The 144,179-nt window shown below is 42.5% G+C and overlaps 1 protein-coding gene across 4 annotated transcripts; it reads right to left on the reverse strand.

Annotated features, from left to right (window-relative positions):
• Positions 1–30,274: 30,274 nt before the first annotated feature.
• On the reverse strand, positions 30,275–77,390 carry LOC121290683 (vang-like protein 1). Of its 4 annotated transcripts, none has more exons than XM_041211465.1 (9): positions 77,267–77,390; positions 65,588–65,778; positions 60,651–60,876; positions 53,641–53,773; positions 48,860–49,464; positions 38,739–38,872; positions 36,493–36,625; positions 34,948–35,182; positions 30,275–34,203 (listed from the first exon to the last, which is right to left on the reverse strand). In XM_041211465.1, the coding sequence occupies exons 2-9, from the start codon at positions 65,625–65,627 to the stop codon at positions 33,943–33,945; spliced, it is 1,767 nt and encodes a 588-aa protein (XP_041067399.1). In that variant the 5' UTR covers positions 65,628–65,778; positions 77,267–77,390; the 3' UTR covers positions 30,275–33,942. The 4 variants fall into 4 exon arrangements, with proteins under 4 accessions (XP_041067399.1, XP_041067400.1, XP_041067402.1 ...); XM_041211466.1 differs by having other exon boundaries at positions 60,651–60,921; XM_041211468.1 differs by lacking the exon at positions 65,588–65,778 and having other exon boundaries at positions 77,267–77,384.
• Positions 77,391–144,179: the final 66,789 nt, after the last annotated feature.

Here is a 144,179-nt window from a genome sequence, read left to right on the forward strand (position 1 = left end):
TGTACTTATAAAACCTTTTGATTCCTAAACTTCTACTTTTGATCTAACCCACTCATTTGTCTTTCTGTCCATTCATCTGCTTCTGAATGTCCTCCACCATACCCACATTACAAAGGCTGTTATGCTCCTCTCATCTTCCTCCTTCGCAGTCCAACTCTCACTTCCATAGAGTGCAACATTCCACACTAGTGACTGTACTAGACATTTTCTCAACTTCATGCTGATGCTTTTGGAATTCCAGACACTGCTTAAGTCACTGATCATGCCTCTTGGCATAAATATTTAACTTGGATTTCATTCTTAGATGTAACTTTGATGTTTATCATCAAGCCAAGATACGTGAAAATGTCCACTCCCTCTATCACTGTGCTTCCAATCTTAACTTTTCCATTGCCATTTAGAGTCATAACATTGGTATTTGTCTCATTTATGTAATAACTTTTGTTAAATATAAAGTGTTGCACCGCTTGTAGGAATGCCACCCATTTGCCTCCAACTATGTGTTGTGCCTAGCAGTATCAGCTGAAAGTGATATCTGTTCTATTGTCTACTCATCACTCACTTAAGAGTTTTGTCTACTAATGACATTATCAAGAAATAATTGAATTTTTTTTTCACAAGCTATTGTAATGATAAATACTTTCATTTGAATTGTACCGTATGTGAATCAGTCGAAATCAACATCATGCCCCAGAACCTAGGCATCCTGAAATCATTACGTTATGGGCAGGATTTTACGTCCTGCGGGTGGGCATGCGTCCTGACATCATCGCGCACTCTCACAACACTTCGGTTGGTGGGCACGCGGCGAGTTGGCAGCGCACCCGCCAACAATTAAGAGGCCTATTAAGGCCCTTAATCAATTAAGTTAAACTTATTTTCACTGCCCGTTCAACCTTTCAGTTGGCAAGCAGACAAACTGCCCAGGAGGCCGTTGCATTTTTTAGGAAACCTCTTCCATGGGTGGGATGAGGTTTCCAAAAGTAATTAAACAAAAAATATTTTTTTTAAAACATCATTTTTAATACGTCCCTGCTCATGTGACTAAGACACATATGCAGACATGTTTCTCTCACTTTTAAAATCTTTATTTTTGAATCCACAAATCTTCAGCTCCCTGAAGCAACTCTGTGATTTCAGGGAGCTTTCCGTGTGCGCAGACTTCAGCGCTCAGCCTCCTCTCACTCCCACCCTGGCAGCGCTGAGCTCCTCAGTGCACCTCTCGCACTGGCTGGCTGTTAATTGGCCAGCCAGCGTGAAATTGCAGTTGGAGGCCAATCGCAGCGGTGGGCCATTTCCCAGCCGCCCCGGGTACGTCTGCTGCGCCCACTCAACAAATAGAAAATCCTACCCTATGACATGTAAATTCGTCCCCTAAAGACTAGTAGACAGTGCACTAGTAGATTCATATAGCACATGCATGGACTGGTTTTACTGCCAGCGCATTGAGAGCTCCCGCTTCTTCCAAACTTGAGAGTCACTATGTACACGCAAGTAAATACATTACACTCAGCACACCTGTAAATACAGACTGATTCTAGGTGTTTCAGAGGAAGGCAAACAACATAATACAAAGGCATGATACACAAATCTGAAGCAGTGCCATCATTGCCACATCTTTGTTTAATTATCTTATTGACATTACTTTGGCTTGCGAGTACTGTTAAGTTCAGTGTCTCCTCCAAACAGGTTGTAGATTATAGCATTAGCATTCATTATTAAAGAGAACCTAGGAAACTATCCATCAATGTTAAGCACGAGTTAACTAAAATCTGTAGCAAATGATTTTTTAAGGAATATTAAAATGCCTTTAATATGTCACTAACTATTCAATGTTATTTTTGTTGAATGTTGGAAAGTTGTATAAATGTTGGACAGGATTGTCCACTACAGTTATATCTGGGGTGTGAAATCAGTTATGGGCATGTTCTGTAATAAGTTACAGGAAGGCATTCACCCTAATATGGGTAAATGTTCAGTATTGCTATGATCACAGGAGGTATTTAATATTTAAAGGTTCACTTTAGCCTAGGCAATCAATTACATAGACTATGGCAATATTTTTAAGTAACTTACAAAAACCTTGGGAACAATCCTAGAAGCCAGTGTCCATACAATGTTAGGGCAGGCAAACCTTACCCCCTTTGATGGGCTTCCTAATGCAAGTAGGACTACCAGCAGGAGCCCACAGGCAATATATGAAATAATCTGACCCCAAAAGTCAGCTTGGATCAGGAATGGATAGATAGGGCAGTGCTGGTATTCCCTCCCTATCAACAATGATCAAAATTCTAGCAGAAATATTAGGTATAATGCTGGAGTATAGGTTCACAACAAAACACTAAGAATTTTCTGTCATGTTCCTGTTAAGGTTGTTTGATTTTTTATAAGAGTTGTGTAGTTTAACCACAGATGTTTAAAGCTGGCAGAGATGTCACATTATAGCATGTTGACTCCCCTCCCCCCACCCCCCATTGTGAGGATAAGAACATTATGCAGCAAACCCTGGAAAGTCATAGTTCTTGTTGGAATCAATCATCTTTGGAAGAATAGAATTCAGGTTCTACAAGTAGAGATCCAGGAATTAGCAGATAATATGAAAGAAGAACTTACGTTTATATAGCACCTTTCATGACTTCAGGATGTCCCAAACTGCTTTACAGCTAATGGGATTGATTCCAAGCAAGATCTCATTACTAGTCAGATTAGAAGGGGAAATGAATGGGTAGGGACATAGTTTGAGGTGGAAGAGCCCAGAATACTGGGGCATGGGATCAGTTCTGAGACAGGAACAAACTGCAGCAATTAGTCAGTTTACACCTGAACAGAGCTGAGTGCAATAATATTTCACAACGGATTAACCTGAGTTGTGTTCAAGGGTTTAAATTTACATAACAGGGAGTGGAAAATTTAGAGTAGGTAACTAGTAGGGGAAAGGAAGCTTTGTAAAGGTAATAACCATATAGAAAAAGCTTAAAGAAGGCAGGATAGGACAAAGGAAAAATGATCAAGCCAAAAGGTGTCAAAAGTGAAGTACATTAATACAAAGTATATAAAACACAAATTGAATCATTATAATAGAACATTAAAGTATGTCAGTAACTTGAGCAGGCTACAGCTGGATCAGGATTGGCAATTAAAAATATTATTCAGAATCAATATTACAGTATTGGACCATAAAGGATTGAAACATTTTTGATGTTTGCATGATCAGTACTTTAATAAGAAAGAGAAATAGATTTCAGAATAGATGTGTGGCAACTCTAAGCATGAGCTGGATCTGTTTCAGTGCAATAACATTTAGACAAGCATTGATATCCTCCTTATCATCTTCTAAAGCTGTGTTGTGCTTCCTTTCTCTTCTCTCAGGCTATTCTTTCACTCCATCTATGGAAAGGTTTGCTTGTGGCTATAAACAGTATCTCCCTGCCTATTTCCTGTCTGTCACTACCAACCTAATAATGTGCTGAAAAATCCACCTGGCATTGGGACTCTCATACTATATCAAACTCTCAACTATGGAGAACTCCCAGCGTAGAAAATAGTACCTTCATATTATATAAAACTAAAGTTCCCATCTGAATAAATGAAAAGTTCTGAGATCCAGTGAGGAAAAAATAAGTCTAAATCACAAAACTTGTTGAATAGCTTTTTCTGTGATTCTTTATTTTATTTCAATATTTATTCATAACTCCTAGGTCTGAAGCCAAACACAAGAAAACATCAAAAGCTAACAGTAATCATCTTATTCTTTCAGGAATGTTTTGCAACTTCCCAGATGTCTGCCATAGACTTCACTAACTCCCTGCCAGATTCTTTCCAATCAGGTTTCTACCCCTGTGGCAGCACCAAAACAACCCTAGTTAAAGTCACAAAAAATATAAAACCAGAAAGTGCTGGAATTACTGAGCAGGTTTGGCAGCAACTGTGGAGACAGAAACAGAGTTAATGTTTCAAGTCAAATATGATTTTTTCAGAATAAGTCACAGAAGATATTCTCTGTAACTGTCACCATGGTCACTCATTGTCCCACATGATCTCCTAACCCCAGAGCAGAACATAACCTTAGGAGTCACCAAACATACCATCCTTGGCTCTATCCTCTTCCTCAAATACATTCAGATGACAGTCAATTGTACCTCTCTACCACTGTTTCAATCCTTCCACTGCCTCTGGGCTAGCACATTACTTGCCCAGGATTCAGTCTCAGGTGAGTTGTAAATTCTTATAGCTAAACATTGGGAAGGCTGAAGCCATTGTTTTTGGTTCCTGTCACAAACTTAATACCCTTGTTACCTACTCCATCCTCCAGTTTGGCCACTGTCTCAGGCTGAAGCAGACTGTTTCAGCATCCTGTTCAATTCTGAACCACATTTCTAACCAATGTTGCTGCCAGCATGAAGATTATCTTCCACTTCTGTAACATTTCCCAACTTCACCCCTACCTCAGCCCATCTGCCTCTGAAACCTTCATTTTAGCATTTGTCACCTCCAGACTCAGTGGGTAGAATTTAATGCCCTTCCTGTGGCGGTGGGAGTTGGGCGGTGGGGTGGGGGGGGTGGGGGGGGGGGGGGGGGGGGGGGTGGGCATTTGATCAGGTGGGAGGGTGGTAGGTGGGGACCCCACCATCTTCCCGCCATTTCCCCAGTTAAGTTTGTGATGGGAAAGCCAGTGGACGGCTCAACCAGCAGTGGTGGAGGAGTCACCATAGGGCAAGCCCAAAAAAGCAAACCCTGGTGTGTTTTCTTGCGGGCTTCCGTGGGGATCCCTCGCTCGAAGGTACTCAATGCTCTATTAGGAGACGCAGTATTGGGAAGGGGGCCCACTGGTAGCCACCTGCCCTTGCTGCCAAACCATAGCAATCCTAGGCCTTGGGTGGGTGTAATACCAGCAGCAGCCACTGCCTCCCCACTGACACTGCTGATCAATGAAGAGTGAAGCAGCATTTCACTTGCATTTCCCCCAACTTAGTCTACTGCATTCGTTGCTCCCAATGTGGTCTCCTCTACATTGGAGAGACCAAACGTAAACTGGGCGACCGCTTTGCAGAACACCTGCGGTCTGTCCGCAAGAATGACCCAAACCTCCCTGTCGCTTGCCATTTCAACACTCCACCCTGCTCTCTTGCCCACATGTTTGTCCTTGGCTTGCTGCATTGTTCCAGTGAAGCCCAACGCAAACTGGAGGAACAACACCTCATCTTCCGACTAGGGACTTTACAGCCTTCTGGACTGAATATTGAATTCAACAACTTTAGGTCGTAAGCTCCCTCCCCCATCCCCACCCCCTTTCTGTTTCCCCCTTCCCTTTTTTTTTTCCCAATAAATTATAAAGATTTTCCTTTTCCCACCTATTTCCATTATATAAATAAAAAAAAACCCACTAGAGCTATACCTTGAGTGCCCTACCATCCATTCTTAATTAGCACATACGTTTAGATAATATCACCAACTTTAATTTTAACACCTATGTGTTCTATTGTACTATTGTCGTTGACATCTTTTGATGAGCTGCTTCTATCACTGCTTGTTTGTCCCTACAACCACACCCCCGCCCCCCCCGCTCCACCTCTTTGTCTCTCTATCTCTCCGCCCCCCCACACACACACCTTAAACCAGCTTATATTTCAACTCTTTCTTGGACTCGAACGCAAGTTCTGTCGAAGGGTCATGAGGACTCGAAATGTCAACTCTTTTCTTCTCCGCCGATGCTGCCAGACCTGCTGAGTTTTTCCAGGTAATTCTGTTTTTGTTTTGGATTTTCAGCATCCGCAGTTTTTTTGTTTTTATGAAGAGCTGCTGGCAGCTCTTGGCGGGCAGGACATCTGCCCTAGGGGACCCTGATCCTGGGAAAAGCCCATCACTGCTGAATTAATTATGGGCCTTCTCAAAAAGAAGCAACACCTCTCACTGGCCCTCCAGCCAGGAATGGGGGTGGGACCCCCCCCCCCCCCCCCCCGAAATTGCCTCCATTAAATATCACCCAATGACTGGTCTCCTATCATCTATAAACTTCAGCCCATACAAAGCTCTGCTGCCCATATTTTATCATACAACAACTTGTATTACTTATCATCCCTGTCCTCGCTGGGATGTGCTCTTGGTTCTCTCATGCCTTCAATTTAAGATTGTACCATTTTAAATACATTTCTGAAATCAACCCCAACCCCCAGTCAGATCTTCACACCCCCACCCAAGTGCTAAATTCCTAGATTGGCTCCTTGTATATCTGCCCCCATCCCACCCCCAACTCTTTGCCCTAAGATTAGCAACTGTGATTTCTGCCACATACATTCTATTCTTTGTAACTCCCACCCTAAACCCCACTACCTCTCCATCTCCTTTAACACCTTACTTAAAGCCCAACACATTGACTAAGCTTTAGATCAACCCTCTAATCCCCCCTTCTTTGGCTCTTTCATTCACTCATGGGACATGGAGTGTTGCTTGCAAAGCTAACATTTATTATCCATCCTTAATTGCCCTTGAAAAAGTGGTGGTAAGCCACCTTCTTGAATACAGCTGAGAGGCTTGCTAGGCCACTTCAGGAGGTATTCTTCCTTATGCTTCTGCAAAGTCCCTGGGACATTTGCCATGTAAACCCAATTGTTAAATAATAATAAATTACCCGCAATATACATAGTTCAGTTATGAATAATGAATGAATTTCTATTAATACTAAGCATATCCAAATATTAATGGTAATCACTCCAAACATTATACACCATGTGGCTAAGCGCAGTAATTAGTTTGAGAATTGTTAAATATTTCAGGCCTTTATTACCTTATGAATACTAATTGTAGGGGAATTCAGCAGGAAGAAACAAGGCTGTTTGCTGGTAACAGGCTCTAAAAGAAGTGTAATTACTTTTTGGGAAATTTTAGATCAAAAAAGGAAGATCCTAGGAATGTGCCCATAGCCCCCATTCACAGGTCAATTGAATGGCAGTTATATATCTAAAGGCATGTAAAAAGTGTCATGGAAAAGAGAGTATAGGTTTATGTTCACAGTTCACTAAATGGCATGTTTCCCAATGTCAGACAAGTTGTTCGGGGAGGTGCTGAAGAGAAGCATTCATCATTACAGAGGAAAGAAACTAGAAGATTCTTCATTCCTGCCAAACCCAGAGGCAACCATAGAGTTGGCTTGGGAGTTTCTTTTGGTTGAGTGTAAAGCAGGTTTCTATTGGCTCAGTTAGGTGCCTGATGTGAGAGACCAAAAAGAAAATTAACAAATGGAAACCTATTTTCAGATTCCTTACACTAATTTTGTTGGCAAAATTAAAGACATTTTTGTTGAAAACATCTTTATTTCTTGTTTAATAAACAGTCATTATTTGAAGCTTGCAAAAGAGGGGAGAGGAAAAGACGCGAAAATTGGCAGATGTAGGACATCCTGTTTGGCCCAAAAATGATGGATCAATAATTCATGAGCTCAGCAGAAATGTAAACTGTGGGAGTCATTCTCTATTTTTAAAAATTATTTATATGATGACTCTTTTTGAAAACAAACATCTCAGAAAGCTTTACAGGATGGATTAAAAAGTGAGCATTGAGCAGGGGGTGAGAAGGAAACAGGAATTGGGCAGATAGAAAACACAGAAGAGAATAATTCTTAACAAAGTTTTTGAAAAGCAAGTGGGAGGTGAAGGTATTTAGGGAGCGTTTGAGGAAGCAGTGACTGAAACGACAATCTTTGATAGTGGAGTAGAGGGAAGAAGAAATGAGGAAATATGCAATGTTGGATGACTGGAGAGGTCACAGAGCTGGATAGAACAGGAGTTCCCAATGTTGTTTCTAAGGACCCCTCCCAAGTTACAATATTTCCATGGATCCTCCATAACATATAACCTTTTTAATAAGGATGGATACTGTCAGATGGTGATGGTAAAAACTAGCAAAAAATTTGTACACAGCAAAACTCCGGAACAGCAAGTAAGATGAATCACCACAATGTGCACCTAAGTTTCAGGTTCAATTTTTAATATAAAAAAAGTTCAACATTCGTGGTAATCAGTACCAAGTTCGAGTGATGCCATTGGGATTTGGAAGCAAGACCACAAGCACCTGGTGGCAGTGGGCAGTTTGATCAGCCACCGGTGCTTGTTAGGCTCTGTAAACAGTTGTGTGGACAAGCACTGATCAGCATGTGAGTAGCGAAAGATGAAGTAATCCTAACATTACTTGGCATTCTTTGATTAATTTTTGGCTCACTTAACCCAAAATGAATGTTGAACTCTACTGGCCCATTACTTGGCTTACCTGATTTAAACAGGGCAAAATGTGAGGATTAGCCAAGTGGGTGCTGGGAAAAGAACTCGCTGCCAACTGGGTTATGTGTGTTGGCATCTCCTCTCTTCCAACATCAGGGGCAGCAGCAATGGCACATCAGCCCAACCTCATAGATAAAAACAAAAAAACTGCGGATGCTGGAAATCCAAAACAAAAACAGAATTACCTGGAAAAACTCAGCAGGTCTGGCAGCATCGGCGGAGAAGAAAAGAGTTGACGTTTCGAGTCCTCATGACCCTTCGACAGAACTTGCGTTCGAGTCCAAGAAAGAGTTGAAATATAAGCTGGTTTAAGGTGTGTGTGTTGGGGGGCGGAGAGATAGAGAGACAAAGAGGTGGGGGGGAGGGGTTGGGGGGGTGTGGTTGTAGGGACAAACAAGCAGTGATAGAAGCAGATCATCAAAAGATCTCAACGACAATAGTACAATAGAACATATAGGTGTTAAAATTAAAGTTGGTGATATTATCTAAACGTATGTGCTAATTAAGAATGGATGGTAGGGCACTCAAGGTATAGCTCTAGTGGGTTTTTTTTTTAATTTTTTTTTATATAATGGAAATAGGTGAAATAGGTGGGAAAAGGAAAATCTTTATAATTTATTGGAATAAAATTAAAAAAAAAGGGGAAGGGGGAAACAGAAAGGGGGTAGGGATGGGGGAGGGAGCTTACGACCTAAAGTTGTTGAATTCAATATTCAGTCCAGAAGGCTGTAAAGTTCCTAGTCGGAAGATGAGGTGTTGTTCCTCCAGTTTGCGTTGGGCTTCACTGGAACAATGCAGCAAGCCAAGGACAGACATGTGGGCAAGAGAGCAGGGTGGAGTGTTGAAATGGCAAGCGACAGGGAGGTTTGGGTCATTCTTGCGGACAGACCGCAGGTGTTCTGCAAAGCGGTCGCCCAGTTTACGTTTGGTCTCTCCAATGTAGAGGAGACCACATTGGGAGCAACGGATGCAGTAGACTAAGTTGGGGGAAATGCAAGTGAAATGCTGCTTCACTTGAAAGGAGTGTTTGGGTCCTTGGACGGTGAGGAGAGAGGAAGTGAAGGGGCAGGTATTGCATTTTTTGCGTGGGCATGGGGTGGTGCCATAGGAGGGGGTTGAGGAGTAGGGGGTGATGGAGGAGTGGACCAGGGTGTCCCGGAGGGAGCGATCCCTACGGAATGCCGATAAGGGGGGTGAAGGGAAGATGTGTTTGGTGGTGGCATCATGCTGGAGTTGGCAGAAATGGCGGAGGATGATCCTTTGAATGCGGAGGCTGGTGGGGTGATAAGTGAGGACAAGGGGGACCCTATCATGTTTCTGGGAGGGAGGAGAAGGCGTGAGGGCGGATGCGCGGGAGATGGGCCGGACACGGTTGAGGGCCCTGTCAACGACCGTGGGTGGAAAACCTCGGTTAAGGAAGAAGGAGGACATGTCAGAGGAACTGTTTTTGAATGTAGCATCATCGGAACAGATGCGACGGAGGCGAAGGAACTGAGAGAATGGGATGGAGTCCTTACAGGAAGCAGGGTGTGAGGAGCTGTAGTCGAGATAGCTGTGGGAGTCGGTGGGTTTGTAATGGATATTGGTGGACAGTCTATCACCAGAGATTGAGACAGAGAGGTCAAGGAAGGGAAGGGAATTGTCAGAGATGGACCACGTGAAAATGATGGAGGGGTGGAGATTGGAAGCAAAATTAATACATTTTTCCAAGTCCTGACGAGAGCATGAAGCGGCACCGAAGTAATCATCGATGTACCGGAGAAAGAATTGTGGAAGGGGGCCGGAGTAGGACTGCAACAAGGAATGTTCCACATACCCCATAAAGAGACAGGCATAGCTGGGGCCCATGCGGGTACCCATAGCCACACCTTTTATTTGGAGGAAGTGAGAGGAGTTGAAGGAGAAATTGTTCAGTGTGAGAACAAGTTCAGCCAGACGGAGGAGAGTAGTGGTGGATGGGGATTGTTCGGGCCTCTGTTCGAGGAAGAAGCTAAGGGCCCTCAGACCATCCTGGTGGGGGATGGAGGTGTAGAGGGATTGGACGTCCATGGTGAAGAGTAAGCGGTTGGGGCCAGGGAACTGGAAATTGTTGATGTGACGTAAGGTGTCAGAGGAATCACGGATGTAGGTGGGAAGGGACTGGACAAGGGGAGAGAGAAGGGAGTCAAGATAACGAGAAATGAGTTCTGTGGGGCAGGAGCAAGCTGAGACGATCGGTCTACCGGGGCAGTTCTGTTTGTGGATTTTGGGTAGGAGATAGAAGCGGGCCGTCCGAGTTTGGGCGACTATCAGGTTGGAAGCTGTGGGAGGGAGATCCCCAGAGGAGATGAGGTCACTGACAGTCCTGGAAACCCACCCAGGATTAGAGGTATCTCCGGGACATAAGACGTTTCTCGGACTGCTGTTCCCGTCACATTCTGAAATCCACACTCAGTGCCATGCGCCGCCATATGAACACACTCGACCTCTCCCTCCAGCAGCACCGCCATACCCTTTTTCAAAGCTGCGCGTGCCCCCAGTTTCATTTTATCCTTCGGCTCATCCGACGCCTCAACAAGAAACTTTTTCTCTTTCTCTCAAGTGCTAAGGAACGCAAGCTACAACAACTCATCGACACCAACACCCATCTAGGACCCCCCACCCCTGCCTGTTCCTCCGTCCCCACCCTTTCTTCCAATCCCAACCCCAGCCGTGTATTCACTATACCCCCTGACCTTCCCCTCTCCGATGCTGAACGTTCAGTGCTCAGCAAAGGACTTAGTTTCATACCCTTACGCCCTCACCTCAATGAATTTCGGGCTCGGCATGATACTGAACTCTTCTTCCGCCGTCTTCGTCTCCGGGCTCACTTCTTTGGGCAGGAGTCCTCTCCCAGTTCAACGGATCCTTTTACCCATCTCCAATATTCTCCCTCCACCTGGACCCCTCCCTCTGGATTCTTACCTTCTCTCGATCTTTTCATTGAGAACTGTCGGCGCGACATTAGTCGTCTCAATTTCTCTGCTCCTCTCACCCATTCTAACCTGTCTCTCTCTGAACTTACTGCACTCCATTCTCTCAGGTCCAACCCTGACATTGTAATCAAACCCGCTGACAAGGGTGGTGCTGTTGTTGTCTGGCGCACTGACCTCTACCTCGCGGAGGCTGAGCGTCAACTCGCAGACACTTCCTCCTACCTCTTCCTGGACCATGACCCCACCACTGAACATCAAGCCATTGTTTCCAGGACTGTCAGTGACCTCATCTCCTCTGGGGATCTCCCTCCCACAGCTTCCAACCTGATAGTCGCTCAACCTCGGACGGCCCGCTTCTATCTCCTACCCAAAATCCACAAGCAGAACTGCCCCGGTAGACCGATCGTCTCAGCTTGCTCCTGCCCCACAGAACTCATTTCTCGTTATCTTGACTCCCTTCTCTCTCCCCTTGTCCAGTCACTTCCCACCTACATCCGTGATTCCTAAGACACCTTACGTCACATCAACAATTTCCAGTTCCCTGGCCCCAAGCGCTTACTCTTCACCATGGACGTCCAATCCCTCTACACCTCCATCCCCCACCAGGATGGTCTGAGGACCTTTAGCTTCTTCCTCGAACAGAGGCCCGAACAATCCCCATCCACCACTACTCTCCTCCGTCTGGCTGAACTTGTTCTCACACTGAACTATTTCTCCTTCAACTCCTCTCACTTCCTCCAAATAAAAGGTGTGGCTATGGGTACCCGCATGGGCCCCAGCTATGCCTGTCTCTTTATGGGGTATGTGGAACATTCCTTGTTGCAGTCCTACTCCGGCCCCCTTCCACAATTCTTTCTCCGGTACATCGATGATTACTTCGGTGCCGCTTCATGCTCTCGTCAGGACTTGGAAAAATGTATTAATTTTGCTTCCAATCTCCACCCCTCCATCATTTTCACGTGGTCCATCTCTGACACTTCCCTTCCCTTTCTTGACCTCTCTGTCTCAATCTCTGGTGATAGACTGTCCACCAATATCCATTACAAACCCACCGACTCCCACAGCTATCTCGACTACAGCTCCTCACACCCTGCTTCCTGTAAGGACTCCATCCCATTCTCTCAGTTCCTTCGCCTCCGTCGCATCTGTTCCGATGATGCTACATTCAAAAACAGTTCCTCTGACATGTCCTCCTTCTTCCTTAACCGAGGTTTTCCACCCACGGTCGTTGACAGGGCCCTCAACCGTGTCCGGCCCATCTCCCACGCATCCGCCCTCACGCCTTCTCCTCCCTCCCAGAAACATGATAGGGTCCCCCTTGTCCTCACTTATCACCCCACCAGCCTCCGCATTCAAAGGATCATCCTCCGCCATTTCCGCCAACTCCAGCATGATGCCACCACCAAACACATCTTCCCTTCACCCCCCTTATCGGCATTCCGTAGGGATCGCTCCCTCCGGGACACCCTGGTCCACTCCTCCATCACCCCCTACTCCTCAACCCCCTCCTATGGCACCACCCCATGCCCACGCAAAAAATGCAATACCTGCCCCTTCACTTCCTCTCTCCTCACCGTCCAAGGACCCAAACACTCCTTTCAAGTGAAGCAGCATTTCACTTGCATTTCCCCCAACTTAGTCTACTGCATCCGTTGCTCCCAATGTGGTCTCCTCTACATTGGAGAGACCAAACGTAAACTGGGCGACCGCTTTGCAGAACACCTGCGGTCTGTCCGCAAGAATGACCCAAACCTCCCTGTCGCTTGCCATTTCAACACTCCACCCTGCTCTCTTGCCCACATGTCTGTCCTTGGCTTGCTGCATTGTTCCAGTGAAGCCCAACGCAAACTGGAGGAACAACACCTCATCTTCCGACTAGGGACTTTACAGCCTTCTGGACTGAATATTGAATTCAACAACTTTAGGTCGTAAGCTCCCTCCCCCATCCCCACCCCCTTTCTGTTTCCCCCTTCCCCTTTTTTTTTTATTTTATTCCAATAAATTATAAAGATTTTCCTTTTCCCACCTATTTCACCTATTTCCATTATATAAAAAAAAATTAAAAAAAAACCCACTAGAGCTATACCTTGAGTGCCCTACCATCCATTCTTAATTAGCACATTCGTTTAGATAATATCACCAACTTTAATTTTAACACCTATGTGTTCTATTGTACTATTGTCTTTGACATCTTTTGATGATCTGCTTCTATCACTGCTTGTTTGTCCCTACAACCACACCCCCCCAACCCCCCCCCCCGCCCCACCTCTTTGTCTCTATCTCTCCGCCCCCCACACACACACCTTAAACCAGCTTATATTTCAACTCTTTCTTGGACTCGAACGCAAGTTCTGTCGAAGGGTCATGAGGACTCGAAACGTCAACTCTTTTCTTCTCCGCCGATGCTGCCAGACCTGCTGAGTTTTTCCAGGTAATTCTGTTTTTGTTTTGGATTTCCAGCATCCGCAGTTTTTTTGTTTTTATCTCTGTGTTTAATTGACTGCCACTGCTCTTCAAGAAATGCCTACCTCCTTGAAGAAGTTCTGTTCCTCTCTGCGACAAGATTTCCGTATCTCTCTGTTGTCTTGCTCACCTTCTTTGCTTTCCATTTCCCTCCTAGTGTTTGACAAGGTGTTTACTAAAACCCGCTTTCACAGCCATATCTCCTTTCTCAGTGACTGTCTCCGTCTCCGACTTACCCCACGTGGATTTCAACTGAAATTCCACCCTTCATGTTTCGAACCCACCCAGGATTACAGGTATCTCCGGGACATAAAACGTTTCTCGGACTGCTGTTCCCGTCACATTCTGAAATCCACACTCAGTGCCATGCGCCGCCATATGAACACACTCGACCTCTCCCTCCAGCAGCACCGCCGTACCCTTTTTCAAAGCTGCGCGTGCCCCCAGTTTCATTTTATCCTTCGGCTCATCCGACGCCTCAACAAGAAACTTTTTCTCTTTCTTTCAAGTGCTAAGGAACGCAAGCTACAACAACTCATCGACACCAACACCCATCTAGGACCCCCCACCCCTGCCTGTTCCTCCGTCCCCACCCTTTCTTCCAATCCCAACCCCAGCCGTGTATTCACTATACCCCCTGACCTTCCCCTCTCCGATGCTGAACGTTCAGTGCTCAGCAAAGGACTTAGTTTCATACCCTTACGCCCTCACCTCAATGAATTTCGGGCTCGGCATGATACTGAACTCTTCTTCCGCCGTCTTCGTCTCCGGGCTCACTTCTTTGGGCAGGAGTCCTCTCCCAGTTCAACGGATCCTTTTACCCATCTCCAATATTCTCCCTCCACCTGGACCCCTCCCTCTGGATTCTTACCTTCTCTCGATCTTTTCACTGAGAACTGTCGGCGCGACATTAGTCGTCTCAATTTCTCTGCTCCTCTCACCCATTCTAACCTGTCTCTCTCTGAACTTACTGCACTCCATTCTCTCAGGTCCAACCCTGACATTGTCATCAAACCCGCTGACAAGGGTGGTGCTGTTGTTGTCTGGCGCAGTGACCTCTACCTCGCGGAGGCTGAGCGTCAACTCGCAGACACTTCCTCCTACCTCTTCCTGGACCATGACCCCACCACTGAACATCAAGCCATTGTTTCCAGGACTGTCAGTGACCTCATCTCCTCTGGGGATCTCCCTCCCACAGCTTCCAACCTGATAGTCGCCCAACCTCGGACGGCCCGCTTCTATCTCCTACCCAAAATCCACAAACAGAACTGCCCCGGTAGACCGATCGTCTCAGCTTGCTCCTGCCCCACAGAACTCATTTCTCGTTATCTTGACTCCCTTCTCTCTCCCCTTGTCCAGTCCCTTCCCACCTACATCCGTGATTCCTCTGACACCTTACGTCACATCAACAATTTCCAGTTCCCTGGCCCCAACCGCTTACTCTTCACCATGGACGTCCAATCCCTCTACACCTCCATCCCCCACCAGGATGGTCTGAGGGCCCTTAGCTTCTTCCTCGAACAGAGGCCCGAACAATCCCCATCCACCACTACTCTCCTCCGTCTGGCTGAACTTGTTCTCACACTGAACTATTTCTCCTTCAACTCCTCTCACTTCCTCCAAATAAAAGGTGTGGCTATGGGTACCCGCATGGGCCCCAGCTATGCCTGTCTCTTTATGGGGTATGTGGAACATTCCTTGTTGCAGTCCTACTCCGGCCCCCTTCCACAACTCTTTCTCCGGTACATCGATGATTACTTCGGTGCCGCTTCATGCTCTCGTCAGGACTTGGAAAAATGTATTAATTTTGCTTCCAATCTCCACCCCTCCATCATTTTCACGTGGTCCATCTCTGACACTTCCCTTCCCTTCCTTGACCTCTCTGTCTCAATCTCTGGTGATAGACTGTCCACCAATATCCATTACAAACCCACCGACTCCCACAGCTATCTCGACTACAGCTCCTCACACCCTGCTTCCTGTAAGGACTCCATCCCATTCTCTCAGTTCCTTCGCCTCCGTCGCATCTGTTCCGATGATGCTACATTCAAAAACAGTTCCTCTGACATGTCCTCCTTCTTCCTTAACCGAGGTTTTCCACCCACGGTCGTTGACAGGGCCCTCAACCGTGTCCGGCCCATCTCCCACGCATCCGCCCTCACGCCTTCTCCTCCCTCCCAGAAACATGATAGGGTCCCCCTTGTCCTCACTTATCACCCCACCAGCCTCCGCATTCAAAGGATCATCCTCCGCCATTTCCGCCAACTCCAGCATGATGCCACCACCAAACACATCTTCCCTTCACTCCCCTTATCGGCATTCCGTAGGGATCGCTCCCTCCGGGACACCCTGGTCCACTCCTCCATCACCCCCTACTCCTCAACCCCCTCCTATGGCACCACCCCATGCCCACGCAAAAAATGCAATACCTGCCCCTTCACTTCCTCTCTCCTCACCGTCCAAGGACCCAAACACTCCTTTCAAGTGAAGCAGCATTTCACTTGCATTTCCCCCAACTTAGTCTACTGCATCCGTTGCTCCCAATGTGGTCTCCTCTACATTGGAGAGACCAAACGTAAACTGGGCGACCGCTTTGCAGAACACCTGCGGTCTGTCCGCAAGAATGACCCAAACCTCCCTGTCGCTTGCCATTTCAACACTCCACCCTGCTCTCTTGCCCACATGTCTGTCCTTGGCTTGCTGCATTGTTCCAGTGAAGCCCAACGCAAACTGGAGGAACAACACCTCATCTTCCGACTAGGGACTTTACAGCCTTCTGGACTGAATATTGAATTCAACAACTTTAGGTCGTAAGCTCCCTCCCCCATCCCCACCCCCTTTCTGTTTCCCCCTTCCCCTTTTTTTTTATTTTATTCCAATAAATTATAAAGATTTTCCTTTTCCCACCTATTTCACCTATTTCCATTATTTAAAAAAAAACCCCACTAGAGCTATACCTTGAGTGCCCTACCATCCATTCTTAATTAGCACATTCGTTTAGATAATATCACCAACTTTAATTTTAACACCTATGTGTTCTATTGTACTATTGTCGTTGACATCTTTTGATGATCTGCTTCTATCACTGCTTGTTTGTCCCTACAACCACACCCCCCCAACACCCCCCCCCCCCCCCCCCCACCTCTTTGTCTCTCTATCTCTCCGCCCCCCACACACACACCTTAAACCAGCTTATATTTCAACTCTTTCTTGGACTCGAACGCAAGTTCTGTCAAAGGGTCATGAGGACTCGAAACGTCAACTCTTTTCTTCTCCGCCGATGCTGCCAGACCTGCTGAGTTTTTCCAGGTAATTCTGTTTTTGTTTTAGCCCAATCTCATAGTTGTGCACTGAACTTTATCTAGTGGTGGTAAAACAAACATATTGGCTATTTCAAGATCACATTGTCACTAATAAATGGAGCACTCCTGACATCAGTGGTTATCAGTCTCATTTGTTTTATTCTTGAAAGATGCTGACTTGGCAGACGTGGGGGGGATGGTGCGGGGAGACTTCTCCCAGACCCCAGTTGAGAACACCTAGTACAGAGGACACTATGAAATGCTTTGAAAGTTAAAATGAGGATTTCAGCATTGGTTAGACCACACTTGGAGTAAAGTGAACAGTTCTGGTCTCTCCATTATTAAAAGGATATAGAGGCACAGGTGGAGGTGCAATAAAGATTCACAAGCATATACTGAAAGTTATATCTTTCAGGAAAGATGGAGCAGGCCAAGGGGTTTTCCTACTGAAAGGAGAAGACTGTGAGGTGACCTGAAGTCTTCAAGATTATGGAAGGGTTTGGTAGGGTACACATAGAGAACATGTTTTCACTTGCAGGCGAGACCAGAAATAGGGCCAATAAATATAAAATAGTCACGAATAGATCCAGCAGGGAATTCAAGAAAAACATTTATAGCCAGAGAGTATTTAAATTGTGGAACTCTGCCACAAGGAGTAGTTGAAGTGACCAGGTGCATTTAAGAGGAAGCTAAATAAAAACATGAATGAGAAAGAATAAAACGATATTGATTGGTTTAGATTTTAAAAAAGGGTGGGAGAAGGGTCATGTGGAGCATAAACACCAGCAAGGAGTTGTTGGGCAGAATGGCCTGTTTCTGAGCTATAAATACTATGAACTATATATTAATGTCAATTCATGAGGAAGGAGCCTGTGGTGCTTGACAAGGAAGATGGTGCAGTAGTTGTGGGATTTTGGAAGGGGGCAGGGGCAGCCAAGTTTTAGATTTGACAGAAATCAGACTTGGCAATAAATGGGATATTGGTGAAAAAACTCAGCTTGGGGTTGAACACGATCCTGAATTTCACACTATCAAGTTTCATCTCAGGTCACCAAGAAGATTGATGGAGTCTAGGTTAGGTATAAATGAGTAACCAAGGCATTCATGGGGGCATTAGATGATTATTTGAATAATAGCATTGTGCAAGGGTACAGGGAAAAGGCAGAAGAATGGTGCTTAGTCATAATGCGAATGGCCTCCCTCTGAAGCGTTACATTATGTGATTCTGTGAAGTTGGCTAAGAAGCAATTGTGATGTGCATCATGTATTTTTCATGTTACAATAATAGCCATATCCAAAAATGTCAATTAATATTGGTGACACTGTTCAATTTCTAAATATCTACATTTTTGTTTTATTATTCATTTATGGGATGTGGGCATCACTGGCTATGCCAGCATTTATTGCCCATCCCAAATTGCCCTTGAGAAGGTGGTGGTGAGCTGCCTTCTTGAACTGCTGCATTCCCCTAGGTACACCCACAGTGCTGTTAGGGAGGGAGTTCCAGGATTTTGTCCCAGTGACAGTGAAGAACGGCAATATATTTCCAAGTCAGGATGGTGAGTGGCCTGGAGGGGAACTGCAAGGTGGTGGTGTTTCCATGTATCTGCTGCGCTTGTCCTTCTAGATGATAGTGATCGTGGGTTTGGAAGGTGCTGCCTACAGAGCCTTGGTGAGTTTCTGCAGTGCATTTTGTAGATGGTACACATCTTGTAGATGGTGCGCTGCCACTGTTCGTCAGTGGTGGAAGGAGTTAATGTTTGTGGATGCGGTGTCAATCAAGTGGGCTGCTCTGTCCTGGATGGTACTAAGCTTCTTGAGTGTTGTTGGAGCTGCACTCATCCAGGCAAGCGGAGAGTATTCCATCACACTCCTGACTTGTGACTTATAGATGGTGGAGAGGCTTTGAGGAGTCAGGAGGTGAGTTACTAGTCTCAATATTCCTAGCCTCTGACCTGCTCTTGTAGCCACAGTATTTATATGGCTAGTCCAGTTCAGTTTCTGGTTAATGGTAAGCCCCCAAAATGTTGATAGTGGGGAATTAAGTGGTGGTATTGAAAATGAATGTCAAGGGGGGATGACTAGATTCACTCTTATTGAAGATGGTCATTGTCTGGCAGTTGTGTGATGTGAATGTTATTTGCTTCTTTTCAGCCCAAGCCTGGACATTGTCCAGGTCTTGCTGCATTTGGACAGGACTGCATTTGCTTCAGTATCTGAGGAGTCGCGAATGTTGCTGAACATTGTGCAATCATCAGTAAACATCCCCACTTCTGACTTTATGATGGAAGGAAGGTCATTGATGAAGCAACTGAAGATGGTTGGGCCGAGGACACTACCCTGAGGAACTCCTGCAGTGATGTTCTGGAACTGAGATGACTGACCTCCAACAATCACAACCATTTTCCTTTGTGCAAGGTATGACTCCAACCACTGGCGAGCTTTCCGCCTGATTCCTATTGACTCCAGTTTTGCTAGGGCTCCTTGATGCCACATTACCGTTTGATGACTGTTTGAGGTAGAGCATGTTCTGCAACCATCTTGCATACAAATGGTTTTTTTGTGAAGGGTGCACTGTTTCTTATAATTCATTCATCTCTTCCTATGCCAAGCACATCTGTGCATGATAGTAAGCTGCTCTCAGACCTATCCAATTCAACTCCAAAACTGGCCATGAGGAATGAATCACAGGAAGGGGAGGTTTAATTACATTTTTATACTTTCCTGCATCAATGTATTTGAGTTCCACCTGGTGCTTAAGGTCAGAAATACAGTGATGTATGAGGAAAGGGGAAAAGCTAAAGGCAAGGAATGGCTTGCATTTATATAGTTCCTTATTACTCATTAAAGCACTTTCATGCCGAGGATTATTTTTGGAATGCATATAGCAAGATCCCCAAAAAAGCAATGAGATGAATGACTAGTAATTCTCTTTGTGGTGGTGGGTTTAGAGAAGAGATATTGCCCAGGAGCTCTGATCTTTAAATAATAGCATGAGATCTTTATGATCCACCTGAATGAACATCATTTTGTTACTGACGTATTGCCGTCCTTTTTTTTTGGAATGTCAACCTAGGTTTTGTGCTTAAAGCCTGGAATGGAGCTTGAACCTACACATTACTGACTCACAAGTGAAGTAATCAGGCCAGGATCACACAAATATGGTTCATTGTACAGTAACAGCATTTTGTGGTGCCCTATATTTGTGGCCAATATGGTACATGGTACATATCTGTATTTAGTAGGTCTCCAAATGGCCATCCTAGACAGAATATGGAGGTACTGTCCATTAAATAATGCTCTTATAATCTTGTTCTCGCAGCACAATTTTTGAAGCTTAATTTAACCCATTAATTCAATAGTCACACAACATATTTCACATCCTCCTTGGATAGTGTAGTGGTTCCCAAGGACGCAGGACTGCAAATGTTACACCCCTGTTTAAAAAAGAGGCAAGGGATAAACACGATAAGTATTGGTCAACTGGTCTAATATCAGTGGGCGGAAAATTGCTGGAAACAATTGCCAAGGACAAAATTAATTCTCACTTTGAGAAATATTGATTGATAAGGGCCAGCCACATGGATTTATTAAAGGCAAATCATATCTGACGATGATAAAAACAGAGATACCGGAACTACCCAGCAGGTCTGGCAGCATCTGTGGAGAGAGAAACAAAGTTAGAGTTTCAGGTGGATAACCTCTCATCAGACCACTTCAGGTGGAAGGTCATCAACCACAAAAGCCAAAAATTCTTTGAAGTTATAACAGAGAGGATTGATGAATAGTTGCTGTATATATAGACTTTCAAAAGGCATTTGATAAAATACTTCATTACAAACTTATTTGGAGAATGGACGCATATTTTATTAAAGGGGCAGTGTCAAGTTGGTTACAAAATTGTCTCAGGGATGGGAGGCAGAGAGTTGCTTTTCTGACTGGAGAGAAGTATGAAATGGGGTCCCCCAGGGGTTGCTATTGAGAGAAATTTGTGGATGAAACAGACTTCGCAACATTGTAAAGAACGAACATGATAGTAACAGATTTCAGGAAGACATAGACAGAATGGCAAAATGGGCAGACACATGGCAAATGTAATTCAATGTGGATAATGTGAAGTGATGTACTTTGGAAGGAACACCAATGGAGAGGCAGTTTAATCTAAATAGTACGATATTGCAGGGTGCAAGAGCAGAGGGACCTGGACGTGCGTATTCACAAATCTTTGAAGGTGGTAGGATAAGTTGATAAGGCAGTTAAAAAAGAATATAGGATACTCGGCTTTGTAAATAGGAACATAGAAACATAGATTGTTTTCTATCAGAAAGAGACCATTTGGCCATTCAGTCTGCATGGTGTTTTCAAAAAACAACCTAGTTAGTCCCGCTTCCCTGCTCTTTCCCCATATCCTTGCAATTTTGATATTTCAGCCATCAGAAAAGGTTTCACTTTATTTACTGCATTTAAATCCTTCATGATTTTAAACACTTCTCAAATCTCTTTAGTCTTCCATACTCCTGTACACCAACCCTTTTGCAATTAAGGCCTCATACTATTTGCCTTCCTATATGCCTGCTGTGCCTGCATGTTAACTTTCTGTTAATTTTTTTTCCTTTATTTAATCATGGAATATGGGCATCATTAGCAAGGTCAGCATTTATTGCCCATCCATAACCACCCTTAACTGATTGATTTGCTAGGCCATTTCAGTGGAGAGTTAGGAGTCAAGCATATGGTTGAATCAGATTCCATAGGAACTTCTAAAAGGCAATAGGAAACGTACTTGAAGAGGACTAATTTGCAAGGTTAAGGGCAAAAAGTGAGATTGGGACACTCTTCCAAAGAGCTAGCACAGGCATGATGGACCAATTGGCTCATTCAGTGCTGTAAAATTCTATAACTCGATCCTGTATTATATCCCATTTTACATGGCACCACATGTTGACATTCTTCCCATCCATTAACCATTAGTGTTTGCAAAAGACATTAACTCCTTCTTTCTTGGTTTGCTTACAAGGGAATGGAGCCATAATCTGACTCTCTAAATTCCATACTAGATAAAGCAAATAGGTTGGAATTGCTCCAGCGAATCTTTCAGGTAATGCTAACTAGTATACACGGTGACTAATTTTAACTTAATTTTAACTGGACAAACTGTCCAATCTATTTAATCAGCTTGTACCAATGATACCAGACTTCAATGATGATTATTTAAAGAGCTTGGAAAATTTTAGAACCTACAGGAAACTAAATCTATGAATATAGGTATATAATTTACATGAATTTCAAAAGGCATTTGATAAAGTTTCACCTGTATGGTATTCTAAAGATGATCCAAACTCATTAATGACAAATTAGCTAGCTGATTGAAAGCTTGCAAAGAAAGGCATAAAGTAATAATAAATTAAAGGTTTTATCTGGGACAGTGTCTAATGGCAATCTCCAGGGATCTGTTTTACGCTACTTCTTATTAGCAGGGCATTTCTAATTATATATATGTAAAACGTGCTGACAGCACCCTGCTTTGTGGCCCAGAAACTACTACAAGAGAGATTCAAAGGAATTTGGCACAAAGGAATACAAGTTGTATTTTAAAGTAGATAAACATTGGAACAGGAAATGTGAATGGATGCCTGTTAACCAAAGTTAAAAAGAAATGGATTTTGTTGTGAATATTTTCCCTTTATTGAAAATATCTTGCTAATTTAAAGCCATTATTAATAAAGGGTCTTCAACAGTAATCAAGACAATTCTTGAATGTGTTTCAATAGTTGATTGCCTCCCTTAGGTGACTAGAGGTGTTAAATAGGATTCATGATGGAGCAAATTACAGATGGTCTGCAGACGGAACAGATTTAATGGGCTAATTTCTTATTTCTCATTCCATTCCTTCCCTACTGTTATATGTGTATTTGTGTTCATCCAGAGATTTGTACAACTGATTTTCAGCCACTTGACCACTTTGCACTGATAACTATTAAAGGGCAAGGAATGTCTGAGGAAATATTTTTTATGCAAAGTACCCCCACTTTGTAAGGTGAAATAAGTGTATTCATAAAAATGTAAAAACTAGAAGTAATATAATCTTTATTTCCAATGAAAACCAACAAGATAAGGTTGTCTTGCAACTAAACTCCCTCAGTAATAGTTGCTAGCTGAAACATACCGCAGGGACTCCACTTAATGGGATGAAGGCTGTACCTTTGAATTGGCCTTAAAAACCAATCTGGAGTTTCTTAACTCAGGAAAAAGAATTACCTTTGAGTACACAAACAGTAGGAATCTTTTTTCAAGCCCAGACAGCTCCAAATTTATCAATTAATGTTATGGTGCTGCTCTGTGAGGGATGTGGAATATCAAGTCAGCGATGACACCAGTACAGCCTAGGAACAAAGACATCTGATTTGGCAGCTTCCCATTATAGGCAAATATCAAAGCTCCAGCTCAATATCTATTTTTACATCTAATATCGTGCTCCAAAACTAGCTGCGCCTCTAAGCTGTTCCAAAAGAGCTACAGTGCTGGCATCTACCCGACACTGTGGAATTTAAAATTATTTTATTCATTCACGGGATGTGGGCTTCGCTGGCTGGGCCAGCATTTATTGCCCATCCCTAGTTGCCCTTGAGAAGGTGGTGGTGAGCTGCCTTCTTGAACCGCTGCAGTCCATATGGTGTAGGTACACCCATGGTGCTGTTAGCATTGTCCAGGTATAAACTGTTCACAAAAAGCAGTGCTATCAAGTGACACTTACTCAAAGTGTCATACCTGGTTGACATACCTGGTCACTAATGCTCAGTTTGGGTTCTGTCAGGACTACTCAGCATCAGACTTCTATACAGCCTTCTAAACATGGAAAAAATAGCTGATTTAAGAAGCGAGGTGAAAGTGACTGCCCTTGATATCAAAGCAACACTTGACCAATGTAGCATCAAGGAGCCCCAGTAATATGGAAGTCAATAGGAATCAGGGGGAAAACTCCCTACTGGCTGGAATCATAACTGGCACAAAAGGAGATGGTTATAGTTGTTGGAGGCCAATCATCTCAAACACAGGCGATCTTTGCAGGAGTTACTCAGAACAGTAACTTGGGCCCAACCTTCTTCAGCTACTTCATCAATGACCTTTCCTCTATTAAAAGGCCAGAAGTGGAAATGTTCGCTGATGATTGCATGATGCTCAGTGCCATTCCTAACTCCGCAGCTGCTGAAGCAGTCTGTGCCCACATGCAGCAAGACCTGGACAATATTCAAGCTTAGGGTGATAAGTGGCAAAATATTTGGGTCACACACGTGTCAGACAATGACCATGGCAAACAGGAGGGAGTTTAAGTAGCTCCCCTTATTATTCAACAGGATTATCATTGCTGAATCCCTCACCATCTACATCCTAGGAGTTACCATTAACCAGAAACTTAGTTGACTGGTCACATGGATACTGTGACAACTAGGGCAAGTAAGAGGCTGTAAATTCTGCAGTGGGTAACATACCTCCTGAACCCTAACATTTTTCAAGCACTTGTAAAACACAAGTCAAAAGTGTGATAGACCACTTTCTACTTGCCTGGATGTGTGTGTCTCCAACAACACTCATGAAACTTGACGCCATCCAGGATAAAGCAAGCTGCTTGATCACTGCCTTAAACATTCACTCCGTCCACCACCAGGCACAGTGGCAGCAGTGTGCACCATCTACAAGGGGTAGCAACTCACCAAAGTTCCATCAACAGCATTTTTTAAGAGTGGCACAGGCATGGTGGGTCAAATGGCCTCTGTTGTACTGTTCTATGAGCATTCTATGTAGTGGCCACTACTCCAATATTAAAAGCATTGTTGTGCTGTTTATCTTAGGTCTGGTTGTCCAGAGGAATTGATATACTATTTTCCACATCAGTGATTATCACCTTCTCCATCGTCTTTCCCCCAGGAAATAGTTAATCAGATACAGTTTTATTGATAATACAGTAACGTTGACTTGTTGCCCTTGGAGTATGCTATCGTAAACTCTTTGGTTGGGTTTAAGATCAAAATCCACATTGTTGCTTGTGATCAAGCTTAAAGTTAGGTGGGTTTATAATACAGAACTAGGTTGTTTTATTTTTATTCTTCAGAAATAGTAGCTAATGAAATTCTCTAAAATGGATAGGTGCCGATTTTAAAAACAAAACTGATCACTCAGCAGAGAATCCAAAGGCGTAGAATATAATCTCAATCATTGACAAGTCCAGAAAAATACTTGATATAGTCTCAAATCTTCACTTGACATTTGTGAGGTGGCAAATGAACATTCTTCCTCTGTACTAATGGAGATATCTAAATTAGAAGATATTTCATAGAAAACACAGGGCTAAATTGAGGTGACTAAAATCTGCACAGCAAAGATTAGATGTAGGATTTGATTGTATTAGGTTTCAAAATTTACTGGAGCACATCCCATGCTGTCATAACAAACCTTTGCAGCCCTTGTTCCATAACCTTATAAAGGAGAGTATTGATGATCTCAGTTAATTTTTCCAAAAGTAAGAACCAATCTCTGTCAAGAGCCTGGTGTGAGCTTCAGGCAGAAGAAAAGTTCCTAGTTTGAAGGCCTGTCCATTCCTTAACCAATCCTTGGAGCCACAGCTTTCTATCCTTATTTCAATGTCAGTAGCCAGAGCAGAAGTGAAGCTTTGGGCTGTTATAGGACAACTGTTAATGAAAAATGAAGTCCCAGCCAAGTTAGCTTATTTACAAGACAGGTGCTGAGTTTACAAAAGGAAATAGTGAATTTAATAATATTAGTTCTATTCCTGGTGTATACTAAAGCTCGTTTAAACAAATGTGTTTAAATGGATTTAATCCAAACTTGCACTCAGTTTGAAAATTCATGGACACAGTCATTACTGCATCATCTCCAATCAAAGCTAGTCTCATATCTCAAATTTTCATTTTGAATTTATAGTACTTTTCAAGAATGCATACCTATACATTCATCCCCCAACCCCCAAAAGCTATACACATTATGCAGTATTTGATTATCCATATATACTTAAAGTTCTGTGTGAGTGAATCAAACTTTACTTTCAGGCCAGCAAGAAAATTTATGAACAAAGAGCCAATCATCATCCTAAATATTTCTATGATAGTCAGGTGATCCTAGTTTCCCAACAGTTCAGAAGAACAGATGACAAATGGTTTTAATTTCAATCTTACAAATGATGTCCTGATCCAGGTCTTTATTTCATCCTTTGTCTCGTCCAGCGCCTTAACAAAACACTCTTTGTCTTCCTTTCAGGTGTGAAAAATTGCAAGCTTCAACAACTCATAGGTACCAACACTACTCTGGATCTTTCTTCTCCTTCACTTTCCTCTGACCCCTCCTCCCTTCTTTCACTCTCACCCTCCAATCTTCGCCTTTCTGACCCTGAATGATCTGTCTTTTGAAGAGGCCTCAGGTTCTTCTCCTTATGCCCCTGCCTCAATGAATTTTGACCTCAGCATGATGCTTTCGCCTCTGCACCCACTTCTTTGGCCAAGTGCCCTCTCCCCACACGGTGGGCCCTTTTACCTGTCTCCAGTATTTTCCATCCATCTGGACCCCTTCCTCTAACCTCTTCCCATCTCTAAATCGTTTCATTTGAGAATCGCTGGCATGACATCGTCCATCTCAATCTCTCTGCTCCCCTCACTCATTCTACTCGGTCTCCCCCTGAACTTGCTGCATTCTGTTCTCTCAGATCCTCTTCTTTTTGGCAGTCCCTCAGCATTGAGGACGATTTACTTCCACTCAGTTCAATCAGTTCTGAGATGGCTGATAAGTCCAAGGCATGTTCTGCAGATTCTGCAACAACAGAGCAGTTGGTGCTTGAAGGGCTAGTTCTTTGGAGGTTGGTGTGCTCTCTCCAACGCCTCAAGTTCAACCATCTGTGGTTGTGTCTCGGTGTGTTTGGTTTCCAGTTATGTGAATGTTCTCCATTTTTGGTGGTCACAAGCCAGATTCTCCCATGAGTTGGTGGGATGTTTGACCTCCTCAGGGGCACTTTCAGGACATCCCTAATGCGCTTTGTGTTCTCCTAGGGATCTCCTGCCATGACTGAGTTCTAGTAGAATGATTGCTTTTGCTGTCAGCAATTTGTTGGTGTCAGGCATACGAATGACATGCCCTGCCCTGGTTTTGGAATGATTAGCATCGCAATGCTGGGCACATTATCTTGGGATAGGACACTGCTATTGGACCATCTTTCTTGCCCCAGGTTTGGAGGATCCAGCAAAGCCACCACTGATAGTGCTTTTGGGTGCCTACTGTAGGTTGTCCAAGTCTCTGAAGCAAAGAAGAGCAAGGGAATCACTGCTGTATGGTAAATCTTGACCTTAGTTTCGGGTTTGAGATCCTGGTCCTTGAATACCTCTTTCTCTCAGTCAACTGAATACTGAATTAGCATGTTGGAAGCAATGATGAATTTTATCCTCTATGCCTGCCAGGTCCAACCCCAGCATTATCAAAAAAATCTGCTGTCAAGGGTGTTGTCTAGCATGCCTATCTCTACCTAGCAGAGGCCAAATGTGGACATCTAACATTCCTCCTATCGCCCCCTGGACCATGAACATCAAACCAGTGTTTCCAGGACTGACCCTGACCTGGAGATCTTACTTCCATGGCCTCTAACTCACAGACCCCATATCTGAATAGCTCGTTCCTACCTTTTTCCCAAAATCCACAAACAAGACTGTGCTGGTAGACCCATTATTTCAGCATGTTCCTATTCCATTGAACTGATTTCTTCCTATCCTGAATTTATTTTTCTCATCTTGTCCAGTCTCTTCCCATCTACTCCATTGTACTAATTTCTCCATCCCCATCGTATCTGTCAGGAGGCAATACAACCTTCCATACGAGCACTTCTGAAGTGGCTTCCTTTTTCCTCGACTGAGGATTCCCTCACCACCCACCCCACCCTGCCATGGTCCACAGGGCCCACAACTGTGTCCATTCTGTTTCACACACCTGCTCCTTCCTTCCCCTCCTGCCTGGAACTATATTGTTCCCTTTGCCTTGACCTTTCATCCCAACTGCTATTGAATTAAATGGATCACCCTTTCCCATTCTCAGCATGATGCCACCATCAAGCCCATCTTCCCCTCTTCTTTCAGCACTGTGAAGGGACTGTTCACTCCTAAAGATCTTGGTCCACTCCTCACACCCTCCCTTTACTTCGGCAATATTCCATGCAAGTGCAGCATATGTAATATCTGCCCTTTTACCTCCTTACTTCTCACTGTTCATAGCCCCAAACGCTCCTCCCAGGTGAAAATGTGACTTACATGTACTTCTTTCAATTTTTTCTTCTTTATTCTTTCATGGGATGTGGGCACCACTGACAAGGTTTTTTGTTGCCCATCCCTAATTGCACTTGAATTTAGTAGCTTCTTAGGCTATTTCAGAGAAGAGTGATCCACATTGCTGTGGGTTTGGAGTCACATGTAGGCCAGACCAGGTAAAGATGGCAGATTTCCTTCCTAAAAGACATTAGTGAACCAGATGGGTTTTTAGGACAATCAAAGATAGTTTCACGGTCAGCATTACTGAGACTCAGATATTCCTGATTTATTAACTGAATTCAAATTCCAACAGCTGCCTTGGTGGGATTTGAACCAATGTCCCCACAGCATTAGCCTGGGTCTCTGGATTACTAGCTCAGCAACATTACCACACTGCCACTGTCTCCCCACTATATACTGTATGTGGTCTCCTCTAAACTGGGTGGACCAAATGCTGACTGGGTGATTGCTTTGTCCATTCAGTCTGTAAGTTTCCTGAGTTTCAAGTTAGCTGTCTAATTCTTCACCCCACTCCAACCTTTCAATCCTCACTTGCTGCAGTCTTCCAATCAAGCTCATATGCAAGCTTGAGGAACTGCACCTCATCTTTCAACTAGGCACATTACAGCCTTCTGGACACCAACACTGATCTCATCAATTTTAGATCGTAACCCCTGCCCCATTTTGTTTTACTTTCTCCTCTCATTTACTTTGTTTTCAAATGGCAGCTTTACAGGATCCTGTCATTCACAACTCCTCCATACATAAAGAAAGCAAAATTCTGTAGATGCTAGAAATCAGAAATTTTAAAAAAATGAAAGATCACAACCTGAAACGTTAATTGTTTTTCTCCACAGATGCTGTCAGATCTGCTAAGCATTTCCAGCATTTTGTTTTTATTTCTCTGTACACATCTTTTATTTACTTGTTCCCATTTCCTTTGCCCTTGCACATGACCCTTGTGACTTTTAATCTTTCCTGCACTCCAACCTATTCCAGACCTTCACTTTTGTTCTTTTCCCCACACTCCCCCCTACTTTGCTCAAAACCTATTACATTTTCAACTTCTTTCGCTTCTGATGAAAGGTCACAGACCTGAAACGTTAACTCTGTTTCTCTCTCTGCAGATGCTGCCAGACCTGCTGAGTGTTTCCAGCATCTTCTGTATGTAGTTCAGATTTCCTGCACCCACAGTATCCTGGTTTTGTTATATATGTGAATGATATCTTGTCCAGTGCAATGAAATTAGAATGTGCTCCTGAAGTACATGGCAAATTTGACGTGCTCATGGAAACAAAGGTTCTCCCTTTCTTTAACTATGTGATGAAAGTAACATGCCCTAATATGCAATCTAATTTTCTATGAGACAACTATTTGTGGGATCTGTGTAAAACGTTTGACAATTTACTTATATCACTACACTTTCCAATTTTAAAATAAAGAGCAACATCAGTGGGCTGGAATAATTACCTCTGAGCACTCTGTGTCTGTCATAGGCAAATGCCTAGCGTTCGTTTGACATTCACTCAAAATGTCATCATGTGTTTCTAGTCTCAACCATTTAGGGATCAGTACAGAACTGCAACACACTACTCCATCACAATGCATTGCTCCACTGCACTGTTGATGTTTGCTGACATTCACTGTGCAATTAGAGAGATCTTAGAGGTGGCAAAAGCATGAATAAGGATTTCACTGGTGGTAGCTAAGGGCTGATGGAGCTCCAGGAGGTGAAAGTAAGCAATGCTGCTAACAAATAGGATGTAGTGTTTGAAGTTCAGTTGTAGGTTGAGTAGAATGCCGTGCTTTTCCCGACCTAACACAAATGTGGGACTATCACAGCAACAGTGGTGTAAGGTTGCAGCTGAGTGTCGCATTCTCAGGGAAACCAGGAGTAGTCAATAAATGCAACCTGGTCAGCATTGCCAACATCGTGAAAACTAATTAAATAAAAGCACTTTACTGACAAACACAGTCAGGCCAACTCTAGTTTTCCTCTTTATTTTTCAGGAGACTCCATGTACAAAACCTGATGTGGAAATAACATTTTGCAGTTTGTTACAAAAATGTAAAATTTAGAGAATGATTCCAAAAAGAAATAAATTACTAAGGCTACATACACACACGCAATTGTTAGTGTCTATCATGCACCTATTCAATTGAAGTAGATAAAAATTCAGTAACTCCAAATAATGACCCTAAAATTCACAAATTCTGTTTCAGTACAAGGTGCAGAAGCTGGTGGTTAGTCCTTGGCTCTGTTACAAGGATATTCAATAGAAATCATTTAAAAATCAGTTCCTGTATAAAATTAGGGTGTGTACAGTAGTTACATAGTGACACTTCAATAACACTTTCACAAGACTAGAAACCTCACAAGTGAGTTTACCAATCAATCTTACAGCAATGACTTTGGCTGCCAAAATTCTATAGGATGTCGTTTCCAACTTTTTTTTGCTTTACTGTGACAGTGACAATGTTGTGTATACGTTGCATTTTACATTCATAGAGATCACAATGTAATCAAGTTGCATAACACAAATAAATATTTGTGGTGATATCGCTGCTAATCAGGGTGGCCAGCTTCTTGTGCTCAAACATTCTGACCCTTGCAGATTATAAACAGAATAAAAAACTGTGTACAGCAGATTCTAATTGCTTTGTATGATATGGAATGCAATATCTAAATGATTTAGCTTTGCAATCTGTCAATCTCTGGCACTGCCAGTAAATTCCTACTAAAATAGGAGCTTTTCTCTCAAGGAAACACCAGTAAGATTGTGACTTACCGTTCAACAAATTATAGCTGGTGTTTCCTATTAAATACTCTGTTTATTTCTTTTCATAGGGAAGTTATAAAGATGACCTGTTTACCCACTGATTCATAGGGTGGGATGCAGTAGGACTATCTTTGGCAATGGTGCTATGGTTCGAGTAAGTAGCACCCTCAAATTCTCAAGGGGGTGATTAGTAAATGAACAGCACAACAGGAAAATGAAAGAAAAAGCAGCAGCACAGGTATCAAAGACTGTGCAATGCAGATTGTGTTCCTTCAGGGATCACACTCAGTTAGACACCTGTATGCCTGAAGATGGTTAATATGTTATCGGGTTCCTGAAGATTTCCAGCAGAACTAGGACATTTAATCTTGTGCCACATAGGTCCCAATACAGAAGTTAATTTACTTGAAATGTACACCATAAAAAAATCTATCAAATTAAGCAGTTGGACCCACAGTGCTTTTTCATGAAATGTTTAGCCAGCATGTGTCTGTTTAAACTTGTGGTTATATTTTGTGTGGTAAGTATAAGACCAATTTAATCAACAATCTGTTCAGAGGAATGCTATATGAAATTTGAGGTAGTGATGGCAGAGATTATATATAAAGAAGTGCATCCACCTGGTAACAGAACAGCTACTCAGCAATTACACAGCTTCTGTCATTAAAGTTTATGAGCCTGTGTGTGCACAAATATTGTTCCAGTCGTATTGTACTCCACTAGAGGGAACAGAGGATGACTCAACAATTCTTTAAGGCTATATCTGGCAGGCAAGTCCTCTTCTGCTATAACAAGATCAGCCTATACCTATTTTAAAGATATTGTGCCTAGCTCCTATGGAGAGATCTTTTGGTCACAGGCAATGCACATTCAATGCAATTACATTCCAGACAAGTGATGCAACAAGACATTGCATTAATTTTGCAGGCTACTTAACCAGTTTTTTTTCCATCCCTGTACTTTGTCCTCCATTTTCACTCCAATTGTGCAAGTTGGGGCTCTAAAATGTACTAATGTGGCCACATATTTCTCCACACAGCTGTTATGGATTTCTTTATGGTCACTGACAATGCTATCTTGCAACTGACTACATAGTAGAAGCATGAATTAATCAATGTCAGAACTAATTTCCATCCCAAAAGGGAGTATTTAGCTTTCATGTGATTCATCATCCAGTGGCCCAGTTCAACCAAATGACAGCCAGCCCCGATACAATTGACTCCTTAAATTGAAAGTATGCCTCAAGCTACTTGTTTGCTAGTCTTGTGGGTTTTACTTTGAATGCTGGCATTCTCTGTTGTACGAATTATTTTGCAATTAAAAAATATTAAAGAAAACGAAACAAGGAGACAGAAAGATGTCCTACATGATGCACCCCATCAATCAATACGTAAAAACCTTTAAATGCATCAAATAACTTGCAGGCAAAAATCAAAAGATACTAAAATTAAACAACAGAAATCAAAACCTTGCTGTAAGATCAATTAGTAAATTCATTGCTATAGAACATTTGACTTTGGGTAAAAACAAGCCAAAATCATTTGTGTTGCAACCTGTAAGTTTGGTGTTTAGAAGGTTGCTTGGCACGGTCTGATAAACACATTGGACAAATACTGTACTCTGCTCCTGATCTGATAAAACATTCTTTACAAGACATGTCAATTTAAAAAATTGCTTAAAACAAAGTTATCTGTTAAAAAATAAAATAGAAGATTCAAAGGCCACAACCGTTAAAAAAAAGTAAAAAAAAAAGTAAATTATTTCTCAGAATTCTTGACAGCAAAGATTTTTGTATAAAAATTCCTTAAGTGGGAGTGCAGTGCATTGCGGGCAAAAGGTGAGCCAGCATGGCACATTCTGCATTGCACTACAAGAGGTAAAAGTGTGAACAAAACAAATTATAGAGTCCTCAGTTAAAGAATGCAGTTCCTACTGGGCAGATCCCAAGATATTAAACAAAATGAAATGTGGAGTATTTTACATGCCAAGACCTTTCAGAAATACACGTCACTGATTTTTAGTGTGCACGATTTAAAAAACCACATGAAAAACCAAATTAATGGTCACTCTTTGCTGTACTAATGTGCTCTAGTGTCCCAAACACGCATCTTAGTGTTTCTTTATTCAAGCACTTCCCAAGCCCTCTTAAAGTGATATAACAAATTATTTCCAATTTAGTGTTAGTTTTGGGGTGGGGGATGGGTTGAAAGAGAAGTTCTTCCCTATCTTTACATTACCTGCCTAAGGTAATACATCTACATAAACTCCACATATTGGATAAAACACTATCTATAACAATTGTAACAATGCTTACACTGTGCAAGTCTACATTTGTGAACCAAATCTTCCAAGCATATTATCTGGGAAAAGCTGGTTCTCTAAAACACTAGGACCGTAAAGATGGGATTTATCTACATCTTCATTTGCAGAACAGTTTGCTAGAAATCACCATCGATAGCTAGTGTCACCAGTCTTTTCAAACGAGGGCCCAAGTCTCTAGAAATACACATTGAGGGCTTCCAAAGAACTTTCTCCAGAGGGCAAGATGGTCTACATACAAAATAAGAGTCTCTAGAAACAAGTAGAAAGACAGTGCATTTCTCTCAATACAGAAAATGTTCAGGTTTCTAGAGGTCCATTGCTACAATGCTGGTATCTGGAAGCAGGCTGATACAGTCCTCATCAATCGGAGTAAAACAGGCAAGCCCATGATAGGTGGAGTACTTTTTCTTGAAGATTTATACCAGTAAGTTTTAGGTCTCCAGTATTTAGGAAAAAAATCTAAACATGGTCAAAAGATAACACCCTTCCCCATCCAAAGTGCAGTTGGATTATCTGACTGATCTGCCATGTGTGTCCTTGGCATGAACAGCTTACACTGATGTCTCAGACTGAAGGCGCAGCACAAACTTGTGAGATTTTGGGTCGATGAACTCCTCAGAGAGTTTGATGAACGGGATTTTTTTCACTACCACTATCAGGCTGAAGTCAAGACATTTCAGAGTGAAAACCAAGCCATCCTTCAGGCCATTGGTCACCGCCTCTTCGCTACTCAATGTCCATTGACTGGCCAACCATCTGTTCTTATCATACTGAAGGGTAGGTCCTGGGTTCAGATAACGCTCCAAAAAGGCCTATAAATAAAACAAGATACATGGAGGGGCTGGGGAAAGCTTTCAAATATACAAACAAAACCTTTATAACACAAACAATAAATCAGAGGAAAAGTGAAATGATGTCCCCCAAGCTTCTACAAAAAACAGAACATGTACATGAGAAGTTTTTAAACATAGCTCACCAAATCAATTCTAATTAATTCCCTAGTTTTGATAAACTTCAGTTATCAGAAATCTCATTAAATCTGAGAAAAGGCAGGTTTCAAACACCAAAAGAAACTAAAGAATTTAAAGTTTATAGTTAGCAATTTACTTTATAGACAAATGGTAATTTCAGTCATACTTTAATGGAATCTATTCCATACATATTAATACATTATATAGATTATTCTGCTGAATAAGGTTAAATTAAATTAAGACAGGAATTCTCTTAAGTACAGATTTTCACTTTCATTCCTTTTATTGGGTTAAATCCCAGACAAGAGCCAGTTATTCCATCTTGAGTTTATCCTCCCACCATACTGCTCTTTAGCTAGAGCTAGAAAGTGAAGCTCGACAGGTAATTAACTGAATACACTAGAAAGTGACTACTTGGTTTACAAGCTTCTCCATTTAAAACTATACAGCCTAGAAACAATTTGTTTTGCACAAATTATGAATTTCTGATGAGGGATTTATATTGTAAGCAAATTTTTCTGGGTGTGTTGATCTTGTTCTGATCAGCAACTATTTGAATCAACATCTTAACAGATTTTGAAATACCTTTGGTGTCATGTTGTTGGTAACACAGAACGCCAGGTGCTGTAGAATGCTCTCCATGGTGTGGTAGTGCTGCTGTCTGGTAGTTCGGAGATATTTCTGTAATGCTCTTGCCATTGAAGGAAAGATAGACTGTGCTGCATTCAAAGGGTCCATCACCTCTCCAGGAGCTTTCTGCTGTTCATCATCCTGAAGCCGCCTAATGTGGGTAAAAGCCTCCTCAACTGCTACCACCAACCTGAAGAAACACAAGACAAAGAGAAAGCAGGAATGATCAGTTTCCTGAATTTTTCCATTGAAGTTGCTGCTTTCTTCCATGCTTTATTCCTTTGAATGAAATGTAACAGAATGAACATCAACCATGTCTCATATACACACACTAGAAATTATGATCAGAATGTCAGGTTTAATCACTGGGGTGCTGTTTAAAATAACTGCTACGTACTGTCCAATAGCAAACACATTAAGAAATAATTAGGTTACCTACATGGTAGTTTTAGTTAAATGTTGTGCAGGCTCCCTTTTATCAGTGGAAGTAGAATGCTTTATATTCCCGGCCAAATAGTCTGCTTCCACAACTGGCATTTTTTTTTGTTGAAAAAAGGTCATCTTGGTTACAATTTATTCATTCTCATAAGTGACCAAAATGGTCTGTGTGTCTGAAGATAAAATTCTAGTTTGATGGGGCTCAAAATGGGCGTGATGGAATACAGCTCTGTATACACCCCACCCAATAGGGAAATCAAGTATTGTATAATGGGTAGCAGATCCACTATCATCCATTCTATGACATCCTTTGAAGTTGACTTCTACCCTCTTTGAGCAAAAATTATGCTGTGCATTGTCAGGAGTCTTTCTTTGCTGAATGCTGAGGAAAATGACCCCAAATGCAGGCAGGTTATGAAAACTGCATGAAATACACCTGGAATTGTTTTCAAAATAAAACATGTACACTTGTGTCTAGCTGAGATGGGTCATCGAGTCAGCTCTTCCTCTCCTTTCACAACCATAATCTTGTATGCAGGTACCATTAGGCTGGATGGCAGCCTTCTCTGGTAAGGAAGACAAGTTGGGGAAGGGCATTATTAGTGGGTTAGGATCCCTGTTTGCAAAGAGTTACAGCTACATTTCTGCACCAGACCAAGACAAAATTTGTAGAGGAACTTGAAGGTGGCACCAACTGCCCGAAGAATATTTTGTTAACATTTTTGTGTTTCTACTATGGTCTATGCACAGGTATACTCTTGCTCAGGTCCTTGTACAATTATACCTTTGAGGCCCTCCTCTGTTGACTACTGGACACAGGTCATATTGATGAAATTAAAATGAGGGAAATGATTACACATTGCAGGCTATCAAGCCCACCTTCTGGAAAATGGAAGGGACAAATAAGTACATAGTCAAGCCTATCCTCAAACACATTTCCAATCCTGTCCACTCCAGATCAGATTCAAACCTGTCTGGATTGGGCCAGAAGGCCTATGTCTTACTGTCCACACCATTACCACAACCTTGCAGTGCATTTCCAGACTTCCCCTGTGCCAATACCTTGCACGCCGCTTCCTCACTCTCCGATCATGTTCTGCTTCCTCATAGTACAGCTCATTGTGACTTGAATCACGCCTTCTTGCTGCTGCAGCAATCATTGCTCGAGACTGTCCAGCTGCATTATTTCCAGGACCTAGGAGTAATTACATTGCAAGGGATAAAATAAACACTATTGTTGTTGATACAACAAATGCTGCTTGCTCTGACCATCAGTAAGCACTAATGGTGGCTAGTGCAATTTGCTCACCACAGCTATATCCGATACAGTCAACAGTATGTCAAAACAAACATATAAGCTGCAAGCTCTAATAAAGCGCATGCTTTTATAGTCTAATAGTCAAGCAAGGATAACAACGCTGTGATGAGATGAGACTGCATAATATCTTCAAGAAGCAGCAGCACCAATCAAAAGTTAATTCATGATACGTAACTCATTAATTTTTAAATCATTTCACGGAAAACAATTTTTAAGGGTTATAAAATTGCCATTGAAAACAAACACATGGGTCTTTTACCATTGGTTTCAGTTAAAAATGTAAATAACCCATCTTGCCTTGCTCCAGCAGCAGCATGGACACACAATTTCAAGGCTCTCGTGAACTGTTGTCAGCTGTACTTCTGCATTTGATGGAGAGCAGTGATGTGTGGAAAAGTAAATAGGGCAGACTATCAATAGGAGAACAGCATTGTCCCAATTTCCTAAAACAGGCTTTGCACCACTAAATAGAGCACAGTACAAGTCGTCAGTGAATGCCACACGTTCATTTTACTTGTGAAGCACACCTGCATTAGTTTACTCGCAGCTTAATGGTTTGTCTTCTTTGCTTGTAAAATAAATAGCTTTTCAACAACGTCATGTCCCCTCACACACAAAATCTCTCCTAGTCCTATGTAAACCAAGTACAATGCAATATTTATTGACAAAAATACGATTTTATGTTCTATGTTACATTCATGAAAATTGTAAATCTCTTCAACGTTTCTGACAATGAATGCCATCTCAATTACTGTTCTTGGGTGCATAGGGTCTTTGGTCTTTAAACGAGGAATGTGCTGGATTGAATGTCTTAGAAAAAAAGTATAAAAACAAAATAGAGAAAAGATACCCTAAAGCTGCTTCCTCACTCCAAGTGAGGATTCACCAAGCCCAAGGTCACCACAGAAATGTAGCCAGGATTGGGAAATCAGTAAAGCAGCAAATCAAGTCTATAGGTCATCATGCCCAATGTGCCCTCACTTATTTGAAACTTCGAATTTTAATTTTCTAACTACAATAAAATTTCACGTTTTTTTTTAAACAATTAGTTTCCATTTAAAGTATCTTTTTTAATACACTTTTGCATGTTACTTGCCAACCAGTTTAGTGCTACATTACCAAACGTTATCCACCAAGGTAAATGTAAATGTAAGGAGCCGGTACAGTGGTTCTTCACCAAGCTGAAGGAGAAGCTGGAAATGTGGGCTTTTGATGAGAGTTACCAAAACCCGACCCTTTTGGTTATCATCAAAGCAACGGGTTCCATTGAACAGCATATACATCAGAAACCGTACTAAATAAAATGCACAATAAAAAAGACACACCATTACCAACTCTCTTTCATTCTTTTAAACATGGGATTTTGTTGCAATGTGCCCTGCAAATGATAAACACTGGTCCATCTCAGCAATATTCACTCACTGCAGCTTATGGTCTACTGCAGCTCGGGTTCCAGCTGGGAAGATGTGTTTACAGGCTCCGCCTTGGGTGGAATCCTAACAGCGGTGCAAAGAACAAAGTGGTGCATATTTCTGATATGCAGGTAAGACGTGTGCAGAAGGTTGGTGGATCTATGATAACATCAAATTTTTTCATAAGGGGTCCATTCCTCTCACCTGACACTACTATAAATTGCATCAAGAATCAAAATTTCCTGGGGGAAGGGGAGGTTGCCCAAAATGCTCCAGAAAACACACTTTGCACTACCTAAGGAAGTAAATTTATAGGCTTTGGTCATAGGCCTTGATTCAGGACTGTTTATCAGTTGCATATTATTGTTTTGAAGCTGTCATTCGGTATTTCCAAGTTTTGTGGGTTTGCATGCCTCAAATTTTGTTATTAATGTACAGTAGTCAGAATTCTGCTATTTATATTTTTCTGTTGTATTTCAAAATCCAATTTATGATGGTCATTTAGCAAGTTACTTAAAACATAAAGCAAGGAGCAGGTAACATTTTTCAAGGGATTTACATCTTCCGTATAGACTTACCATCCACGTTGTAGACTTTCAGTCCAGCCATGTGTTTGGCTGCACGGGATTTTGCAGCAGTCAAGAGCGCTGGGTTGTGGACAGTGAAATCCTTGTAGTAATTCTCCAGAATGACAAGGGCGGCCCGTTGGATACTGAAAATACAGGATAACATTTGTGAATATAAATATATAGAACAGCAAAATAGCTGATATAATCCTACCTCAGACCTCACTGATTATTTTGTGATTAAGGAGCATGATTAAAGATTTTTTTCCAAACGGATTTTTCTTTTTTGCAAAGCCTGCTCTTGTTTACATTGCTTCAGAGTCAGAATTAGACATGGAAATTGGATTTATCATCTAGGATCAATATCTAAAGAAATCCTGGAACTTTTTTCAACTTCAGCTCTATGATTGCTTGTGACACATCCATGATGGTGAGTAAACTTCATGTTTTGAAACAAAATTCTGAAGTTTGCAGGAACAAGCAGAGTTGAGGCATTACATAACAATTTAGTTTACATTAGAACAGGAGCTATTAGGACAGAATTGAGGTTTCTGGAACGCATTTCAGCCTACTTTCAGATTTTAGGAATCAAACTCTTCAACTAGTAGTCACACTGCTCTGTGTAAATGTGGGTAGAACATTTCAGAGTAGGTAGAGTTCAACCTGGATAAACATCATTTTCTCGCATTAGTCCTGGTGACAGTTGTTATGTCTCAAACAATTTTTAGCCTATTTATTAACATTTGGATTCTGCCCCCCACCCCCCCACCCCCACCCCCACACACACACAACCCAACCTCCAGAGACATCTATCACACACCAAAGCTAGGCAATGGCTTAATTTTACTAATGGAGTTAAGATTTACTAGTTAGAAATGCGGTCCTGACAACGCCAGTCCAATGCAGATCAAAACCAAAATTCATTATAGTTTCTTTCAATCTGTGCCAGGTACAGGAGGAGTTCTTTGGACTCATGCTCTTACAGGCAGTAAAATTCCATCGCCTCCATACTTTTTGAGAGGATGGGATAGGGCAAGTGAATCAGCTTTAATTAGGTTGACATCTCTGAAAATCTGTGTGCAGATTTTATATTTGATTCAGAAATAAGGAATGGTGGCTAGCTGTATCGGGGTAAGGGGGTGGTGGCATGCTAAATCTACTCCTCAGGCAATGCAAGTAGGCTGATTATTGTCAAATTACATTCACATAATACAGAAAAAAGATCTAGGATGCTTCTGGATGCATTGCAAAAAATGCCAGAGCAGAAAGTAAGAAATATTTGAAGGGGGCAACCAAGATTTTGGCCAAAGCGCTGGGTTTTAAGGCGGTGGGGGGGGTGGTTTAAAGGAGAAGGGTGAAGAGATTAAGGAGTTTAGGGAAGAAATTCCACAGTTAAGACAGCTGAAGGCAAAACTGATAACTGGAGCAAAGGCACATGGGATGCACAAGGGGTCAGAGCCAGTGACCGATTTCTTGGGGGCTGGAGGAGGTTCAAGATATAACAAGGAGGGTGATGGAGGAATTTACACACAAGGAGAATTTCAATGTTGAGGCATTGGGGAACTAGGAGCCTTTGTAGGCCAGCTAAGACAGGTCTGACCAATCAGCACAGTAGGATATGGACAGGTGCGCTTTGGATGAGCTGGTTTATGGAAGGTGGAGGATGGAATGTTCCTGAGTAAAAACAGAATGACTTTCTGATGGAAAGGATCCAGCGTTGGAGCTCAGCTTGGAGTTAAATAGAACACCGAGGGTGTTAACTGTCTGGTTCAGCATGAAACAGGAGTCAGGAAGGGGGATGGAGTTTGTGGCTCATGGCAGCAGCAGAAGACAAATAGCTTCAGTCTTCCCAATGTTAAGCTGCAGAAAGCTGAGCCTCATCCAGAACTGGGTGCTGGACAAACAGGATCTGACAGCACAAAGACAAGGTAGCAGAGGAACGGAAGGAGGTGGCAATGATAGAGCGCAATGTAGATGTGGCAGGGGGTGGGTGAGGGGTAGTGGTGGGGTTAGCCAAGGATGGATTGTTCGGGGAATAGTTTGAGCAGGGAAAGTGAAGCTGCTGGAGGAAATTTTCAGACTAAGAACAGATAGGTATGACTGGAAGCGAGTGAGAGCTGTTCCACTGAGCTAGACAATGGAAATGAGGCACTAAAGAAAGATGGTGCAGTTAGCCATGTTAATTGTTGTAAAGAGGTTGAGAAGATGAGCAGTGATAGTGCATCATGTTCCATCACATGGCATGTCATTTGCAGCTTTGTTTAGTGCTGCGGAAGGGGCAGTGTCCTGACTGGAGAGGTTCAAACTCAAGAGTTGCAAGAAACATGGGCACGGATTTGGGATAAGATCATTTATAATGTACACCATGGTCTAGTGAGACTACAAATCATAAGAACACCTCAACACCTCAATGAAAGGTTAAGAAAGCATAAGATAACACTCAATGATTCCAGCCTTTCTTTAAGTTTACGAAATATGCCCAAATCTCTCTGATGACTCAATGGAGACCTTGAAGCTGCAGGTTTGATTGCAGCTTGGGCCAGCTACAGCATAATGATGTGTGACGCAACTGGCCTCACTGCCCCTTAGTCAGGGCCAGAATAACATATAATTAAAAAAAATCAGCCCAGGTTTTGCTCCTTACTGCCACATGCAAATTGCGCTTGAAAGTGTGTGTAAGTAAAAGTTATGTGAAGGCAGAATCAGGAGAATAGCACTGACTAGGCACACATAAAGAATGGGTGAGATACAAGAGGGCTTCAGTCATCCATCAAATGGTGCTGCAGTAGTAGTTAAAGCCTTCAGGACAGAAGGGGACAAAAGTGATGAAATGAAATACGCACAGGCATACCCCTCCCATCCACTCCCTTCCCCGTGGGAACCACAGTTCACAGATGTACAGCATTAAAGGAAATTAGCTTTCAGGCTAACACTCGCCATGTTTAAAGAGGTCAGAAGTACAAGACAAGAATTTAGGAGTCAAGAATCTACTACTGACGATGGGCAGAGGAGTCTCAGCAGTAAATGTTAAGTAGTGTTGAATGCTATCAGTCAAGGCTTGTCATTATTCTAATTAAGAGTTGTACAAAAGGAGGAAATTCATAAAGTCAGTGATCAAATAAATCCAGGATTGTGGCCATGTCCTGTCATTTCTCAGATATCATACACTCCCATTTATGGTCATTTTAAAACAATAGAATGCTAGCTATTTAAAATTGTCTGGTATAAAACATATTGATTCTAAACATCCAAATGGTGTCATCTTGTGCCCTGAGCATCAATTTTCAGGAGATGACACTAATCAAAATGCCTGGGTTAGGAAGTGTTTTACTGTGGTCCATCTATTGTGTAGTTGCAATGTCAGATTTCTGCCAGGAGAGGCCACCAGCGAACTGTTTAAAAGCTGGAGCCCCATTAGGTGTGAACATCTCAGAATGAGTGCACCCTTTGCTTACAATGATTTTCACACTGATTTTATGGCTGTAGCAGGCAAGCGTGAAATATTGATCAAATCACACAGCCAGTAAACAATGTCAGAATACATTATGAGCATGGGTTGGAAAACCAAAACAGAAAAAAATCCAATCAACATTTTAGGTCTGAAGATCTTTCCTCAGGAATGAAATATTGCAGTTCAACAGCATTTAAAAAGGAAAATGGCAAGAGAGAATAAGAAAAACAAAAACAGGAAAAGAAACAGAATGACCTGTGATGTGCTTGGGTGGAGAATAGGGCATGGTTAAATAGCAGAAGTGATATCATGAGGAGACAAAAGGAGGCGTAATGCAACACCGCCGTAATGAGAGAAAACAAAGAAAAAGACCTAAGCAACAGAGTGTGACCCTTAGTAAAGGAAACTAATAGTAAAGGAAACCAGCCAGAGAGGGCAGGTTCCAGTGACCTGGAAGTCTGCTGGAAGAAAACAAGGTCAACACCAAGGGTGCATAATCACCTCAGATTATGTGGAGACAGTGAGAGATGACATGGCTGGTTACCTTGGGATGAGAGGGAAACCACACAAGGGCAATTGTGTGGGGCTGCACGACAAAGGAGAGCTAGTAGGGGAAGATGGGGTGGTTTGTGTGTCAAATGGTGCAAATTGGACAAAACAAAGTTTTTCAGTTATGCAGAATGTGACTATGACCGGAGCAGTCTAGATGTTGCAGACAGTGCTGAAATGAGACCCTGGAATCCAAACAGAGAATTGCATGTGAGATTGAAGGTGGATGTCACTCAAAAATCTTAGAGAAGAATCTTATCCTTCCCTGTGAATCACAACAAACTTCTTGACAATCTTCTGGCTTTTAAAACCCAATGTTGGCTGAATCATTATCATTACTTCTAGATTTATTTTAACGCATTATAACATTGGCAATATCCTCTCCTATGTTCACAGTTCAAATAAAATCTTGAAGAATCTTGAAGAATCTTCAATATACAATATTCATACAAATTCAGAAAATAACCACAAAGGAATGATAAAGATAAAAATAAAAGAAAAATGAAAAGGAAATGAAAGGCAGTTAAAAGTGAAAAAGTGGATAGACCAAATGATGTAAACATACTCATGTCACGTTCAGTGTCTGTTCTATTTGCTCTGTACCCTCACTGGAGATGGTACAGAAGAGATTTACGAATGTTGCCAGGACTGGAAAGTTGCAGCTATGAGGAAAGACCTGATAAACTGAGGTTGTTTTCCTTGGAACAGAGAAGGCTGAAGGAAGATTTCAAGGTTGTGAGGGGCCTGGATAGAGTGACAGAGTGGATGTGAAGGGCATGTTTCCCTTAGCAGAGAGGGCAGTGACTAGGGGACATAGATTTAAAATGACAGGTAGAAGGATCAGAGGGGATTGAGGAAAATATTTGCACTCAGGGGGTGATAGGCGGCTGGAATTCACTGCCTGAAAAGGGTAGGAGAGGCAGAAACCTGCTACTCATTTAAAAGATGCCTAGATAGGCACCTGAAGGTCAGTAACCACCAGGGCTATGGACCAAGTGCTGGAAAATGGGATTAGGCTGTGGGGCTCGTTTATCGGAAGGCACAGACACGAAGGGCAGAGTGGCCTTCTTCTGTGCCGTAAATTTTTCTACATTTTCTGAATTTTCTAAATATCTGAAAGGGGGGAATGTGAGAGATGTGGGTAGAGAATGGGGGAATGGCAGTATGTGAATTGCTCCTTAGGCGAGCCAGCATGAACACCATAGGCCGAATGGCCTTCTTCTGTGCTGTAATGATTCAATAATATTCCCAGTATCATTCAGCAACCAGAGGGGAACAAGTTGGGTTCAGCTTGCACATCTACATACAAACATACAAATAGGAGCAGTAGGCCATTTGGTCCCTTGAGACTGCTCTGCCATTTGGTAAGATCATGGCTGATTTGATTGTGGCCTCGATTCTACTTTCCTGTCTACCCCTGTAACCTTTGACTCCCTTGTCAATCAAGAATCTAACTAACTCAGCCTTAAAAATATTCAATTACTCTACTGCCTCCACAGACCCACAACCCTCAGAAAAAAGATTCATCTCATCTCCCTTTTAATGGGAAACCCCTTATTTTAAAACTGTGTCCCCTAGTTCTAGTCTTTCCCCTAAGGGGAAACATCATTTCAGCATCCACCCTGTCCATTCCCTTCAATAAGATTACCTCTCAATCTTATGCACAGGTGTAATCTTTCCTCATAAGATAACCACTTCATCCAATAAATCAGTTGGCTGAACTTTCTCTGAACTGCTTCTAATGCAATTATAAACTGGCTTAAGTAAGGGGACCAAAACCACACAAACTACTCTAGAAGTGATCTCACCAACTGTAGCAAAACTTCTCTACTTTTATATTCCATTTCCCTTGCAATAAACATCATTTCATTTGCCTTCCTAATTACTTCTTGTATCTGCTTACTATTTTCGGATTCATGTACCAGGACACCCAGATCCCTCTGTAACACAGAGTTCTGCAATCTCTCTCCATTTAAATAGTATACTGCTTTTCTATTCTTCCTGCCAAAGTGGACAAGTTCACATTTTCCTACATTATACTCCAACTGCTAAACTTTTGCCCACTCACTTAACCTATATATAATCTCTTTGCAGATTCCTTATGTTCTCTTCACAACTTACCTTCCTACCTACCTGCGTGTCACCAGCAAATTTAGCAATGATACATTCAGTCACTTCATCCAATTCATTGATCTAAATAATTGAGACCCCAACACTTTCCCGTGGTACTCCACCAGTTAAGAACATAAGAAATAGGAAGAGTTGACCACACAGCCCATTGAGCCTGCTCTGCCATTCAATGTGACCATGGCTGATCTTGAAATTCCAGTTCCCGCTTCCCATATTCCTCAATTCCGAGAGACTAAAAATCTGTCTATCCCAGCCTTAAATGCATTTAACACATATTTAGTTAGTTTGACAACCTGAAAATGACCATTTATCCCTACAATCTGCTTCATGTTAGCTAACCAATCCTCTAATATGTTATCCCCTACACTATGAACTCTTATTTTGTGTAGTAACCATTTGGCATCTTTTGCCTTTTGGAAATCCAAGTACACCACATCCACAGGTTATCCTTTATCCACATTGCTTGTTACTTCCTTAATGAACTCTGTTAAATTAGTCAAACACGACTTCTCTTTCACAAAACCAAGCTGACTTTATCTCATCACATTATGATTTTCTCAGTGCCCTGCTATAACCTCCTTAATAATCAATTCAAGCATTTTCCCCACGGCAGATGTTAGAACTGGCTATAGTTTCCTGCTTTCTGTCGCCCTCATTTCTTGATTAGAGGGGTTATATTCACCATTTTCCAATCTGATGGGGCTTTTTCAGAACCTGGGGGTTTTGGAAAGTTACAACCAATGCATCTACTATCTCAGCAGCCACTTCTTTTAAGGCCCCAAGGATGCAAGCCATCAGGTCCTGGGGGCTTGTCAGCCTTCAGTTCTAATAATTTTCTCAGTACGCTTTCCCTGGTGATTGTTATTGTTTCAACTTCTTGCCTCTCTTTCACCTCTTGATTTACAACTATTACTGGGGTGTTATTTGTGTATTCTAGTGAAGACAGACACAAAGTATCTATCTAACACTTCATCCATTCCCTTATTTCCCATTATTAACTCACCAGACTCGATCTTTAGAGGACCAACACTAACTTTAGTTACTCATCCTCTTTAAATACTGTAGAAACTCTTACTTCGTTTTTATTTTTCTAACTACCTTCCTCTCATGATCTAATTTCTCCCCTTTTTTAAGCCATTCTTTGCAGGTTTTTAAATTCTGTCCAATTTTCTGACCTGCAATCTTTGCAGAATTGAACGCTTCTTCTTTCAATTTGATTCTATCTTTAAATTCCTTAGTTAGCTACAGATATTGCATCCTTTGCTTAGAGGCTTACATACCAGTGAGGTAGTACCATTTCTGAATATTCTGAAATATCTCCTAAGGTGTCTGCCACTGCATCTCTAATGCTCTACCCTTTAACCTAATTTCCCAGGTCATTTTAGCCAGCTGTCTTCATATCCTTGTAATTGCCTGTAAGTTTAAAACACTAACCTTAGACCCACACTTCTCACCCTCAAACTGAATGCAAAACTCAATCATGTGATGATCACTGCGACCTAGAGCCTCCTTTACTATGGGTCATTCATTAACCCTGTCTCAATGCACATTACCAGGTCTAGAATAACCTGCTGTCTGGTTGGCTCTAGAACACGCTACTCTAAAAAACTGTCCCGAATACACTCTATGAATTCGCTTTCCAGGCTACCTTTGCCAATCTCATTTGTCCAATCTATACGTAGATTAAAAGTAAACTTGATTATTGCAGTATCTTTCTTACATGTTCCCATTATTTCTTCCAGTATACTTTGTCCTACAGTGTAGTTACAGTTCAGAGACCTATAAGCTACTCCTACTTCTTACCATTGCTATTTCTTATTTCTACTCAAACTGAATCCACATCCTGATCTTTAGAACTAAGGTCATCTCTCACTATTTTACTATCATCCCTAATTAACAGAGTTACCCGACTAACTTTTCCTAGCTTCCTGTCCTTCCAAAAGGTCAAGTACCCTTCAATATTCAAGTCCCAGCCTCAGTCACTTTGTAGCCATATCTCTGTAGTGGCTATCAGGTCATGCATATTTATTTCTATTTGTGCTGACAACTCATCCATTTTGTTATGAATGCTATGTGCAGATATATAGCCTTTAGTTATGTCTTTTCACTACTTTTGCAAACTCTGGCCTTATCTGCTGGCACACTCAAATTTGTAAGCTCTGTCCTTTCCTGATTATCATTGCCCTTATTGCTACCTTGTTCTATTGCTTGTTCTTTCCCTTTAGTTTACCACATCTTCCCTTATGTGATCCCTCCCCTGCCACTATTTAGTTTAAACCCCTGTCTAGTTATATGACTCGTCAGTCACTGGTCACAGCATGGATCACTAGTCACAGCATGCCCCCAACAGTATAACTCCTACTTTTCCCAGTAGATGCCAGTGCCCCATGAATCAAAATCCATTCTTCCCACAGCAATCTTTAAGCTACCCATTCAACCCCCTAATTTTGCTTACCCCATGTCAATTTGATTGTGGCTCAGGTAATAATCCAGAGCCTTTGTGGTTCTGTTTTTTAATTCAGCCCCTAGCTGCTCATACTCCATAAGCAGAACCTCTTTCCTAGTCCTATCTATGTCATTGGTACCTACATGGACCACAATAACTGTATCGTCCCCCTCCAAGTTCTTCTGCAACCCCGAGCGGATTCCCAAACCCTGGCACCGGACAGGCAACATAGGCTTCTGGACTCTCGCTCTGGCCTACAGCGAACCGTGTTTATTCCCCTGACTAAATGGTCTCCTACTAGCACTACATTCTATTTACTCTCCTTGCTTGAATGGCTTCCTGTACTAAAGTGCCATGGTCAGTTTGCTCATCCACCCTACAACCCTTCTCTCATCCACACAAGCTGCCAGAGGTGCTCTTTTCAGGCACTTACTGACAGTGAAAGAGATAATTGGCTACATTTGCTTGTGCCTGAGTTTTTTTTTAAATGCTTAATCCCCACGTAATACAGCTGGTTCATTCAACAAAGAAAGGAATCATAGGGACAGTGCATGCAGCTATTCTTTTTATCCAATGATGCTAAATTTGCAACTTTATATGTTGCATTTTAAAATGGAAGCATTTTCTTCTTGATACTACTGAAAAGCAATGAAGAAAATGGAAAAGGGTGGAATTCATTCCACCTGATCACAGGGATAGAGGATAATACAGGACTCATTGATGTTGCAACATTCAATATGAAATGAGCTGTTTCATAGTGATGTTTAACAACCTCAAGAATATGAAGCACAAACAGTATTGCTAATTCTCTTAGATGTTTAGTAGGATAGAAGACATTTTTGGTAAATGTTTTATTTAATTGCAAGCCTTTCGTTTTAAATCCACCAATCACCAATTAAAAGCTTATTCCATCTTAACTGCAATTTGACGATGAACCTTAAATATGGAACTCGAGATCCGGTGTCATAGGTAATTAGCACTAACACTCCACCATAATGGAGAAGATGCAAACTAGCATACATTACATCACCCACTCACTAAACTGAAATGGTGTTCTGTAAAAGTATAGAGATACAAGCCAACTGCAAATAGCAGGAGCTCTAGTGTTTTTACTGTAAGGTAAACACTTCACCCACAGATGACAGCTGCTTGGATTCTATCAAACATCAGTTTTTCCATTTCTCCTTCTTCTGACATCCCATAACGGCTGCTGTACTTAACTGTGTTACTACAGATGGAACTGCTCTGTAAGGCTTGTATAACAATTTTATATATTAAAGGAAGGGGCAATAACTGCAGCCATTTATACTTGGCATTACAATTCTGAGCCAATCCACATTCCATGTTAATTTGCATATATAAGACTGCAATGCATTCATCACAAACTAATGTTCATTTTCTCTTGGACATTTCAATTTTATTCTAAGCTCTAAACTTTCTTACTGGACATGCTGAAAAGCACTGGAAGACAACAGGAAGGAAAAATATAGGCAGGTGAAAAATCACATTGGCAACAAAATTTAAATGTTGCGTACAATGTTGCTACACGTCACATACCTCAGTAGACCCAGACTGTAGAAATGGGATTCCCCATCAGTTGACCGGGTCACTTTCACAGTGAACATGGGCTGCAGCTGACGCAGTTCCAGCAGCACGATTGCCAGGTAATGGATAAACAAGAGGGCATCTACCAGTGAAACTGCATACTGAACAATTCCTTGGTAATTTGGATCTCTTGAGTCTAGAATACGGACTCCGTAGAACAGCCAATAGGAAACCACAAACACGAATATTAGCACCATCAGGAGTGCCCGGAACACAAAGACGCGTGGCATCTGCGCCTTTGGTTTGCGGAAGAAGAGTGCCCAGGTTCCAATGAGAAGGATGAGAAGCTTGAAGGCGACAGAGATGAATAGCCCCTCGCATACAGTACCACAGGGTTCAAGTACTTCTCGCCACAGAACTTGAGGCAGCACCATAAAGGCAATGGGAGTTAAAAAGACCAATATTCCAAGTACAGCAGCAATGGCTATCCCCAGATGCCGAGTACAATCCAGCCCAGTGTCATCCACATCCTTTGTGATCCTTGCAATGTCTTCCTGTGATATACTATGCTCAGAGGTCCCAGTGATGGCTGTTGTGGTTTCCCCCCAGTTATCATCCTGCAAGGTAAAATGCCTTGATCAGAATTGCACTTTACAAACCTTTTATTGAAATCAGTAACTAAATCAAGACAAATCCAATGATTTATTTTTGAAGCTTTTAACCTGCCCCAGAGAATTTGGATATATTTTCTGAATAAATGCCAATATTGCACTAGTTTCATATCAATTCAGTAAGCTTACAAGATCTTCAACAACTTTCCAATGCAGCACTGGTCTGCATTTAGAAGCACAGGAACCCCAAAATGAGCTTAAGATCTATTAAAATCAAATGACTATTCTATTTTTTATATCCATGCTATGCTAATACTTTTGATTCTACAATAAGATCCTGCATAGTTCTGCAAACTAATTATTTAAAGTTACCAAATGGTATTTGATTAAAATATTCCCAGGGAAATTACAATCACATGGTTTAATTATTAGGCAAGTGTGTGAATCCCAATGTATAACACTGTCGAGTAGGACACATGGCTTAACTTCACCAATTAGCTTGCAAAAACTATACAGGACCTTATTGCAGAATCAAAAGTATTACAATAGCATAGATATAAAAAACAGAATAGTCATTTGATTTTAGTAGATCTTAAGCTCATTTTGGGGTTCCTGCGCTTCTAAATGCAGACCAGTGCTGCATTGGGAAGAACTTCACCATGGTTTTTTCCTAAAAGGTACCTTTTCCAGATCTAGCAACTGGAGGGAATATTTCCACATTTGTTTACACTGTCTTCAACACAATGACTAAGGAAAAATTATCTCCCAATTACTTTATCGAAATGTCTATTTTCTTTATTAAGATTTGCATCCTGATTGCCCCACAAGTGTGTGCTTAGTTTTGACACTTCCACCACTGCTTATGTTCTTCAAATAGTCTTACTCACATATGTGAGTAAACATATGTGACTATCACATATACATAAACAGGTTAATGATTTAATCCAGTTTCAGGGGATAATTTAAGTCAAGGCCCCTTTTTAACCAGGTGCGATTCTGAGATTGCTGCTGCAACATTTTTAAGAACCTCCTTGCTGCCTATCCTCCATGGTTTTGCTTTTATGCTTGGACATTGCGCAAAGACCCCAGGATGATGAGCAGGATGGATCTCAGCACATCTAAAATGATCTAAATTCTGCCCAACAGGTTCACAGGAAATTCTATTGCAGTTGCAACCAATAGGTTTTCTCCCTTGTAGATACATTATCCGGTGTTATACCTCAGTGGATGCCAGCAGAAATTAATCTCTGTACAAAACTCTGAGTAAGTGCCACTGGATACAGTTCCAAGTTATCCTCTTAACTCCCGTCAACTGTCCAAACTATTGAATTGCAGCAGGACTGAATCACATTGACTTGTTAGGCCCACAGCCTCATTAACCAAAGTTCAACCCTTCGTGCTGCAATCGACGTACAAGTTACTTTGGGCTCAGCAACATTTAGCGTATTCATGGTAGATAAGAGAGGTTTGCCTTTTTTTTAAAGCAACTCCTCACTGAGGAAATTTACACAAGCTCACTATTTTGCCTTTTAAAAGAAAACATTATAAAATTTAGTGAATAAATAACTTTTTTTAAAATAAAAAATGACTGCAGCTATGAACTTTAGTAAATGCTTTCCCGTTCCATCAAAAAAGAACTCCCACGATGACAAACATTATGATTGAACTCTGAGACTAAAGCTGAGACAAAAAAGGTTGTCAGCAGAGAAGGTTACAGGGTGAAGCAAAGGTTACAGACCCACGGTGAAAGAATAAACAGCCGGTCCTAACAAATTCTACTTCAACCACTGATAAAAACAACTTGCATTTATATAATCTAGAAAATCCGTGAAGATGGTTTAAAAGAGGTAAAGAAAAGATAAATAGGAATAGATAAAAGAAAGGACACTGAGGCATGCATTGAAATTAGGAGAGGTAATCAAAAATATGATTTTTAATTAGATTTTTTAAAAGTAAAGAGGTGCAAGCTTTGAGGAGAGACTTGAGCTGAAGTGGTCTTGGTTCTGCCACCAATCGCTAGTTGAGGGGAGGAGATAATCCATATAAAGTTGAGTTGGAGGGTCAAAGGAGGCAAAAGAGTTTGTAAGGAGGAGGCCAGGAAATTGCAAATACAAGATGGGGCAAGACCTCAGGTATTAGAAGGGCAGGAATTATAAGTTTAATGTGCATGGGACAAGAACTAAGTGTAGGTCATCAAGTACAGAATTAATGGGTGAAAAATACTGAGAGCAACAGATTTATTGCAGCCTAGGCGATTTCAATTTGGACAAGAGGGTATTCTGTATGCCAAAGTTATTATACATGGGATGCAACTGCTACTTCTTACTGAGTTTTTCAAAGTGACTATTAGCTTTCTTAGCTTTGTAGCATTGAGAAGTTCTTTATTTTAATACATGAATATGTTTGCTGTGTATAATAGTCCAGTACTCTGCCACTGTACGTTTGATATGATAAAAGGGTTCAATAGAATGAATACAAATAAGTTATTTCCTCAGGTTAGAGAATCAAGAATAAGGGGACACAATGGTAAAATTAGAGCTAGGAGACTGGTAAAATGGGAGCTCGGTCACTCAGGAGTGAAATCAGGAAGTATTTTTTCACATAATGGTTAGTGAAAAGTTGGAATTATGTTCCCCAAAAAGGCTACAAATGTTGGGCCAATTAAAATCCTCAAGATTGGGTCCAAGAGCATTTTTTAGGGAATGATATGGATCAAAAATGGGAAATTGGAATTAGCTACAGATCAGCCATGATCTAACTGAATGGAAGCACAGACTTGAAAGGCTGAATGCTTACTCCTGTTCCTACACCACAGGTGCATACAGTAACTCCCTACTCAGCATGTCTGATAGTAAATTTGATTCCAGCAAGTTGTAAGACTACATCAGCCCAAACAACAAAGATTTTTTTTTCCTTTTATACATTCATAGATGCAAGGTCAACATTTATTGCCCATCCCTAATTGTTCTTCAAAAGGTGGATTCATCAAAAGGTAGTCAGCTGCATTTTTGAACTACTGTAGTTGGTGTGGTGTAGGTGGTGCTGTAAGGGAGGTTATTATTGAATTTTGACCCAGCAACAGTAAGGTACAGCGATATATTTCCAAGTCAGGATGGTATGCAATTAAGAGGATGACTTGCAGGTGGTGATGTTCACATGCACCTGCTGCCCTTGTTCTTCTAGGTGGTTGAGGTCACAGGTTTGGAAGGTGCTGGCGAAGGAGCCTTGGGGAGTTGCTGCCACGCATCTTGTAGATGTTGGTGCAAGTTGCAAGTCTTGCTGCATGTGGACATGGAATGCATATGAGGAACTGTGAATGGAATTGAACATGGTGTAATCATCAGCGAACATCTGACCTACTGATGGAGGGAAGGTCATTGATAAAGCAGCTGAAGATAATTGGGCCGGGTATACTGTCCTGAGAAACTGAGATGCCTGGGCTAAGATGATTGGTCACCAACAACCATGAACATATTCCTTTGCATTAGGTATGACCAAGCAGTGGAGAATTTTCCACCAGATTCCCAGTGACTTCCATTCTTGATGCCAAGGGCAGTTACTCTTACCTCACCTCTGGAATACAGCTTTTCTTGTCCATGTTTGGACAAAGATTGTAATGTGGTCTGCAGCAGAGTGGCCCTGGCAGAACCCGAGCTGAGCATCAGAGACTAGATTATTGATGAGTAAGTGCTGCTTGATAGCACTGCCGACAACCCTTTCCACCACTTTGCTGATGATCAAGAGTAGATTGAAGGGATCCTAAATGGCTGGATTAGATTTGTCCTGCTTTTTGTTGACAGGATGCACTTGGGCCATTTTCCAAATTCCATACCCTTTACTATATCAACTGGCCTCAGTTTGCTCTTATATATAGACAGAAGCAAAAGGAAAAAAACGAGGCAACGTTCGGGGACAGCAAAACTGCATATTAGCCGATGAAAAATATCTTCATGTGTATATCTATCTAATCAAGCAAATGAACATAAGGGGCTATATTGGATAAACTTGAATTTTAGAATGTTCCAAATACAAATATCAATGTTCATTGCCTTTCTGGTCCCTGGTTTCACAGACCTTATTCAATAATAAATAGTTATACCACAATTTTCAATAATCATCCACCTGAAACATCCAATGGTATAGTGCTCATTTCGAAACTTGATAAATATGTCTAAGCCTTACCTGCACTGTTTCATCTCCGCGAGTTGACTCATTGCCAAGCAGTGGCTCTGCTGGTGGAGTTTGGATGGTAACAGATTTCTCAGACCGGCTGCTGTCTTTGTTTCTGGATCTTTGCCGATCTCGGCTCCTTTCACTGTAAGAAGCACAAGCAGGGAATTTAATCATGGCCAGGGAATACTGCCACAGAGCCCATATTGGACAACTTCATATCACTACCTACATCAGTGTACTACAATCCAATACAGATTCTGCTAAAATAAGCAATGTATTCTTCCAGTCTAAAACACTAATTCACATCAGGCTTAGCTTAAACATGTTTGGATATTAAGCAATCTACACTCAAACATTCCTACAAAGTTGGGGCAAATGTTAAAAAGTATATTACTTTTTATCTTATGAACCAAGTTCACCGTTAGACAGTCTGACAGATGGACAAAGATGCAACTTAAGTGCGTAAATGAGATAAACAATTTGGAAAATATGCAACAACAAAAAAAAACTACAGAAAAGGTAAAGTAATGAGAGAAACCAACTTTTAACATAAGTTCTACATCAATGGAAGGGAAACCATTTGTGACTCCTCAGATACTGAAGTAGTCCTTGTCCAAATACTGCAAGACCTGGATAATATCCAGGCTTGGGCTGACAAGTGGCAAGTAACATTCATGCCACACAAGTGTCAGGCAATGACCATCTCCAACAAGAGAGAATCCAACCATCATGGCTCCTTGATGTTCAATGGCATTATCATCACTGAATCCCCCCACTATCAACATCCTGGGGGTTACCACTGACCAGAAAGTGAATTGGACTAGCTATATAAATACTGTGACTACATGAGCAGGTCAGAGGCTAGGAATCCATCATCTACAAGCCACAAGCCAGGATTGTGATGGAATACTCCCCACTTGCCTGGATGAGTGCAGCTCCAAAACACTCAAGGACAAAGCAGCCCACTTGATTGGCACCACATCCACAAACATTTACTCCCTCCACCACCGATGCACAGTAGCAGCAGTGTGTACCAGCTATAAGATGCACTACAGTAATTCACCAAGGCTCCTTTGACAGCACCTTCCAAACCCATGACCACTACCACCTAGAAGGGCAAGGGCAGCAGACAGACAGGAACACCACCACTTGGAATTCCCATCCAAGTCATTCATCATCCTGACTTGGAACTATATTGCAGTTTCTTCATTGTCACTGGGTCAAAATCCTGGAACTCCCTTCCTAACAGCACTGTGGGCATACCTACACCACATGGACTGCAGCAGTTCAAGAAGGCAGCTCACCACCATCTTCTCAAGGGCAACTAGGGATGGGCAATAAATGCTGGCCCAGCAAGCGAAGCCCACATCCCGTGAACGAATAAAAAAAAACATCGGATTAGCTTAAGTTATTTTATATTTTGTTTTCTTCCAACGCAATGTTCAGTGGAATACATAGGAAACTAGCTCGTTGTCCTCTAGTAATCAGTTGTCAGAAGGGTACTAGACTGGCTGAGAATAGTGATCTATGTCACTTCCCAACCTCAACTTGCCCTTTTCCTCTACCTGTTGCTTGCTGATAATGGTCTTTAACTCTGGTCACGATCTCATCTTCTGACCGAATCCTCAAATAATGTCAATTAAGAGTATGCATCCAATTTCTACGACCATGGAACTTGATGATCTAATGTGTTGTGCCACCTGAAATGTTTTATTTTGTATTTATAAGACTGGGAAAAACAATGATGCAAATTTTACCCAAATCCCATCATCCAGTCCAGACTGAGCGTATGGGAAGTGTTGAGAACCAAGAGGGAAAAATCTACTAGATAATGCCCTCACCAATCTGCCTGTTGCAGAGGCATCTGCCCAGGCCAGTGTTAGTAGGAGTGACCAGTCCTTGTGGAGATGGTATTCCATCTTCACACTGAGGGCATGTTCCATTCTGTTGTGTGGCAGCTCACTTTGCTAAATGGGATAGATTCAGAACAGATTTAGCAACTCAAAAATGGGCATCCACAAGATGCTGTGGGCCATCAAAAACAACATAATATTACTCAACCACAATCTGAAACCTCAAGGCTGGGCATATCCTTCACTTTACCATTACCATCAAGTCAGGGGAACAAACGTGGTTAAATGAGGAGTGGAGGACAATATACCAGGAACAGCACCAGGTATATCTAAAAGTGGGATTCCAACCTGGTGAAGCCACAACACAATGCTACACATATGTTAAACAGTCACAGCAGAAAGTTATAAACAAAGCTAAACAACCTCCACAACCATATGAGCAGATCAAAGCTCTGCAAGTCCAACAGTGAGTGGTGGTGGTCAATTAAACAACTAACTGGAGAAGGAAATCCATAAACATCCCCACCCTCAATGACGGGGGAGCCTAATACATTAGTGAAAATGACATGGCTGAACACCTGCAAGCATCTTCAGCCACAAGTGGCAAGATGATCATCTATCTCAGCCTCTTCCTGAGGTGGCATCACCGATGCCAGTCTTCAGCCAATTAGATTCACCCCATGTGACATCAAGAAATAAGTGAGGGCACTGGATAGAGCAAAGACCCTGATAACATCCCAGCTGTAGTACTGAAACTTGTGTATCTCAATTAGCTGCACCCCTAGCTAAGTCGTTCCACTACGGCTACAACACTGACATCTACCCAACAATGTGGACAATTGCGCAGGTATGTCCTGTCCACAAAAGGCAGCCCCAATTACAGCTCCAGTCTACTCGTGATTATCAGCCATGTGTTGGAAGGAATCATCCATAGTGCTAACATTTACTCAACATTAACCTGCTCACCTGTTGCTCAGTCTAGGTTCTGCCAGGGACATTTGGCTCCAGTCCACGTTACAGCCTTGGCCCAAACATGGGCAAAGAGCTGAATTCCAGGAGTGAGGCAGGAGTGACTGCCCTTGACGTCAAGGCAGCATTTGACCGAGTGTGGCATCAAGGTGGCCTGGCAAAACTGAAGTCAACGGAAATTAGGGAGAAAATTCTCCACTGGTTGGAGTCACACCCTAGCACAAAAGAATACATTTGTGGTTGTTGGAGGTCAATCATCTCAGTCCCAGGACAACACAGTAGGCGTTCTTCAGGGTAATGTCTAAGGCACAACCATCTTTGACTGCTTCATCAGTGACATTCTCTCCAACATGAGCCAGAAGTGGGAGTGTTCAGTATTACTCAACTCCTCAGGTACTGAAGCACTCTTTGCCCACATGCTGCAACTTGGACAATATTCAGGATTGGACTAATAAATGGCAAGTAACATTCATGCCTCACAAGTGCTAGGCAATGGCGATCTCCAACAAGAGAAATTCTAACCATCTCTCCATAACTTCCAACAGCATTACCATAGCTGAATCCCTACCATCAACATCATCCGGCTTACTATTGACCAGAAGCCTAACTGAAACAGGGACTCTGTGGCCACAAGGCCTTGTCAGAAGCTATGAATTCTGTGACAAGTTAACTCACTTCCTCACTCCCCAAAGTCTGCCCATCGTCCACAGGCAGAAATTAGTAGCATGATGGAATACTCTCTACTTCCTTAGATGACCTCAGCTCCAAGAATACTCAAGAAGTTCGACACCATCTAGGACAAAGCAACTTGATTGTTTGGTACCCCATCCGTCACCATAAACATTCACTCCCTCCATTGCCAGCACACAATGGCAACAGTGTGTGCTTCCCACAAGATTCATTGCAGTAAGTTGCTAAGCTTCCTTTGACAGCAGCTTCCAAACCTGTGACTTCCAACATTCAAAAAAACAGGGGCAGCAGATAGGAATACCATCACCTACAGGCTTTCCGCCAAGTTAACAACCATCCTGACCTGGAATTAGACTGCTGTTCCTTCACTGTCACTAGGTCAAAAAACTTCTTCCCTAACAGCAAAGTGGGTGCACCTACACCACATGGACTGCAGCAGTCCAAGGTGGCATCTCATCACCACCTTTTGAAGGGTAATTAGGGATGGGCAATGAATCCTAGCTTTGCCAGTGATGCTCAGATCTTATGAATGAACAAAAAATAAACTCCTAACTTAAAGTATCCTGGGGCTGAAACTAGCTATGAAACAGAACTGTTTCAGCATTCTATGGTGTCATTGCTACTAAATTAATGTAACATGTCACATTCTCTGTCAAAAAAAAAAATAGATTACTAATGTTTCTGGTAGCCAAATTTTCAAATCAAATTCCTGTTGCATTGCTTGTTAGGTAAAAAGATGAAAAGAGTCTCTACCATGTATCAAATCAAACTGGCACCTGAAAATACATGCCCTAGTTGCTTGATCAAGCATTTCCATAAGTTGGGATGTAAGCTGGAGACTGGCGTGACACATCTTGGTCATCAACATTGCTAAGAGCAATGTTTTACACAGAGAATAAGAGCAGGAGTAGGTCAATCAGCCCTTCGAGGCTGTTCCGCCATTCAATATGATGATGGCTGATCCTCTATCTCGATGCCATACTCATGCATTCTCCCTATACCCCTTGACGTCTTTGGAGTCCAAAAATCTATTTACTCTTTAAATATATGCAGTGACTTGGCCTCCACAGCCTTCTATGGTAGAGAATTCCATAGGTTCACCAACCTCTGAGCGAAGAAGTTTCTCCTCATCTTAGTCCTAAATGGGCTACCACGTATCCTGAGATTGTGACCCCTTGGGCTAGACTCCCCCGCCACAGGAAATATCATCCCTGCATCCAGTCTGTCCAGCCCCGTCAGAATTTTGTGTTTTCCAATGAGATCTCCTCTCATCCTTCTGAACTCCAGTGAATACAGGCCGAGTCAGCCCAATCTCTCCTCATATGACAATTTTGCCATCCCAGCAATCAATCTGGTGAATCTTCACTGCACTCCCTCTATGGCAAGTATATCCTTTCTTGGATAAGGAGACCAAAACTGCACACAATACTCCATGTGTGGTCTCACCAAGGCCCTGTATAGCTGCAGTAAGACTTCCTTGCACCTGTACTCAAGTCCTCTCACAATGAAGGCCAACATACCACTTGCCTTTTGAACTGCTTGCTTGCTTTCAGTGATTGGTGTACAAGGACACCCAGGTCCCTTTGTACATTAACATTTTCCAATCTATCACCATTTAAATAATACTTTGCCATTCTGTTTTTCCTACCAAAGTGGATAGCTTTACACTTATCCACATTATACTGCAACTGCCATGTATTTGCCCACTCACTCAACCTGTCTAAATTGCCTTGAAACCTCTTAACACCCTTCTCATCGCTCACATCCCCACCAAGTTTCTTATCATCAGCAAACTTGGAAATATTACATTTGGTTCCCTCATCCAAATCATTGATATATATTGTGAATAGCTGGGGTCTCAAGCACTGATTCCTGTAGTACCCCACTAGTCACTGCCTGCCATTCCGAAAAAAGACCCATTCATTCCTCTGTTTCCTGTCTGCTAACCAATTCTCAACCCATACCAATATATTACCCCAATCTCATGTGCTTTAATTTTACACACTAAACTCTCATGTAGGACTTTATCAAAAGCTTTCTGAAAATCCAAATACACCACATCTGCTGGTTCTCCCTTGCTTGCTTTAAAAGGGGGAGCACGCTCACAGTGAAAGGCAACTCAAGAAGTGAAACGATCAGTGGTAGCCCTGCCAACCAAAAGACTCTCTTAACATGAGGAGGCAGCTCTTTAAATAGTTTTTGAGAGACGGTGTTTAGGTCTGGTCTAGGGGAGAGTTTGGCAGCTTTGCGCCAGCCTGAAAATGTAAACATATTTTTTTTTACTTCATCATTTGGCTACCACTTAAAATGTACTCATCAGTTTGCATAACAATGGCAAGGCAGTAAATGTATTTGCTTTAGAACTTTGTGTCCAGGCACTTCCTCCTACAGTCACTTGGTAACACATGCTCTTTTTCTCCTTTTATAGGGGTCTTGCATAGCAGGAGGAGAGATAGATGAGATCCTACTTCTCAGGACCATATCAAATTGTCCAACCCAGTTTGACCACTCAAGAGATTTGAAACTTGTCAGTGGTCAGTAGTTAGTTAGTTAAGTGTGGCAGTACTTTTAGGGCCATTCATGGCCCTGTACTAAAAGATGTGGCCACAGGAATCTCCAAAATCTCCACTAATAAGCAGCAGGCAGTTCCAATTTCATTCCCCTCACTGAGGTAGTACGAAGAGCATTAGATTAGGTAGAAAACACATACAATACATTGTCACTAAGAGGAAGTACCCAAGAAACAAACAGTAATATCATATGTACAGAGCACTTGGAGGAGCATCTAAACAAAGAGCCGAGAGCAAACGAGAAGATAAGTGCAAAGCTAAAAGCAAAATACTGAGGATGCTGGAAATCTAGAACAAAAACAAAACTACCTGGAAAAACCCAGCAGGTCCAAAAGCATCTGCGGTGAGGAACACAGCCAACGCCTCGAGTCCAAATGATACCCCATCCTCAAGTCCGAATGACTCCCCATCAGTTCTGATGGGGTGTCATTCGGATTCGAGGCGTTGGCTGAGTTCCTCTCCGCAGATGCTGTTGGACCTGCTGGGTTTTTCTGGGTATTTTTGTTTTTGTTGAGAAGATAAGTGAATTTTTTGCACAAGGAAGGAGACACATGGCAGAAGTCCACTAAGATACACAAAATTACAAATTTTGTGGATTCTCTCTTATTGGGGAATGGATTTGTGGCAGGAGACAAATTGTAAATTTCTTTACATTGTTATTGATTTTCCATAAGATCTTTACCATATTTAAGTTTTAAAAATAGGCTTCAAGTATCCACACAAAATCTGAATATTAAATTACTAAATTTATAGTGAATTTCAGTAGAAATCATTAGATCTAGAAAAACTCGTCAATGAGCTTTGAACTAAATAAGAGCTCTTTCCCCTCTCTCCAATTCTTTTCCAGATAAATCTACAGTGTAACTAAAAGGTGACCCGATCTAATCTGTAATTACATTAACAATAATGCAAATTATTCTAAAGAAACTGTACCTACCCATGTCTATGAGAGCTCTTGGAACGGCCTGAATAATAGGAATAGCCAGAGTATGTGGATTCTGTGTCCATTTTCGCAGATTCCTTGCTGACCGGAAGATTGTTCGATTTCCAATAGTCAAAGGATTTTTGTCTGGCTTTCCAGGAGCCAAAAAGTGGTTTGTGAATGGTCTTGCCCCGGCCAGTTGGGACGGTCAGTAGATTGGCAGCATGGTTCTTTAACTGGTCTATTTTGAAAACAAATCAGGGGTCTCTTGTGAAGAAACATTAACCTGCAGCAAGAACACACGTAGAAGTAAAATGCTTTTCAAGCAGCATTCTTAACACTCCACCTCAGTGATTATTGCACTGCAGGTGACACATTGACAAATATTTGATAATTACATACATTTCTCCACGCAATTACTTTTGCAAATTGAAGGTTTAAACCTAGCTATTAAATAAAAATACATCCATAGTTAAGTCTTACAGGGCACAGTAGGAAATGTTCTCTGAACAGAAAGCAAACCAAGAACCACAGAGAGGGATTCCGTTTGTATCAGAACTACTGATCCTACATTGTGTTGTACAAACCACCCTTATTTTGCGGTTACTGTGTTATTGAAAATGCCCAGCATATACTTGTCAATGTTTTTACATCAGACTGAAGTGAACTGTTCAACTGAAGAACCAAATCTTACTTCGATGGTTGAAGAGCCCCTAAAATGTAATGGGAATTTATATAGTATATATTTATATACATTTATATAGCAGCTACCAGTCTGAAACCTCATATCTTTCCATTAGTTCCAGCAAGGTAATCCCTCACTTTTTAGTGCCAGGAGCTATAAGAATTTTCCAAGAGAACACTGAACACATGTGCGCTTCTACGCACGCACAGCGCTCCTCGAGCAGTGATTAAAACCTAAGTGTTTTGACACTATACAGAGGAGAATTTAAAACATTTAAATTGATCTCAGTTAAGTTCAAAGAGTGTTCAGGGCTTCAATGGAGCTGGTGAGCATTTTTTAAACTGAGCTTGACACCATATTGGAGTTGCATTGCATGCAATGTCAAAACCGATTTGTTTGAGAGTGACAAGTTACATGGCAATGATGGCACTGTTGCAAAGCAGAAAGTGATTGCCAACAAGGCTAAAATTGCAATATAAAATGCCAGATTAAGTGGTTATGAACATGCATCTTGTTCTAATGTTACAGCATTGTTACAGGAGTGTTTGATGAAACAGCAAGCGAATGACAAGAAATATGTGCTTTATTAAATTCACGGTCTGAATTAATGGTAAGACCATAATAACTGTAACTTTGATCACACAAGCAGAATTGTAGTTACATTAATTAGCGGAGGTTTATTGCTTAGTTTGAATGACCAGAATATACTATCTTTGATAGAACAGACATCCTTTGACTAATTTGTAGATTTAAATATTCACATTAAACTGCAACTCTGGGTGGAATTTTCCATGCCCACTGGCGTTAGGCATGTTTAGCGGTGTGAGCAGGCAATAGGGCAAGAAGGCCTAAAATCGGTTTCACAATGTCAAGAAACCAGTTTGCGATCATCTACTTTCCCTGTCAATGGCAGGCTGCGTTTCCCACCAATGGACATCGGGAACCTCATTGTAATTCATCTGCATATTATTATAAGCCTACCTCGCCGGAAACTTCTCCCCACACTGGATCATCCGAGCACATTCCAGAACAGCACACATAAGTCATGCAATTGGCAGGTTGCACTTCAAGGGGAACTCGGAGGCGAGTGCACAGTAACGTTGTACAGCACTTGCGAGGGTTGCCTGTTGGACTTCAAGGTTGGGGCACGGCACAATCAGGTGAGGGCACAGGCAAGTCGCTTTTTCCCCAGCTGGCTGACTGCGGTGCCAGGGCAACGGCTGCCCTGCAGTTGAGGCGACTTGGGTGGGGGGTGCTGGAGGGAAGCAGTCACACATCAGGGAGACTTTGTAGAAAGTGATCATTCCTTTGCATCTGAGACAGTTCAGGCACAGCCACATCGACATACTTCATGTCGGGCTTCTAGATTATCTGCCCACTCAAGCAATGCAGAAGCATGAAATTCTCACCAAGTACTCCAAGCTTTTCACCCTCGGGCATAGACTGCAAACTAATGAGCATTTTAGTGGACTGCAGAACAAATGGACGACTGTACAATGTGCACAATCTCCTTGTTGAAGCTGGCCTTCGAGCAGTTACTGGCGGAGGCGCACACAGCCCTTTGCAATGTCATCATCCCAGTTCCCCGTGGTTCAAGCTAACAGTGCAGCATGCAGTCCAGTGGGTGAAGCTGCCCCCAATTGGTCAGGTGGAGTGAGGCAGAGGTGGGTGGGGTTTTGGGCAGCCATGCAGTGCACTAATCTCTGGCCATCCAAGTGGTGGCCAGCACACTCTGAAATGCTTACAGACTTAACCAAGAGAGGTTTTTAGAACACCTATGCTAACCCACGCATCTCTCTCTCTTACATCCTGCAGGAGGAGTGCATCGGGGCATGGAGCCTGGTGAGCTAGTTGAATGCCTCATGGTGTACAGAGAGCAGAGACGGAGGAGAAGTGAACGATGGAGGCACCTGGCTGGGCAGAGGGAAGGCAGCACCCTCAGGAAGCAGGGGCGGCTAGGGCTCCTGCGCATGCCACTCAGGAGCCACAGTGAGCCATTGCTGTTTGGCGCCTAGCTAGACCCAGGGTTTATAAGCGCCGCCATTCATTCCTACAGATGACTGAGAGGCAGCGTCGCCGAAAACTGCACATGTCCAGGAAATTGGTTGTTCAGATCTGTCAGCTGCTGCAGGATTTGGCGCCAGGGGACATGGAGGGTATCCACTGCCCATGGCTGTGAAAGTGGCCGCAGCAGTCAATTCTTACATCATTAGATCCTTTCAGTGCTCCACAGGTGACCTCTGTGGGATATAACAAGCCTCTACCCACAAATACATCCATGAGGTCACAGGTGCCATCTTCGCGAGGGCACACAGCTTTGTGCATTTCGCCTGGAACCAGGAAAGCCAGGGTGCGAGAGCGCTGGGGCCTGCCCAGATCTCAGGTTTCCCACAGGTGCAGGGTGCCATCGACTGCACTCACGTGGCGCTCAGGTCTCTGTCGCAACAAGTAGTCAACTATGTCAACCGCAAGGGCTTCCATTCGTTGAATGTGCAGCTGGTGTGCAACCACCACAAACATATCCTGCAGGTCTGCATATGGTGGCTGTCCTCTTTTGCAGGGCGTTGGCACTGATCACCACTGCCACTGCCTCCCATGCTAGACTAGTGATGTTGCTGGCCCTCCTGCGGCCAAAGCGGGGAAGAGGACATTATGGTGGGCCTCCATGGCATCCAAAAGGTGCTCCAGGGATGCATCATTAAACCAGGGGGTTGCCTTTTGGGGCCACGACTTCTCCGCAGCAGTCCTGGGCTGGAAGCACAGAGGTGAGCGTGCGGCTGCACTTTAAACATGGCACCGAGTGTGAAGAAGCAGCGAGGTAATGGTGTAGCAGGGAAATGACAGCCTTCCTGGCATCGAAACAGCATGTTTCCCAGGAATGCATGATCCATGAGGCACAATTGAGGCGATACAGCGTGAAAAGCTGCCATTCTGGCTGGTGGCTAAAATGCCCTTTTTCCTGCCTGCTTCCGAACTTAGTGCAAATCTGGGACGATTCCACCAATAGAAAATTGTAGAAAATTCTAAGCATGGATATTGGAAAGGAAAAATAAGGTATATTGCCACTGACATTTAAAGCACATCAAGAAATAACACATTAAAGCAAAGATGTCAGGTTGCCAACTTAAACATAACACTGAAACTTCACTGCTATATATAGCGCAGAACTAAGATTATTCATAATACTGACTAAATCAAATCAGCAATAATCTTTCGATCCAAGTACATAGAGAATTATTCATACAGGCAATTTAACTTTAATGGCTGCCACTGCAGTAATTAAGCCAATATACCAAGACAGGAACATAGCTCTATGTAACATCAAATTATAATTTCAATGTTATATGGTTGGCTTTAGCAATGGGTATTGTGATTGTCTTTACGCTAACTGGGCCCTGCATGAAGACAACATCACCGTATCCATTTACAAATGTCTCAATTACTCTTTACTGGACAATGTAAGAAATATTTTTGGTCTTGTGGATTGATTCATTCTTTTTTTTATATAATCAATCTTGTAGCAGCAATGACAGGACTTTTCCTATTCAAAGAATAGATGGGGCTTGTTCAACAAAGGATAAGCAAACAAAAATGTCAAAACACTTGTGTTTCTTCAGTGAAGCATGCTAAATCTCAGGTCATTAAATTGAGTTTTATTGGAAATTGTTGCCACATGAAATCCTCTTTCGAACTTTACAGTCAAGTCAGATTTAATTTGTGTTACTAGAGTCTAAGTATTGGTGCAATAATTAAGGGGGAAACATTCAAAACTTCAGGAGGTCCCAAAACACTTCACAGTTAATGGGAGCATTTTGGAATGCAGTTACCATTGCAAAGCCTCCTTTCTGGCTTCCTGCGAGCTGATATTATAAATGGTTCTCTTAGTACTGCCCACTGCATTCCAAATGTGCTGCACCCCTCCTCAAACAATACCTCCTTGACTCCACTGTCCTTGCAAATATAAACCCCATCTTCAACCTCCCTTCCCTCTCCAAGCCTGCAACTGCATGTTTGAACTGCCCCATCAGATTTCTGCCCCTGCCACTGAAATGGAGCTCATCAGTCACAAATTACATCTAGTATGAGTAAGACAGTACTGTACTACTATCACTCATCATCCCTCTCCATCCATCTGCAGCCATTGACACAGAAACCACCTCACTTTCCTGCTGAGTGAACCTGCACTTGTCTGGTTCCATTTTTATCTATATGGTCACAGCCAGAGAATCTGCTGCAATGGCTTCTCTTCTCGCGCTTGCACCTTTACCTCTCAAGTCCAACAGGATCTCTCGGTGGCTCTCTCCCATTTCTCATCTACAGCTACCAGTGACATCATCCAAAAACATGTCAGGTTCCACATGTATACGGATAACATCCAGCTCTTTCCAGCTTTCCAGGTCAATGCAGGTTGTTATTGTCGGGAAAGGTGGCAGCAATCAATTTGCATATAGCAAGATCCTACAAGCAGCAATAATATAAATGACAAGATAATCTATTATAATGTTGACTGAAGGACAGAATTGTGATTAACAATATTTCACTCTAATATTTATTTCAAAGTGTACTCTATTAGTTTCTGGAACACAACTTAAATTAGAGTTTAACTGCCAGATCTGCAGAAATTCCATTCAGTAATTATCGAACTGTAAGATCAGTTTCACCACCGCAGGATGAGATATTCTCTGACTTCCTCTCTCTAGAAAGGTATGGCTGAGATTGTGAACTCGTTCTACTATCTAGTGTGTTATGAATTCAATTCATTGTGTCCCAGGGTGCTAAATTACAGTCTGTGAAGACTGTAACCTTTAAGATGCAGGATGTTCTAAAGCTTGTTACATTGGTTCCTGTCTAGTAACAAGGGTGGGACCCTTGGAGTGTTTTGATAGGTCCCCAGATCAGTTGAGGGTCAGTGAACAGTAGTTGGCAGTTTGAGGCAGTCTGCCAGCCAGAGGTGTTGCAGACACAGTGACGGGAATAGGTCCCGTTAAGTAAGTTAAAAGAAGGGAGCAAATAACAGGCTCTGAATTAAAGAGAGGTCTGCAGTTAGCAGACTTTAAGTAAAGAGGGCCACTGGAGCAAAGGTGGTGTTTTGCCTGGCATGGCCATAGATCTGAAATTGTGCTTGTAAGCTAGTGTTGAGTATGCTTGTGAATCCAGGCAGAAGGAATGTCAGAAGGCAAGATTGAAACCCTATTATGTACTGCTGCTTATTTTAAGTGCTGATGCAATGTTTCTCTTTAAATAACTCAGCTCAGCTAAGCATTGTTCTGTGTATAAGATACATATTGTAAATTGTTTCTGAACTTGCATTGTAAAGCATGTTTTTGTTTGTTCAAAACCTGTGGAATCTTGTGGCTTTATTCCAAAAGCAGGTGTCTTGAATCTCAACCTCCATCTACTTCAAACAAAACGTTATTGATGCCTAACCAGATCCGACACCTCCCCACCACACACACACACACACACACACACACACACACACACACACACACACACACAATGTCCCGGGGTCTGGCCAAAGATCGTAACAATTGTCACACTGTTTCACTGAATTTGCAACAATGCTACCCAAATCCAATTTTTCCTTTTTAAATGTTGCTGATTTTTTTGTGATTTAATTGAACTGAAGAGTAAAACTTTTCTCCCCACAATTTTTGGCACTTAACATTGAAAATTTCAATACTGTCTACAGCACAGCCTGGTGTAGAATAAAACTCCAGATAGTTTGTTCCAATTTCCGAAATCACCTCCGATTGCACCAATGTGAATATTTCTATTTGCCACATCAATTTCTCTGAATGTTAGTTGCATACTGCTGCTTATTTTAAGTGCTGGTGCAATGTTTCTCTTAAATAACTCAGCTCAGCTAAACATTGTTCTGTGGAGTACCTTTGCAGTCCCTAAGTATCTCAGTATCGGCTGAGAACTTGGCAACATGAAATTAGTATCTGTTTAGTGGCTAATAATTACTAAATAATTTTAAAAATCAACTGAACCACTGTTCCTGCAACATTATTAGTTATGTTTTGTGAAATTACTCACTTTATTGAATATCATTGCCCAGTTTAGACTGTCAATGCAAAGAAGGCTAAGGGAGGATGTATGATTAGATTGGCAATTTGGTTACTTCTCATAAACAGGGGGAGTTGCAAGCATGTTGCTTTAAGTTTCATGCAGTATTAGCAATTCCTTTCCATCCAGAATCTAAAAACACTTTTCCAAAAGTCATTGTATATTAAATACATCCATTGCAATGAGCTCCCAAAAGAAATGCAGTGGCTAATAAATCAACGGCCAATGTTATTTCCATTCAAGTGCCCGTAACATTAGCAACAACCTCATTTAGCACATTCTCTCCAATCTCACCCATTCTAATTTGTAGCTGGGGTAACTGAGGTGGGAGGGCTGGTCGGAGTTCAATAAAGCTTTTGTCAAAGATGCTTTCCGCATTGTCCATTTTCAGAACAATCGAATTTCCAATCACAGAAAGCATTAGCTGGGTCTATGTTAGCAACAGACACACTAAATGATTTGTAGAAAACTTTCCACCAAAGTACTGCCTGTTGTTTCAGGTATGAGGGATCTAAATCTGTGAACTCTGAAGTTGACCTTCAGCCTCCTGGCAATAGCCAGGCTACGAGAAAATCCATCAGCATATTGGACAGAGGTTGGCTGTCTTAGGATCTCCTCTTGAATTATGACCTTTATTATTCAACCCATACCCAGGATGGATTTGAAAATCACAATGTAATTTCAGGACCATATATATATTTTTTTCAACAAATTCCTGTTGAATATGAATAGATATTTTTTTAAACTCAGTATTAAGTTTTGGATTCACAAAGCACAAAATAAGACTGTGCAGCAAATTTTGAGCATGAAAGGGACTTTGACAAGAAAAAAAACATTAAGTCCAACTGAATATTTTAATGAACATGTTAAAGGAAGTCACTGAACTACGTTACCACTAATGCAAGAATAATGTTTTAGACAAAACATTATGTTGCAAATGGTTAACTGTGTAAACACACTTTCTGCAAAAGTAACATTCATTACTCTTCTGTCTGAGATATAAAGAATAAAAAAAATTGTGGAACTTTCTCAATGTTGCATAAGGCTAAAAATTTCTGGAATGCTTGCCCTCAACATTACTGAGTTTTATATCTATCTATAAGTTATGAAGTAAGACCCTATTTTCATATTACGCATTTTGACAAACAATGCAGGCCTAGAGGTGAAAATTGATTTTCGTGGGAGGCTAGAACTAGGGGACATCGTTTAAAATAAGGGGAACATGAGGAGAAAATTTTTTCTCTCAGGTCGTCATTAATTTCTGGAATTCTCTTCCCCAGAAAGCAGTGGAAGCTTGGTCTTTGAATTTATTCAAGGCTGAATTAGACAGGCTTTTGATAGACAAAGGAGTCAAGGGTTATGGGGAGGCAGGCAGGAAAGTGGAGCTGAAATCACAATTAGATCAGCCACGTGCTTATCAAATGGAGGAGCATGCTCGACAGTCCGAATTGGCCTACTCTTGCTCCCAAATTATATTTTTAAATTATAATTGACAAGAAATAAATTAACTCCTTTTCAGAAACCAGGGTTTTTAAATAAGCTGTTCATAAATCCAATACTAAATAATTGTGGGTACAAACTTCTCATCTCTCTCAGACTGTACCGGAATGACTATTGCAAGCTTTAATTCTCACTGGATGTTTTACACAAATTGCACAGAAACCCTCAAACTTTACATTTACAATGTTTAATTTCGGATGCTCCATCATGATAAACTTCAGATATGGAGAAAATTATACTGCATCATCCAGTATTTAAAAAATATTGAACCAGGTACCGAGTGTATATCGCAGTGCTACTTGGATTTAACTGAGTCTGTAATAATGCATATAATGATAGAGAATCAAACAAGGGATTCCAGTGACAACAATAACCTGCATCCCATGGAGAACATCAGACTTGATAGTATTTATCGCAGGAAGAAATATAAACTATTTATCTTACTAAATTTTATTTGAAATATATATTTTATTGCAAAGAACAGTATCAATTAAAACAATTTCAGATAGCCAATATAAAAACTTGTAGACTGCAGGGTGATTTAAAAAGAAAATAAACACGAGTGTATGGATTTTGACTCAAGGAGGCACAGGTCAATTTAAGACTGCAGCATCTGGCCATTCCCAAAATGTAATATCTTGCAATCGCCCACTCTCTCAAATATTTAACTAATGCTCCCATAAGATAATCCACGCTATTTGCCTTCATGCACAACCTGTTCCACATGTCCACTATTCTCATATATAGTTAGCTCTATAGTGTGCAATGTCCCTTTTCCAAATTTGAGCCCATTCTCTTAGTTCTAGAGTGTGTGGCATTGGAAATAATATCTTGTTACACTATTTATAATTACATACATTGTGATATCTATTCCCTACGGGACCATGATAATTTCCCCTAGGTCTTCTCTTCAGTGTTAACAATTACATGGTTTTCATTACTCAAAAGCCTTAAGCTAGGTACCAGCTATATCGGTCTTATCTGCACTTCTATGTCTTGAAATTCTCACAATTTTCTGACTAGACTTGTAAGAACATAAGAAATAGGATCGGGGTGGCCATTTGGCTGTTGAGCCTGATCCATGATTCAACAAGATCATGGCTGAACTCCCACCTAAACCCCACCTTCCACACTGTTCCCGTATCCTTTAATTCCCTTTTTCTCTAAACATCTATCGACCTCTGGCCTGAATATTCTCAATGACTGAGTATCCATGCTCTCTTGGGTAGTGAATTCCAAAGACTCACAACTCTTTGAGGGAAGAAATTCCTGCTCATCTCACTTATTCTGAGACTGCAACCCCATCTTCTGGGTTCACTAGCCAGGAGATACATTCCCTCAGCATCTACCCTGTCAAGCCCTTATGAATTGTATATAGTTCAATGAAATCACTGCTCATTCTTCTGAACGCTAGGGAATACAGGCCTAGTCTACTCAATCTTTCCTCAGGGCATCCTAGAAACCAGTCTAGCGAACCTTCATTGCTCTCCCTCCTGAGCAAGTAACAGTAGTCTGATATTTCATTCCAAGATTTGGTGAGCTTTCATTACTGCTGTCCCACACTGCACTGCTCCGCTTCTGTGAGGTGCTTCCAAATCCCTCTGCTTACATTGTCCTGTAGCCCAGAGCCATTTATTTCCCTACCTAATCTGATTACATTAAATTTGTCCACAGTAAATGCTATCGGCCACTTATGGGTCTACCTGCCAAGCCTATTCTGATTTCTTTGCACCCAGCCAATGACTCCTTGCCATGTTCATGCAACTGCATTCACAATTGTCCTTTGATTTTTCTGGGTTAGTCAACATTCAGTCTACCTCAGAAGCTTGCATCTTGTTCCACATCTTCCTACCTTGTGGGGCAATTGCATGTTTAACATGATATCAAAAGCACTCTTTTGAACCCATTTTGCCTATAGTAGTCATAAATGTTGGACATTTCTTCTAAAAGCAAATCCAGTAATCCAAAGTTTAGCACACATCAGTTGCAGTAGATTAACACGGCACAGGAACCAGAGGAATGGAACTTCAGTAAATTTCCATCCTCTCACATAAGACAATCTGTTCACTGAATCTTCATGTCATTTGCATCTATGGTGTTCAAGATAAATGGATGAACTCTCAATGGTCCACCAAAATCTTGGCCAGTTTCCTTTTTCTGTTTAAAAATATAAATACAGTAGGGCAATTGATACAGATAAGAGCCAGCCCAAACACAACCATCTCACAACAGATAAGAAAACAGAATTGAAACAAATTTAAAATAGCAAAAATAAAACTGTTCTAAACCTTAATCTTTTAATATTCATAGGTATCTGTTTGCTGTTAGTGTTATTATATGAATCACTCACAATTGCAGAAACAAATTCTTAAATTTCAGCTGAAGTCTTGTAAAATACTATAATACACATCAGTATGATATAAATTCTTGAAAACGCTTCTCTCTCACTTATACACAATGAATGATTACCAGAAACTAATAGTGATTGGTCACCGGCCCTTTCGACAGATACTACTAAGTGTTTGCAGCATTTTCTGTTTTTATCTTTAATAATAAAAGGGATTTGGATATCCTCAGTCAAAATACCCTCAAGAGTGAACCTCCAGCAATTTACAATCATCTGAAATAAAGATGATTTACTAATGCTGTAAAATCACTCTGGTATATTATAATAATTGAAACTGCGCCCATTTCTATGTGGATTTTCAAGTCTGCTTTGTCAGTTTTTGTACCATGAGCAAAATAGTGTGCTTAATGTCTCTGAGTTTGGGCAACATGCACAGAAGAGAATTAAATTCTGCAATGATTACTGCAGCCTGAACCGTAGAGTAATTGTCACTGATTATGAAGAGGTTCAAGATATGTTAAATAATGGATACACAAAGCAGTTACCCCCATGCTGGGTTCAAATAACATCAAACTACAGGAATGAAACAAAATGATCATACAACCATCGTTTGAACCTTAAAATGTTACTTCATCCAATCTTTAAAAAAATTAATACATACATACTATAGAGCTTGTGGGATTGTTTTTTTCCTTTTGGGTCTGTGAAATTTACATGTGGATAGTGTATCAGGCACCAGCAATGTATCATTCTGTTTCATTCATGTAGCCGATTCATGGCATCCACATTAAAGGATAAATAATGTAGTGTAGCTGTTGGATTTTTTTTAGGGAATATTAAATAATTACCAGGAAATAATAGGGTCAATTTATTGTATATAAAGATTGGCTGAAAATTAGTGGAAGGGCTCAGATAATCTTAAAACTTAACCTCACCGGTTCACATTCACAAATTACAGTGACATTGGAAGCCTCTAATGTTCTTAATGAGAGACTATGAGTGAAATATGAAAAATACCTCCACTTCCCAACAGATGTGTTAGAAATCCTGACACACCCACTGGAATATATTTAAATACAAAAGCATAAGAAAGAACTAGTGATAAAATAATTTAGGAAGATCTCGGTAAACTACAACAGAACAGTACAGTAAATAACAGCAACTGAAGCACAAAATCAAGATTTCACCAAATGGGACTGAGAAGTTGAGCTTATGAGTGTACTTGCATAGGTTTAATTTCACAGGGTAAATCTTCTCAATCACTCCATGTCATTCATTTGCTTACATGACATATAATTAAAAAAACACTGACTTTTTGGAGAAGGGAACTCATCCTTTTAAAAAAATGTTAATTTCTTCTTTCCCTCAACAATTACTGTGCAACTTGCAACATCACATCTAAGGGGCTGGGCAATTCATTTTCAGGTGTCTAGCAATAGTAGGCTGAAGACAGGCACCAGGAACTGGGAATCTCTACAGATGACTCTATTATGATCTCTTTTCCACTGGGGAAGCACCTATCCCCTTGCTTGGCTGTTCCAGACAATGAGAGTTGAGATAGCAGTCAGCATTAAGAGTGAAAGCCCAAGACGCGATTTTTTGAAATGAAACTCATGTAAGCTCAAGTTCAAGATAAATTCCAATTTATGGAATAATTATGGAATAATTCATTGCTCCAGACATAAGAAATACAAAGTCCAATACAGCCTACAGAAATGTATAGCAGTACAAAATTTAAAATTGCAGTGACTTTTAGTCATACTGGCCAGATTATTAAACACACACAGTGACATAAGTTGCACCCCTAGGGTTGTAAGGTCTCAATGATCTCGAGGATTGCAACGTTTGCAACAGTCGAGAATTTGTTACTATTACAAATATATTAAAAAAAAGCAGTGTTTTTTAAAAAAAGATGCACTCAAACACATTGGTCAACAGTGACTGTTAGGTAATAATTAACTACAGTGAAACAGCAAATTTAACAGGGAGGAGTGAGAGGTTTTTTTATAATCGTTCATGGTATGGAAACATTGTTGGTAAGGCCAGCATTCGCTGTCCATCCCCAATTGCTCTTGAATCTTCAATCCATCTGGTGCGAGCTTGCATTTAGGGAGGGAGTTCCAAGATTTTGACCTAGTGACAATGAAACGGTGATAGAATTCCAAATTGGGATGGGGTGTGACTTGGAGGGGAACATGCAGGTGGTGGTGCTGCCTTGTTCTTCTTGGCATATGTCTGGAAAGTGCTGCCAAAAGAGAACTGGCGAGCTACTGCAGTGAATCTTGTAGATGGTACACACTGCTGCCACTGTGTGCATGTGGTGGAGGGAGTGATGGGATGTCAATCAAGTGGGCTGCTTTGTTCTGGATGGTATCAAGTTAAGTGTTGTTGAAGCCGTACTTATCCAGGCAAGTGGAGAGTATTCCACCACATTGCCGACTTGTGCCTTGCAGATGGTAGACAGGTTTTGGGGAATCAGGGGGTGAGTTACTTGCCCCAGAATTCCCTGCCTCTGATCTGCTCTTTTAGCCACAGTATTTACATGGCTGTTCAAGTTTCCGTCCCGTCCAAGCTGCGTGGGTGCGATAATCAAGGAAGTGCCATGCAGGGAACAAACAGCCCCTGCTCAAGTAACATTTCCTATAAGATGCATGCAAAAGCAGCTATTGTCAACTTTAAGGAGACCACAGAGTGCAACAAGCTAGTCGCACACAACAAACTGAAGTTAGAGGAATGTTTCTCAGAGTGTTGATGGTAGGGGGTTTAGCGATGACAATGCTATTGAACATGATGATGAAATGGCTAGGCTCTCTGTTGGAGATGGTCATCACCTCGCACTTGTGTGGCACAAGTTTTACTCGATACCTATCTGCCCAGGCCTGAATGTGGTCCAAGTCTTGCCTCATGTGGGCACTGACTGCTTCAATGTCTGAGAAGTTAAACACGGTGCAATCACTAATGAAGATCCCCACTTCTGACCTTATGATGGAGGAAAGATCATCGATGAAGCAGCTGAAGATGGTTTGGCCTAGGACACTACTCTGAAGAACTTCTGCAGCAATGTCCTTGGGCTGAGATGATTGGCCTCTAACAGCCACAACCATCCTGCTTTATGCTCGGTATGACTCCAACCAGAAGGGAGCTTCCCCCAATTTCCATTCACTTCAATTTTATCAGGGCTCCTTGATGCTACATCTGGTCAAATTCTGCCTTGACATCAAGACCAATCACTCTCATTTTGCCTCTGGAATTCAGCTGTTTTGTTCATGTTTAGCCAAGGCTGTAATGAGATCTGTAGTGGTCCTGGTGGAGCCCAAACTGAGCATCGGTGAGCAGGCTATCAGTGAGTAAGTGCCATTTGATAGCACTGTTGATGACATCTTTTATCAATTTGCTGATGCTTGAGAGTGGACTGATGGGGTGGTAATTGGCTGGATTGGAATTGTCCTGCATTTGTGGATAGGACATACCTGGGCAATAATCCATTTTGTCAGGTGGATGCAAGTGTTGTATAAATACTAGAAGAGCTTGGCTATGGGCACAGTTGATTCTGGAGCACAAGTCTTTAGTACTACAACTGGGGTGTTATCACGACCCATAGCCTTTGCTGTGTCCAGTGCACCTAGCTCTTTCTTGATATCACATGGAATGAATCAGAATTGTCTGAAGATTAGTATCTGCGAAGCTGCAGACCTCAGGAAGAGGCCAAAATGGATTATCCACTTGACAATTCTAGCTGATAATGATTGCAAACATTGCAGCCTTGACTTTTGCATTGATGTGCTGGGCTCTGTCAGCATTGAGGATGGGGCCATTTGTGGAGCCTCTCCCACCATAGAAAATAGGAGCAGGAGCAGAGCAGGTGATTCAGCCCTTTGAGCCTGCACCACCATCCAATAATGATCACAGTTAATCCTCTATCTCAATGCCATACCCCTGCATATCCTTTGACTCCTTTAGAGTCCAGTAATCTATCTATTTCTGTCTTAAAGATATTCAGTGACTTGGCCTCCACAGCCTTCTGTGGCAGAGAATTCAATTGGTTGAGTGAAGAAGTTTCTCCTCATCTCAGTCCTAAATGGACTACCCTGTATCCTGAGATTGTGACCCTTTGTTCTAGACACCCCCCACCACAGGAAATGTCATCCCTGCATCCAGTCTGTCCAGTTCCATCAGAATTTTGTTTCAATAAAATCTCCTCTCATACTTCTCAGCTCATGAATACAGGTCTAGTCAGCCCAATCTCTCCTCATATGACAATCCTGCCACCCCAGGAATCAGTCTGGTGAACCTTCATTGCACTCCCTCTATGGCAAGTATATCCCTTCTTAGGTAAACTGCACACAATACTCCAGGTGTGGTCTCACCAAGGCCCAGTACAGTGGCAGTAAGACATCCTTGCTCCTGTACTCAAGTCCTCTCACAATGAAGACCAACATACCATTTGCCTTTTTAACTGCTTGCTGCACCTGCATGCTTGCTTTCAATGATTGGTGTACAAGGACACCCAGATCCCTTTGTACATCAACATTTCCCAAACTATCACCATTTAAACAATAGTTCTGTTGTAGCTTTATCAGGTTTATAGCGAGAGGTGGAAACGTGAGTGCGTGGGAAAGGGAGAATTTTCCATTCAAAACATTTACTCTTTTTATTTGGATGAATAGTAGGAGCATATTTTCTTTTACATTTTAGCAGAATGACTGGAATGAAGAGCCACGAGTCTTACCTCCTTTGGAACTACCCTACAACTTTGGTGTCACCAACATGGACCAAAGTTGAAATGATACTGAATTAACAAAACATGGAATCATGCAGTACAAAGAGATCAACGTGCCTGCGCCAGCTCTTTACAAGAACTATTCGATTCACCCCTCCCCCATTATTACCCCTTAGACCCAGATTTTTTTTCTTTTTATACTTATATCATGTCCATTGCCAGTCAGGGACACCCTCCAGTTTGCTCTTCCTCCCACAGTGAGGGAAACCTCCAGTCTCTCTCCTCCCCACCAACTCCCCCAAACAGGGACATCCTCCAGTATGTCTGCACCACCCCAACATTCCTCAGTGGGGGACATCGTCCAGCCAGTACTGCTCCTCCACCAGGGGGGGACATTGTCCAGACTGTAGCCACCCCACCCTCAGTCAGGGACATTGTCCAGCCTGTCTCTCCCCCCCCCGCCCCCCCAGTCAAGGACATCCTCCAGCCTGTACCCACCTCTCCCCCAGCGAAGGACATCCTCCAGCCTGCATGCACCCATGTCTCAGCAAGGGACATCCTCAAGTCTGTAAGCACCCCCTTCTCCAGTGAGGGGCATCCTCCAGCCAGTGCAACCCCCACCCCAGTGAGGGACATCCTCCAGCTTGTATAGCCTCCCCCAATAAGGGACATCCTCCAGCTGTACACCCCTCTCCCAGTGGCGAACATCCTCCAGCCGCTAAACCCCATGGGGACATCCTCGGGTCTGTACCCCCTTCCCTCAATGAGGGATATCCTCCAGCTGTACACCTCCCCCCCCCCCAAAAAAAAGGGACATCTTCCAACGTGCACCCGCCCCCCAGTAATCTTCCGGCCGAACAACCCCCCCACCACCCCCGGCTGGATTTGAGAACCTGAAACTTTTTCTCTGTCTCACATTATTGTTTTGCGGGAACGGATACGAACCACGGACGGTTTGGCGGGGTGGGGCGGGGACCCTGGGGTTATTCCCGGGGGAAGGGGTCGGAGGTCCTCAAACCCGGTGCGGGGGGCTTGCGGATTGCTGCCTCTGGTTGGGCGATAGCAGCAGCCCAGGAGGCACGGCCGGTTCTTCGCTTTGCAGCCCGCGCACTGCCCGAGAGCGCGGTTCGGGGGCTGGGCTGAGCCAGGCCGCGGGATCAGAGCCTGGACGCTAGGCCGCAGTGGTGGCGGCGGCGGCCGCCGCTTTTTCCTAGCTGCCCCGATCCCGCTTAAGACGCTGTGAAATCGTGCAGCGATCCCACAGTCAGCGGAGTGCACGGAGCAGCGCTTTGATCACACACACTAACCTGGGCCCGGCTTCCTATGGAAACGTTCTCGCTCCTCGCCAGCAGTCACAAAACACCCGGATTCAGGAAGGGGGAGGGGAGGGGGAAGATCGGCATCGAGATGGAAACAAATCCGAATGTGGTTGGGGGGGGGGGGGGGAAGGAGGAGAAGGGGGGGGGCGGGGGTTGCGGGAGAAAAATCACTCCCGTAAAAACACTGGCCCCACCGGCCGCCGTAGACCGTAGAGCATGCGTGCGCAGGTCGGGCGGCCGGGCCTGGGCGGACTTGTCTCCAGTCACGTGACCGGGTGGGCAGTTCAGCTTGATGCTCTATCTCATTGCCCTGTGCTCAATTTCCGGCAAGTGGCAAGTACGCCGAGTGTACAGCAGCGAAAAAAAAACATTTTTCTAACTACTTAATCTTTTTGAAGCTAAAATAGAAACAAGAGGAGGGCATTCAGAGGCTGGAGGCTACACCACTGCTCAGTAAATCCTGCCTGACCCGTAGCTCAACTCCTTTCACCTGCCTTTGTTTCTTGTACTTTGGTACCCAGGTGCAACATTTTTATTTAACTCCTTTTATGGGATGTGAGCATCACTGGCAAGGTCAGAATTTCTTGCCCATCCGCAATTTCCAGTGATAAGGTGATGGTGAGCCATGTTCTTGAACCGTTGGTGGCCATGTGGTGTAGGTACACCCACAGTGCTGTTAGGGATGGAGTTCTAGAGGAGCCTTAGTGAGTTGCTGCAGTACATCTTGTAGATGGTACACACTACCACTATTGTACATTGGTGATGAATGGGGTGCTGATCAAGCAGGCTGCTTTGTCCTGGATGGTGTCAAGCTTCTTGAGTGTTGTTGGAGCTGCACTCCTCCAGGCAAGTGGAGAGTATTCCTTCACACCCCTGACTTGTACCTTATTGATGGTGGGCAGGCTTTGGGGACTTACTCACCCCAGAATTCCCACCTGCTCTTGTGGCCACGGTATTTATATTGCTGGTCCAGCTAAGTATCTGGTTAATGGTAACCTTCAGGATGTTAATGGTAGGGGGGTTAAGATAATACAAAGGAAGTTAGTGACAAAATATATGGAGAGATTTAATAAACATGCAAATGACTGTTTAATTGGCAAATTAATTTCAATATAGATAAATGATGTGTGGTGGTGCATTTTAGCAGGAAGAATAAGAAGGCACATGCTGCTTTGATACTTAAGCATCGAAATGAGGTAGAGGAACAAAGTGATTAGGGGTACAGAGACACAAATCCCTAAAAGCTTAACCAGCAATTGAAAAACAGGCAAACAAGTTTTATTAGTATAGAATTGAAAAGCAGTGAAATCATGTTAATCTTGTATCGAACCTGAGTTAAACCACACCTGGAGTTCTGTGCAGAATTTCTGTCTCCATATTATAAAAATATATTTAAAAAAGAGTTATTGGTGAAGATGCACAAACAACTTAAAAGGATGACACCATAATTGCGAGGTTATAAAGATCAGGAAATACTCAACAGTCTAGGACTCTTTAGAAGTTGAGGAGTGACTTGATAGATGTCTTTAAAACGATGAAGGGGTTTGATAAGGTGGATATAGAGAAGATGTTTCCATTTGTAGGGAAGTCACATGCTATTGGCTGTCAAATAAAATAGTCATTAATAAATCCAATAATGGAAATCAGGAAAACCTTTTTTTTCCTAAATAGTGGTAAGAATGTGAACACACTATCACAATCAGTGGTTGAGGCAAATAGCTTGGATGCATCTAAGTGGAAGCTAGATGTGCACATGAGGGAGAAAAGAATAGAAGGAAATGCTGATAGGGTTAGATGAAGAGAAGAGGGTTGGTAGGAGGCAGGTGTGGAGCATGAATACTGACATTGACCTGTTGGGCTAAATGGCATATTTCTGTGCCGTTTGCTCAGTGTGATTTCATGAATCGATCTCAGTCATGAAAGCTCCAATTGTCATAGCATCCCCAACATTTTGGATGGGAGACTTCCAGATATCTATCAACCTTAGAATGAAAAAGTGTTTCCCGATTTCTTTTCTAAACGGCCTGGCTCTAATTCTTAGATTATAGTCCTCTGTTCTTGATTCATCCTTTGAAGTGTTGTCACTGTTGTAATCTATAATACACGGTAGTCAGTTTGTATACAACATTTTTTTATAACCTTGGTTGAAGGATAAACATACTTAAGATATGAGCCATGCCAAATGCCATTTTGGTGAAGGCGTTAGCGCGCACAAGGAATGTCCATCGGAAGTATGAGGGGCATAGATAGGTTGGATAGGAAAGCACTTTTTTCCATTAGTAAAGGGGTCAATAATCAGGGCACATAGAATTAAGGTAAGAGGCAGAAGGCTAAGAGGGGAGTTGAGGAGAAATTTTTTCACCCAGAGAGTGGTAAAAGTCTGGAACTCTCTGCCTGAAAGGGTGGTCGAGTCAGAAACTCTCGTAACATTTAAGAAGTATTTAGATATTAACTTGCATTGCCATAGCCTCCAGGGCTATGGGCCAAGCGCTGGAAAATGGGATTAGTGTAGTCAGATCTTTGTTGACCAGCGCAGACACGATGCGTCAAATGATCTCCTGAGCTGTAAATGTCAATGAGTCTAAGTACACGGAGCAGGCAGATCGTGATGTCTGCACGCTGAGTTGATGTCAGCACTGTCATTTTGGAGCTAAAAGTGCCAACTAACCTTTCAAAGCTGATAATTTGTTCAACAGCAGGAAAGACCTACGATGAACATAATGTGAAAGGATCGTCAAATATTTTCAGATTAGTTGCCGATTGATTTCTACTGCTGTTACTGCAATTGTAGATGTGTTTGGTGGTTTCTAGCATTTTTAAAAGTTGGTAAAGTTGGTAGACAATGGTGCAGCATGTGCTGAAGGACTTTGTCCTGATTGCAATGAATCTGTACAAATGATTCTGAGCTTGACTGATTGCAAGTTAAGCTTATAGGAGCTTCCATAGCTGACTTCAGTTTGAGCTTCCACAAAGGCACACAGTATACTAATGGAGTTGACCACCCATCCGTACTGTAAAGCATGGGCTCCAGTCTCTATGCAAAGCCCTGTGTCAAGTTGATGCCGGAGTCCTCCATGCTCCTTACAGCGACTGCAGGCTTGTTGGCAGGACTGCTAATGCACCAAACGTTTCATTGTGCATACCCACCAGCTGCTTTCTGCAAACCACTGCATCACATTTGTCATGTGAGTCCTCTGCAACAGAACTTATGTGTGACCTCGGCTGCTGGCAAGCTGGTACATGTGCTATCCTTGCCCCTGCCCTGGTTGCAGGCCACTTGTACCTTGTGTTTCACCATGTGCAGATCCCACCTTTAAGCTGTCCTTTAAAGTACCTGCAGAGTCAATATCTGAGCTGGTGGCTGTGAGAGTGAAATTGAGTGACAGTGTTTCTTCTTCAATGTCTTCTCGCTCTTCCTACTCTTGCTCTTCCACATTTTCTGGTCAGGTTGTAGTTCTTGGGTAACTGAAAGGAGAAAGGCGTTAAGATAGGACTGTGGTGAGGAGAGTAAGAGGTACATGCTTACACCACTGCAGCTTGTAAATCAGAAGAGATCGGGGGCTTAGGTGGAACTGGGACATGAGAAGAAGGATCAAGAGAAAACAATCATCTTGTATGATTTTAACCTTGCTGCTGGCCATGGCCACAGGAACGGTCGTGCTACTGATGACGACAACTGTCTCCCCTATACAGGACTGAGAAATTTCTGCCATTTGATGGATTTCGGACATTGGCGTCTCGAAATCTGCCATTTGAAATAGACGTTCAAAAAAATTTCAACTTAGCTGTCAATCAGTGAGAACAGGAACTGACTGTAGAGTTTGATTCGAGGAGCAGCAGGTGCAGAAGAGAGTTTCTGTGAGTAAAAGCAAAATACTGCAGTTGCTGGAAATAAACCAGAAAACGCTGGAAACCCTCAATAGGTCTGGCAGCACCTGTGGAGAGAGAAAAGGATGTTAATATTTCAAGCCTATATAAATAATTTTAAAAAGACTCACCTCAGTGCATCTGGACTTGAAATATTAACTCTGTTTCTCTATCCACAGATGCTGTCAGAACTGCTGAGCTTTTTGAGCATTTTCTGTTTTTGTTTCAGTATCTGTGAGTAGCTGCTCCTCCAATCACTGATTCTGCCATCCCATGCTGGCTGCTGCAGCTCTTCCAATCACAGGTTCCCTCCCTCCTGCCCTTGCTGCTCCTCCAGAGACAGAATCTGATTGGAGGAGCAGCAAGGGAGGGAGCCTATGATTGGAAGAGCGGGAGCAGCAGCATGGAGGATACAGGAAAATTGAATGTAAAAAAAGAACTTTTCCTCAAGTTGAAGAGTGAGAGAAAGAGATGGAAATAATTCCCTTCAGAGTGGAACCTCAGAACTTGGGAGTCAATGGACAGTTGACACCTTTATCATCCCTTTGGAATTTAAAAACAAATCCTTTTGGAATTGTGGTTTTTTTTAATTGAGGGTGGGAGGGGGCTGTTTCTGGCAGGCCGAGGAGGATGCACTGAAGTGAGTTTTTTTGAAATTATTTCTAAATAACCAGTCCCCTTCCACCCCACCCTCTCCTATTTCAATTTAAAAGAAAAAAGAGAATTGAGATTTCGGCACTGGCATTGGCAGACCCAGAGGAGAGAGGGAGGATCAAGGTGGCGACAGATCCAGTGCTGGTAATGTGGCTCCAACTGTGTCTGTGAGAGAGAAGGAATGTGAGAGGGAGGGAGAGCACAAGAGGGAAACACTGAGGAAGAGGAGGGGACATTGTGGGGGATATGGACAACAGGCAACATTGCTCACTTTCACAATTCCAGTTTATTTTATCCATGTATATGATTTCCCAACTCTAAAAAAAAACTTAATTTTTTTATCTGAAATGCACCTCCTGGGCTTGGCTTTCAAATTTACGAACTAATGCTGGAACAACAAAAAGAAAGAAGTTAAATCCTTTCCAATGGTGTTCTTCCCCTTTTATATTTGTCCACAGCAGAGTCTCTCCCATTGCCTCACACTCCTCATCTCTTCATCCTCCTCCTCCATCTCCTCTTGTCCCCTCCTCCTCTCCCTCATCCACTCCTCCTCCCACTCCACCCACTCCTCTCCCCCCTCTCAGGTATCAATGATACTTTGGTAGGGCTCGTAATTTGTTTCTTTATAATGAGGTAACTGGAAAGTCAACATCCTGGCCAGATCAGGCGGCTGTTAGATTTTGAGTTCATAAACGAGCCCAACTGCATTCATTTTACAGTACTTTGACCCATTGGAAATGGCCTAGAAGCATTTTTATTTCACCGCACATGATAAAATGTGCTATAATTTTTCAGCCCCTCATGCTGCAGTGACTGCTGCTTTGTGCTACAATGTGTACTTGATTCCTTGTCGCAAAAAATTTCAGGCCCTTTTAACTTTGGCCACTAATTTTCAGACCTTTTTTGTCTTTGGCCACTCTGATCCCTGCCTATAGGGGTATGAACATGCAGCTGTGCTTGTCTGCCACTGGTTAGGTGTTGCTGCCTTTGTTTATACATGACCTCATCCTGCAAAAGAGAAGGAAGTGAGTGTGGTACAGTGTGTCTGGGTAATGTGGTTGTCAAGGTTGAATAGCTGGCTATTCACAGGGGTAGTTTGATGGCATTGACCACCATGGCTATCTGGTCCCTTTGCCTTCACCAAGCTTGTCTAGGGGACCTCCTGCCCCATGATGGATAGATCACATCTCTCCTCCTCTCCGCATACTGCACCAAGACCTCTAATGCAGTGCCAGAAAATCTTGGAGTCAAGTTTCTGCTATGTTATGTTATTATTGAGTGTTTCCCCATGTCAAAATTACTTCGAAAATGCTTCAGCCATAATGTATCTGCTGTTTATGTGATGGTAGCTTTAACTTGTGCGTAGCTCTCACAATTTTGCACCGGTGCCCAGGTGAACAACTGCCCAACAGTGCACTTACTGCTGGCTGCATGCTACAACCATTTACATTAACATTCAAACATCCGCATCCTCAATGATGGGGGAGCCCAGCGCATTAGTTAAAAAGATAAGGCTGAAATATTTGCAGCTATCTTCAGTCAGAAGTCCTTCGTGGATGATCCACCTTAGCTTCCTCCTGAGGTCCTCACATCACATTTAACTTTTCAGCCAATTTGATTCACACCATGCATATCAAAAACTGAAAGGCTATGAGCCCTGACAACATCCCGGTTGTAGTACTGAAGATTTGTTGTTGAGAACAAACCTTGTCCTTAGCTAAGTTGGTCCAGTACAGCTACAACACTGGCATAGCTTGGCCTAAATAGCCAAGTGGTTATGGTACTGGGTTTGTAACCCCAAGATCAAGAGTTCAAATCTCACAATGGCAAACTATGAAACAATGTAACTTCATCTGAAACAGATGGAAACGGGTTTGTACTCAAAAGAGTTACAACACTGGCATCCACCCATCGATTTGGAAAATTGCCCTGGTATGTCCTATCCCTAAAAAGCAGGATTAATCCAATGTAACCAATTACCATCTCATCAATCAACACTCATCATCAGCAAGATGATCGAAGATGCCATTGACAATGCTATCAAGTAATACTAACTCAACAATGACCTGTTCACTAAAGCTCTCTGTTTGGAGTCCACCAAGGCATTTGGCTCATTTTAGCCTTGGTCTAAACAAATACAAAATGGCTGAATTCCAGAGGCGAAGTGAAAGTGACTGCACATGACATCAAGGCAGTATTAGACCATATATGGCGTCAAGGAGCCCTAGGAAAATTGAAGTCAGTGGAAATGGTTGGAGTCATACCTAACACAAAGGAAGATGGCTGTGGTTGTTCAAGGCCAATCATCTCAGCCCAGGACATTGCTGCAGGTTGTAAGATTTCTGGATTCGGGCTCATAGATAGCTAAATAGGCAGTCAACAAGTCATAAGTAATTTTAAGATGGTTTATTAAGTTGATTAAGAAACAACAGTTTAGATATGATACATGAACTAATTAGACAGAAAAGAAAGTATACGACCCAATAATAGCTTGTGATAACAGCATTCTGCTCTCTTGTCGAGGTGTTAGGAAACTCTTCCCTCAATCTCTCAATCCTCCTCCTCCTCTGGTCCATCTTCCATCTTGAGAAGGCAGCTGCTCAATGAACACTGCCACCTCACCCGCACTCAGCAGCATACCACCAATATATATACACTTTTTTGGAGGTTGGTAGCTTAGTTAGTGCCAACCATCTAACTATTCTGACCAATGGATTCAGGACAAATACTCCAAACGTCAGGGTGGTTACCACCTCCCCTGTTCGTCATCTTGCTCAAAGTCAGTTTTTAGTTTACATCGCGCTTAGGGTCATATTTTGGACTTTTCTAAATACTTGGGAGATTAGGACGTGTACAGAATGCCATCTAACAACTCGGAAATGTCAACATGGCAACCTGAATTAAGGCTGTTCAGAGGTAAAAGTGTTTAGAAAGAGAGGCAATCAATGCTGCTTAGAAAATCCTATAAAATGCAGAAGATACCCGCTTAGATGAGAGTTCTGTTTTATTTATTCAAGACCCCAATTCCTTACAAGGTGTTTCTCAGGGTAGATAATAGGCCCAACCATTTTCAGCAGCTTCATCAGTGACATTTCCTACATCATAATGTCAGAATTGGGCATGTTCACTGACGATAGCACAATATTTAGTACCATTCACAACTCTTCAGATATTGAAACAATCTGTGCCCACATGCAGTAAGACCTGGACAGTATTCAGGTTTGGGCTGATAAGTGGCAAGTAACATTCACACCACACAAGTGCCAGGCAATGACCATCTCTAACAAGAGAGAATCTAATGTCACCCCTTGACATTCAATGGCATTACCATCACTGAAACCCCCATCATCAGCGTCCTGAGAGTTACAATTGACCAGAAACTGAACTGGACTAGCCATATAAATATTGTGGCTAGAAGAGCTGGACAGAGGCTGGGAATTCAGTGGCAAGTAACTCACTTTCTGACTCCCCAGAGTCTGTTCACCAACTACAGGCACAAGTCAGAAGTGTGATGAAATACTCTTCATTTGCATGGATGAGAACAGCTCCAACAACACTCAACAAGCTTGACAATATTCAGGACAAAACAGCTCACTTGATTGGCACCCCATCCATCACCCTATACATTCACTCCCTCCACCATTGGTGCATGGCAGGCAGTCTGTATCATCTACAAGATGTATCATCTACAAGGTGCACTACAACGAGTCACCAATTCTCCTTCCCTAGCACCTCCCAAACCTACAATCTCTACCACCTAGAAGGACAAGGGCAGCAGGTGCATGGGAAGGGGTGGGGGCTCGGGTTTTAGAGGCCAAGGTCTGAGGGATAAAGGAGGAGGTACAATCTTGAACTGGGATTTTTGTTGTGTGGTAGGGGTTTGACAGGGTTTGTGGAATGTACAGTCTCCCAAAAGTATGTTGCTCGAGTCATTAGTCTTTATAACCAGAGCTATTTGTTTACACCAAGTATTTACGCATTTACCTCCACACAAGGTAAGAACTTCTGCTCTCTTCAAGATCTCTCTTACTTCTCAGTCATATGATCTGACATTATTATTACATCAGCAATATATATGATTCTGATGTTAACTTTTTACTCAACATCTCACAAATCTTTATCCCTATCATATTTATATCTCACCCCATAGTCTCAGGGTTAGTCTCTGAGGTGCTTAACCAACCTCCCTGATCTTGTTCTGATCTCCTTTTGAGGTCAAGGATATTCAGTACTCTCCCTTCTGTTAGTGTGAGTGTTCTTCTGGGTGATTGTAGAGCTTGTAGTAAGTCTTTCCTTTTCTTCAGGGCCTGAGTGGTCAGCGCAAGTTTCTATTGGCTTTCTTTTCAAGGATACTAAGGTGCTGTGGTTTATCCTTATTGTATGCTGGCCTGTCTCAGCCCTGTACGATCTTGGTTGTGGAGTTTTTTCAATGATTATACCTTTCCTCTGTTGGTTTTGGACCCATACTCTCACTCTGGGCTTCAGTGCTGGTAATGCATGTGCTCTATCACTATGATTAAAGTTCCAATCCTAGTTGTTTCTCTGTTCTTTCTCACGTTGTTTTACCTTCTTGTAGTTGTTCATGGTGAAGTTGGGTTCGAATTTTTGCTCTAGAGATGGAACTTGTGTTCTCAATCTCCTACCCATTAATGACTCTGTGAGTGAGAAACCATTCTGTAGTGGTGAGCATCAGTAATGCAGAAAAGCCAGATTAAGGTCTTAAATCCTCAAAGGTTATACCCCTCTCTCGGCTTCCCCATTTGTCTGAATTTGATCGAGGTGAACTGGTTACATGAACAAAGCCATATTTGTTTGAAATTACTCATTTGCAAGTTGTGGCCCATTGTCAGACACAATGTCTGGAATGTCATGCGTTGAATAAATTCTCTTGAGGGATTGAAGGACTGCTTCTGCTGGGGTACTATGCAATCAGTTTACTTCAATCCACCCTGAATAATAATAAAGATAAGGAAGGTTTTCCCCTTAAATTCAAATAAGACTTTTCCCAGGTGCTCCCATGGCCTTGATGGAAAAGAAGGTAATAGTGGTTCTTTATGGTTCTGTTATGGCACAAGTAATACAGTTAGAAATTATTTCTTCTCTAGAGCGAGTAATACCTGGCCACCAGATTGATTGATGAGCCCTTGATACTTTGTAATTCCTAAATGTCCTTGGTGAAGTCTTTAAAGAATATCAAGATGAAAGGCTCTTGGTATGACTATTCTCTCACTGGGGCTAGGAAGTCGTCAGTGACAGTGAGGTGTTTGCGCTGTTCAAAATACTGGCATAGTATCAGATTACTGGGATATAGTCTGGCCATCCTTCCAGACAATATTCTTGGATTTGAAGACATTCTTCATCCCGTTTCTGGGCTTGCTTTATTTCCTTCAACTTTCTTGCAGTAGCTGGTAAGTGTTGAGTGATTAAGGGTATATATGCTTCAACCTCCTCAATGAAGTCTAAATCCTCTTGTTCATTTCCTTCTGACGGTATTCATGACTATCTGTCTGCTGTTGTTTGGCATTTTTCTTGCACATACTCTGATGGAATCGTATCTTATCAATCGTAATCTGAACTGCTGGATTCTGGGTGGCATCTTCGCAATTTCTTTATTGTTGAGAAGAGTGATGGGTGGTCTGTTTTGATTTTGAGACATCATCCTGTAACATAGTCTGAAAATTTTTCACACGCCAACGTTGCTGCCAAAGGTTCTTTTTCTTTTGTAGGGTATCATTGTTCGGTTTCTGTCAGTGACCTAGAGGCATAGTAGACTGATCAATGCTTGCTGTCTTTCTGCACTTGAAATAGTATTGCCCCCAGACCTGTAGCTGATGCATCCACTGCTTCTATGTTCGGTAAGTCTGAGTAATAATGTGCCAATATTATAGAAGAGATTAAAAGTTGTTTAATCCTCTTAAAAGCATTTTTCTATTCGGTGTTCCAGTACACTGTTGACCTGTTTCAAAAGCTGTCTCAAAGGCTCATTGACCTTTGCTAAATTCAGTTGGAACTTGCCTACTTACTTCATCACCCCTTGGAATCTTTGAAGCTCAGTTAAATTCCTGGGTTGTGGAAATTCTCATATCGTCCATATGGCACATTACTTCTTTCATGTCTTCTAATATGTTGGACATTGGTCTCTGGAAAATTCCTGGACCAGATCCCATTCCAAAGGGCAATCTGTTTAAGCAACAATGACCAAAGGGCATTATAAATGCAGTCAGCTATCTGGACTCTTTGTCCAGAAGCAACTGCTAAAATTCACTGTTTGCATCCAAATTTGTAAATAAAGTGCTCTTGACTTCTTTTTCTAGGCTCTCATCCACTGAGGCCATCGGCTGGATCTCACGTTCCACTGTTTTGTTTAGCTGAGATAAATTTGCACAGATTGTTATAGAGTGGTTGGTTTTGGGACCGTAATCATACCTGAACACCATTTTGTTGGCATGGTGGCTGGTGAGATAACCCTTTTGCAGCTGCATCTTTTCTATTTCAACCTTGACTTTGTCCAATAGTGGGTAAGGGACATTCCTTGGGGTGAAGAGGCAAAGTGGTTTAGCATCAGCTCGTAGGGTGATATGGTACTCAGGCTTTAGTTTTCCCAGCCTAGTAAACAGTTTTGGGAATTCATTTTGGAATATAGTGCTGTAATTCTCGTCAGCAACTTCATCCACCTTACGGATTAATTTCAGTTTTAAGCATGCCTTTTTGCTTAGTAGAGAGAATTCTTTGATTTTGAATGACATACAGAGTTCGAGGATTTCTTGATCTTTATATTTCAGCTTCACCACGAGCTGGCCTTTCACTTTTAATGTAGTCCCCTCAGGACCTTTGTAATTTAATAGATGAGGGTTGCAATGTAATCTGTTTGAGCTATTTTACATCATCTGATAAAATAGCAAAGCCTGCTCCTGAGTCTAATTTAAACTCTGAGGGATGTCCATCTGCTTTGGGTTTAACATGCTAATAATTGTATTTTGTGTTAGTTATCTCCCTTAGGAAGGTTAATTTCTGTTCTTGTGGTTCTTTGCTCTCTTCACAGTTGTCAGCGTTTTCAATCGACAAACAGTTTTAGAGTGACCTATTTTTCCACAGTTGTAGAACACCGCTGCCTTTGCTGGCCATTCTTCTTGTTTGTGTGGTTTGATTCCGCCACGCTGGAGACATTTTAAAATGGCAGTTGGTGTGCTTTTCACCATTTTGGTGGGCTGAGGCTTTGGCACACTGTCCATTTTATGACTTATGAAATGAATGGTCTCGCTTGATCTTCTTCACAGGACCCCACCTTCCCCGTGAGCGAACAGCCGATTCTGTTTTTGAAGTTGTGTTTGTCTTGTGATCTGCACTGCTTTCACCAACACTAAATCCTTCCTTGCCTGTAAGACATCTGGCAATGCTTGATCGAACATGCTTACAATGACCCTGTCGTGAAGCAGCTGGTCTTTTAAAATTCCATAAACTCAGTTTCCTGCCTTTCTATAGAGATTGGTGATAAACAAGTTCAAGCTTTCGTCTGGCCTTTGTTTCCTTCTGTTAAATTTAGCTGTCTCAATTATTAAGTTCCGACGGATGCCAAAATAAGATTCAAAAGCTTGCATGACATCTTCATAAGAAGCTGAAGTCTCACCAAACCCTTGCCTGACCTCCATGTCGTCAGTGATAGTTTCCACAGCATAAAGTAGGGTGCTGACCTAGTCTTCCTGGTCTTTTTCATGTAATCCTGAAGCAGTTCTGTATTTGGTGAACCTTTTTTTCCAGTCGTCCCAGTTCTGAGCCTGTTGTGGGCTTTCCGCACTTTAAAATGGTTCTGGGCATAGTAGGGTGGATTCCATGCTTCAGCTAAGCCCTGGAATTGTTCCTGTGTTTGATCCTGCTTCTCCACTGCTGCTTGCTGTTTCGGGCCTGTGCTGATTACTGTGTTGTCTCTGGGTCTGTGTCATTAGCTTACCTCTGCTGCTCTCGCGATATTCCAAAGTCTTCGTTTGTCTTGGAATTTTTTCTTTCATCCTTCCTTCAAGGTTCTCTTTTCTTGCCAGCCCTGTAGCTTCTTTCAGTCTTTGCTGGGTCTTTCACTCATTGCCATCTTGTTTTGTTGTGTGATAGGGGTTAAGTTGGGCTTTGGGGAATGTTTAGTCTAACAAAAGTATGCTGCTCGAGTTCATATTCTTTTTAACCAGAACTATTTATTTACACCAAGTATTTACACATTTGGACCTTTCATTCAGCATTAGGCTTTCATCCTGTAAAACTCTCAGGACCACTATGACTCTGTGATCATGCTCCTGTCTTGTGGATCCATGCATGAGTATATTGTCCATATGGCATATTACTCCTTTCATGCCCTCTGAAATGTTGGAAATTGTTCTCTGGAAAATTTCTGAGTGGACCCAATTCCAAAAGGCAACCTGTTGAAACAGTAACAACCAAGGTGCATTATAAATGTGGTCAGCATTCTTTGATGGCAAAGAACATCTGCCCTCTTCAAAATCTATCTCTTACTTCTCAGTCTGGTGGTCTGACATCATTATTATATCAGCATCATGTATGTGTTGTAGGTTGTTGGATACCATTTGGTAGGCCTTATTGAAGACTTCGTAGCCTTAAGTAGGTTAACTGTATGTATTTAGTAACTACAAGAACTATGTACACATATACAGTAAAGGGTTCAAGCTAGGAGCTGTCTCCATGCTTGCTTGGGCACACGGCTCTGCCCAACACTAGACTAACTCCTAGGTGCGAGTCATGTGTTCTTCTACATCACTGTCTGGGCAGTACTGTACTCAGTCCCACTTTAACCGTACATGTGTCAGACCATTATACTACATTATTATTCTAATGTTAACCCTTATAGTGGGGGTGCCCCTATTATGTTACCTCTTTCCCCTGCCTACAACCAGCAATGTTTTTCTTATCTTGCCACAGTGTTCTTCTCACTGGCGATTCATTTTCCTGTCTCCCTCCTGCCTCACACTTAGGTCTATGATCTGTGGACCTGCTGTTATTATACTTTTTCACCTTTTTGCTTGAACTTGATTACACAAGGTGAGATTTTCATGGGCTTGCATCCAGGTGCACTGGATGACTGAGGTTCAGTATTTAGATTAGATTGATCTAAATACATGCATATAAACAAACCCACATGTTTTCATATGCACTCCAATCTGTTCAGTCTTCTAATATGCTGCTCCGGTGATTCAGTGCACATGGGCAAAATCCCGAGAGATTCTCCCCAATATATTTTTTACTTCAGTGAGACTGGTTCATTATTTTTTTGCTTGTTATTATTCAACATTTCTCAGTTGGATTCATTTTTTGCTGCCACTTTCCCCTTTTCTCCCAGCATCACAAAATAGCTCCCTGCCCTCCTTCCATGATGAGAACGCACGAAAAGCAAAGCAAAACACAACAGCAACTGAAGGTAAAAGAAATAGTATGTCTCAGCCACCACAAACTTATTACGAAATACATAAGTATGCTTGCACTCTGCTCCTTTACAAAACCAGGCCCTAAACCTCACTTCCTTTTGACCCATTCCCTCCCAGGCTGTAATTTAGTACCCCACCCTCATGATCTGAGCCTCCTGGCCCTCCCAGCCTAGGCTCCGAGTTTCAGTAAGTTTATATCTATGTGTGCTGCAGTATCTCCTGCAGTCTTCTCATTTAGACCTTATAATCACTCCAATCCAGTATATCTGACTCTATACCTTATCAGGGTAAAATGTACAATCTGAGATTGTTGAATAAGTGAACGTGCAGGAGAGACATGCGGAGTCAGTGACAGTTATAGAACACCAAGGGAGTATAGGGAGAGAAAACATAGCCGAGGTCAAAGATGACAGATGATAAATAGGGAAAAGACAAAAAGATTTTAAGGAAAGGTGGAAATGGAAACAAAGAGTGAGTGAGGGAGAGGAGCAAAGAGACAGTTATAGCAAAAATGAGCCAACTTTTTAAAAACTTTGCCCATTAGCCTCCCTGTGCGGGATTAATTAATTCTTTTTATATATATTGGCTAGGACATTATTGAAATATACGAGTCAGTGGTAAGCATGAGAGAACTTGATATTAACTTCTGCTTATTTGGCCTTTACAGGCAACCTACGCATTCAGTGTGTGATAGGTTGATAAAATGTGCTCACTTTCGGAATGTGCACAAATACATAATGCTGCCAGTATAATGGGTAATTCTGGCCACCACAGAAAACTCAAGCTTGACTTGATGTTACTGTGCCTGAGAGTTTGAAAAGCAGACATAACACATTGGTTTTATGACTAATAATCTGAGTGACACATTTGGACATTGCAGGAACAGCATATTCCAGATACATTACAAGTTGGAGTCAGAAAGTTGCATGTGCTAAAGAACATGAGGGCATCTTGATTGCTGCAGGTTATCCATAGCCCCTAGCTGAAGGGGGCTTGGAGCTTCTCATATAGATCAGCTATTATGTAACTGTTAAAATGTCATCTATTAAAGACCTATGACCACTTGAGAAATGCATCCTAGGATGATTTTTCCTGACTCAATAAAATTCTCCTGTTCCTTATTTTTTCCAACACTGTACAGTAGAAATGTGAAACAGTTATTAGTCACAAGTTCTTTGACTTTGAAGTAATTAACCTAACATATGGAGAAAAAGATGTTCAAGATTTGTGAAGTAACACCTAAATTGTGGAAAAAATATTCTACAAGCCCTAGATTGTAAAACTATTTTGCAAGCGAAAATAGAAGCCAGAATTGTCATTAAAGTGTGACTTTAATAAGCTCCAAAGATAAGCTTGATGTGTAATTATTTCAACTGGTGCTAACAGTAGACTTTTACATTAAAGGACAGTGCAGAAATTTAAGTAAATGAAAGCCATATCTGCTAATGCTTCCATTTAAATAGAGGAATAATATGGTAAATTGTCCAAATTTGCTCAGTGTGCTGATTTAAATGCCAGAAATGAATATAGGGAGTCTGAGCATGGAGGTTAGTGGGCCATCCCCACTCCCCACATTCAACCAACTCAATATATAACCATTTGTCATCTATCTAATTCCTTTCCTTTACAGAGTTAAGAACTGTTTCCATGAATGAGAATAAGGGAGAAGCTTGGTGTGAGCTTTGTGGATGGATGAAGAAGAGAGCCTGAATTAACTGAAAGGAAGCAGAGAGAGAGAGTGGAAGCCAAGAAAATGCTGAGGAGAGGGAACTGTACCATCTTGAATAATTCCAGGTCAAATGGGGTGGGAGTGTGGAAGAATGCTACCTTGAACTGGTTTGGAAGTGCAAATAGTCTTGGTTTGAATGTGGGATGGAAGAAAACTGCTAGGAACTGAGGGGATGGGGAGAGAAAAAAAATGCCAGCTTGAACTGGAAGAATTGGAAAGAGCAGTGTCTCTGTGAAAATTTGGGGAATTCAATGGGAAATGGTGGGTGGAATCTTCCCATCCCTGTGGATGCAACATTGGAGGCCGAACTGGGGACAAAATTTTAAAGGCATGATGGGTTAGCTTTCCAGTGGGTCAAAGTGGCAGCATCTACCTGCCCGGTAGCTCGGGTAGACAATTAGGGTCAATTGAATGGCAATTAAGCAGCAGAGAAAGCTACTGAATGTTCTTCTGAAGATCTTCAGAACATTGCAACATTGTGTCATCACAGCTCAATGGAGATGGCTACACAGCTTGAAGTCATTATGAAATTAAAGTTACATGCAGTCCTCGCTATAAAGAGGGGAGTCAACAGGGTTGATATCTTGCATTGGAGGAGACCTGCTATGGAGGAATGGCCATTCTGATGCTACTGCTGTAACAGCTGTTGGGGCTGATAATTACCTCCGCCAGCGAAGGTGAGTGGAGGTAATGTTATCATCTCTGTTAGTCTGTTTGCCTCTAAACATTATATCTCAGAAACTAATGGATGGATTTCGACAAAACCTGGTACACAGATAGGATACACAAATAAAGAAAAACCGATTAGTTTTTGGTGATGATGCAGATCCAGAACCTGGAATTTTTTTAAAGGATCCATTAACATTGGGAGATTGGACAAACTGATTATGTTTTTTGAATATTGTTGTTTTACTTAGAATGTTGTGGATTGTCGCAACTGCTGTGCTGCATAGCTGTCAAAATGTGAGCAGAGTTTTCAGAGCAGGTTGTTGGATGTGGATTGGTCTGGAGCCTCCTCAGTGAGGTGGAAGCTCTTAATAAAAAGATTTCTTTTCTCAGCTTTGCCGTTACAACCAGGCAGGGTAAAGCCTCAAGGGGGAACTGCGTAATTGTAATAACATTGAGTTAACACAGCATGGCGGAGGTATGCACTTTACTGAGTGCCTTCTTAATTTGTTTAGATTGTCTTGGGCCAACATAATCTGCCAGGAAAACTGAGCTGAGCATACACCCAGAAAGGAATTGCATTAGCGCACATCAGGTCCACTTATTCAGTGGTCAGCTGGCCATGGAAGGGGAGCAGCCTGGCAAGCAGGATAGGCAGCAACACATTGCAGACAAGTTGGATGAGAGTCAGGATGCAGAAGAGGATGCAACTCTCAGCAGAGGCCTCTCCATTGTCATCCATCTGGGTGAGACTGCTCTCGCCTGGTTACTTTCTTAGCTATCTAATTGTATCCAAATTATCACTAGCAATGGCTTATCTTCCTTCACTGTTACTTCTGGTGACCCCCAAGGATCTATCCTTGCCCCCCCTCCTATTTCTCATTTACATTCTGCCCCTCAGTGGCATAATTTGAAAGCATAATGTTCATTTCCATATGTACGCTGACAACACCCAGCTCTACCTGACCATCACCTTTCTCAACTCCTCCACTGTTGTTAAATTATCAGACTGTTTATAACAACCAGTATTGGATAAGCAGAAATTTCCTACAATTAAATATTGGGAAGACTGAAGCCATTGTTTTCAGTCCCTGCTCCAACTCTGTTCCTTAGCTACTGACTCTACCTCACTCTCTACAACTCTCTGAACCAGCCTGTTTGTAATCTTGGTGTCATATTTGATCCTGAGAGGAGTTTCAGACCACATATTCACGCTGTCTATTTCAACATTGTGATATCACCCAATTTCACACTTCCTCAGCTCACTTGTTACTGAAATCCTCACTCATGCCTTTGTTACCTCCAGACTTGACTATTCCAATGCATCCCAAGTGGGTCCCGCACATTTTGCCCTCAGTAAACTTGAGATTAAGTTGAGTAAAGTTTGCTGCCCATGTCCTAACTTGCAAAAAGAGCAGAATTTAATCCAACTCATCGTGGTGGGAATCATGGCAGCCAGCCAACTAAATTGTGGGAGAGGCCTTACGTCAGTCAGCCAGTGGTGGGAAAGCCCCCTGCAATTAAGTTGGAGGTGGAAAGGGGCTGATGCGCACAACTCGCCTGCTCATGGTGGGATGTCAAGCAGGTTCATTAGTGAGCCACAGGACACCAATTATCCCTGAGCCCACCAGAATTTATTGGTGGTTCAGGGATTAACTAAGAGGCTCACAACTCTCCTGTGCCTCCTGAAGGCTGCCCATTTTGCCAGCCATCTAGCAGGGGAGGGTGTCACTCATTGTGAGGCACTCAGTATCTGTTTTTTTCTTTAATCGTTCACAGGTGATGGTCGTCACTGGCAAGGCCAGCATTTGTTGCCCATCCCTAATTCCCCTTGAACTGAGTGACTTGCTAGGCCTTTCAGAGGGCAGTTAAGAGTCAACCATATTGCTGTGGGTCTGGAGTCACATGTAGACCAGACCAGGTAAGGACAGCAGATTTCCCTCCCTAAAGGGGCGTTAGTGAGCCAGATATGTTTTTATGACAAATGACAATGGTTTCATGGTCACCATTACTGAGACTAGTTTTATATTCCAGCTTTACTAACTGAATTCCAATTCCACCAACGGCCACGAGTATTAGCCTGGACCTCTGGATTACCAGCTCAGTGACATTACCATTCCATCACTATTATGGACGGAAGAGAGATAGGCAAACTGCACTGATTTCTTCACATCACCTGTCCGTAAGCAGAAAGTGTTTTGAATTATTTTTAATGTATGTGTGGCATTGTTTCCCAATCCCTCGGTTTGCATGAACCAATTTATGAATAATCCACAGCAGACTCATGTTATGATCAACTCAGAAGGTTAGTTTATTTGACATTCAAAAACCCAGGGAGGAGTGTTCGCATCTTCCCACTCCACTACACACATGTACACATACACACACATGCACAGAGTAAAGGGGGGGATGGAAAAATGAGTTTTACGGTATAAGAACCACAGAAATGAATATTAGTTCATGTGATTTTCAGATCCTAATGAGGAATTCTTTCACAGAAGATTTTGGGTTGTAGGGTTCACTTTGCGGATACCTCAGATGAAGTAGCTACACAGAGACTGGATCAGTTCTGCAGGCGATGGGAAGAAATCTTCCAGCAGAGACAGGCTTGGAGGAGTTGAGAGTTGGTAACGAACTGCTTGTTCAGCTGGGATGCTGGAGTTCTTTCCAGGTGATATTAAAACAGTAACCTTAGGATTTCTCAGTTCTCAAAGTCATGTAGAGATTTCAAAATGGTCACTCAAGTCATGCGATTTTTTTTCTCCAATATGACTTCAAAAGGGATGTTGATCCAGTGTCTGGAACTGCCATTGATTTCAGGACTGTAAATGTCCCAGTCATTAGCTGTTGAAAGAGTTACCACCCATATTGGTGTCGGGAAGCCATTGTCTTGGCAGACTCTCTAACTCTGCTAGAAAGGTGAGCTTAACAGATGCAAATAATGTCCCTTGGTCCTCTTTTGAACTGGACCCCGACAGTCCCAGGTGTGAGATAAGTCTGTTAGCAGCTCTGTGGCAGAAAGAATTTCATGTGCAAGTCTCCTGGGCCAGAATTCTACATTGAATGAGTGGGCACGCGCCCAACCTGAAATCACATAAATTAGCACGTGAAAACGTCAGGCACGCATCCTGACATCTTTGTGCCTATGCACAACATTAGGGTTGGCGGATGTGCATGGCAGTCAGAAGCGCACCTGCCAACAATTAAACAGGCAATTAAGTCCATTAACAACCCAATTGATCTGAATTTACATTGCCCGCATGATTTAGCACTCTTTGCATGGGCAACAAGGGCAGGTGGCCAATCCATTTTTTCTCATTTCTCATCCAAGGGCGGGATAAAAGGGGACCGGAACATTAGCTGTGTGAGTTGTTAGGAATTCAGGTGAGAGTTTGCTGCTGCTTTAATGTGGAGATTTTCCTGTGGTTTCAGTATTTGCTTTGTTAGCTTTATTTTGAGGACTCCTTTGTTTTGTCAACTCTCTTGGAGCATTCCTGCTGAGTGCAGCCTTCAGTGCACGAGACAGTGCCATCTGCATCTCAGCAGATGGGGATTGTTTAATCCACTGGTGGGACCTCCTCTGAAGAGGAAGAAAGGGGCAACAGTGAGAGGAGGCCAGGTGTCCACAGGCAATGTCCCAGGGAGGAGAGGTGCAAGCACATAGGGTACAGGGTCAGCAGGGAGAGCAAGGTGAAAGGCACAACAGAAGATACCACTATCCTGCTGCCAGAGTGTACAAGCAGTGATCCAGCTATCTCAACATGTCTGAGGTCCAGTGCCACAGGAGGCTGCGCCTCTCTAAGGACACCATGACATCCATATGCCAGATGATTGGGCCATAGATCGCCTCCAACTGTGTGGGTGGGCACCCAATGCCAGTGGCTCTAAATGTCACTGTAGCCATCGATCTTTTCACATCTGGATCTTTCCAGGTGTTGGTGGGGGATCTGTGTGGTGTGTCCCCATCAGCTGTCCACAGGTATGTCAAGCTGGTCACTGACACTCTCTCCAGATGGGTCATGACATTTATTTATTACTGGACAGACGAAGCCAGCCAGGCTGAGCGAGCCAGAGGCTCCGCAACAATTGCAGGGCTCCCCTGCAACCAGGGTGCCATGGACTGCAGTCATGTGACCATTAAGGTGCCAGCAGGTCAGCCAGGTGCCTACATGCAAAGAACGGTGTTCCACTCCATGAACGTGCAGATAGTATGCGACCACAAGACACAGATTCTGCAAGTCTGTGCAAGGTACCCTGGCAGCTCCTATGGCGCACACATCCTGCGACACTCCCAAGTGCCAAGCTGTTCGTGGCTCCAGCTCGGCTGGATAGTTGGCTGCTGAGTGACAAAAGATATCCCTTGAAAAAATAGCTCATGACGCCACTTGGGCACCCAAGGACAGAGTCGGAAGAGCAGGTACAATAGGAGTCATGCCTCCAAAAGATCGGTGGTTGAGAAAACCATTGGTCTGCTGAAGATGAGGTTTGGCTGCCTGGACCGATAGGGTGCATTGCTATGACCTCCGTAGTGTGTGTCACTAATAGTTGTTCTATGCTGTGCTCTGCACAATCTGGCACTGGCAAGGGGGAAACCAACTGGAGGATGAGGATAGCGAGGCAGCTTCACAGGCCTCAGAGGATGACTCTATTGATGGATCTGATGAGGAGCCCAGGCAGGCACAGGGTGAGGATGTGAGGGCAGACGTGAGGAACCTTCAGGGACTCAGGGACACCAGGGAGGCCTTGATTTAACGCACCTTCAGCTAGGCTGCCATGGCATGGCTTTGATCTCATTGCAAGGGTGGTGCCTCCTTCACACACATGTCTAAGGAGGCAATCTCATGACCCTAACGTCGCCACACAACCTCTGTAGTAAAGTTTGCTGCCCCTGCCATCTATCATAAGGCAATGAATAGCCCTGCACCTATGGAAAACATGAAGGACCCTCAGAGCATTGACACAAAATCTAGATTTATATCTTTTCCAGGAGGTGCAGAGGATGAACATAACATAATTTTGTTGCTACTGTCACACAAAAACAATACATAACACTGATTAAATGAAAGAATGTCACCCGTGAAAACCCCACCCTGTGCTCACGGTGCCTTAAACTTACACTTGCGAATGTATGTTTTGGTGCCCCCCCCCTCACTGACAGTGGCATTGGAGGCAAATTGCTGACTCTGCTGTCCTGTTGGCCCTGATGACCTTGGCAGTTGTCCTCTGGCTGGCAGGGCCTGATCATGCTCTTCCTGGGAGGGTGTGACCAGCGACATGGCTGTGCGTTCCTCAGTCTTAACGGCCTCATCAGATGTCACAGTCACTGGCAGAGGGATGGAGGAACTGCTGCCCTCATCCGGAAAGCTGTGAGAGGAGCCCACAGAGACAACAGGCACTTCGTCCAGCCATGTGAAATACGTCAGGACCTTCCTGCAGGGAGACTAAGTGCCTCATCCATCTCTCACACTGGCAGTGCCCCTCTGCCGGTGTGTGCAAGTGCAGGTCCGAGTGCAATACCAGGAACCCTGATTTTGTTCCTGGAGCTGCCTCTTCATGAGAGTTGCCACTCTCTCAATGGAGGAGGCTGTTTGCTCCATGCTCAGGGTCAATGCACTGCTCAAGCTCCTCATGGACTTCCCTATGATAGAAACCAAGGCTCACAGACCCTCAGGAATCTCTGTCAGATTTTCCTGCGTATCCCACTGGACATCCAGCAACTGCTGCCTGATGGATGACTCCAGAGGCTCATCATCTGCTTCGGACTCAGCATCATCCCGGTCTTCAGCAGTCCTTTGACAGTTGATGCCCTGGGCCCTCCCTGCCTCTGCCAACTCCACATGCCGTGCCCTCCCAACAGTGCACTACCATCTATTGAGCCGATGAACTAATGCCCACCGATGCGCTTGTATCTGTGCTCATGCCTGGTAGCGAGAGAGGGTGTGATGCTGGTGGATCTGTCTGCTGCTCCTCCTCAGGTGTAAAGGGAGGGTCTTTGGGGTCCCAGCAGCCTTTGGAGGATGGTTCATCTGTGGGAGGAAGACAATATGTCAAAATTATCAATTATTACATAGTCAATGTGCATGCTAGGTAGGCAGATGAAATGTAGACAACTGCATCACGGTGGCATCATGATTGTTGGATCACTGGGGTCTCTTGCTTAGAAGTCCTCATTTGAAATGAAACGACCCTACATTGCACTCTCCACCAGTCTTACATCTGCCCACTGGACTCTTACCTTTCTCTGACACCCCTGTCTCTCCATGACCTGAGGACCTTGCTCTCTAGTTCAAGGGCATCCATCTCAAATTTGGCCAGTATGAGCAGGTTGGCCACCCCACCACCCATTCGTCTGTGCTCCGCAGCATTACGGCTTCTCTTCTCTTCAGAACAAAGTGCATTCATTCATCCTCCCTGTGCCTTCCATACCATACCAGCCTTGTGCACCTCCCCACCCCCTGCCCCCCCAACTCCCCAACTCCCCCACCCCCAGAGGACCAGGTTGAGGAGCCCATCAAATTTACACATCCCACCCTTCTATGCCTCCAAGGCTAGTGGCTGCATCTCCCAGCCTTGCCCGGCCTGGGTAAGGCCACAATTGGAGTATTGTGTGCAGTTCTGGTCACCACATTACAGGAAGGACATAATAGCTCTGGAGAGAGTGCAGAGGAGGTTTACAAGAATGTTGCCAGGGTTAGAAAAATGTAGCTATGAGGAGATTGGATAGGTTGGGGTTATTTTCCTTAGAACAAAGAAGGCTGAGAGGTGACTTGATTGAGGTGCACAAAATTATGAGGGGAATAGATAGAGTGGACAGGATAAAATTGTGTTCCTTTGATGGAGAATTCTAGAACCAAGGGATATAGATTCAAGATAAGTGGCAGAAGGTGTCGGGGGACATGAGGAAAAAATTTTTTATGCAGAAGGTAGTGGGTGTCTGGAATTCACTGCCCAAGTTGGTGGTAGAGGCAGAAACTTTAAACTCTTGTACCTGGATCTGCACCTAAAGTGCTGTCAGCTGCAGGGCTATGAGCCGGGTGCAAGAAGGTGGGATTAGAAAGGGCACTTGGATGTCCTTGGGCTGCCATGGACAAGATGGGTTGAATGGCCTCCTGTGCTGTAACCTTTCTATGGTTCTATGGCATACGTGTATGTGCCTTTTCTCACTCTGATTCTTACACCCCTGGGTGTCATGAAGGACAGCCACCCTTTGTGACATCTCCACACAGTACCATGCCAACTCGGTAGTCACCCTTGCCGTGTGCAGAAGATCATTAAACCATTTGCAGCACTGGATCCAGGAGCAATGTACTACACCATGCCCACTTACCTCTGACCAAGTCTTCTTTGTCTGGTGCGGTGGCTTCCTCTTGCCATCCTACAGCATCAGAATATCCCATCTGGCATTCAGTGCTACCACTGAAGTGCACAGGCACTCGTATGAGAACCGGTGGGGGGGGGAGCAGAGTGCCCACTGTCATTGCCCTCCTGCCTTGCGTGCTCAGCAGGTGCTGAGACCGTAACTCCTGCAAACTTCAAAAGTCTGTCCAAGACAGCTACTTGAGGCTCCACAAAACCACCTGACAGCCTCCAGGGAGCCGCCTCCGCTGTTTTTAAATGCCCTGATGGGTCCCCATTGGACTATTTGCGGCCCCATTGGACCCAGTGTCCGCCATGCTCCCGCCCCTGCCCAGTGCATCGCCAGTGTCTGGGCATGTTTATGCTGGCCAGCCCTTAATTGGCCAGCCGGCGTGAAATCACGTTCGGGGCCCAATCGCGACTGGAAATGGAAATCGCGGCCACTTTTACAAGGGTCCTGTAAATGAGGTGTGAGGTTCCACCGGCTGAGGAAATAATTCTTTTCTTCTTGTGGTAGCTCCCAGAATAAAGGGCCAACCCTGTGGTCATGTGCTATGTCTAGTCCAGCAGGCTGTTGGTTTTGTCTTAACTGCAGGATTCCCTCAGGTGCAGGGGTGGCGGACTACACCCATGTGGCCATGAGGACACCACCGGAGCAGGTGGGGGCATTTGTTAACAGAAAGGTCCCTCAATGTACAGCTCCTCTGCGACCACTATAAAAGCTTCATACAAGTGTGCACAAAGTTCTTTGGCAGTTGGCATGACTCATTCATTTTTATACAGTCTCAGGTGTCTCAGCTGTTCACCTCACAAAATAGGTGGGTCCTGGGTGACAAGGGATATCCCTTGAAGATCTGATTCGTGATGCAATGCAGAATCCAATGACAGATGCAGAGGAACGATACAACCAATTCCATGGCTCCACCATAGCAACCATTGAGCATGTCATTAGTCTTCTGAAGATGTGGTTCTGGTGCCTTGATTGCTCTGGGGCAGTCCTCCAATGCAGAGTTTCGGGGTACTGTGTACAGTGGTGGTGTGCTGTGCCTTGCACAACATGGCAATGCAGCGAAGAGAGAAACTGGAGACACCTGAAGAACAAGAGCTAGCCATCTTCAGAGGAGGCAGAAGAGCACAATCAACTGGATTGCCCATGCCCATGCCCATGCCCATGTGCCTCTAAGGCACCAGCAGATAGACCTGCACAACAGGGACATTCATGAAAACCTGACATGGATGAGGATATCCTGAGAAGGGCACCAACTGCACTAGATGTTTTAATATCTACCATGTCTGACATCATAATCAGACTCTGCCAGGACCCTCGAAACAGCCAGTTCACCTGACAACACATTTCCTAATGCCTACATGAGGTCCATGGCCACACTTAATCATGACATTAGTTTACCCACATTCCTGTGTGCTCTGAACCAGACATATTCACCGATGTGAAATTAACCACATTATACTTGGGAGTTTGTCAGCATATGATGCTTCATTCAAATTAAGCATATGTGACTTACACATACTTTTAAAAAGTTACCCATGCATGCTCCTTAGTGGCACTGAAGCAATCTATGTGCTCTTTCCTGTGAACTTTGGTGTGGTGCTCCCCTGAGATTGAGGCTAAAATAGAGGCAGACTGATTCTGTTTGCCATCACTGCAATTGAACTATTGAGGCTACTGAGCATTACAGCCATGTTGTGAAGACCATTTTACTGCTCCTGTGTCCATTTTTTGATCTGCATGAGGGTGGCAACTCTTTCAATGGAGGTACTCATGCACTTATTGGACTGAGAGATGGTAGCATTCATAGCATGGGTCTTTTATCCAAGGGTGTACACAGCCTCAGGGAACTCTGACAAATGTCTAGACATCTCCCTTGGCTGCTCCACAAACACCCTCTTTGTGAATGACCCCCAAGGCTCAATGTGCCCTGATGCTATCCTTTGCCCTCCAATGGGTACTGCCACCAGCCTCCACTGCTGTTGTCAGCTGCTCATATGTGCTGTTCTTTTCATCCTGTGAGATATTCTACATGCAGCGTAGGTCCCACCTGCATCTGCGTTGTTTGATGGTGCACTTGAGGCATGTGATAGTGCAACCTCAGAGTGCTGATTGGCTTCTGAGGCCTGCGCTGCCTCTTCTGCCTCCTTCTGCTCTTCCTCTGGCACAGCTTAAAGAAAGCATAAAGTAATGAAGGTTGCCTTTCTCTATGCCTGCTTCTGCACACTTTTAGAGCCATCACAATTTTCAACTTCTAGATATAGGAATCTGTGGTATCTGGTACAAAACAGTGCAATGTTTCGAGCATTTGATGCTCACCCTTTCTCAGGCACATCCCCATCTTGCCATTGGCATGCCTTGTGAATCCCGGGGCTTCCTTTCCCATTGGGGTCAGGACTGAGAAAAGGGCCATTCCACCCCTGCTGTGTTTCCTGACATCCCCCTGACCCCAGATGTTGTGTGCTTTCTTTTTATGCAAGGTGAAAGACTGGATTTCTATGGATACTGGGGTTCCCATTGGTACCTGGGATGACATTGCAGTAAACAATATTTCTGACTCTATTAATGTCATGGTGCCATTCTTATTTCTTCCATGGCTGGCTGTGCTGCTAAAGCCTCCTCTAGTCTCTGAGTAGACCAAGGCGTACAAGACTCAGTATTGATGAGGCTTATTACACCTGAACCTTTTGAAGTGCAAAAAACAGCTGCACTCAATAACCCTTCCTGTGGAACTCATGTTACTCACCTTGCCAGACCTCAACAGGTCATTGAGCTACTTGCAGCACAGAATCCAGGTCCTTCTAAAGATGCTGCAGTTGAAGACCTCCTCTGCCACCTCCAGTCATGCCTGCTTCGTCATAACAGCTGATCTCCTCCTCCCGCTCTCTGGAAACAAAATATGACTGAAGGCCCTTACTACCTCCACCATAATCTCAGGGCAGTGAATCTTGGGGATGTCCTTTCACACAGGCCCTCCATTCTGATGCTCTTTCTTATCCATTCTGTCAGCAGTAGAAAGCTACATGCAGCCAAACTTCAGGGTGCTCTTTAAATAGTCTTCCCAACTTTCACACCCCAACTCCCAATCCTGCCTGCCGTCCTGAATTGGATGGTGAATGTGAAGGTGGCCTTGTAATTGGCTGCCTTCCAGGAAATTTGCCCCGTCGCCAGAAATGGTCCTGACACCTTCAAATACTCCAAGAGCAGAAGATTCAACTCCAAATTGCTTGGGACTGGGGATGTGGATTTGAAAGACAGTCTATTGAGGTAACTTTGGGAAATGAGCGGCTGATTTGTTTACTTTTTTAATCAGATTAAAATCAATCAATTGTGAAATATAAAAATGTTCAAAATGGCCCAGAATGCAATACTTTTAATGTAAAAAATATTAAGACTCTTCTACAGGAAGATGTAATTTGTGCCTTCCACATATGGATTTCCCCTTTGGGCTTTCATGTCCTTATGCTTTCATATTACTTGCAGCTTAAGTTACAAAGCTATTTTGTTTTGATATATCAGATGTTTATAATTAGAGCCTATTCTTGAGTTGTCAGTACTTTGGAGGTTGTGCCAGTTTTATTGAAGCTGTTAGCTAGCTTTTGTTAGTTTTCTAGATCCCATTTATTCTTCTTGGGATGGCTGACGTCAATATTGGAAGAAATGAACAAGAGAAGGATTTGTTACACCTGCCACCCACACACAACAGACTTGTAGGCCATTTAGTTGTTGATGCTACATTCAAGAGTAAGTTCTGTAAGCTCCTTTTGACTCAAGGTTTAGCTCTGGTTAGTAAACAGCGCAGAATTTGATCTATTACCAACAACACCATCAATTGACAACAACAACTTGAATTTATATAGCACTTTTAACATAGTATAATATTCTAAGGTGTAACCCGGGAGCGTTATTAAACAAAATTTGACACTGAGCTGAATAAGGTGTTAATAGGGCCAGTGAGCAAAAAGTTTTAAGGAGTGTCTTGAAGGAGGAAAGAGAGGACAATAAATGAAGACACATAGTAAGGGAATTGCAAAACTTAGGACCTTGGCAGCTGAAGGCATCGTTAGAGGAGTGATTAAAATCATAGGATTACGTAGGATATACAACACAGAAAAAGGCCATTCAGCCCAACTAGTCAATGCCAATGTTTATACTCCACTCAAAGCTCCTTCCATCTTTTCTAAGTCTACTGTCATAACCATCAATTACCTTTCCCTCATATGCTTGTCCAGTTTTGCCTTAAATGCATCTATACTATTCTTTTCAACCACATCTTATGGTAATGAGTTACACATTCTCACCACTTTTGGGTAAAGAAGTTTCTTCTGAATTCTCTATTGGATTTCTTGGTGACTATCTTATATTGATGGCCTCTTGTTTTGCTTTTCTCCACAAGAGGAAACATTCTCTTGTAACAGCTCTATAAAAACCTTTTATGATTTTAAAGACCTCTATCAGGTTTCTTTTTTCAAGAGAGGAGACCCAGGCTGTCAATCATTTCCTGATAGATATACCCATGCATTTATGGTCTTATCCGTGTAAATCTCCTCTACACTTCTCCAGTGCAATTATATCCTTTCTGTAATATGGTGGCCAGACATACTCTGTGTGGTCTAACCAAGTTTCGATTCAGGTTTAGCATTACTTCCCTACTTTTTATTTCTGTCCTCTAGAAATAAAGCTTGGTGCTTCATTTGCTTTCCTTATGGCCTTGCCAACCCCTGGCACAACTTTTAGTGATTTATATATTTGTCCTCTGAGATCCCTTTGTCCCTCTACCACCGCGCCCCCCCCCCCCCCAAGACTTGTACCTTCCAAGTAATAATGACCTCCCCATTCTTCTTACTAAAATGTATTACTTTACATATATCTGAGTTGGACTTCATTTACCAATTATTTGCCCATTCTGCAAGTTTATCAATCAGCAATGTTCAATTGGATTGTTCAGAAGGCTGGAAATTAGAAGAGCACAGATCTATTGGAGGTTTGTGGGGTTGGGGGAGGTTACAGAGATATGGTTGGGAGAGACCATAGAGGAATTTGAAAATGAAGATGAGAATTTTAAAATTCGGGATGTTGCTTTACTGGGAGCCAATGTATGTCAGGGCGTCGAAGGGTAATGGATAAACAGGTTTTGGTACGAGTAAGGATGTGTATGGGCAGCAGAGTTTGGATATCTTCAGATTTACAGAGGTTAGAATATGGGAGGCTGGACAGGAGTCCACTGGAATAGTTAATTCTAGAGGTAGCAAAGGCTTGAATGAAGGTTTCAGCAGCAGATAAGTTGAGGCAGGGGTGAAGTCAGATGATGTTCCAGAGTTGGAAATAGGTGGTCTTAGTGTGGTGTGAATATGTGGCCAGAAGCTAATCTTGGGGTCAAATATGATACCAAGGTTGCAAACAGTTTAGTGTCATGGTTTACAGGGAGAAGAATGGAGTCATTAGCTCAAGTATGGAATTTGGAGTGGGAAGTGAAAATGGTGATTCCATTCTTTGCAATATTTAAATGGAGGAAGTGCTCATTACTGAATGCCAGATACGCAGTCTGATTATTTGGCAACAGTGGAAGAGTGAAGAAAGGCGTTGTGAGGTAAAGCTCAGTGTCATCAGCATACACGTGAAATGTAATGCTGTGGTTTGGGATGATGTCACCAAATGGCAGCTTTTGATGAGAAATAGGAAGAGACCAAGGATAGATTCTTGGAAGACTCCTGATGTAACAGTGCAGAAACAGGAAGAGAAATCATTGCAAGTTATACTCTGGCCGCAATTGGGTAGATAAGAATGAAACCAGGAGAGAGTGGATGACAATAGAGAGGCATTGGAGGACGATACCAATTATGTCAAAGGTTGAAGACAGGTTGAAAAGAACGAAGACAGATAGTTTATTTTTGTTACAGTCACGTTGGATCTCATTTGTCACTTTAATAAGAGCCATTTTGGTATCCGGTAGGTTGGAGGGATTCAAACATGGAGTTCTCAGAATGATGGGTGCAGATTTTGGAGGCAACAGTATGTTCAAGGACCTGGGAAAGGAAAGGAAGGTTGAAGATTGGGAGGTAGTTTGTAAGGATGAATTTGTCAATGGTTTCTTTTAGGAGAGGGGTGAAAAAGGCAGATTTGAAGGAAAGTGGGACAGTACTTGAGGAGAAAGAATGATACTGAGAATTGGGTCAAGGGAGCAGGAGGTGATCTCATGGACAGATGCGACCAGAAAAAGCATAATGGGAGGTAGGAGGGAAACTAGAGGAAGTTGCAAGTTCAAGGCTTGGACAGGGGAAAGCCTCAGAGGTCGTTTGACCCAGTGGACTAGGGGAAGGGAGAGAAGCGGCAAAGGCAGCTGATTGGATGGTTGCAACTGTAGTGACATAAAAGCCAATGAGTTCCTTGGACTTGTTGTTGAAGGTATGGATGGAGAAGATAAGGGAGAGGGGTTTACAGAAGATGGTTACAGTAGAGAAAGGAAGCCAGAGGTTATCTTTTCATTCCAGGATGATCCTGGAATAGTGTTGGCAGATGAGAGCAGGACACGATAGATGGCTCAGCCAGGTCTGGCAGTGAATGGCTACACCAGTTGTCTGCCATATCTGTTCAAGTGTACATCCCGTGGAATTAAGGGAGAGGAGGTGAGGAAATAGCCAGGGTGGGAGACTGTAATGGTTTTAATGGGGACTCAGCCATTTCTACAATGAACACCACATGGGGACAATTTTATAGGTTGAGAATTTCCTTGCTACTCCTGCTCCTTTGCAGTACCATTGTTTAAGTGTGAATAGGATTCTGCTACATTTCCAACAAAGCTATGGTGGCAAAATGAGAACAGCTGTGAGGAAATTCTTGGTCACAATCCACTGCAATGTTCACCAAATTATTTCTTCTGGTGATCATGTCCCAGATGTACCACGTATCCACTTTAAAAATTGCCACTGCGTCTCTGACCCTGTGGCTACTTGGAAGGTTTCCATGGTACAAAGGTTCAGTACAGTGGTAACCTTCATACTGTTCATTGAAACAGGAATTGAAGACCAGATATTACAGTTTAGTCACACCTGAGGCTCCTCATAGACTACCTTAGTCATGCCTAGGTACTTGCTTTGTTGCACACCCACTGCTTTGGATGGTACTTTCTGACTCATATATCTTCTAAGCCTTTAGTGCCACCTTTTCCTCCCCTAGTTTTCACATGTATGCTGAAGACACCCAGCTCCACCTCTCTTGACTCCTCCACTCTTGCTAAATTATCAGATTGTGCATCGGACATCCAGTATTAAATAAGCAGGAATTTCCTCCTATTAAATATTGGGAAGACTGAAGCCATTGTTTTTGGTCCCTGCTCCAAACTCTGTTCCCTAACTATTGACTTCCTGGCAATAGTCTGAAATTAAGCCAGTCTGTTCACATTTGATCCTGAAATGAGCTTCCGACCTCACATTCGTGCCATCTCTAAGACTGCCTATTTTCATCTCTGTAACATTGCCCGACTTTGCCCCTGTCTCAGCTCATCTGCTGCTGAAACCCTTATTCCTGCCTTCGTTACCTCTAGACTTGACTATTGCAATGCACTCCTAACTGGTCTCCCACATTCTACCCTGCTTAAACTTGAGGTCATCCAAAACTCTGACTGTGCCTTAATTCACAGCAAATCCCAATCCCCTAATTCCCCTGTGCTCAGTGACCTGTGTTGACTCCCAGTCAAGCAACATCTTGATTTTAAAATTCTCATCCTTGTTTTCAAATCCCTCCATGGCCTTGCCCCTCCCTATCTCTGTGATCATCCCCAACCCCAAAACAGATTCAAACATGGCATTGAAAAGGAAATTGGACAATATGTGAAAAGGAAAACTTTGCAGGGCTGTGGAGCAAAGTTAGGGGAGCGGCACTAGATGAATTGCTATTGCACTGAGCTGGCACAGTCATTATGGGCTGAATGGCCTATTTCTGTGCTGTAACCATTCTATGATTCTAACCCTCTGAGATATCTGCAATCCCCTAATTCTGGCCTCTTGTGCATTCTCAATCATAATTGCTCCACCATTGGTGGCCCAGACCTTCAGTTGCTTTGGCCCCATGCTCTGGAATTCCCTCCCTACACCTCTCCACCTACTTGCCTCCTTTAAGCCACTTCTTAAAACCTACTTATTTGACCCAGCTTTTGGACGTCTGACCTAGTATCTCCTTATATGGCTTGGTGGCATACTTCCTTTTATAATGCTCCTATGAAGCGTCTTGGGACATTTCATTATGTTAAAGGCGCTGTATAAATATAAACAGTTGTTATTGCTGTTTTCATTTTCTGTTTCACTGTGATGGATTGGGAAATAGCCACAGTGATTTCAGGCACCTTAGGTGCTATGCATTTCCCTCACTGTCATGGCTGATATTCTGAAAGCTGACCTGGAATAAATCCTGACTCCTTGATGTCTCTGCAGCTGTATAAAGCTGCATGAGTTTATTATTAATGACCTTTAACAAGGCCTTAACAATTTTTTTCTCATTTGTCACAAGTTTTTTGGAGAGGTTGGAAAGCTCTGAGCAAAACAAGGGAAATTGCCCTCTTGCTTCTTACTAGTCTCGCTCCACTACTCTTTGCTTCATTGTTATTTTCTGCTCAGATTAGGCAACAGCAGAATGTTGGTCTTTTCATTTTGTTTTATGGGCAAGTGTAAACCAGCATTTATGGAGCATGTGCTATTTAGTACTGTTGCAAAAAATATAAATTCACCTCTAGTGCTGGGCCATGAATTACTACCAACTATAAAGTATAGATCTATTAGTCAAATATAAAGCAACGGAGGGGGAAACTAGGCCTTGTTTCTAAAGCATATGACAAATTAAAAAAGCGACAAAGCTTTTGTATTCAGGATCTTCTAGAATAATATTTTAAGGAAAATATTTCCTCAGATTGGCGAAAGACAAGGGAGACCAAAAAGATTTGTGTGAGATATGACATAAATTTCAATATTAAAGCCACATAAGATAATTTCAGTGGGTACTTGTTATGTACTGTATGTCTTGTTTAGCTTGCTGTACTTTGCAAGCCAGTGCATTATGGGAACACAGAGTCCATCTTGTTAGTTCGATTGTTGAAGTAAAATAAAACGGAAGCTGCAATGCTCAATCAAAGTTATCAGCAGTACCAGTATTAAAATGTAACAGTACTGAGATTTAAACAGTTGTTGGAGGTGAAAAGAATTTGAAGGGCCTGAATTTTCACACAGATGAAGAGGCTCTTTGTCTTTGCAAAAATGATGGCAGAGGTGATTCCTAATATACACATCTGTTGTTCACTGAGGCAACTGCACGTGTTAAGGTTCAGCTGCCTCAGTCAAGTCTGATTTTGGCTACTGGTATGTCTAAAACACAATGTGTGCACTATGGATCAGGTAAGAGAAGGTCTAAAGCTGCCAGAGTTCCTTGGAGAGGTAAGGTACCCTTTTGGATTTGGTTCTAGAACATCTTTGGGAGAGATAAGGTGCCCTTTGGGAGTGGTTAAGGGTACTCTTTGGGATTGTTAGAATTAGACATGAATGTGTGTAAAAAGTGCATAAACACATTGGAACCGTCAAACTTATTAGAACTGTCAAGAGAGCTGTCAAGATAACTATCAAGGGTTTTAAATTTCCTGCCCTTTAATTTAAAAAAGAGGCTGTAGTTTTAAAAGTCTGCATTCTGTTTCACTCTATTGACGTAAACCTGAGGGTTATAATTACAGGATCAGTGCTGCATGACTGATTTCATAAGCTTTCATTATCACAGTGGGGTGCCTGGACTATGAATACAAATGCTTGTTTTCATAAGGAATTAAATGAAGTTGAATGGGTTTTTTTTAATCAATTTGAGTGTTTTTTTGAAATAGTGACTTGATCAATAGACACTTAAGAACTTTATTTAATCTCATCATGGGTCCTGAGGTTTGCCCATGGTGGATATTGGGTGAGATGGCATGGTCGGTGGAAGAGCAAGGAATATTGGGTGGGTGGCATGGGTTGGAGTGAGTTGGCACTAACCTGGCATTGGGGCTATAAAGGGCCATGGAGCGGGTGGGTGAGAATAGGTTGACTTGGAAGGTATAAGGGTCCATGGGGGGTTGGTAGAGAGGAATAGGTTGGCATGAGTGTATGAGGGTCCATGAGGATAGGTGGGAAGCATGGGTTGGCATGGATAGGGCAATGGGTTTGGGGGGAGGGGATGACGGTTGGAGGGCTGTTTTTTGTTTTATTGTTTATTTCTCTAGCCTCAAAAAAGTGCCGGTGCACCAAGTCTGACCTTTCACCAGCCCGTCTCTGCACCCAACATCCCCTGACCTCTTTGCAGTGTCGCCTGCCATGACACCCATTCCCCTCTCCCACATCCCTGCACCAAAAATCAACCTTCTGGTGCACTTTTTCCCAGGTCGAGTTTGTGAAGCTCGGAATTGTCCCAGCTCTGTGCTCCTAACCTGGGAGCGGAAATTCAGGCCAAGGATTCTACCCACTATATTATGGATGAACTTGTCTTAATGGAACTAGTGAGGAAGTGTTATAAGTTAAATTTATGATCACAAAGAATGGGGCAGATCCCTAACCACTTTAACAATGGAGCTGCATTCAGTCTTAAAAGATCAAAATAACCAAATGAGGGACTATCACTCCTAATGAGTGACATTTGGAAGATCTGACTGAGATAAGATCTGGGGTAGTCGTACAGATAATGTCCCGGACACCAACATCACCAGCCCTGGGTATGTCCTGTCCCACCGGCAGGACAGACCCAGCAGAGATGGCAGCACAGTGGTATACAGTCAGGAGGGACTCCTCAGCATCGACTTCGGACCCCATGAAATCTCATGGCATCAGATCAAATATGGGCAAGGAAACCTCTTGCTGATTACCACATACTGCCCTCCCGCAGCTGATGAATCAATGCTCCTCCATGTTGAACACCACTTGGAGGAAGCACTGAGGGTGGCAAGGGCACAGAATGTACTCTGGGTGAGGGACTTCAATGTTCATCATCAAGAGTGGCTCAGTTGCGCCCCTACTGACTGAGCTGGCTGAGTCCTAAATGACATAGCTGCTAGACTGGGTCAGCAGCAGTTGGTGAGGGAACCAACAAGAAGGAAAAACATACTTGACCTCATCCTCACCAACCTGCCTGCCGCAGATGCATCTGTCCATGACAGTATTGGTAGGAGTGACCACCACACAGTCGTTGTGGAGATGAAGTCCTGCCTTCACATTGAGGATACCATCCATTGTGTTGTGCGGCACTACCACCATGCTAAATGGGATAGATTTCGAACAGATCTAGCAACTCAAGACTGGGCACAATCTGTAACCTCATGGCCTTGCATATCCCCCACCTACCATTAGCATCAAACCAGGGATCAACCATGCTTCAATAATGAGTGCAGGAGGGCATGCCAGGAGCAGCACCAGACATACCTTAAAATTAGGTTTCAAGCTATAACACAGGACTACTTGCATGCCAAACAGTATAAGTAGAAGTGATAGACAGAGCTAAGCGATCCCACAACTAACAGATCAGATCTAAGTTCTGCAGTCCTGTCATATCCAGTCATGAATGGTGGTAGACAATTAAACCACTCACTGGAGGAGGAAGCTCCACAAATGTTCCCATCCTCAATGATGGAGGAGCCCAGCACATCAGTGCAAAAGATAAGACTGAAGCATTTGCTACAATCTTCAGCTAGAAGTGCAGATTGGATGATCCATCTCGGCCTCTTCCGGAGGTCCCCAGTATCACAGATACTAGTCTTCAGCCAATTCGATTCACTCCATGTGATATCAAGAAATGGTTGAAGGTACTGGATACCGCAAATGCTATGGGTCTTGACAATGTTCCAGCAGTAGTACCGAAGACTTGTGCACCAGAACTTGTTGTGCCCCTAGCCAAGCTGTTCTAGTACAGCTACAACACTAACATTTACCCAGCTATGTGGAAAATTGCCCAGTATGTCCTATCCACAAAAAGCAGGACAAATCCAACCCAGCCAATTACTGCCCCATCGGTCTACTCATGATCATCAGCAAAGTAATGGAAAGGGTCACCAACGGTGCTATCAAGCGGCACTTGCTTAGCAATAACCTGCTCACTGATGCCCAGTTTGGGTTCTGCCAGGGCCACTCAGCTCCTGACCTCATGACAGCCTTGGACAAAAGAGGTGAACTCCCAAGGTGAAGTGAGAGTGACACTAAGGCCGCATTTGACCGAGTTTGGAATCAAGGAGCCCTAGCAAAACTGGAGTCAATGGGAATTGGGGGAAAGGTCTCCTCTGGTTGGAGTCATACCTAGCACAAAGGAAGATGGTTGTGGTTGTTGGAGTTCAGTCATCTCAGCTCCAGGACGTCACTGCAGGAGTTCCTCAGGGTAGTGTCCTCGGCCTGACCATCTTCAGCTGCTTCATCAATGACCTTCCTTCCATCATATTGTCAGATGTGGGGATGTTCGCTGATGATTGCGCAATGTTCAGCACCATTTGCAGCTCCTCAGATACTGAAGTAGTCTTTGTCCAAATGCAGCAAAGACCTGGACAACATCCAGACTTGGGCTGACAATTGGCAAGTAACATTTGCACCACACAAGTGTCAGGCAATGACCATCTCCAACAAGAGAGAAGCCCCTTGATGTTCAATGGAATTACCATCACTGAATCCCCCACGATCAACATCCTGGGGGTTACCGTTGACCAGAAACTGAACTGGACTTGCCATATAAATACAGCGGCTACAAGAGCAAGTCAGAGGCTAGGAATCCTGTGGCGAGTAACTCACCTGACTCCCCAAAGCCTGTCCACCATCTACAAGGCACAAGTCAGGAATGTGATGGAATACTCTCTGCTTGCCTGGATGAGTGCAGCTCCCACAACACTCAAAAAGCTTGACACTATCCAGGACAAAGCAGCCCACTTGATTGGCACCACATTCACAAACATACATTCCCTCCACCACTGATGCACAGTAGCAGTAGTGTGTACCATCTACAAGATGTGCTGCACGAATTCACCAAGGCTCCTTCAACAGCACCTTCCAAACCCTCGACCACTACCATCTAGATGGACAAGGGCAGCACATATATGGGAACACCACCACTTGGAAGTTCCCCTCCAAGTCACTCACCATCCTGACTTGGAAATATATCACCGTTCCTTCACTGTCGTTGGGTCAAAATCGTTGAACTCCCTTCCTAACAGTTCTGCGGGTGTACCTACACCACATGGACTGCAGTGGTTCAAGAAGGCAGCTCCCCACTACCTTCTGAAGGGAAACTAGGGATGGGCAATAGATGCTGGCCCAGCCAGTGAAGCCCACATTCCGTGAATGAAAAATAATACACCCAGGCACCTCTGCTCCTGCACCCTTGTACTCTTTATTTTATATTGTCAGTCTGCATTCTTCCTACCCAAATTAAACACCTCACAATTCTCTGCATTAAATTTCACCTGCCACTTGTGAACCCATTCCATTAACTTGCTTATGTCCTTTTGAAGTTCTACACTATCCTCCTCACAATTCATATTATCCACAAATTTTGAAATTGACCCCTGTATGCAAATGTCAAGGCCATTAATATATATCAGAAAGAGCAGGGGTCCTAACACTAATTCCTGGGGAATTCCACTATAAACCTCCCTCCAGTCTGAAAAACAACTGTTCACCACTACTCTTTGCTTCCTGTCACATAGCCAATTTCTTATCCATGTTGCTACTGTCATTTTTATTCCATGAGACCTAACTTGGCTCACAAGTCTGTTGGGTGGCACTTTGTCAAATAGCTTTTGGAAGTCCATGTACTCCACTTCAACAGTATTGCCCTCATGAACTGTTTCCCTTGCCTCATCAGAAAACTGAAGTTCTGAAGAAGAGTTGTGCACTTGAAACATTAGCTGTTTCTCTCTCCACAGATGCTCCAGACCTTCTGAGTTTTTCCAGCACTTCCATTTTTATTTCAGATTTCCATCATCCACAGTATTTTGCTTTTACTGTAGTTGCTGGGCTTATCTTTACACCCTTTTTTGAATAAGGGTGCAACATTTGCAATCCTCTGGCACCACCGCTGAGCCTAAGGAAGATTGGAATATTGTGGCCAGTGCCTCTGCAATTTCCCATCTCACTTCCATCAGTATTAATATTTATCAGAAAGACCAGGAATCCCTGGGGAACTCCACTATAATCCTTACTACAGTCCGAAAAACCACTATTCTTTGAGGTGAGAGTGACTGCTCTTGACATCAAGGCAGCATTTGACTGAGTGTGGCATCAAGGAACCATAGCAAAACTGGAGTCAATGGGAATCGAGAGAACTCTGCTAGTTGGAGTCATACCTAGCACAAAAGAAGATGGTTGGGGTTGTTGGAGGTCAATGAAGGGCAGTTAGGGATTGCCAATAAATGCTGGCCTAGCCAGCAATGCCCACATCCCATGAATGAATTTTTAAAAAATCATCTCAGTTTCAGGACATCACTGCAGGAGATGCTCAAGGAAGTGTCCTAGGCCCAGCTGCTTCATCAATGACCTTCCTTCCATCATAAGGTCAGAAGTGGGGATGGTCAGCACAATGTTCAGCACAATTCGTGACTTCTCAGATACTGAAGCAGTTGATGTCCAAATGCAGCAAGACCTGGACAATATTCAGGCTTGACAAGTGGCACCACACAAGTGCCATGCAATGACCATCTTCAACAAGAGAGAATCTAACCATTACCCCTTGACAATCAATGGCATTACCATTGCTGAATCCCCCACTATCAACTTCCTGGGGGTTACCATTCACCAGAAACTGAACTGAACTAGCCATATAAATACTGTGGCTACAAAAGCAGGTCAGAGGCTAGGAACCCTGCGGCGAGTAACTCACCTCCTGATCCCCAAAGCCTATTCACCATCTACAAGGCACAAGTCAGGACCAAGATGGAATACTCTTCACTTGCCTGGATGAGTGCAGCTGCAACAACACTCAAGAAGCTCAACACCATCCAGGACAAAGCAGCCTGCTTAATTGGCACCCCATCCATAAACATTCACTCCCTCAATACACACAGTGGCAGCAATGTGTATCATCTACAAGATGCACTGCAGGAACTCAACCAGCTTCCTTAGACAGTACCTTCCAAACACACAGCAGCTACCATGTAGAAGGACAAGGGCAGCAGATGCTTAGGAACACCACCACCTGGAAGTTCCCCTCCAAGTCACTCACCATTCTGACTTGGAAATATATTGCTGTTCCTTCACTGTCGCTGGGGCAAAACCCTGGAACTACCTCCCTAATGAACTGTGGGTGTACCTGTGTCACATGGACTTCAGCGGTTCAAGAAGGCAGCTCACCACCACCTTCTCAAAGACAATTAGGGCTGGGCAAAAAATGCTGGCCTTGCCAGCGAAGCTTACATCCCATGAATAAATTTTTAAAAGTATCCTTGGATGCGTCTCATCCAGCCCTAGCGCTTTATCAACTTTAAGTACAGAAAACTTATCCAGTACCTCCTCCTTATCAATTTTAAACCCTTCATGTGTCTGAATTACTTCCTCTTTCACCATGACTTAGGCAGCATCTTTTCCTTGGTAAAGTCAAATGCAAAATATTCAGCCATGCCCCCTGCCACCATACGTAAATCCCCTTTTTGGTCACCAGCAGGCCCCACTCCTCCTGTAACCACCCTTTTACTATTTATATGCCTATAGAAGACTTTTAAATTTCCCTTCATGTTAGCTGCCTGTCTCTTCTCATACTCTCTTTTTGCTTCTCTTATTTTCTTTTTCAATTCCCTTCTAAATGTTCTATATTCGGCCCGTTTCTCAATTGTATTAACTACCTGACATCTGTCATAAGTACACTTTTTCTGCTTCATCTTAATCTCCATCTCTTTCATTAGCCAGGGAGCTCTGGAATTGTTTGGCCTACCTTTCCCCTAGCGTGGGAAAAAACCTTGACTGCATTTGAACTATCTCTTCTTTAAAGGCAGCCCATTGTCCAGTTTTGGTTTTGCTTGCTAGTTTTGCCAGATCCATTCTCACCCCTTTGAAGTTGGTTTCCCCAGTTAGTTATTCTTACTCTGGATTGACCTTGTCCTTTTCTGCAACCTAAACCTTAAGGTACAATGATCGTTGCCTCTTAAATGTTTCTCTGTTGACACTTGATCCACTTGGCCAACTTCATTCTCAAGATCCAGGTCCAGCAATGTCTCCATTCTTGTTGAACTGGAAACATACTACTGTAGAAAATTCCCCTGATCACACTCTAAGAATTTTTGCCCCTCTCTGCCTCTCTTATAAAATAATCTTTTGTAATCCATTTTTTCTTAGCAGCTCATAATTCATCATGTGATGTACACCGATCAGGTTGACTGACTCATTAATCTCTTGTATCTTGTCAGAACTATTTTCTGATAATCCTTTACATGTACCTATCCATCTGTGACATATAAAATCTTCTTTTAGATTAGTAATTTAAATGATATTTAAGAATATATTTACATCTATTTTCATGTTATATGCCTTTGTCATTTTGTGAGTAGTGCTTGCTAATTCTGCAATTTATCCTTTAAATCTCAACAAAAGGTCAGAGAAATTCTGGAACAGACATCATGTGAAAGAAAAAGGTCTTAACGTTTTGAGTGTAATTCTTCCCCAGAACTTACCCTTACCTCAAAATAAAAATAAAATAGGCCCAATGGACGATTGACAGCAAGACTTGTACCAATATATGGTGCTATATTTTTCCTCAAAATATATGAACCACTAACAAAATGCATCTCTTGACTGCATTTTTGTTCACAGGAATTTAATATCAGCCAATCATATAATAATGGTCCTTGAACACTGTTCCATCTCCTGCTTCCTTGATCTACTCCTTATTCATTTCTTGACACTCAACTTGGAACTGCTTTGAAAAACTGCATCTTAATCCCTAAAGTATCTGTCTTCAACCCCTGTATCCTCCACAACTACCAGCCCATTGACAATCTCTGTTTCTCTCCAAGGTTTTGGAATTTGCCTTTACCATCAACTCCTTCCCTAATTTTCCCACTTTTCCCAGCATGAATCTTTTCAATCTGGCTTTTGCCTTCTCTATAGCACGGTGGCCATTTATTTCAGTTATCAATAGTGAATTATTGAATATTTAGTAATGAATTATTCTTCTTTGTTCTCCTTGATCTCTGAGCAACAGTGGCCCAGTCTTCAATCATCTTTCCCTATTATGGAACTCCTCCTACATTATTATAGGCTGAATTTCAACAGCAGTGGGTGGGCTTAGGAATGGGTGACGTTTAGTAGTGCAGAAATTTAGTTTTCCGGGAAGCTGGCTCCAACCTGTGGATTTCTATGCTTTCTTCTTGACAAGGAGGCAAAGCATGGAATGCATTGACCAGCCAGGTATGGAAAGCATTTGTTGGGTAACTATGAGGGTGTTTCAGTGGTGGATAGACAGATGGGAACGTGAGGAAGTGCATCAACAGAGGGATAGTATCTACAAGGTAAACTGGTATGAGGAATGATAAGGGGTAGACTTGAGAAGGCATAATGATGGGGTTGGGATGATATGCACATCAGGATATGATTAAATGTACTTAGTGTAAAACCACTGTACTTTCCTGCCCTGCTTAAATCATTAAACAGCTTTCCAGATTTAATCCAGGAGAATGGTGCCACACTTTTGCTGCTGACCCCATGATCAAACTCCAGCCACGCCTTCTTTGTTTCACCAGCAATCTTCTTCCTCCCATCAGCAATGAAGAGTATTTCTGCAGCAGCGCATTTAGGGAGGCGTTATGACAATGAGGTGCAGCCTTTAAACGTTTGGACTGCATTCTGCCAATTCCTTTTATTGTGCTCCCAACTCCAAACTCCATCAAATTGCATATTTAAACACTGGAATTGAGATTGACTCATGTGGGTCATCGTCACACCCAGTTATGCTAATTGGTCAGGAAACCCTAATGTGGCAATGCAGTGGCTGGATTAAAAAGCCACTGACAGACGCACTGGACTTACTTGTGGGTTTTCCATGGGCTACCGGATCCCCCACTCCCAGCAGGTTGGGAACATAAAATCCAACTGTATATCCCTGCTCATCTTCAAAAGTATCTTTTAAACCTATCTCGGCCTTGCATCTCCACCACCTCCCTTGTGTGGAAATGCGAACATATCTTTAGTAGGGAGAGATGATCTTCAAATATGCAAAGCTTGTATTATGTGAGAAAAAAGTTAGTGGCGTATCAATGATTTATAAGACCTGTCCAAAGGCTTGGAAGAAGATAACACTGGATAACATTGGGATAGCTCGTTGCTTAGATATATGTTACTATTTCAGATGTCAGTGATATTATGGTGCAATGACTGTCTGCATTACAGTCCGGCATTGTTCATATAGGAAGGCCAATGACATTACTTTTATGTAAAACATAGGCACAGCTGGAACATTGGCAGTGAATGTACCAATTGCTACTATGGATGATTTGATCTCAAAGTCCAAGAGCAGTGATTGCAGGCCTCAGCTCACTTGGATGATGGTTAGCAGGATACACATGATGGGGATTCATCCTTGCTGGTAAGCCTGATCAGCTGTTCATTAAATTCACTTACAGCAGGATTGGCCTGAAGTTAATACTAATCACACTTTAAGGAGCAGCAAATGTTATATCCCACTGCTGCACCATATTGATAAATTAATGTAGCATCTGCAGCTACATGGTCAAACCTAAAACAACGTAACTTCATCTGAAACAGATGGAAACGGGTTTGTACTCGAAAGAGTTACATGGTCAAACCTAAGAGTGAGTATTTATTGGCAACACTAGAGGCAGCATGAAAACCTGCACAGGCTGACAACAAGAGTCAGAACAGCAGCCAACTTTGGGGAGTCAGTTTTGAATGTCTTCTACTTTATACATATATGAAACAAGAGTGATTGGCTGTTTGGGGCCAGAGAGAGTGATGCGCACTGTTAGGAGGGAAACAGCTGGGGCACTGAGTGCCACATTCTTGACCCTACCACTACTTTGCAATACAAAAAAAAGTTTAACAACTTTATGAAGTAGCCAAGGTTCCTTCCCCACCCCCTTTTTCCTATAATTTATATATATTTTTCTTTTCCCACCTATTTCCATTATTTTTAAATGTATTTCCATCCATTGTTTTATCTCTACCTTTTAGCCTATTTCAATTGTCCCCCCACCCCACCCCCACTAGGGCTATCTGTCCCTTGCTTGTCCTGATTTCCACCCTTAATGTCCCCATTAGCACATTTCTTAGCTAATATCACCACCATCAACACCTCTTTGTCCTTTTGTCTATGACATCTTTTGGCAATCTCCACCTGTCACTGGCCCTCTATCCAGCTCTACCTGTCCCACTCCCCCTTAAACCAGTTTATATTTCACCTCTTTTCTATTTTTCCTTAGGATGAAAAGTCATTTGGACTTGAAATATTAACTGTATTCCTCTCTGCAGATGCTGTCAGACCTGCTGAGTTTTTCCAGGTATTTTTGTTTTTGTTCAAGGTAATCTACCTGTTCCCCTGACCCTTCTTTGCAGCCTCTTTATCTATGTGGCATTGCTTCATTCATTACTTTATTGTGCTCTAAAAACCTATTGTGGAAAATGGGCTCATACAAATATCTAGCCACTAAGTTTAAAATCATTTTGCAATTCTTCCTCAACATTACATATCCTTCAGCCTACTAACTCACAGAAAGGAAAGCTGCTCACTTTCAGAAAAGAGAGTCATTCATTTCTGCAACCACAGTGGCATGACTGTAATTTTATGCATTCCCTGCACTCCCTACCACACTATTGGTGGGATATCCTTCAGCCACTTGGTTTTATACTCTGAAACCCTCTCCCTGAACCCTTCTGCATCTATATTTCTCTTTCCATCTGTAAAAGCTTTCTCAAAATCCATCTTTTCATCAAACCTTCACGTGTGCCTCTAATCTCTCACCCTCAATCCAGCTTTATCCTGCTTTAGTGTCCATTTCTTTTACCTTCTTGGTTTTCTTTCTCCCTCCTATGAAGCACCTTGGAACATTTTTTATGTCAAAAACACAATATAAATGCAAGTTGTTGTAATTTTCTGGCCCCATTGGTGTCGGGGATCATGGTGGGTGGTGGGGGGTTGGCGGGAGGGAAGAATATGTCAAGGAGGCCAAAAATCAGTTTTACGCCGTTGTGAAGCCAGTTTGCTATTGTCCGCTCCACCGTCAATGGCAGGCAGTGTTTCCTGCCGCTGCACATCAGGAACTTCATTTTGATACGTTTGCATCTAATGATAAGCCCTGCTCACCGGAATAATTCTCCTCACGTCAAATTTACCACCCATGATGGCGTGACTTCAGAACGGCGTACTTCATGTCTGACTTTAAAAGGTGTGCACCTGGGGAGCTGAACTTCAAGGGGACTACGGATGTGAGTGCACACAACCTTGCACAGCACTCACAAGCATCGCCCATAGGACATCAAGGATGAGGTACTGCGTATTCTCAGGGCGCACAGGGAGGTTGCTTTTTCCCAGCTGGCTTTCAGTGTGGTGCCAAGGCAAGGGCTTCAGTGCAGGTCAGACCAGGGGGAGGGGAGGTGGGGTACAAGGCAGCACAGACAGACTGAAGGAAAGACTCAGGCACGTGTCGGGGGTGGTGGGGGGAGGGGTTGTTGAGCGGCCATGCATTTGGAAAAGCTTGTCAAAAGTGAATATCCTTCTGCAGTTGAGACAATTCAGCTGCAATCATTGGCATGCTTGGAATCGGGCCTCTGAAGCTTTTATGCGCAGCCAAGCAACGCAAAAACTTGAAAGTGCCACCAAATGCTCCATAGCCTTTCACCCCTCAGGCGCAGACTGCAAATTAATGTGCATTTTAGGGGGCAGCAGGGCAATTGGTTGCTTGGGCAAGCAGTTCAATACCCTTGCGAAAGGTGGCCATGGCGTAGTCACTGGTGGAGGTGCTTGCCCAACCCCTTGCAATGTTTTTATTAAGATGTTGACCAGTATCCATTATGGTTCAAGCGAACAGTGCAGCCTTGCAGTGTGAGTTAGGAGAATGCTAGTGCCCAGCTGAGAGCACAGCATGCAGTCCAATGGCTGAAGCTGCCGCAAATTGGTCAAGTGTAGTGGGGTGGATGTGGGTGGGGATTCGGACAGTCAATGAGCGCACTACACACTAGCCAACCAAGTGGTGGCCAGCACTTCCCTGCATGCGTGAATGGGCCTTCAGACTTAACTAAGTGAGGTAATTAGGACACATATGTTAACCCACATGTCTCTCACTTTGGTCCTGCACGGGAGAACATCAGGATCATGGAGCCTGGTGATTTAGTGGTATGTACAGAGACCAGAGAAGTGGAAAAAGAGAGCAGCAGAGATGCCTGGCTTGGCAAAGGGAAGAGCACCTCCATCAATATGAAGGGATGGCAGGGCCTGCTGCACACACAGCTGAAGATCCACAGCAAGCCATTGCTCGTAGGCACATCACTAGACCCAGAGTCTACAGATGGTGCATGTCATTCCTGCAGATGACTGAGACCCAGTGTTGCCAAAGACTGCGCATGTCTTGGGAACTGGTCGGTCACATATATCACCTGCTGCAGGATTTGGTGCCACAGGGACATGGAGGGCATCCACTGCCAGTGGATGTGAAAGTGACCGTGGTGCTCAATTTTTAAGCCATTGTTTCCTTCCGGGGCCCTAGAGGTGACCTGTATGGGATTTCACAAGCCTCAATGCACAAGTATATCCAGGAGGCCACAGATGCTATCTTTGTGAAGGCACAGAACTTTGTGCATTTTGCCTGGGATCAAGAAAGCCAGGAAGTAAGAGCGCTGGGATTTGTGCAGATTTCTGGTTTTCCACAGGTGCAGGGTGCCATCAACTACAATCAAGTAGTGCTTAGATATCTGTGGCAACAAACAGTGAACTACGCCAACTGCAAGGGCTTCCACTCAATGAATGTTCAGCTGGTGTGCAACCACCACAAACACATCCTGCAGGTCTGTGCATGATTCCCAGGGAGCATCTACAACTCCTACATCCTTAACAGGTCTCAGATCTCTGACAACTTCCAGGCTCCAGAGAGGCTGCAGGGTTCGCTCCTCGCGGCCAAGGGCTACCCACAGAAGCTGTTGCTGATGATGCCCAAGTGGCAGCCTCAGACTGCGAAACAGCGACGGTAAAACGAGGCGCATGCCACGACCCGGACTTGGGTGGAGCGAACTATTGGTATTTTGAAAATGAATTTCCGGTGCCTCAACTGTCCGGTGGAGCACTGCGATATAGTCCCCAGAGGGTATCGCGCATCATTGTCGCTTGCTGCGTGCTACACAACCTGGCGCTGCAAAGGGAGGAGGAACTGGCTGAGGAAGAGATGGAGGAGCTGCACGTATCCTCCGATGAGGAGGATGTTGAAGGGGACAACAGAAATGAGGTCCTTGGAGGCGAGGATGCCGGCGTTGAGGACATCGCACTGGCCAGACGAGGCAGATGCACTTGGAAGGTCCTCATAGCCACAAGATTTGTGGAGGATAATGATGAGATGCAGTGAGGACAGTCCTGACATCGTCACCTTGCATCTGTGAACATTTGAGTCCTGTGTGGCTGATGGCAGTGCACATACCCTCAGTGCTCAGGCTTATGTCATGGAGATGCAGCGGAGGCCCTAATAGTCACTAGATTCCAGGAGGATGATGACGACATCCAGTGAGGACACTCCATAGATCTTCACATTGCTTCTGCAAATGTCTGACTGCTGTCTGGCTGAGGGCATTTCATATGCGCTCTGTGATCAGGGTCGTATCATGGAGACGCAGCTGTGAAACTTTAAATGTACCTAATACTTTGTCAGCCTTCAGTGCCTGACTCCTTCAGGAGCACAGCATCACCTCAAAGGTACTGAGAGCACACAGAGAGAATGACAGAATTCTGACGCCTGCCCATGACATTCTGGCAACAAGCACCATCGAGGTGCAGAAATCACTGATGTGTCCAGAGAGTGTGAAGCCAGACTATCACTTTGGTCTGAAGATTATGGATTGATAGGGATAAGGCCCTGGACTGAGACAACTGCCTTTATCTTGTGCAGCAACCAAGGTTCACAACTGAGTGACACAAACACTGCTCATCAGAACAAGGAGCCGTAGGGAGTTTATTTACAAAATTGAACATTAAGTGCAAGTGATTAACATCAGTGCCCAGGCTGTGCAACTGCATCTTCTTAACCTTCCTAACTCTGCTGCTACGTCTTAGTGCTTACCCGATATCCACAATGGAGTTGCAGGCAGCCTGCTGACTGCTATGCCCTATCTATGATGACCTTGAACTCTGGAGAGGCGAGACCTGGAGGGCCTCGGCCTGCTTTCAGGGTCCTCCTGTGCGGCAGTGGCACCTTTCTCGATCTGTGGAATTGCAGCTGCTGGGGTCACAGGAAGAGGGGATTTGGATGGGCACTCCCGGAGTCACCTGGGTAGGTGGCCCTGGGGTGTGCACCTCCTGATCCTCCTCCCAATGGGTGCCTGAAGGCCCTGGCTGACTCCTTGAGGAGAAGGAGAAGCTGGAGTGAGATCGAGTTGACACTGTTGGATGCCAACTTTGGAGTCAGTGATGGAGTTCAGCATGGCTACCCAAAACCCCACCTTCCTCCACCCCTGTGCTCTCAGCTCAGGTGCAGGCACTCTCCTAACCCACACTGCAAGGCTGCACTGTTAGTTTGAACCATGGGGGAGTCTGGTCCAAACCGGGATGATGACATTGCAAGGCCCTGAGAGCGCCTCCAGCAGTGACTGCTGGAGACGGCTGCAAGGAGATTGTACAATGTGCACAGCCATCCAACTTCTGCAGTCAACTAAAACACACTTGTGAGTTTGCAGTCTATGCCCGAAGGGTGAAAAGCTCTGGAGCACTTGGTGGCACTTTGATGCTTTGAGTGGGCAGATAAATAGAGGTCAGACTCCATGCATGTCAACATGGCTGCATCCAGACTGTCTCAGCTGCAGAGGAATGGCCACTTTATACAAGGTTTCCCTAATGTGTGGCTGCTTCCTCCCCCACCCACCGCCCCCACCCCCCCACCCTGCAAGTGCTTGTGCACTACCTTTAACTGCAGGGCAGTCCTCCCCCCCCACACCTCCTGCAGCGTGCTTCAACCTTGAAGTCCAACAGGCGACTTGGGCGAGCACTGCACAACGTTACTATGCGCTCACCTCCGAGTTCCCCTCAAGGCCTGCCAAGAGCATGCATTATATATGCTGTTGTGAAACACATTGGCGTGCAATCATGCTGACATGGGTGGATGATCCAGAGGGGGGCGGGTGGTTGGGGATGATTCCAGAGGGCTGGCCTTATAATGATAGGCAGATGTATTACAATGAGGTTCCCAATGTCCATTGGCGGGAATTGCAGCCCACCATTAATGGAATGAGCAGATGATTGCAAACTGGTTTCACGAGATTGTGAAACCGATTTCTGGCTTTCTTGCCATTTAGTCCACTCATGCTGCCAGGCACGCCTGATGCCAGGGAGTATAGAAAATTCTGCCTAGGTCCCACCGAAGTGTGTGTCTCTGTGCTGATGGAGGGTATGGATGAGTGCTGTGACGAGTCTACAATTAGGGTGTCATCAGATTGTTCTTCTGAGGTATCTTCAGGCCTCCAGTCAAGGATCTGGGCCGTGGAGCCCCTTGGCTGTTTCCCAGAGGTACCTGCGAAAGCAAGGAGAGATAATTAGTGCACGGCAGGGGACTGCAGAACAGGGGAACTGACTCACAGCATGGTTGTCTGATGGATGTTGCACTGCTGGATCCTCACTTGGTTGAGCACCACTGACCTCACCATCAGCACAGGAACAGTCCAGATCTATCGCCGGCCAGCTGGATGACTCTATTTTCAAAGTCTGTGAGGACCTTGATGTCAGGCATTCCAAAAAGGGTCTGTGACCTCTCCCTTTTATTGTGTGCCAGCTTATCCTGCATGAATACCGATGGAGAGAGTGTAAGCAGGTTTCCTGCCAGGCCAGGCCAAAGGATAAGGATGCCTGGCACGTGTGGATGGTGAGTGGTGCCATGGGGCAGATGAAGGTGTGTGTGAGGGTTTGAATGGTGATATCCCTTGAACTGGCAGTGAGTGAGATCCCAGTGGATGTGTGATGGGCTGGTGAGTGTGTGAGTTGAGAGTGATGAGAAGAGTGACTTACCCTGGCGGAACGGAGGAGATCATTCATCCTCTTTCAGAACTGGGTGGCTGCCCTCTTTTGCAGGGCATTGGCGCTGACCACTGCTGCCACCTCCTTCCATGCTGGATTGGTGACCTTTCATGCTGGTCTTCACCCAGAGTGGGAAAAGAGAATTTCATGTCGGGTCTCCACAGCATCCAGTAGGAGCCTGAGGGAGGCATCACTAAATTTGGGGGCAGCATGTTTCCTCCCTTTGGGAGCCATGAATTTCCAGCAGCTTCTGATCCCTTAGAAAGAGCTAGCTTTGTGCGGAACTGCCCTTTAAATATGGCGTCTGGATTACTGAAGGCCTGAGGTGAAGGTGGGGCGGGCAAATCAGAGGCTGCCCTGCTAGCAATCTGATGTGTTTCCCAGGAATGCATTATTGATGACGCAAGCGTACTGGCAATGGAACGATGCGGTGTGAAAAGCCGTCAATGTGGCCGGTGAGTAAAACGTCCTTTTCCCCACCCCCTACCGCACATTGTGCAAATCTCGGATGATTTCACCCAAAGTATTGATTGTTGCATGCAATTTAGCTTAAACACTAAAAATAATGTCCGCTCATTGAGCAATTTTTCTATGAAGTTTCTGCTAAATATATTCCAGCCTCTGAAGCTAACACTGACAAGTTAACAGGAAGAAATTAATAAGATTATCAGAAATGGACTGTGTCAACTACTTTTAGTTTGGGAAAAGGAAAGTTAATATTTTGGAGAGAAAAGGGCAACAGATTAGTCTTGATTTGCACACAAAATCTTCTGTTACTGCATTGTCAGGGACTCCAGGGTAAGCGAGGCATTCTCAGCACCTGTGACTTATTTGCTCAAGTATAGTTAATATAGCAGTACATGCACATGGAAAGGAAAGCTGCTCATTTTCAGACAGACGGAAAAGAGTCATTCATTTGTGCATCCACAGTGGCACATCTGTGATTTTTCTGACATATAGGTTTTTAGCTGTCCCTCTGCCTGACTTGCTCAGAGATGCAGCTGCTGTAACTTTGCATGCTTAAACCCTATTTTTGGCAGGAACATGTGCTGTAAAATAGGGTATAGTCCCTATTTTAGTGGAAATTGTCTGAACAACAATAGCAATTTTGTTATTTAACATCAGCAATTTTATTGATTTGTGAGTAAACTGTACAGGATTAGGAAGTAGCCTGAGTGTATATCAAGTATTCATCTAGGGGAAATGTTATGAAAGAGACGAGGTGATGTGGGATAAAAGTTGAAGATTCATATGGACTCGAAATGTTAACTGTTCCTCTTCGCAGATGCTGTCAGACTTGCTGAGTTTTTTCAGGTATTTTTATTTTTGTTTTTGTGTTGAGATGATGTGGGATATCTTCCCCCTTTTCTCAACTCTCAACTGATCGCAACAAGATGCACAAGAAAGGGAATATTTTAAACCCTTGAGTACTGTGATTAAAGAGAATACACAAACAGGCTTTCTTATAAGTTTAAATCAAAAGAAAGGACAAATGTTTATTCCGGAGCACTCATTTCTCATACATACTAAATACACACACACACAAACACACTCACAAGAACAGATGATTGTAAAGATGTTAACATGCACTTAAATTATTCAGAGAGTAAAAAAAGGTCACTTCTAATCAGTCTCAAGATGGTAGTTGAAACATTGCAAGCATGAAGGATTCCCTTTTGATGCACTGAAAGAAAAATGAAGTTCAGAGGTTTCTGGTGGTGAATTCACACAGGTTCACCCCAAACAACAGCAAACTTCTGAACTTTCAGTCAAAGTTGGTTGAGCCCCTGCAGTGAAAAACTATACTCGAGCAGATAAAACGATAAGCCCAATTCTCTAAAGTGACTTTGGAGGCAGGGTCCTTGTGCTGGCAAGAGATCACTTCCCTCTAGTCTTCATATCCCAGACTGAATTACTGGGCTGTTTTAGTGGATTACGTAGGAACTTCCAGGAATTCTTATCACAAGCCAGTTCCTATCATGTGACAACAATATTAATGTTTTCCATTGCCCATACAATGGATTGAAGGCTAAGCAATTCACTACACAATGGAGGGTGTTTGCCATCTCATCAACATTCCAGCAATGATTAGCCCTAGAAATGTCTTTATTTGAAATTCCATTTTTGTGAGGCTGGAAAGTCAAGTAGCCATTGTCAATTTAAATCTCCTTCCTTGAAATTGTGAGGGGTAGTCAATCAGCACCTGGGAAGGCCACTTGCATTTTAAGTAACTTTCCAGAGACATGTTCAGACATGTCTGTCTCTCTACCAAGATGACAAGAGAAATCATTTGACTCTCTGGAGCCCATTTTGTGAAGGTTCAGTGTCCATATTCCATTTGCTTTTTAGAAAGTGTCCATTTCCCAGTAAGCTTTGCAGGCATATGATGTGACCATAACAGAAGCCACAAAATTAAAGATAGCAATGGCATTGTCACATGGTAGGGCTTGCTGTACACAGTCTAGAGAAGGCACGAAATTGGAGTGAATTGGGAGAAGCACTATATCTGATGAATATAGTTCAGAAGTTTAATTATAAAGAAATGCATGAAATTACGGTGAGTGGCTCTTATGCCTATGAGAAGGGACATGGCACACCTATGCAAGGAAGTGTAAAGTCTGAATGAGCCGGAGCCTTGTCTCATAGTGGGAACAGTGTACGCGCAGGGAAGGACATCAAAGTCAGAATGCTATTCAGGTAGGGATGGTACTTTTAAATATGTTAGTATTTAGGTTCACCATAAATGGTTGCCACTGGATATGCCACATGAGTAAAATTTGATTGTAAATGCTTTAGTTAATCAACATTGGCCAATTGTAGGTGTGGAATTATCACAAGCTGTACACACAGAAACAAAAGCATTGTTATACGCACCAAGCAGTGTATTTCATAGAGGCCTCAGAGGAGTAGCTAAGCACCATTAATATATTATTCTATCCTCTCTCTTATTTTTTCACTCTTTCTATTCTTTTGGGTTTTTTTCCTATTCTCCTTCCTTCGCTCTTCCAAGCCCCAAGAAAGGAGACAGCAATAGATATGGAACTATCTCAGAACTCATAACTGTGACAAAAGTCCTGCACTAAAAGAATAAATGTAATGGTTTTAATAATAAATCTCATTACCACTATGGATTCCAGGATTGTCATCTCTCCAGCTTTCTCCTGCTCTGGAATGAAAGCAAGCAAGTGGAATGTCAGTGTTATTGGCAGATTCAAAACAAGCAGGAGATCACGGTCATGATGCAGGAAAGTAGAAACACAACCTGCACCATGAAACTTCTGTCAATTGCAGAAGGGTTGGTGGATCGGACTGCAGTTTTTCTCATTTGTAGGACAAGGCAAACTCTCTCTGTTTAGTGAATGTTTACCAAATAAAGTGTTCTGAGAACAGAAAGCATTGCCAGGAAATATTGCTTAATAATTTAATCCTGTTCAGAAACTGTTGGATAACAAAGGTGGTGTGAATGAAGACCTGGCTATTATATTATTGAAAATGAATTGCTGTAACAATGTGGGAGACAGTTAACCAAAATGTTATACATTCATGCCTTATTTATATTGGAGGTACATGAATAAACCAATTGGAAATCAATATGCTGTAATGATATTGATTATTTACTGGAATTCAAAAGGACACAGCTGGGTAGATTTTTGACAGGGAAGATTGCATGTCCATAACAGATTTTCATTCATTAATTTATGTTGATAGCATTTTTTATTTTGAATGATCAAATTATGGGTTCAAATATCAAACCAGATTCTGAGTACATCACCTAGGCTGACCATCCTGCATCATGACAGTGATCTCCTGCTTGTTTTGAATCTGCCAATAATACTGGCATTTCACTTGTTTTCTTCAATATATTATTAAAGGTATATCATTAAACCAAAGCCACAACTACCTGTTCAGCTGGATACAAAAAAAATCAATATCATGATTCAAAGATGAGCAGAGAATTCTACAGATATCTTGGCCAACATTCCTTACAGAACAAGCACCACCCAAAACAGATTTGGTAAAAGCAAAGACTGTGATTGCACTTCAAAGAAGTAATTCACCGGTTATGAAGCTTTGAGATATTTGACTGATAAGTTTTGCATTGTCAACCTATAGCCAGCAGGTGGGGTAGTGTCAGAGAGGATGATGTATGAGTCCAACATTCAGAGACAGGAAAAGACACAGCTGCTGTTCAGCTGAAAGGATAATCGATGAGAGAATATGATCTCAATTTTTATTCAATTAGTGAGAAAGATTGCATAACTTACAAAAATGATAGGCACCAATATGTTTTACTATTCTTTTATCATGAATTAAGTTAACATTAATATACTTGTATTCTCTTAGGTCATATTTTTCATTAGTATGTTATTTAAATAGCAAGAAATTATACCAGTGATGGAACATTGAGAATACACTTACACAAGTGCAAAGGACTCACATGGGCCAGTTACACATGTGAGAGAACACCCCCAATGTATTATCTCCAACGTGGTACTCAAATATTAATGAAGATTTTCAAATTTACTGAAGAAAAATAGAACAAAACATGCCTTAGCAAACTGCACAGAATGGAATCCAGTTATTTACCAAATTAAATGAGCATCTTATAATATATTTTGACTGTGCTTAATTTGGGTAAACTGCAATTAAATAACATTTGTCAGTACTAATTTCTCAATGTCACAAAATAATAATACCCTTCTGTGAATTTTATGCAGGATGCATGACAACCTCTAATTAATACTTCTGGCACAAAGCACTTTAACCAGAATACAACCTTCACAAACAAATAAAACTTCCTCTTTCTGACTCATATATCTTTTTATATATGTCATCAATATATATTAGGGAGCATGATTAACTAAAGAAATAGCATCCGTGAAATACTGTAGACCCATAAAATCCTATATTTATGTTCTCAAATTTGAAAACATGTATAGTATATTGTATATATATGTATATATATGAGTTTTGTTTATAAGTAAAGAATTAGACGTCCATTATATTTCTCCCCTCTTTCTTTAGGAATTCCAAAACCAATCATGTACTTGGAAGGTAAAGAGATGATGTATTCTGATGCCTCTGTTAGTGTCAGTTTATTCCTGACCACAAGGGGTACCTAATAGCAGGAATGACTTACCCTGTGAAAGCCTTCCTTTCCTATTTTGAAGCATGACTGCTTTGCTGATGACCTGGATGAAATTTGGAACCCAATGTACTGTTGTGAATCTATGTTCTGTGACTTTGTGGAGCACCTCTTGTTAAACTAATGTTCTGCACTATTGGAATACCACTATTTTTAAATGAATTTAATACTGTGTTTCTGGGCAAATCTAAAATTGTGTTACTATGGTCTAATGCATAGGTTCAATTACCCTTCTTAAAATGTAGTGCAATTGAACAGTTTATACCATTATTATGGAGATTACCATACATGACTTTGACAGGAAATAAAAGTAAAATACTGCAAATGCTGGAAATCTGAAATAAAAACAGAAAATGCTGGAAAAACTTAGCAGGTCTGGTGGCATCTGTGGAGAGAGAAACAGAATTAATGGCCAGAATTTTTGATTGGTCAAATGGGAACGTAAACTTGAAATTAATTACTTCATTAATGGCCTTAATAGGTGTTTCAGTTATTGGCAGGCGCGCAGCTGACTCCGACACGTGCCCGCCGAACAAAATATCGCGAGACAGCGTCATGACGTCGGGTACGATGATGTTGGCACGATGATGTTGGGACGCATGCCCAATGTCATCGCGTGTCTTTTTACGTTCTGGCGTATCGGGCCTGACCCCAGACGCCGAAAGTAAAATCTTGGCCAATGTTTCGAGTCTGTATGACTCTTCTTTAGAGCTGAAGAGAGGTAGAGGCAAAACCCATCACATTTCTGCCTACCTTAGAAATTTCTCAGTGCATGCTGATCAGCATAGGCTTGAAGCTCTCTGGCTTGTTTGGCCCACCTTGGGTCTTGTATCCTATGCAGCTGCTGTTGCATGTTGCTTTTGCTCTCCTGGCATGATTTCTTAGCTGCGAATGTATTTTTGTTTCCCAGCCATGCTGTATATGCTACATTTTTCCCCTTTGGAAGTTCCTTAATTTGGTCATTGTTTTCTTTGAACCAATCTTGTTGGTTTCTTTTCTGTGTTCCCAGGACATCATTAGCAGCTTTCAGAACTGCTGATTTGAAGGTTGACCATGCCACTTCAATATTGCCACTTGAGTTTTCTTCAGAGGACAGCTGTTCCTCAAGTTTGAGCCTGAATTGTTCGCAGAACTCTACGGATGTCAGTTTCTACATATCTAGCTTCCTTCAACCTGAAGTACTCAGCTTAGTTATCAGAGATGGTGATACAGGAATTGCTGTTTGCTGATGACTGTGCCTGCATGTCACACTGAGAACATGGCCTTAAAAGAATCATGGACTGTTTTTCAAAAGCGGCTAACAACTATGGGCTAACTGTCAGCTGAAGGAAGACAGAGATACTTCACCAACCTCCACCAAATTCTGAGTATACCCAACCTACTATAACTATCAATGACACAAGGCTGAAGGCTGCAGATAACGGCACCATTCTCAAAAGTGCAATTTCCATAAATTTCTGCAATGACAACAAGATGGAAATTGAATTGTCAGAGCAAGTTCAGCAGTTGCCCATTTACACAAAAGACTGTGTAAGAAACGAGGTATCAAACTTACAATAATACTTGCTGTGTACAAAAGTGTGGTTATAGCTAGCCTTCTTGAAGTGTCCTCCTTGAAGCCAGCTCCACAAATATTCAGGAAAAACCCCTGCAAAATCAACTATGAAGGACTGGGCACTGTGTCTCAATGGCGGAAAAGTGTTTAGCCCACCAGGTCCTGTTTTCTTAACTCTCAAATGGCCAGTGTTCTGCGAAGGACAAAGAAAATGCTTCAAAGACACTTTGAAGCTCTCCTTGAAGCACAGCAGCATTGATATTAATGACTGGGAGGAGCCAGTTCAAAATTGGGACAACTTGTCAAAGAAGCTGCTTCACGCTTTGAGTCCAAATGCCTTAATGATGAGGCAGAGCGGTAGCAGAGGAGGGAAGAAAAGGAAGCAAATCCTGCACTCAAGATCCCAGTACCTGTGGGATGTTCTACCCTATGTGCCCAAAGTTTTCAGGCCGAGAATCGGCCTGTTCAGTCACATGAAGACCCAAGGAACTTGCGACCCTGAGTAGATGTCATCCTCAAATCGAGGGACAGCCGCCAACGATGAATACCTACTGTCATATATGCCTGTGAGACATGGACTACCTATTCCAGACATATTAAGCAGTTGCACATGAGATGCATTCGGAACACCATGGACATCAAATGGAATGAGGCAGTGCCTAACACTGAGGTACTTCGGGGAGCAGAAATGTCTGGAATTGAAACGCTCATCATTGGAGCCCCAGCTCCAGTAGACTGGACACCTAGTAGCTATGACTGATGATAAAATTCCTAAGGCAGTCATGTTTTCACAACTTAAGCTGCAAGGTAGGCTAAGATTAAGATTCAAGGGCTCCTTGAAGTTGTACCTCAGGAAATGTGGCATATTCACCACATACTGGGAGAAAAATGCACAAGAAAAAATTACCTGGAGAGCAATCTCAAGTAGTGATGTTGTTTCCTTCAAGCAGCAAAGAATACAGGGAGCTAAAGGCAAAAGGCAAGATAGAAAGACTGGGCAGTCCCAACAAATCAGACAATTCATTTTTGCCCACGTTGTGGAAAGCCATGCAGGTCTGCAATTGGGCTCCAGAGTCACGTTAGAATGCATAACAGATGACTCCGAAACTCAGATAACATGGTCTCAAAGTGACTTGGTTAGCAAATTTCTCTTTTCAGATTGAGTTATGAGAAAACATAAGTCACTCTGAATTTGTGACCAATTTACACACAGTAATGTTCTATAAATAGCAAATGAATGATCTGATGATCTACTTTTGGTTGAGGCAATCGTGTTAGGATGCCAGGAGAATGCACTGCTTTTCTTGAAATGTTGCGATGGGTTGGAGGGAAATAAAATGTGTTAATGCCAATAGCACAGATTGGCAGCCTGTCTTACACCAGGTCTGATTTTCTTTTCCTTGAATAAAAATGAAAAGGAATCAATGAATTTGACTGTGTCACCTAATTGGCAAATGCTTCTGAATATCAATGGTCAACAGACCAACCCCCTTTCAGTTCCTCGCACAATTGTTTGCTTATCAAAGTGATAATGATACATGCCTTATACCTTTAAATAATCCTTATGTGTATCCAGCTTTGCATTGAAAATTAACCTGTTCATGTAAAACTGCAGCTTCCATCTCTTTACCTTTAGCGGTAGTACGGTCAATCTACACATAGCCTTAGTGGATTCCTACTTGGATTTTCTTCTAAATGCGTTGCAACTGATTGATGACAGTGTAAAACTAAGGCAAGTCTGAAAATGGATGTAGTGCAGATCAAGGCTTTTTGGAAAGAGGCACCAACAAGAAGATTTATATGGGAATGGCTCAATAAATAGTGCGAATGCAAAAATCTCCATAAATGCAACTTATGCTAAACTAGGATGGAAAATTTTCACCCACCATTTGCCAAGCTCAATATCCAAAGCTGCCTAGTCAGTACATTTATCTCCCAATCTCCAATCCTTCATACTTATTTGTGCTCTGGTCTCTTGAAGCTTTCCCCTACTGATTTAGAAACAGAGCAAAGGTATGTACAGTTTATTTTTCATAAAAGCTCAGGTTTAATTTCAGTAATAGGTTTGATGATGTAAAACAGAATTTAGATTTCCAAAAAAGAAATCCTACTCAACATGAACTGTGTCAAATAATTCAGTTGAAACAATGCCATCAGACTACAAAAGAAAATAGACACCACTGTTTATTCATTCATGAGTACATTTCCAGTGCAACAATGGCATACTGAAATCTAAAATAATATCTGACTGACAAGAATGCAATAGCTGATTGGCAGGCCTGTGGTAACCCACTGATCCTGTTATAATTTACACTGTATGGTTCTACACACAGTTAAACTTGTTATGCACACACACCATTCCTTGTTACCTGATTAGATGAAATGTCAATGCTGTAGGGCCCCTCAATCTTCTATGTTGCAAAGGTTAACTTAAGGTCAGTCCAAATTAATGTCTAATTTCTTAGGCAGAACTAATGAAATGATGAGAAGCTAGGTTCCTGTATTTGTTAAAGTACCCTGGTCTGCAGATCAGATGAGCTTCTTCACTTCACATTAGTGTTTTTAATCTTCAGTTTTACAATACAAGAAAGAGATGTACACTTATATAATTCTGCTATTGCTAGCTTTTGCACCAAGTGGTGACAAAAGTCTAAGGGGTTGAAATCAGTCATCATTGTGCATGTTTTTCAGATGGAAAATGGGGACAAAAATGAACAATTTTGCTGGATTGCGGCTACAGCTCAAAGATGTCCAAAAAATATTTGATGTCATGTTGGTCTGTGATGAATTTCAGGAATTTGACCCTTTACATATGCTAATGATGGTCTTCATTAATATTTTAGGTCCCCTCTGAGAAATTGGGTTGCCCTGAGTGGAGCAAGCATCTGGCCTGCTACACTGAGGTTTTCTGAGTGTTAATGTGGTCTACCAGGCAATTGGTATGTAATTTTGTTTTAGAAGTTTGATGTGGAGCTAGGAGCAACAGGAGTGCCTCTCCTGGTTCCATAGCACCCCCAAGGGCTACTACCAGCCATCAATTGTGCTCCCTCCACTTGTTCTCCCCCCATCTTTATGAATCACCTGATGGGTGCATCAGGTGAGGCTAGATTGGGGAGATGGTGGCCTAGTGATAATGTCACTGGACTAGTAATCCAGAAGCCTCTGGGGACATGGATTCAAATCTCACCATGGCATATTGTGTAATTTAAATTTAATTAATAAATCTGGAATATAAGCTATTCTCAATGATAATGACCATGACAACTATCATTGTTTGTTGTAAAACCCCAGTTGGTTCACTAATGATCTTTAGAGAAGGAAATCTGCCATCCTTACTCGGCCTTGCTTGCATTTGAATGTATGTTTGTAATTTAGTGCTCCAGACCTACAGCAATGTGGTTGACTCTTAATTGCCCTCAAATTGCCCTCTAGCAACACTCAGTTCAGGGCAATTATGGATGGGCAACAACTGTTGGCCTTGCCAGTGATGCCCACTTCACATGAAAGAATAAAAAAGAAGTGGCCTGAAATTCATCTCCTGCAGTGGGTGAGCTGCCTGTGGATGTGTGACATGCAACTCATCTAAATTATTGAAATGAAGCTCAAGGCCAAATTTCAGGTCAATTTTGACCTGGTTGGGAAGGAGGTCTCCTCATTGCTGCCTGTGCAATGCTGCTCCTGGGCCCAAAAACAAAGGTATAGACAACTTTTTTACCCCTAAATGTGAAATTATGTTCCATGGTCTGTTTTTCCTCTCTCAGACATCAGCTATGTGGCCTAAAGATCAGCCACCAAAAAAGCCAAGATCTAAGCGTTAGAAGCAACTATTCAAGAGAAGGTTTGAAAGATTCCCTTTTTAACAAATTGAACAAATAACCATTGATGATAAACAGTCACATTTTCAATAGATATGTTTTCCTTTTCAATTCTCCATTCTGCTAAATATGTGCTTTCCAAATTGACATTTGTATAGCCAGGGCAGTCTGTGCCTTGCACAGGCTTTCCAAGTCATTTTTCTCCTTGCATCAATCTCAAGGAGCACTAAATTACAAATATACAATTCTGGTGCATCCTACTGTATGGTAGTGACAGCTAGCCAACAGCTAAATTAATCAGTTGCAGACTAGATGCTTTTGCGACGCATAATTTATGACACTTAGAGTATCTTCAATGGCCTGACTTTATCAGAAATGACAACACCCGTTAATGCACGCAACTCTCTGAATCTACCTGCTGGACCCGGCTTCCTGTAATGATTAAGTTATCTCAAGCTTATGAAATGCCTTTTTCCTTCAAGGCTAATATATAATTTCAACCCAATCTTTTGATGACTGGAGTCTCTTACGCAGTTGAGCATGACTTTAAGGTCAAAATTATATCAGGCAAGATGTCAGTATCCTATGGGATACAAGAGATATATTATCCATCTCATACACAACAGAACAGTTTGGGGCCATCCTATCAGTCAGCTTCATGCTACAAATATCACAGCTGCCTTATATACAGACTGAGAAAAGATGTATACGTGGGTTCACGTTTTGAAATAAAAGGAAAAACTATAAATGCTGGAAATCTGAAGTTAAAACATAAAATGCTGGAAATGCATAATGGGCTGGTCCGCACCTAAAAGGAGAAAGATAGGTTAGCATTTAATTCTAAGTTCCTCAATTCTTCTTCAAGGATAGCTTGTGACACAGAATTCCAAATTCTAACCACCACTTAGTAAAGTTTTCTTTCGCTTTTAATTCTTCATGTTTTTCAAATTTGCATCCTCTTGTTATTGTCACGCAAATCACGGATCACTAATTACCTTGTCATAACCCTTCATAATTTTGAAGATCTCTATTAGGTCATTTTGTAGCTTTCCCAGCCCTGGTGAAAAAAAAAGTCCAGTTTCTTAAACCTCTCTTTATAACTGTAACTTCTCATCCCTGTTAACATCATAGTTAACCCACACTGCATGTATTCCATTGTTTTCCGATAAATCAGCATTTAAAACTGTGCACATTGCCTTCACGTTTCTAGTGATTTGCTGTTCATTTCTAATAGTTATTGGTTTTTTTATTTGACTTTTTAAAGCACTGGGTACAAAGAGTTATATAATTAACATTATGCACCCTAATAAAAAATTAGAACAAGTGATTCTTGCTATACTTGCTTTGGTCTGTTCTGGTCCTGAATTTGGTTTGGAACTCATGCCTAGTTGGTATTCTCTAACATTAAATAAAACTGCTACTCAATCTAAACATATGCAAGAACAGATTCTTTTGATAATAAATTCAAATTTATGCACATATCAATGCCAAAACTACAGATAGCAAAAGTCATTTTTGGAACTGAAGGGTGGAGATCTTATTGTGAAAAGATTTTATGTGAAAATAACTAAAATCAAATCTAGAATTCCAATTAAACAAAAATCTAAATAAGAAAAAGCAGAAATACTGCTAAACCAGTAACATAACACAACCTGATCTTCACTGTTTTGGAATCATTGTACGCCAGGGAACACTTCAGCACGAATGATCATAATATCATTAAATTCAATATTGTGGAAAGGAGAAAAAGTGAATGTACAAGGTTTCCGGAGAGCTGATCCTAAGGCTACATGAGTCACAATGAACAGAATAAATAGAAAAATAGATGGAGGTCAAAATAAGCATAAATGGAATGCTTTTTAAGACATATAGGAGGGCAAGTTTAAAGGTAAACAAAATTAATGTGAAAATGCAATCATCATTGGCGAGTAAATAGATTAGGTTAGTACTCTATAAAAGAAAAACAAGGATCTTTAAACTGCAAGGACATTTAGATATACAACATTAGAAATTATATAAAAACAAAAGTTGCGAAAGCAAAAAGATAAGAAAGAAGGATAAGACACAATTGGAGAAACAAATTGGACATTAGAAAATGAAATTGTATTCCTTGGACATACTCAGGAAGCAAAGTATTAAAGGATGAGATATTGGATGCAATTTTATCCTAACCCATCAATTGAGAAACTGGGCTTGTTTTATATCCATCCCCACTGAAGTCAGTGGAGAGTAATATTGGGGTTGGGTGTAAAACTAGCATTCCACCATTCAGTGGGCTTCTCGCTTGATGAGTCACGTTAAAATTACTCCCAATATGGCACTGGATTTGGATGTCTCGAACAGGTGGCCGGCATATCACAAGCTGTTCTTCACAGATTTTTTTCACCATTCCGAAAGCATATGTTCATCATATAGCTGGTGAGGAAACACTCAGGCTTGGCAAATCGATTGCTAAAAGGTGTTACCTGGAAACTGAGTGAGAGACCACATGCTTATTGTCATATTTCGAGATTTCTTTCCTGTTTGGCCTAGAATGGATTTTAGTTTAATTTATATTCATGATGTTGCTACGACATTAATAGGCCTTCATGGGTTAACTCGCAGCAACAGACAAGTTACTCAGGGCATGTATTAGGTCTAATAGCTGGAGGACCAAATACATTGTTAATAAAATTGTTATTTTCACAATACTACATCGATTTGAGGGAATGGGATGGTTGTTAGCACAATTCACTGAAGTTTTTACCTATAATGTTGAATTAGTTTAATTCAGCAAGCAAAGCATGGGATCTAATTGGTCAGACAATGTAGTTTTAGGGTTGCCAACCCTCTAGGATTGACCTGGTGTCTCCAGGAATTGAAAATCAATCTCCAGAACACTGCTGTGTACAACCCTGGAGAAAAACCATTGTGACATTAAAAAAGATTGTTTTTTTTATCATTTTCTTTTAACATTTCTCTTTACCATATATAAAAACAAAACATGTTGTCAAAGCTTTTCATCTTGTACTCATCAGGACAGATTCACAAGAATACCAATTGTAAAGGGAACAACAATTTATCCTGCATGAGAAGAGAGTGCTGGTTGGTTGGCAAGTGGACTATGATTGGTTGAGGTGTTACCATGGAGAATGCACCAGGGGACAGTTAACTGCCAAGCTTTTGTCTAAATTCAAACCAGGTAGGTCGACTTTTATTGGTCAGGGCATTGCCTGGGGAATAACCTTGAATTAACCTTGCTAAAAAATCCTGATTAACAATCCTGATTTTGCTAAGAATTACACAGGCAACCAATTTAAGATTATCAATCAAACTTACAATGTGACTCACTTATGTGTGCTAGAAGCTATGTATATTCATACACAGGGCTTTGTCCTTTGTAGACAGAAGGGGCGTGTCCATGCATTGTGCCCTTTTCAACTAAACAAAAGCTTGGGGGCAGCCATTCCATAGCTCATTTCCTAAATTTTAGTAATAATGGAAACTTTCACTTCAATCAGAACTGCTGTTACCCACTTTTCATATGTTTTCTCTGTTTTGATTTTCTTTGAATCACTATTGCTCAAGACATATGTTGCCAAAACAAGGCTTTACTTTGCAAAATAAGTTTTTAATCTAGCTTTGACACATAGTTACCAAGCTATTTCGATCTGATTAACCCTTGGCTTGAAATTGGATGAGCTGCTATATATTATAGAGTCTTTCCGTTTGGTATTTGTGCTAATTTGTCTATCGAAAGAAGGAATCCCTGAAAAATATTCAACACAAATATAGAAGCTAATGTTATTATGTGACTGCATCACCTAATAAAGGTGCTAGTAAGAATGAGAAAGGACCCCCCAAAATTCAATAAGTAGCCCTTGAGAAAATATCAAAATGAGCCCTGGGAAAAAATTATTTTGACCCCTGCTGTCCACCTGTACGTACTTTTTGGGGGAGGTTCTAAATGTTGGCTGTTGTCAACTTGTATTCCTGCTTGCTGGACTTTGGTGGGTGCAGTGTGTTCCTACTGAGAGATTGTACACAGCATGGTAGACAAAGAGAAACAGCATTCATTTGAATTTCACAGCAGCTTCATTTGGAAACAATCTAATTTGGTTTCCATGCCTCCTCCATAAAAACATTACTTGCATTGATGTAGATTTAGTAGTGGTACATGAATTTTTGATTACGCATAATATTATTTCATATACTTATATATGCCCAATACTTTACGTAAGCATCATTTGTACTAATATATTTGGAACACAGAGCACCTGAAGGGTACAAATCATATTGACACTGATAAAGGTCCAGAGCTAATTAAAGGACATACAATATTGGAATTGATACATTAATAGTATTAGCATGCACAATAGTTGCAATGAAATATATCACTTTTTAAAAAACATTTTCTCTTCATGACCTAGCTAACACTTAACATTCTATTAACCAATGTGCATTTAGTGAATTGTGGGAACTGACATTATGGTTTAATAGCCAGTCCCTTAAAATAATTGCAGATGATAGAAAACTGCAGAAGATAGCAGATTGCAAGAATGAGTTATACATTGCCCCTTTACACCACAGGATTTCAGAACCATAAACACTTTTCATATTATGATTTGAATTATTTAAGCTATTAAATTCCCCCCTTTCAAATGACTTTCCTAGAATTGTTATTGTCCTTATTTATGTTTCAACCTAAAAGCAGTTCATTCCCCTTCATTCATAAAAATACCAAAAATCATGCTCTAAACAGCAAATGTTTTGTTAGCAATCCAGTGCTATTCAGGAAGAAATTAAAAGGCTGATTAGCAAAAGACATCTATGGTTACCAATTAAACTGGCCACCTTAATTACATTTAAGACATTAACTGCATAACAAACACCTACTATCCAAATTATTGTTTTTGATACATTACAATAACATCACATATTCTTTGATATCGCAATGTCACTTTTGATGTCACCTACTCTTATAATTTATAATTTTAAAAAAATCCAGAGTTAATTGTTTCTCTTCATATCCACAATTATATCAGAAAATCAATTTAAGATCCTTTGGATATGATAATTATTTCAGATGAATTGTATATTCTTCCAGCTTAATGTTGGTGAGACCAAAGCCATCCATTTTGGCTCCTGCCAGTACCTCTGAGCATGAGACCTGGATTCCATCTGTCATCTCAAACTTAGCCTGGAGGTGCAAAACTTGGGCATTTGGCTCTGCCTCAGGTTGAGCTTCCTTCTACCAATATGACTCACTACAAAGAGTGCTTTGAAACATTGCCCCACTTCTATTCATACCTCTAATCCATTATGATTACGGTTCAAGCTTTTAACAACTTGAGGCTTGATTTCTACAATGTTCCTCTTGCTAACCTCCACACCTTCCCCTCCAGAAACTATAATTACTTCAGAACACTAGTGCCTACCCTCTCCCACACTCCAGGAAGAGGATCCAGCAGCTAATCTTGGGTGCTCTGGTGAAGTAATTAAACTTCTTCCTGCACTGCAAGAGAGTTATGGGGTTCAAGGAGGTGGCACCCACTGCTACACCCTCTTCCATCCACAAAGTGCGTATCACATTCTTGACAGGTCTTATGTCGTCGACTTAAAGTAAACCGTCCCTCTTGCTCCATATTTCTGTTATCACAACATGCTCCAGCTTCATAAAGCTTGTCACTGATTTCTTTGATCTGGCATCGCCCTTTGAAGCTGGTTTTATATCCTGCTGCTGTGCCAGGCCTTTGCCTCTCCTCCAGCCGTTTTTTGACCTCCACTCTTATTCCCCTTCCTATTAGCTTGCTTGAGTATTTTCCAGCCCTGTTATATGTCTCCATTCATGACCCAATTCGGATCTAATTCTGGTCACTTAGCTATTTTTCATGCTCCCTTTCAGTTTATCCAACACACTGCATTTACACAACTTGCAATGTCTCTGCCTATGTAAGTTGGCTGATTCTACAATTTACGACAATACTTTAAGGTGGGTGGAAGCCCCACTCTGTTGCAGTGCCAATAACATTTTGCTCTGTTGGTAATTTAGGCCCTTCATGTTTCTAACTTGTTTTTGTGCTGGACTTTCAAGTAAATATTTCATGCTGATGTATCCTTTACAAGATTATACTCCATGTGGATAGACATTTGGCTCCAATGTTTGTTGTGTAGGCGATGGGGTAGGTGGGACTGTGGAGTTGAGGTCACATTCAGATCAGCCATGATCTTACTGAATGGCAAAGCAGGCTCAAGGGGCAGAATGGCCTACTCCTGCTCCTACTTCGTATGCTGGTATTTTGTAAACACTTGCAATATAGGAGACACACTTTCATTATTTTGAGTTCTTGTTTTGATGTCTATTGTCAAAGACTAATGTCTATTTTAATCTCTGATTTCACAACTTACCTTTGTGGAATCCTTATTTTTTAAACTGGACACTTCATTAATTTCTGCCTTGCTTTTGCTCACTGCCTCGATTTTCCTGCTGTCTTTTCCCTTCCTGCTTTTTCCATCTTTAGTTCTGCCTCTTACTCTAAGCAGACTGTACAGATGGCCACATGTTTATGCATTATTGTCTAACCCAGACTAAATGAAGTGTTCTGGATATCAGTTTGTACTTTTAAAAACTGCTGTAGTTTGATCTGTATACCAGCTATGTGTTTAAAGACATTATAGAGACAGCAATGCCATTGAACATATTTCTGTGGCTTTTGTATATTGACTTTCTACTGCCTGAAATTATGTAACTGTGTAAATTAATCTCTTTCCTCTCCTTGCACCTTGCTCCTATCTCTTCTTTCATTTGTTTTCTTTGTCTCTGTTCCTTTATTTATCTGTATATCTTTGAAAATATACCTTGGTTTCTGTCTCTTCCTCTATTTCTCTTCCATCTCGTTCATTCTCTCCTTGCCTTATGCTTTTTGTTGTTCTCTCTTTGTTTGTCTGTTGATCTGTCTCTCTGACTCTCTGTAGACTGTGTACAGATGGTCACATATTCCTGTATTCACTGTCTGATAGAGAGTGCATGAGAAGAGACTGACTCTTTTTTTCTCCATTAATCGGCAACATCTGTGCAAACAAAGGGCTGAGAGTGACAGAGGGCTGGGTCCCTGCTGCTCAAGAGGCGCTTCCTAATGAACTCCATCCTGGACCAGCATTTCACCACACCCCACTAACAGAGAACAGAAAGTGGAAAGCCAATAGACTCCATACACATCAATACACAGCTATAGACATCAATGCCCATTAATATACAGCCTTACGGAGTGATATTCAGCCACACACAGTCACTGACTGGGATTAGAGGACACTTAATAGACTTTCAGTCTCAGTGACGAAGATGGCCCTGGAGATTGTGTAAAACAAAATCTAACAGTGTGTAAGAAAAACAAAGAGAGGTGCAGCATAGGGAACTAGCTGGAGGGAGAGAAAGAGAGATTTAACCAGCAATTAGTGAAAAAGGGATAAAATATATATGTGGATAAAGGGCTGCCTATAAATGATTGAGACAAAATGCA

Source organism: Carcharodon carcharias, chromosome 18 (assembly GCF_017639515.1).
Source record: "Carcharodon carcharias isolate sCarCar2 chromosome 18, sCarCar2.pri, whole genome shotgun sequence".
In the NCBI taxonomy this organism is placed as follows: domain Eukaryota; kingdom Metazoa; phylum Chordata; class Chondrichthyes; order Lamniformes; family Lamnidae; genus Carcharodon; species Carcharodon carcharias.

Bases quoted from the DNA above. Each gene is read 5' to 3' on its own strand.
- LOC121290683 (XM_041211465.1), bottom strand. From the start codon at position 65,627: ATGGGAGAGAGCCACCGAGAGATCCTGTTGGACTTGAGAG. The intron at 60,877-65,587 runs GTAAAGGTGCAA...TTTTCAAAATAG, and splicing joins GATCCTGTTGGACTTGAGAG to ACCAGTTAAAGAACCATGCT. The intron at 34,204-34,947 runs GTATTTCAAAAT...TTTTATTTATAG, and splicing joins CCAACAACATGACACCAAAG to GCCTTTTTGGAGCGTTATCT.